Raw genomic sequence first — 144179 nt, 5'->3', positions numbered from 1 at the left:
AAACTTTTAGAAGATGGTGGTAACTCTGAATTGCTTGGGAGAAAAATAAGAGAGACATAAGGAAAATGACATACAGTTAAGCAGCAAGCAGCGAGAGAAGGTGTGAGATGAGGTACAGAAGTTACAGATTCTGTGCTTGCTGTGTTACTCTCACCAGCCAAAGCTAGTCCTGCTAAGAAATGCCAGGCACCCAAAGGATGCCTCAGAAGCTTTTAACATGGCAGTGGGGACTGGATGTCCACAAGTATTTGCTCCTTAATGCAAGGGGTCTGGGTTTGGGTTCCCCCATGACCACCCCATTTTTTCCTTGCTTCTGAAATAGGAACAAATTTCTAGAGGTCAGTGAAAAGTTTCACATATTCAGGAACACAGACCTTCACCTTTAGTATTTGCAGTTATACACGCACCCCTGGGTCACTAAGGGCTGGCTCCAGAGCTGTGCCTTCCTTATGGCGCACATGGTCCCAGCTCCTGTTGATACACCCCATGTCCCTTAGATGTGAGCCGTTCTGGCATAGGCAACCCAACAAAGGCAATTGGCCCCAAGACAAAAATGGGACACGAAGGCCTTCACTGAGAATTCATACACAGGCTGCCGCAGTGGCATTTCTGACTTTACACTTACTTGTTTTCAGATTAGCTTTTCCAGTTTTTCTACTTACTGTGGGGTGAGGGAAACTGTGGGTTTGGCTTTTATTTCATTTGAGATTTTGCAGATGAGATTTTCCAAGGAAATGAAGCTCTTCTACCAAAAAAAAAAGGTAGTAAAAAATAGTCAAACACCCCCCCCCCCCCCCCAATCTAATTTTGATTTCAAAACTGTTTTTACATACATTGGGTGATGCATCATTAAATTTTGTTTGGACAAGAGTCCTATCCTTGCAATAATAAAGAACTATGCACCAAACTCTAAGTGGTCTTCCCTGTGGAAATGTTAACGCCCGGACAGTTTCACCCTGATCATTTGGTTTTCTTTCTGTTTTCCAATGTACCAGCACGTTGTGAAAAGTACACAGGAATCTGCCTTCTTGTCTGTAGCTGAATGAATCATAATCACCCTCAACAAATAAAGCAGACTAACTTTAGGCACATAAACACAAACTTGCAATGAATTAATTTACTTGTATGTTACACAAGATTAAACAACAAACAGAAGAGAATACATGGAAGTGACAATGATTCTTTAAAAGCTTAAAAAGGATTTGGGCTGAGTTCTGTATTGCAGTTGGAAACAACACTGATTCTCATGTCAACATCTTATTTATTTTTCAAAAATGTCCTTATTTTGACTTGCTATAACCCGAGAACTTCTCATTATAATTTTTTTTTTTAAACTAGAAACAATTAAGTGATAATTTTTTACAATGGTGTGGAAGATTTAGATGACTTCTATATCTGCGCTGTCTTTGGCTGGGTAAATAGTTTTCCATCTCTGCAGGATTTTTCCTCCTTATAAAAAGACCTCTTCCCAGTTGAAACAGAGCAAATGTAATTAGCATCCTGCAAGGCTACATATTTCAAGATTTTCTTAAAGTTGTCTATTTTTATAAAAACATATCAGAATTATGAACCTATTACCAGACTGTTTTTTTTCCCCTAGAGCTAAAAGCCAAGTGTCAGTGAACAAAGTATATGTATATGCAAGGCTGCGTTACCAGTTTTCCATGCTAACTAGATTAGAACAGATGAAAGTCTTGATCCTAAGATGAGGCAATTAGGAGACTCTAGGTGAATCATAGCTGATCTTTAGCTTGAAGGTTTAGGTGAGTAACTACTTTTTAGAAATTCCTTGATTACTGAGCCACCCAAGGTACAGATCAGTGTCCTGGATTATTTATCAGTAACAGTACAGGCACAGGAGAAAATCACCCACTTCTACCTGAGGTAAGGAAAAGAAATAAGATTCCTGCCAAAACCACCCCCAAGTCAATGCAGAATGGCTGGCAGTTCTTTAAAACATTACTGGATGTAACATGAGTTTAGAGGGAGGCAGGAGAGGAAAAAAAAAAATCCAAAGATGGAATAGCAAGCACCTTTCTTTACAGAGTTATTTCATCTTGTATAAGTATATGGCTTTTCCCCTGTCAGTCTTTTACTACCTCCCTGTTCCTCACATTGTCTGGTTGGAATTACATTCAAAAAGCTTTGAATCAAACACTGCATATGAGTCAAAATTATTAAAGCCTCTCTATCCTTGCAGCTTATACTATATATGAGCATGATATGTCAGCTAAAAGGAAAAAAATGTCTTTTCTTTGCACAGAATAAGTTCTTTATACAACCTAACATCTCAATGATTCAGAGACAGGGCCTGGGCTGTCCAAACAATGATGGGCCAAGCCTTAGATGTCATGTCACCACTACACATTAGCTGATATAGGCTGTAGCATTGTGTGTTGGATCTGCAGCTTATTCATATGAATCCCACAGAGCTAAACCAATTTATAAGCTGACAGTCTTGGCCCATGTTATTTTTTCCTTCACATGAATACTATAGTATGGAAACATGACATGCTTAACTTAGAGTAGTAGTAGTGAATTGTTTCCTTTCCTGCTTAATATTGAATAGCAAGGGACTGGTCTTTCATTGCAACATTAACCACAATACCACATGATGAGGATGTGCAATGTTTATAGCAAGTCCTTGCTGGTATCTTAATCTAACATAGCACTGTGGAGATGCAATACTCTAACCACCTTGTGTTAATAAACAGGTTAACCAAAAATACTAAAGAAAAACAAATGCCTGGCCTAGCCAAAGCAAGCAAAAGGAGTACCATGGTCTGAGCAGACATAAGGAATCTAAATACTGCATGTGCAAAAGATCTGCCCTTTGGCTATGTTACAGGGATGACATATTTCACACTGAGTGCCTCAGTTGGAGCCTAACTCTCCTTAGTCAGTGGGGAGAGGGGCAGCTGCACAGGGTGATGCAGACCTGAGTCACATTCTGGAGCTGCCTGCTCTCTCCAGTAACTAGGAATCTATGCTCCAAACTTTAGCACCTCCTTTAAGCCAGCTGAGGGAGTTGTTCTTCCCCATATGCAGAGACACTCAAATGAACTTGTTCAGAGCCAGCTCAGACACAGTTTCACTGCAGCTTTGTTGGTACAGAGCTCTGTCCTGGCTAATTTACTTTGCATTATGCAGATGCCAAAGATATCCAAGAAGCCAAAATACAAGATCTTTAACCCTTTCAACCTTTCTGCCAAGGAACCATGTATGTAGAAATAGCCAACTCTGTACAGAGCAGTGTAGACAAACATGATCATTAACAGATACCTTATCTGTTAGCACAGATCCCTTGCCCCGAGTGCCAGGGAGGGGTGAGGAGTACCATACAGCAGAGCACCCGCAGCAGGGCAGCACTGTCTGGCGACCCTCAGCTACTCCTGTCCAAAGCAAATTATAGATGTGGCTGCAGAGGCTACAGATACTTTTATGAACCATTGTAAGACCCCCCCTAAATATGTGAAAGCATCTTCTGTGCTTAAGAGAAAGCAGCTTTGAAGTTCTAAGCCAGCTGCTGAACATACTCCAGGGCATAGTGTCACACAGACTTTTGCAGCAGCTGATTCTCAGCACAGTTTTGTGTCCAGGGCTTGTCCCACGATGACTGACCAGTTCAAATACAGTCGAGACACAAGGTCCCACACAGCAGTGTGGAAAGGGGTACTTGTCACCTGACAGGTGTCTTCCTGCAAGACATCTGATGGCAGGAAGCAGCATTCTCTGTACAAACACAGTAGGATAATGGAGATGGGACATTGGGGAGGGGAAGAGAAAGCTGCAGCTTGTGATCAAGTCTTTGTAAATCACTGTTTCACACTGAGAAAATAACTGAATGGATTATGACACGCCAATGTTTTGTTGTAAGTGATCAGACTAGCATAATATCAGAGCTCTGTGGCAAAGACACAGTCCTTTTTCTCCAAAATGCCTGTGCCTTCTCTTCCCCCACTTCTCACTTCCTTCTGATGCTCTTTCCAATGCATGCAACAAACAAGAGAGGCCTCCATGGAGAGCTTGCTCACTACACAAACCGCTTATCTCAAAGCCTGGCTATCTTCTGCACAGAACAATACCAGAGCCCTACAGAAATCCCTGGGGCAGCTGCAGAACGGAGTATCTAAAGGCGTCAGCATAAGGAGGTGAATTGAGGTTGTACAGACCTAGTTATAAGGAATGAGAGTATTCAGAAATTGTTGATAGTATTCAAGAAATAAGTGCCAATATTTAATAATAAAATTATTGCCTAACTTCCATCCTACTTTCTACATGTAAAATTCACCACACTTTTCAGAGAAGGGAAATAGCATCAGCCATTTTGTGGGGAAACTGAGAAACAAAGCAATAAAAAGATTTGTCCATAGTAATCCAAAAGACCCACGACAGAGCTGGGCATTATCCTGAATCCTACCTTGTCCTTTGGACATCAAGTCTAGACTGGGCATGCCAAGAACACTCCGAGTCTCTGGGTGTTAGTGCTTGGCCAGCTGCATCCCAACTCCATGTCGGTGCAAGACCTACTGTACACACCAGCCACACTACCGTATCTTCATTTCCACCAGAGAAGGAGGTATGCAGTTCATTGGGAGCTGTAGAGCAACTATGGGCTGAAGATCTCTAACATAGCACACCCCAAATAAGAAATACTGTCAATAATCTCAAAATTAAAAGTAGAAGAAAGCAACAAAATCCTTACTCAGAAAAAAAGAAAAAAAGGTGAGTGAAATTTTCACCCACATGCTGAAAGCGAAGTCCTGCTGGTCACATAGGTAAAAATATTACCGTTGTGTACAGAAAAGTAGAAATATACTTTATTATTAGCAGTTGCTGGGAGGCAGCTGTGTAAACTTTCTCCTGATTACTGATAGTGGGTTGAGCAACAGTTTGATTTACAACATTCAAATTTCCTTTTGGTTGTCCACTGCATTATATATACATCAGAGAACACCACAGAAAAATTCTGGCCTGTCTTCAATTTAAACTATTAGTGTAATACTTTGACTCATACGTCTCTCACACTATAAATGTTTTGCTAATATGATACAATGTTCAAGATGAGGATAAATCGTGGCTGTAAGAAGAATTTGCATTCCACTTCCAGAATCACCCTTTGACTATCCAGATAGCTTTTGTCATGTCATAGGTCACTATTCTTAGTAAAAACTAATTTAATAAATGCAAATCTATTATTTAAACCAGGCAAAATGTAGTATGAAGATGTTCCCTTTCTCCTTGTTTTTTTCATTGTGTCAGGGACAGAACAGAGGCTATGATTACTTTTCTGCTGCTCTGTACACCAGTTCGTTTCACACATTGGGACACTGGGACTTTGAACACCCATGGAACAGTAATCATCAACTAATCATCAGTGATTTAAGCACAAAATTGAAGCAGTCACAAACAGCTGAAAAACTCAAGCTATTATTCAAAGCTCAGTCTTTGTCCATTTTGATCTGAACTGAAAAAGACAGCTGGTTCTGGGACCAATTCAAAATAGTTTGGCCTAGAATGGTGCTGGAAGCAGGAGCTGGCTTGCTAACAAAACTTGTTTTTCCACAGAAAAAAATAAATTGTAGAAAATTTTCCAAAGCTTCTGAATGCATTGCTAGAATAGCCGGATTACTTTAAGCCATTTCTATTATTAACACTGTTTCATTAGCTTCAGAAACCAAGACACTTTCTAAAGTATTTATTTAACAACCATATATATATATATGTGAAATAGAAAAAAAAACTTCCTCCCTACTTCACTATCTCCTATCCAAACATAAGCTTAATTTCCCTCCCTGAGTAGTATAGTTTTTCTGTGAGATAGGAAAACATTAGTGGCTGGTCACAAGTTGGGATCTTGGTAACAGCAGAAGTCAGCATTAAATCATCTGAAAGCAGCTCGACTGACCCAGGTTCAACACATTCATTAAAGATTTATATAAAACCATCTGCATTCAAAACATGAGCCAAAGGTTCAATTAAACTGGATAAAACCAAAATGTAAGTTTCCTAAAAGTTATTGCAGAGAAGGAATTTGACTGACTGCTTATATAGGGTGAATGTGGCTCCTTTCAGATGCAGGGTCACCATACTGACCTTAGGACTACCTGCAGTACTTGCAGCCTGCAGAAAATCAAGAGAGGCTGGCTTTGATTCTTTAGGCATCTTGGATGAATTTTAGGAATGTCTATAGTCATACAAAATTATGACTACATCCATTTCTTATAAAAATATTGAGATATATAGTTTTACCTAAACAATATGTTGGATATTTAAGAAATCTGCAATGTTTTTAGCTCTTCAGAAGAAATTAGCGGTGTGCTTCCAGCTGTGTTATGCTTCAAGCCACTATAGTCTAGTACATGTCCTTCAAATTCCACAGCCCGTAGTGGATATGCTGAATCAGTATTTTCCAAACCATCAAAGTCTTCACTAGAAAGCCTTAGTCCTGTAACAAGTTGACCTTACCCACATCAGAGTTTTGAGAGAACTTTGCACCCCACAGATCAGCTCAAATTGTGCTTTCAACCCGAGACTGAAAAGGAGCCTTTTTTTCCAAGTAGGAGAAAAGTAAACTCAATCCTATCCCTGGAAATTTTTCTGGAAATATTGGGTTCCTTCTGCCCCCTAAAAAAGGCAAAAATACTTAAGCTGTGTTTAAAGAGCACAGCATTTTGGAACAGCCTCTTTAAGCAGGTGCACTTTCAGACACACTAAATATCCACAGATCTAGCTGAAGAGAAACACCATCTTCTTGTGACATCATGTTCGTCTTTCACTCCCATGGCTTCACATTCACAGCTTTATCCTTCACCTTTAGCTAGGTTGTTTACTAGTAGGTTTTATTGTCGGCATGGTTTGTGGCATGTTGTCTTCCTAACCAAGGTCTAAAGAAGACATCCAACAGTCATATATTCAACTTGGTGACTTTCAGGCTCAGAACTGAAAAGATCAAGCCAAGTCAGCTTCTTTGATGAACTCCATGCTACAAATGCTGACTCTCTTAGGAAATCCGAGTACTGGTTTTGGTGCTCAAAATTAGTTTTTTAGATTACCTTCTGTGTGACTGCTACATAGGGAAAAAGTCAGTTTTAGCTCTCAGCATACAATGTTCTAAGTAGATGAGCCTCTGAGAAAAGAAAGATATGAATCATTCATTCTGAATCTAAACATGCTTGGACTTTGGGTAACTGATTGGAAATTAATGCCTCAGATTTATTTCCAATTAAAGTAAGGCTAATTAAATTCCACAGCTCCCTGTGTTTATTCTTTCCAGATCTATGTACAGTGTAGCAAACAGCTACTTTAAACACTTCCAAGTAGCTGTGGTATGTTTGTGGTTGTCTACTGCAGCTCAGAACCATAAAAGGTATAATGCAGATTCTTTTCCTTTTTCCAGTTTTCAAATTTTTTTTCTCTCTGTTTGGCACATGTTAAATAAAGGGATTTTATCTTGCAGTTGCTACTGCTCATTTTCGGACGCATCCCTGATCCCACCACAATTAACTAGAGTGTTTGTCTTCTGCCTCCACACAGCATAAACAACAGGGCAGGCCCAACAGGAGGGATAGGGAGGAATAAAACAGTATTAAGCAACAAGCTATTTTAAGTGTGCAAAGGGATAAAGTCTTACACACTACAAAGTCTTGTCTCAAGGGACTGCTGGTTGGAGGGGAATGAAATCTTCTTGCACCTTTAGCAGATGCACTCAGCAGTCCTGCAGCCACCCATTAACCATGCTGCCACTGAAACACCTGTATTTCGGAGTGGCAGAGCCTGTGTAGTCATAGACCAACTCACCCCAGTTCCAGTCTGTCTGTAATTCCATACTCCTCAGACACAGACCATGCCTCTTGCAGGGACATCTCTATTGCAGGCTCAACTTGAGGATCTCTCTTCACAGGAGCTTATCAAGTTGCATTGCCTCCTTTGCCTGCAATAAGAATGACAGAAGCAAGAGTTGGTCTCTGAATTGCAACTTCTTTGAGTGATAAATTTTTCCATCCTTGATTCAATTTGGAGAGAGAATCTTCCCAAATGAGGCTGTGCATGGAGCTTATCCACCAACTTCAGCTGCTTAAAAAGAGATGCCAAAGCTCACTGAATCACCCTTAATTTGCTGCCTCACTTCAAGGCAAAAGGATTAGCTATGGCTTAACTGAATTCTAGGTAGGCGGCTGACATACACTGGAAAAGACCCTGTGCAAATCCTTTAGGAGCAGGGGGTTTCAAAAGCATTAAACTGTTAATCCAATAAAGAGGAAGGGACTACACTAGTTACACATGCAATCAAACTTAATATAACTACACTCATTTTGAGGGAATGACTAACCTGTGAAAGCAAGGATGCGAATTTGCATGACAAGTGTCTAGCTGCCATCCCATGATTATAAGCCTGAGATAACGGCTGGCTTCACACCTACTGTGTTCATAGAGGCACAAGAGAGAAGAGCTGTATTTATCACTCTGAATGTTACTCATGCACACACTGATTTATGGTTATACTTCTTCCAAAAGCTTGAGCTATGTTTTGATCCAGGATAGATAGCCAGAAGAAACATGAAGTCAAAATCAACTAAAACTGAATATAAACGTATGTTCACAAATGTCTGATCAAATTTATGATTTTCATTAAGATGTGCTTAGTTTTAAGTCTGTTTTACAAGGAAATTGCAAAGCAAATACTGAATTGTTTAATCTATTTTTATTTTCCATGACCTCCAATATTGCTGCACTGCAAAATAAGGTCTCAAAATTCACCATTTCAGCACACGGGAATCTGAAAGAATTTCACCTCCTTTCCAGGTGCTATATTTAAATATGTATACCCTGCATAATATTTCCAGAGGCAAAAATAGACATTCTCATTATAAATATGTATAGCAATAATATTTCCATCTGTTTATTTTTTTTACTATACAGAGAAAGCAAGGAAGAGTAAAATTGCTTGTAAGTACAGCTGCACAGAATAAATCCTGTTTTGGGGGGATTTTGCAATATGTTAAATCTTGGTTTCATTGTGACTGGAAATTCTCCAAAGGAATGTTTTTCCATAGGAAAACACTGACTCATCAAAACCAAAGGATTTAGCAATAGTAAAAGGCCAACTACAGTGGAAACCTATCTTCTATTGGAAATATGCCCAGGCTCCTGCCACCTTGCCTGAGGCTCTGTGCTGCACAGATGGGAAACCAAATCATCCTGAAACTAAAAATAAGAGATTTGACATGGAGATAAGATCATGGAAGGCCCATTAGCTCCTGTTTCCAATGTCCTAAATTTCCAAGGTTTCTCGTTCTGACACAATTCACCCAGAGGATTGCTAGGCTAGCAGTGAAGGATTCAGGGTCCTGAGAAGGTAGATGCCTACGGTCCCCAGGGCCAGGAGGTCCCACTGCTCCCAGCCTGCTCTTTCCCTGTTTGCCAGCCAGGATGACAGAGCTCAGGAGCTCTGGTTTATGAGAACACTGTAAAAACCCCAAAGCTCGTACAGAGCACAAAAGATATCATTACCACTACTTCTGAAAAAAATGCTTCTCTAAACTTTCTTTTGCCCCCCAAAATGCTTCCAACTCTGTAAAGCATCACACTGAAATATAATGTCTTCTATGATACTCCTTTATTTGGACACTCAGACCCGTTCCCTTTACCATTAAATACTTAAAGTGCCAGAGAGAGAGATCTCCCCAAACTGAAGAATATTTGGTATTTCTGTCAAGTAGGGAAATTTTATTAAATATTGAATCAATAAAATTAATTGAAAGGACCAGTCAAATATATCAAAGTATAAGCATAGGTCAAACTACCACAAAAATCCCCAAATTCATACACCAGGGAGCTGCAGGTGCTTAGTCACCCTGAAAAGGGCCCAGGTCTCAAACTTGCCACACAGTTCTGGAAACTCCAAAAGTACAATTATCCTCCTCACCGCTCCACAAACATCAGTGCACTCACTCGCACTGGTAGAAATAAGAATGAGACTTGGCTCAAAAAGTTACTGCTTGAAGGTTGCAGTCTAGGAAAGTATAACTTCTGGAATAAAATTTACAGAGAAGGTCATGACAAGACAGGCCTCAAAATCTAGCTGACTATTAATCTTGATACAGAAGCTGTGGCAAAGGGCTTGCACTAAAGGGTGATCTCATCTTGCTGATAAATGCAGAAGCAGTGTCCATGTTATGGTGATGAGATCTGCCAGCCAGTACTCAGGTGAGAGCACACCTGCTCAGCAGATCATTATGAACAACTTTCCTTTTTACCTGACCAGGTCTTCTGATGCGCAAGTACTTCTCAGGACACTGGGCTGTCACAGACTGCTATTCAGTCATTGTTTCCTGCTCCACAGGGAAGGACTGAACAATTCTTAGCATGCCAAGAAATCCAGCTCTATCTTCCCACTTTATTTAATTTGGACGATTCTATTCAGAGCTGGACCCAGCAGCAATAGGGGGCTACAGGAGTGCCAAGTGGCTGATGTTCAACCTAAGCAAGACAGAGACAATGCCAGCTCCTTCAAGAGTAGGATTGCTATTACGGGCATGAGTGTTTTCAAATCAGTGGCAACTTTAGATATCTCTGTGAGACAGGCATTCAGTGCAGATTTTGGAAAGTGGAGTTGACTGCTCACTAAGCAAGTCATCTTGCAGGGACCATGTGACTCTGGTGCTCCTGAATTTGAACCAGCTGCCCACTAGCCTGGGTGGGACAGGAGAAGCATAAACTTTCAAAATAAAAAGAAAAATTCAAATACCAACTAAGGACAGCATACTAATGACTTAACTGAAATTTCCTGCAAAAGTTGCAGTTTCCGGCTTTGTTTTGCAATTAGATCATGTTTTATCATTTAGATGCACTAAAAGATGTAATAATGGAATTATACATAATTAATAACCCACTAGCTTGTATCTGGGAAAGCATCCCACAAGTGTGCAGCTCTCAGTATGCAGCTGAGATGTAGGCTAGGAAGTACTAATAAATCCATTATATATCTGAAAATTGCCATATGCATTATCAAACAACTTACTAGTTGCTTCTCCTAGCAATGGGACCTGCAACTTCTAATGTGACATTCAAAATACAATGGCTTAATTGACAGTTCCTCCTTTTCCTTCATATCTCTTTCTTGAGGTAGGCTTTTATGCTTACCCTTTTCCAGTATTCTGGATCCTCGCCTTTCCTCCCAGACCTCAAAGACATTCCCTTATGGCTATCTCAGAGGGGCTGGAGCAAAATATTTTGGAGCTCTTAAGACACCGTGAAACTTCAGACCCACAAGATGACCATTATACGAAGAATCACAGTCTGCCTGTAACAAAGAAAAGCACCACTGCAATGGCATGAACCCCTTCAAGTCAACGTTAGACTCTCTCTGTGGCCAAAAGATATTCCTCTAGAAAACTCTCTTCCTCTCTTAGCCATGCAGTTTCCAACTGAAGAAAAAAAAAAAACAAAAAACAAAACCCAAAACTTCTCTTTTTCTCTACTGACTAGAGAATGAGGGAACCCCTATACTTGTTCAGCTATAGTTAATCTTTGTGAAGTTCCTTAGTGGAAGCCAAAAGGATAATGGGGATTACAGAGATAAGGAACATTTCAAAGATTCAGGGAATCTTATCAGAATTTTGTGCAGCCAGAACCACACAGTGAAGACTACAGATTTCAGTTTTCAGTAAACTACAGTACCTTTCATGAGAGTTAGTTGCCACTGATCTCTACTAAGAGCACTACTGAGCACAAAATGCTGGGAGATGAAAGGGACAATAGAATCTAATAAAATCATAATGTAGGATTTCCACTGCTCTCTTCTAAACTTGTCTTATATCAGAAAGTTTGACCTTTGGAGGATTGCTTCTTGGAACAACTCGTTCTGGAGCACACGGGGAGAGGATGTTCTGACCTTTGTCCTGAAAACATATGAGCCTGGCTTGGCGCAGGTCAAGAAACAGCTCTAGTAGAGCTGTTAATAAACAGTTGCCACCATATAATCAAATGCAATGTTCTTGAGGAAGAAATCACCAGGGTGGGGGATATATCAAAGGAACGTTCAATCTAGCAGAGTAACATTAAACTCTAGAAAGAGGAATTTTTTCAAAACTTAATTTTGTTAAAGACACCCTGAAGCATAAATATACAAATTGAGGTACATAGCAAAGATTTATTTGAATCAAAAAATCCATCCATTAGAACAGAGAAATCCAGCCCCAGCTGCACAGTAACCTTAAGTAAACCAGAAACAAGAAATAAATTGACTGATAATTAAGGCCAAAGTATTCCACTTGACTCACAGACAGTGATCCAGAAGAATATGATTATCATAAAACTTCAATATTAAATGAAGTTCCCTCTAAGCCTGTAAAGTCCCAAGTGCTAATATCTCCTTTGCTTGTTCAGCTAGGTTGTCCAGGGTATAATAGAGTGGAGCTCAGTTTTACCAGTTATATACTGACATAGACAAGAATAGTCTAGCAGGTACTTTAAAGCATATGTGAACTTGAAAAGGACATAAAAATGAGACAGTTATCAATGAGTTTATGAACTTGACTCTCACGCATACAATTTGAAAATACATAGTGTAGTATATAAGAAAAGATTTTATTTTCTAAAGCAATGGAAAGTTTGTGCAAAAAGTAGCGGACAAGAAAGGAACTTATTCAGTAAATAAAACTGTGTTATAGCCTACTAGAGGGTTCCTTGTGTCTTCCTTTGAAGGCAATCAGATGGTCCTACCATTTGAGACAGGGAGCTAATTAGGTGTGACTACATCTCTTTATGCATAGATGTAAAGATGTGCCCCTAGCATCAATACTTACAAGGACAGCAGAAGGCCAAAAAGTCACGCTATCTTGCAAATTTATGCAGGATGTTATGGGACAAAGTTTCAGGTTTCTCAAAGCTACAAAGTATCTCTTTCTGTTGAGTACAAGATATGCTGATATCTCAAGACATCTCCATAATCACCTTCCTCTACAATCCTCTTCTACAAAGGTTCATTTGCTTATGTCCAAAGTCTGCTCTGATAGCACACAGCTGTATGACCTTGAAGCAGAGTTCCATAAAAACAGGGAAGGTGTGAGAAGCAGGGCTGTGCAAAGTCTCATCTGGGCTTTCCACTCAGGCACCATCTGCCCACTGGACTGAGAGATGCATTTGGACCTTCTCTGAACTATATGATTGGTACATCATACCCGGCTTTGTACCTTGCTGAACTTTCGCTTTGCTTTGACTTCTTCACTTGACCTTGGACCTATCTTGTCACCAGACAAGTCTGGTGATCACTGGACTCTTGTCTAGACCTGGCTATACTCATTGGACCTGCTGTGCCCTCATTCAGGTGCTGCAGGACTGGACCGTTGTCAGAGAAGTTGCTGCCTGTGTGCCATGCCGTCACTCCTGGCTCCCCTTCCTTTGCCAGTCACCTGGCTCCATGACACTTCACCATGGCCATTCCGAGCATCTGCTGAACAGCACCTCTGTACCAGCTTATGCAAACAGCCCAGCATTAAACATCTGCAGGATCAATATTTTAAATGAACTTCTAAGTGTCAATGCTGTGGTTGCCTCATCTTGGGAAAACTAGAGAGAGTTGGACTGATGTTCATGTTGTGATGGAAAGTTCTTTGGCTGACTTTGTGGGGGGTGGTTTCCATCCCTTTGTGGAGCCATGGTTTATTTTGTTTCTTGTTTTGTTTCTTGGTAGCTTGCCAGTGTCCTCTGGGATAGATTATTCCTCAGCATTTTCTGAATCTCTGTCAGTATAGTCCAATGCTTCCTCCTCCCAGCTCTCATACATGCAATGACTCAGCCCTGGCTCTCACTTTCCCTTTGTTGAACTTTGTGACAATTTTTTCAGCTGCATTGCTATGTGGCCAAAAGAAGTATGTATACACTGTGCCAAAAAGGATTTTCAAACAACAGAAAGAGCAAGAAAGCTATTTGTTTGCTTTGTATTAGAAGACCTCTGTGTTTTATGTCTCAGAACAATATGTGTAGGGACACTTGCATTTATCTACCCAGGACTGGTATGACACATAAGATGCTCAACATCTGCTGCTAAATCTGCAAAAAGTTTTAGCTGAAAAAGTTTTGAATAATGCTTTCTTGTTTCATAGGTCTCGTATCACATTATCAGAGGACACTAACAAGACACATTTGAGACTTGAAAAAGTTAAGTGATAGAATGAGCTGCAGAGATGGAGTCATGGACATACAAAGTGGGTTAAGACACAAGTCTCTTTGAATTACAGGCCTAGAATTGGTTGCAAGCAAAATAACTCACTATTGTTGCTAAAGGCAAGGACAACAGAATTAATGCCTAGAACTTCATAGAGAAAGACCACAAGGAGCTGGTGATGTCCCCAATGAAAAGAAAAAAAAAAAAAAAAAAGGATAAGATAGGTGGAGAAATCGTGACCCACTCTAAGGTAATTTTCAATTTACCTTTAAATGGATAGAAGTGGATAATAAAGTCCTTGTTCAGATAAGCTTGACCTTCTTTTCACAATTCAATTCCAATTAAAAACATACAAGGAAGGAAAACTCTTAACTAACATGGAATGATGCATGGTACCTTGAGGGGCAGGGAAAGCAATACATGTACTGTGATAAGAGAAATCCTTAATCCTGCCCCACCCCCCCAATGAAAATTCATGATTTAAAAAACCTGCTATACTGCACCATGTCACTGCATCTGCATAATTATTAAAAGCTTGATACACCAGTATTTCCTAACATGGGATAATTAACTCCTCTGTGAAAGGGGTCTGAGGCACAATTAAATTCCAAACTGAAGTCTTAACTCAGGCTTACTAGAATAGCCTGAACTTTTCCCAAGTTTCAAAATTTAGGGAAAAACTTACAAATTAAGTAAAAGGATTTGATGAGCTGTGCATGCATTTTTTCCTCCTCTTTCTCAGACTAGTTTTGTTAGAGCTGTGCTCTGCTACAATATTTTACTCCATTTGCTGAGTAGCAGTAACTGACATTGATCTCTGAGGCAAAGCTCTGGCTCTATTGATTTTGTAAGAACTCACAAACCCAGAGATCAAGCCTTTGCCTTGGCATAAGAGCTGGAAGGCTTTTGTTTATTCAAGAATTATTAGTACCAGTTGCTGCTGGCCAAGGGATACACAAGACCCCTCACCTTTGCTGCATTCTTTTAGACTTTGTTCTCTTGTAAAACTTCACCAGTATTCAGATTCCTAATTCAATGAAGACTTGTAAACAACTCCCCCTATCAGCGTCTTTTCTAGGTCACAGTCAGGCTTTCAGAGACATCTTCCCCGAGAGGGATGTGTTGTTGCCATGGCCTTTCCTTAGGATATCACTTATATAACAGCGCGATCTCTGCAGTGACGCAAGCCTCTCGCATTCCCGGCCACAGCAGGACAGTGTGTGAAACATGCACCCTCCAGGAAATAATGCTCCACTTGGGATCTCAATCTGGGGACGGGCCTGAGCTAAAACAGCAGACAGATGCACGTATTCTCTGAAGATCATGCTCATTTGTATGTACACAAAGAATTGCCAGGGTTACTACAAGGTTTTTCTTCTACCTCCAAAACAATCTGCTCCCAACTTGCCAGAATCCATTTCTGTGCCATGGTTTAGGCTGCTCAGCCTTGAAAACAAGAACTTTTCCATTAGTACAAATTTATCTATCCTTCAGGTTGGCTGTGGGGAAGGGCTAGAACTGTGAAGACAGAAATATCTCTGGTCCATTATTTCACTGTCAAATTGTTTAGGAACCAATAAATACAGATTCTGTTCCTGCCTTCTAGCATTCAGAAAAAAAGTTAAAGTAAATGAACAAGAAGGAGGAAAATGGATGCAACTCCTTCCCATTCTAGAAGCTAGCTAACAGACAAGCTTACATTGTACTTACTGTGACTAAATGGTATGGTTTCTGTCTCCTTTGTATAACCATTAATGGTCTTGAGTGGAACAAAAAAGAGAGGCTCAAGAAACTATGATGTTTATACCAAAATGACTTGTTCTTGGTAAGGCATGTTGATTTTGGTAAACAGAGTAGTTTCAGTAAACTCCAACATTATATAGAAGCTTTTCTTTTCTGATTTAAAAAAAAAAATATGATTTATAGCACTCTATACAGTCATATTATAGCATTGTATGCTATGGTTTAATAGAGATCACATTTAAGGAAGTTAAATATGTGTTTGTTAAGCTATGGATAGGCACATCCACATTAGGCAGGATTCTCTAAATCTTGTCTGATTTTTGGAGTTTAATAATATTTGGCTGGGAGATTCCTAAAATCCTGGGTACCCTATGCACAAGTCAAGCAGGTCAGCAGTTTGCAAACATAAGACCACAGGACTCAGACGAGCTGGTAAACGCCACTCTGCCTCAGTGCCAATCCTGAGCTAATGGATGGGGGGGGGGGGGGGGGGGCAGGCACGGGGAAGAAGACAAGGAATGTGTTAATTACACAGACTGCACACGCACAAAAAAAAAAAAAAAAAGATGTTTGTGGTGTGACAGAGACACAGAAATGATACTAAACACTCAGTGTGGGAACTTCTTGTCTTTGCATAAAGGATTAATTCTGGCTCCCAGTTTACGCATTAGGAGCATTTGGGGATATTATTAGCTGCAGTTTTGAGGGAGTTGGTTGGTTTGTTTTTTAAAAAATTCTGATGCATCTTCATAAATTCTATTAGATGATATGAAGAGAAAGCAGAACAAGAAAAGGGAAACTAGAGAGATGTTAGACTAAGAGTGCAAAATGGTGCTATGTCAGGAAAATTATTTATCTTCATCTGATGGAATAAGTTATTCCCATTTAGCTTGAAGCTTATTTTCCTCCTAGCTCTGCATAAAAGAGCTAATCTACATTTTAGGTGACTATTCCAGGGCAGATTGACATCATTTTTAGGCACAACAAAAGAGAGAATGGTGAGAGAAAGGTAATTCTGTTCTATTCAGACATGAAAAAGTTAGAAAAAGAAATCCACTAAAAATTTACAATTCACTATATAATATGAATAAACTACCAAATAAGTAACATAAAGACAGATCTATTATTCTTCTAGGGCAAATGTGGAAGCACTTCAATGACTTTTTACTGAGGAAAGGGGAGGTTTTTTGCAATGCAGCCTTGCATGGTGGGCCATTTCTATTCTACTTCACAGATTTCTATAAGAAATCAGTGAAGCTGCAACAGGTTTTCTCCAGTACAATGGAGAGCAGAACCTGTTATGACTGTTTTGCTATTCTGTTCATTAGCTTTATACTAATTTTATTTCAGAAGTGACAAACAGCCTTTAAGACTTTCACATACACAATACATAGCTGGTACATCATTCCATTTTGTAATGGGGAAGCTCAAGTTTTCACATATGTATATTTGAATCTGCCCTGCTTACACATAGGCATTGAGTTTTGAACATAATTCTTACCACATACAAGCCAGGAGACTCTTTACAGTGGTCAGCAAGCTACAGAAATTCAAAAGACATTTGAAAATCCAAATCGCAGTTTCTCTCTTCTGGTTCTGAAAGTGAGTTTTAAAAACTCGGCAGTATAGAGAACATACAAGTGGTTGGTTTTCCCAGCCCTTGCCAGTTCACAAGAGGGACCACAATGCATCAAAGTAAGTATTCCTCAGAGGCCTGTATGGATATCAAGTGAGGTATTGACTCCAGGTAATCTATAGAGCCATCTTCCCACCTAATGCTTATTACAATTAATGGGAAGGATTGCATGGCCACAGAATCAACCAAAGGCATTTTGCATTTATTTGCAAAGCTTCCTTCAAGAGACACCTTTCTCTGGTTTTAAGTTTCCCTCTCATCAACTCCTCCTCCACAGCAAGGTTACTCAGCTCCCCACTAGAGGGTCCCACATAAAAATTTGTTCTGAGGACTACAGCCCACAATAAATTTGCCTATGTTGAGTGACTTCGATGACTGACAAAGCCAGGAAGAATGGAATAGATCACTACTATGACTTGCCATCCTCTTTTAGTAACAAAGAACCAGAAATTTTACTTTGTTGGGTAGCTAACATGAGAACCGGCAACCAAGTTACAGTGGCCCTTGAAACCATCTCTGTATATACCGGGCCCCACTGTGATGGACACAGTCAATAGGGAAGGCTGTAGAAACCACAGTGAGAAACTCTTCTGGAAAGTTCACGTTACAGCAAATATGGGAGCCCAGGGAACTTGTACTACATTGCCAAAGCTGTAATTTAATGTTCAGACTGAATTCATTGCACTGTGCATTGGGGAGACAATGTGGTCTGGAGGTTACAGAAGAGGGCTGGGAACCACAAGTATCCTCTTGGGATCCTATCCAAAATGAGCTGCTCACTGCGTGACTTGAAGTAAGTCACTTAATCTGATTTCTGTATGCCTTAGTCAATTTAGATATAAAACTGGATAGAAAGCAGAACAAAGCTAAAATTTCCTGGTGCTGTAGACCTTATCTATGCAGAATAAGTAAGTCCTTTTGACACAATTCATTATGAGAGGGAGTATCAGAGAAGGGGACCCAGAAACAGTCTGGTTTCTTAACAAGAAGCAAAACCAGGCACAAAAACTGGCAGCATTTTCAAATATTGAAGAAATGTATACAAATAGTACAGGAAACACTACAATGCTCACAGTGCCTGTAGAGTGGTTTTTGAGAGAAAGAGAGAGGAAAAAAAAGTCTCAGAAGTCTCATTAGCATCATATCACCCATTTATTAAAAAGGTGATATCTGAGCAATCAAATTGGTTTTCCTGGTGCTGAGATGAGGGTGCACATTTTGAGTACTTCAATCAGCAGTTTGCAGTATCCACTTGTGAGAGAGAAGCAGAGAACATCAAAGCTGTAAGTAGATGTGCTGTTCCACTGATGATCTATGGAAATGGACAGATTAGTCCTACAGGGTCATATGCCTACACAGTATCCAAAGTCACTTTGCAGCTAAGTGAAGTAGATCTCTCTTTATACTACTGCCAGTTTGAATGTCCAGGATTTTCTTACTATAGTTGGAATCAGATTATTAGAGGTCTGGGTTTACCACACTCAGGGCTTCCTGAAAGCTGTTAATCTCTTTCAGCTCTGAATTTAGAAGATCATGACAGAAAAGTGGTTTCTACTCAGGATGGAGGGAGAGTTAGATGGCTATGATTTTAAAGCAAACAAAGCAAGCAACCAATCCTGACTACCCACAAAGTGGCCTTCATACTGAAACTTCAAGTCTGGATCCACTTCTCAAAATATTCTGAAAGTTTAATGGGTTTTGGACTGGAAAACATCTGACAAGAGAGACATGTGGAGCTATCACTCCAAATACAAATTCAAGAAGTGGATTCAAACAAAGGAATTTGGTTCAGGCCCTTATTTTGTACAGGAAGCATTCTGAACACATCAAAGCATACCGACAGCTCATCATCAGATGTAGATTTTAGCCCCTGGAGTTTCATTTATTCTATATTCTAGCCCCATTTTCTTTCTCCTGAATACAGGCTCCTCAGCAGAGTAACACATACCTGCCTGTGAACAGAAAACGTTACAGTAAAGCTGTGGTGACTAGCAGGGAGACATTCAATTTGGAAGCTGTGCAGGAGCCCAGGCATCATCCAAGGAAATTTTACTCAAGTAAAGAATCCTGGACAGAGCTTAAAACACACCAAATCATTCAGTTCATCTAGCCCAACATTCTCCGAGAGCTGCACCAGGATCCAACCAAATTAACTGACTATACATTGAGCCAAAGAAAAGAAAGTCTTAGCTACAGCAAGATTTTCCCCTTTCAGTTTAATATGTAACATATTGTCACCTAAAAACCCATGTATAATCCATTTTAATTGCATTTTTATTATTTCTATGTTATTTTAATTTCTTTAAAAAGCATACTTTTAAAAAGTAGCGTAAAAAAGAATACAATGGGAAAACATTCTGCAATAAGTATGCATTCTCCCTCTGCTCACAAATGGCTTATAAAATTAAACAGTAACATTTTGGCAATCAGAATTATTTACATAGGAGACAGATGACTAGGCATGGGAAAGCAGCCTTTTGTTCACATCAAAGGATCACATACAAATTCTCACATGGTACATATACTCATTTTTATTTACACACAAGAAAGATTGAGAAACTTGATATAAGCAGGAATGGTGAAAAGTACAGTAGGTTGAAAGAGGGAGAATGCTGCATTACTTGCACAGCATAAGGAAAAGTTGTATTATCACATCATATAGCAAAGTGTTGGCTCAGAGTTCAACCTGGGGGCATGAAAGCATGGCTTGTGCACCTTCTGCTATCATTAAGTGTCCTGCAGCATAAAGGAAGTTAAGTGACATTTCTCACTTCAAATACCTCAAAAATATGTCCTACAATACTACTAAGGATTTCAGAACAAAAGCCACGAAACAAACCAACCTGTAAATCAAGGACCTCCACAAAAAAAATAAACAATAAACCAAAAAGCCTGAGACAGGCTACAGCTATCTCCTATAAAATCTACCTCATATCAATCACCTTCCTCATTACAAAAAGCCAATTTATTCAAGGAACAAAACTGGGCCTAGAAACCCACTTTTAAAGGTTTGGAAAGAGGTACCTCAACAGGGTATATTGTGTTTAATAATTTAATTCTGCAGCAGCACTGAGCACAGCAAGCTAGCAGCTCCAGACTTACTAGTTCACACCTCCAAAGCAAACTCAGCTTGACGGAAGAATTTTTAGGAAGCTGGTTTTAAATACATGTTGTAGCACACAAGTGCTTTTAGTGATGGATAAAAGGACCATTAACATACTACCTGATAATATAAATACTGTACATGGTACTCTTTTTTTTTAAACTCTGCCTTTTTTTTTTCCTCCCCTCAAATGGTTGTTGTTGGTTTTGAGTAAATTTGGTCCTCCCACCTCCAACAAGAATTGCATCAATTTCTAACAGCTAAACAATTCTTTCATGGCAACAGAATGTAGTACGAACACATTTGTTGTTCACAAATTGTGAACCACTGAAAGTTACACTAGCAATTAGTGAGCACTGACAGTTCAAAATCCATGGTAATTTCAGCAGTAAACTATCATCTCTACATATGCATGCATGTACATGTTAGTGTGATGTTAAACAGAGAAACATGCATCGGAGGTATTATAGTCTCAATACTTGCCTTCAGACTGTCCACAGCTTATGACCAGAATGTCTAAAAGGTTAACTCTTTAAGAAGGACTGTGGTCAACATATTCATTCCTCAGGCATGCTGGAGCTCTCTACAGTAAATGCTAGAGTTCATCTTCTCTGGAGTCAGAAGTCTGTCAGGGACCACGGAGAAAATTCCCCTAGGAAAGCAGAATCATCACAAGGGTCACTCCTTCCTATTTTGACCACTTTTCTCATTATTCCTTTTTTAATACGAATGCCTAGCCATGTGCATTTAGTAAGGACAAACACAACAAGACACTTCACATCATAGATGTCTCCCTCTAGGAAGAGGATAACAGACAGACTATCATGTGGCAGATGGTAGTAATATTATTTACCACACTACTGGAAGACACTGAGATATTCCTACATATGGTAGGATAAGCTATGAAGGGAAGCATTACTACGATGTGAAATGAAAGAGGTAGACACCATTACTTCCTGCAAGACCATTCATTTTTTCCTCCCTAGATCTGGTGTAGTCCCATGTGCTCTTTTCTACTGACAAACCAGCACACATCAACCCCAGTCCACAGAACTGACTTTAAGAGAGTGACAGTTCAGACTTCTTGCCCACTGAATTGCCAAATTCTCTGTCGCCATTATTTGCCTGGTATGGATCTTCCCCAGCTACTTAGGCATAGCCAGAGACTACTGAACTCCTGACAGGTACAGTCTGCTTGATGACAGCAGTTCTAAGCACTGGCCACCTGCTGCATGCAGACTATAAAGCTACAGCTTATTTTCTGACTTATCGGCAATAGTAATTTTTATCTCTTATTTTACTTATTTTACCAACTGTAAACCAACTTCTCAAAATAAGGTTAAAAATAACCTGTGGCTTTAAATTCCACGTAGATATTACGTCAATATTTTTTGAGATAGTTTGACCTTCTCTGATCAGAGATGAGCAACTTGTGGATGGGAGGAGCATTTCTAAAGCTAAACATGCATTTAGAAGCAATTCATACAAATTGTTTACCAATTGAAGAGATGTGTTTACTGTACAGTCAATACTACTTGATCTTCTTAGAGGAAAACAGCTTGTAAGGAAGGAGATTAAATGACTCATTAAAAGTTGCAATATGCATTTTTTCTCTTCCCAGGGAATAAAAATTTCTCTTATTTTATGACTGATACACAAAGTTCTGGACACACATACTTCTTTCTTTGTTGCTAAACTTTTTTTTTTTAAATGCAGGCTACTGATCTGGGAAATGAACTTTCTATCTTTACTGCATAGATGTAAGTATCTGGAAACAGTCAAACAGTATCTCAATTTATGATAAAGAAAACCCTCAAAAGTAGAACATTTTTCCAGGTATCAAATGCAGTAACAAGGTACAACCACTGCTATAGAATCTCTTATCAGATAGAAGATGCTGCTTTATATGCAGGTCACTTATTTGCAGAACAGTTTTGACTGGAAAAACGTTTGGAGAAAGTGGAATGCTAAACTTGCTTTTTTCACATTGGTGATTGCTGGAAGTTCAAGGATTAGCTAGACTATTCTGCCACCTTATAAGGGACCCATGTTTAACTTCTTCAGCTGACTGAGGGGATCTGAACTTCCAGAAAAGTTTCCCAAACATTACAAATTATCCTACACCTCCTTCAGCCCTTCCCATAGCAGCCATGTTGCTTTGTGTAACATACTTCAAAAAACAAAGAACAAAATCTCTTGGTGGTCAAGGAGGCGCAATGTATGATCTGAGCTCAACTCCTTCAGGTTGTGAAGTGAACTTGAGTGGGTTGGACAAAAAGGGGAATAGCAGCTCCTTTTAAGATCTCCGCAACCATCACAGGCAGACAATTAACTTAGTCCTTATTTCAGAAGTGTTTTCATTTGAGACCTTTGATTCAAAAGGAAGAATTTTAATTATTGTTTTGGCAAATAAAAATCAAGATATTTTAAATCTAATTTGATCTGTATAAGAATTCTTTCCAGCTGTCAAACTTCAATGATTCTTAACACAAAGAAGAATGTCCTTTACCCATTTGAGATTGTCCTGCTACTGGGGCAGTCGAGGCGCACGTTAAACAAAGTTTTCTTAGACCTCAGAAGTTGTTCAATGTAAGTTAGCCTTTCCTCTAGCTTTACAAGAAACCTAAATTTGTTCTTCTCTTTGCTTGGCCTATGTGCGCAATACTTTTGTCTTCCAAGACCAGGATTTGAGCACTGGGCTGTTGCAAGTCTGAGTAAATTCGTAACAATAAGTGGACTCAGGCTTGTTCAAACCAAGTCTGGTTTGAAAGTCTGACCCTTTCTCTGTGCTAGTAATTTGAATTGAGATTAGGTGGTGAAGGTTGAGAAGTTTTAAATCCAGAAATAATGCCTGATGCAATTTGAAACTGAAGAGTTATGACTCGGTGCATTACTGGAAAAAAAGATTTGGAGATGCATCCAAATTCCAGCATGGGAGGATGATTAGGTCCAAGATTCTCGTTTTCCCTAAAATTTCATAAACATCTCAGCTTTTGGCATGACAGTCTTCAATAGTGCAGTGCTTCAGCCTGCTTGCTCTAAGTAACTCCATTGGCTTCCACACAGGTGGAGTAAGGTACTTTTTGGCAGCAGAAAACATTTTCCTGGCTGAGATAGGCAAGTTTGACAAAACAACCTTCTCTTCTTGACCTTTCATTAAGGAGTTGTATGTAACAAATTACGATGCAAACATTTTCCTAAACAGAAAGGTTTCACAATTTTGACACTGAAAAATGGTATCACTTGCTTTCTCTTGCTCAGTGAAAACATTTTATGCAAGAACCAATCAAAATAAACTACAGGCAGGAAATCAAATGTTAAATCATGCTGACAGTTTAGTCAATTTTGCATATTTTCACTGAAAACAAAGACCCTAGCTACTTACTTAATTCTACTTAATTAGTATGCTAAATAAAACGTGCAGCCTAAGATAAATAAGATATAAATGGAATTTCTAGGATAGCCCAGCCATTTTTTTGCATCATTTAGTATTTTCATTGATTTTTTTTTTTCCTGCCAGCTATTTAGTTCTGTTGTTTTTCAGACAAACGTTTTTTTCCTGCTTTCTTCTTAAGAAACACTTCTTTCTTAGGTAATTGCAAACAGGGATTTGAAGAAATTTGCTGACAGATACCAGTAGACCCGATGTGAAAATCTGTACTTACTTCTGCCTTAAAAAATATAAAATAATGTGAAAACATGTATGTACTCGATCAAGAAACATGGAAGTCAAACCCTGTTATTGATTCAGAGTTGGACAGTAGTGCGATGTTCTTGCCTCAACTGTATTTAATACTAGTTTCAGCTAAGCCTGAAAGCACAGATAATGTGAATATATAACAAGCAGTTTCCACGGTGCTACCCCATGCAACCATTCCCCTTAGTTAAATTCTTTCACACACCCGAGCCCATGCACTGTTGCCAAAGAAAATATTCAGAAATCAGCTGGAGTAATTTCTTAATGGAGGTGAAGTTTCCTTAACTGGTTGAGCAGGGAAGTTTTGCTATTTTCTACTTAATTTTTAGATATTATCTATGCCTATACTATAGAGAAAAAAAGATATTAAAAAGGCTATATCATCCTAGTTAGCTCCTCTGAATATACAGTAAGCCAACTAACTCAAGTTAAATATTAGTTAAGACAAAATACATGAGTTAGTGGATTGCATTCAAGGTAAGAGGGAGGCAGATTTTGAACACTGGCAATCTTGCCTCCTCTGCTAGTTTATCAAAGACATTTTCCCCTGTGCAATGTGGATACACATTTTCATTCAGATTCCAAGCCAACAGAGAATATGCAAATTCATTCACTGTGGGCCAGCTTTTTTTAAACTATTTTTTATTTTATTACTAATTAAGCTTAGAGTCTAGTCATAGACCATGACTCCAGATGGGTTAGCTATCACTGACTAGAAAAAATAAGCCTACCTGAAGACTTCCGAATTGATGAGCACATCAAGATCCAACAGCAGGGTCCAAAGCACTAAGCACAGAGCAACAACTGAACAGCTTTGGGAAGAACATTCACAGGCAATAAGGCACTGAAAACAGAAGAGAAGGCATGTGTGAAACAGCTGGTTTCCAAGTCTACAGACTATGTTGATTTCCTGCTGTACAAAAGTTTGACGACTAGTCTAATTCAAGATAATATAAAAATAATTCTGCTTTCTTGCAGAGCAGCAGATTAGCTCACTTCACTCCCACCTTCCTCCCATTTCCACGTGTATGTAACATGCTCACCACAATTCACAACCTGATTAGGTTGTGTTGCTGACCTGCCAGATCAAGTTTAAATCTGGTAGCCGGGCTGACCCCCAAGGAATGCCCAACACAGTACCAGGGCAATTATTGCAAATGCACTGACTACTTACAACTCTTCTGAATGACACAGTGTCAGTCTTGGGGTAACCATGGTTATGTGACACTTTTTGAATGCATAGAAGGTGCTTATCTTGTTTACTCTTCCAACTTCACCTTAAGTATGTGCATTCAGCCTCCATAATACCTCTCTGCTATTGAATTTTAGGACTCTAGTGATTCTAGTTACAAGCTTAGCCATACTGCTGAGAGGTCACACTTTTGGAAAATAAATATCAGGGTTTTCCTCCATAGATTAAACAAAAGGAAGCTGTTCTTCACATGAAGAATAGTTAAGCTAAGGAACTCCACTGTGGAATATAGTGGATGCTAAAAGTTCACAAGTGTTTAAGGGAAAACTGGACATGTTCATGAGAGAGATTTATTGAATGTTACTAAATACATAGAAGCTCTGCCTGGCCCAGGAAGTGTCAGAGCTGAAAATGGTGGGAGCCCTGGAGAGCACTCAGGGAAATTGTGCACGTTCATTCTGCACCCACACTCTTCCCTAGACAGTCATCCATTTTCACTTGCTGTCAGAGACAAGATGCTGGGCTGTGTAGGTCTTTGGAATGAAACGAAGGTTCTTATGTTCTTGTTTCTTATAGACTTGGATCTCTTCACCTGCTGTTTTCTTAAGCTGTTGTTTACTGCCATTATAAACTGTTTCAAAAACTACACGTCTCAGACTTCTGCATTTACCTGTTGGATATATGATGACCACTGGGTAGGTAATAACTACAGTATATTATCAAACTCTTTTACAGACCTATACGCAAGTTCCAATCAGGAAATAATGAAAAGCAGTATCTACAGATGTTATTCCTGGACTCTACTTCAGACAATATACACAATACAAAATTATGCATGTGCCTTTCCAAGACTGCAGAAAATTGAGCTAGCTAATAATGAACAATTCAGCTACACAATGTCTACCATAAAAGCTAGACGTGTTTCATGTTTTGCACAGTACTTTAGTTTATTATGCAATTTTCATTACTATCACTGTAATTCTGCCTGAGAAGCATCAAAGTTCAGTCTAGTTATCCCTGGCAAAAGGCACTGTTCGATTCATTTCACAACAACTGTTTATTTCTCCTTCTTCCTAATAGCATCAGCTGCTTTCAGCTCTGTTGAATGATGTAAATTAGTTATTCTGTGCTAGAAAGTCAGTGAGCAAATTGGCCTTTGTTTGCAACGGCCTCTCCAGCAGGAAACATTTGCCAGAGATCATAAGATGAGCAGCTAATTGTGGCTTTCTAAAATGCCTTTCATTTTCTCCACTACAGAAGTTCTATTTCTGCTTTACTTAACTGATAAGCACTAGCAGAACTGTCTCTGTGGAGATGGGGTGAGCTTCAATGCATTGATGTGAGCTTTCTCAAAAGCTCGGGCATTTTCCAATCTAAGATTTTGGGTTTTTTCCTTTGCAGATATTGAAGTCAACTTCAAAACTTCAATCTTGATATACAATATTTATCATATTTAAAGCAGGACGTTATATTTCAGAAGCATTTGGGGATACTGTAGTATTAGGCAACATGTTTTCTAAGGATGACAACAAATATTCCTAGTGGAGGAGGTCACAGTAGGTTTTAAAGAGTTACAGAAATCAAAGAAAATGGATGCTTCCATCAATGCCATAGGGTATCTCTTGTTTGAAACACTATTCCTATATAGACTTTGCCTACAGCATCCAACTAAAGTATAGGTCAAACTCAGTCAGGATAGCAAAAATGACCCCAGAATGGCGCTGAGGATTAGAGAGGCCACAAAGACTGACAAGATCTGGAAACTCCGGCTACCTCTGTACAGATTGGATAAAACTCATGTGGTGGCATGATTCAGAGCTTTAAATAAGCATAGAAATAACCTTTTAAATAACCTCAGAAAACTCATAAAAAGCGATTCTCAAACCAGCACGAGATCTGGTTCAAGCCGAATCACAGAAAAATTGCTGTTTGATGACCACAATATAGTCAACTCTGATAACATCATAAGAGAGAAAACACTTCAGAATTCCACCACAGGAATATGAAAGTTTATAAAGAAAATTAGAGAAAAATGGAAATCATAGTTAAAAGAAAATTCAAAAAGCAGCTACAAGAGTAGGGTGACTGCATGCAGCAGAGAGGCTATTCAAAACTATTATGTAAAGGTTCTCTGTTCACAGCCACCTCACAGAAAAAGACTCCGAAAGCGGCAGTAAGAAGAAAGACTATGTGGTTAAACATCTGAGTAAGGACTGCTATCAGAAGTAAAAAAGACATTTCAAAATGTGGAAGATAGGGCCAGATGAAGAACACAGAAAAAGGAATTAATTCTGTCAAGTTACAAGTAAAAGCATATTAAAAATCTTTTCCTCATTGGCATAAAGTACAACTTGCTATAGGTATAAAGACTACCAATAAAAAATTTTTCAAAGTACTGGAAGCCAGAATCCTGCCAGAAAGTTTCTGAAACCAACAGATCATAAAGATATAAACACTTAAGATAAGCCCATTTCAGAAAAGCTAACAAATTCTTTCCATTTGTGTGCAGTACAGAGGAGGTCAGGCAGGTTCACCCACTAAGCCAGTCTGCCCAAGGAACGAGTCTAAGGAACTGCCTCAAATCAAAGTGTTAAAGAGACAGCTTTTTCCCAGCTCTGTAAAATGAACAGCCATAAATTGCCAAGACCAGAGAGTATTTACCCAGGAGTTCTAAGGGAACTCTAATATGAAATTTTGCCGAGCTACTACAGCGCGTAACTTGTCATGTAAATCTCCCTCACTTGCAGAGGAGTGCAGTGGGCAAATGTCTCACAAATCTTGTAAAATGGCTCACAGGTGTTCTTGCAAATAACAGACCAAGGAATTTAATTTCTGCTTATGTACACCAGTAAAATACATAGTAAAGATCCGAGTATCTATTGATTCTGACAAGTGTGATTTAATGAGGAAGAGTCAATGAGCTTTCCAAACACAAAGTGATGCCTAGTAAATCTTTCAGAATGTTTTGAAGAATTTATCAATGTGTTAATAAAGGTAACCTACAGTATATGTCATACTAGGATTTTCCTCCAAAGATGCTGACTTAGATTTCTGAATGGCTTTGACAGCAACTACCTTTCTGTGGGCTCTCTGACTTTGCTGTAGGATAAAGCAGTGTCTTTCAAGAATTAGCAAGTTGTTAAATGATAGAAACAAAGATTTAGTTTTCAGATTGAAAGAAGTTATAAGAGGGGTCCTCCAAGAATCTGTACTGGGACCTGTGCTACTCAGCATTCTCTTAAACAATCTGAAAAGGTGAAATGGGGAGATAAACAGAGCAAGACAGTTTGCTGATCATAAAAAAAAAAAAAAAGAGGAAGAAATCCTCATTCTGGATAGTTAAAACCTAAGTCTAACTATGAAGGGACACAAATTTCCCAGTGTTAGCTAATTAGGTCATTACATGGAAAACAGAATTTATTGTCAATAAAAAGAAAGTAATGCACATGGGGAAAAGCAGCCTTAACTCTTCCTGTGCAGTGATGATCTCTGTTTTTGCTGTTAGTATTCACATCCATTATCCAAATTTTGCTGCAGGTAACACCTAAAATAGCAGATAGATTGTCAGAAAGTAGCTAAAATACCCAATCAAGCATTAGAAATTTTTTTGACATAAAGAGGTAGAAAATGTGTTCTATTCAAAACCCACTGTTCACGTTGCACATTATATTTAATTCAGTATTCTTTTTCCTTTTTACTCTTCCCATGTCAAAAAAGGAGACAGAAGAATTGGAAAAGGAATTAGAGAGCATTTCAAGTGAAGTCTCACCCAATATATGCCTTGAGGGAGGTTGGGTTTGGTTTGTTGTTGTTTAGGGTTTTGGATTTTTTGGTGGTGGTGGTTTGGTGTTTTGGGGTTTTTTTGTTTGTTTTGGTTTGGGGGTTTTTTGTTTGGTTGGTTTTTTTTACTACTTCTGCAGACATTTATTCCCTCCAGTCATCAGAGGATACCAGGGAAGGAAGACTGGTTCTGGTTCTTCATGGCAGTTCCTATGTCCTGCTTTTCATTTTCTGGATAATGCACGCAGGTATGGCTGCATCCACAGTGTTGGTTTGGCCAAATACATCTTGCAGGTGAGGTGGGGGGTGTCAAGAAAGGAATTCCTCCTTTTTCCTTTTATTAATGCATTTATGTTATTTATCAGATTCTCATGTTAAGGGTGACTGAGCAAGTCAAAAAATGAGCTTCAGTACAAGGCCTCTGACTCAAGGCACTTCCGAGCAAATAAATATACCTCATCTACTATGAGATTAATAAACTCCACTTGCACTGCATTTAAGTAGGTACTCACTGCTCTTTGATATAATCTGGGAATTTGATTATTTAAAAAAAGAAAAAAAAGGCAAAGGATGAATTCTCTCATCATATATTTTGTACAGGTTCTAAAAAGCCTCTTTTCACCATACCAAAATTTTGCTTATGACTAGGGCAGACAGCCAGAGTCTGTAGCCTTGTGAAAACATCTCTTAACATCTTTCTGCGGTGCCTGCACTGTTGAATTCACTGGGACTTACAGATTTTTTTGCAAGGGGGGGGGGGTAGATGTCTTTATATATAACCAAAGATTTTCTGAGAGGTCCTCAGCAATATCAAAACCAGTGCATTTCAAAGGTTACCATCTTTTATACACAAACTGCAACTCATACAGCACAGAGCCAAAAGCAGTTACCATCATCTCCAAACAAACCAGCTCCTGGAGCATTTTGGCATAAATAAACAAAGCAGTGCAAGGCACTAGCCAAAAAATCTTGGAAATCACAAGAGCACTGCCCACAAAAGCTCTAATTCCCTAAACAAGCTCAGCATTTCTAATTCATAAGCATCTTTGGACAAGGAACAAACAGGAAAATCTTAAGTAGGGGAAAGGGAACACAGCCCTAATTTTGGAAAGCCACAGCAGTACAGCAGATACATAGATAGCTTGCGCTTCCCTCAAATAACTTGGCAGCAGGCTTTCTAGCTGTCCACAAGCAGCTACCCCTGAGCCACATCACATCACAACCTCACTAAATCCTGCTTAGAGAAGTACCGATCCATGCAATCCAGCCCCAAGACAACTGTTTGACCACACCACCAAACGTAACTGAGAAAAATCAGATTTATTATGGTCCTCAGAGACAATTACAACTTCCTGCCCTATGAGCTCTCCCACACTGGAGCCAGAAGCACTCAGAAATTTGAGCAAAACCTCAAGTGCTTAGAGCCAACTCCTTTCTTCTCTCAAGTCTCTCAGTAAAGTCCCAGCTCAGCCAGGTCCAAGCCACAGCACAGGTACAGCAACTCTGAGTGACAGTCCCTCTTCATATGAAGTTCTGTAAAGCATCACTTTTTCACACCACCAATAGAGTGAGTCAAAACACACCAGAGCTTCCTAAGTCAATCCTTTTGCCAGACTGCATTTTGATTTAATCTGCAAATACTAATATAACAAAGGTACAGTAACATAGAATACATCCAGCTTAGCTCCCTCCCCCTGCACACCAAAAACAAGAGCAAGGCAGATGGCAAATATGAGTCTTATTGCTAAAATACACCTCAAATCACTGAAAGACATGATGATTGGGATATAAAAGTCTGAACAGATTTGAAACATGAACCTTGTGTTCAGGCATCTCATCAAGGGTGTGGTATGACAGTATGTGGGATAGATTGGGAGAGAGTAACACACAAGGATGGGCTTTTTGCCGGGAAACTTTTGTTTGCCTTTCATGTAATCCCTAAATCTGGAGGACTAAAAATGGCCTTTGCCAGCTCTTTTGCACAGTTGTGTTTACCTTCTGCCCAAACGTGATTACAGCCAACTCTTGCACCACCATGCTTACCTACTGGCAAAGCAGGATTACAGATCAGTCACCTCTCCCATCCTTTGGAGAGGTACTTGCTCCCCCTTTCACCTAGCCAAGTGCAGGAGGGAGAGCTATGAAGAAGCAGCAGCAGCAATAAGCCAGGGGCCACAGCTCTTGAATTTAAGACACAAATATAAAATGTGAGTGACTGACAAAGGAGACCAGTATCTTTTCCCTTTACCTTTCATCATGAAGATAGGAAGATGGACACAAGGAAGGCAAAGCTGTCCATTTTCCCCCAAGGCACACTTTGTATGCAGACCATGTCTCAGGGTACAGCAGAAGTTTCATGCCATAAATACACCTCACTAGGGAAAACAACCTACAGCTTAGGTATCTCCTTAACTAGGGATCATTCTTTACAAAACCCTGTCAAATAACCTGTGAGGAGATATCACTTAGAGATGCTGTATAAACAAAAACTATACAAAGTAAAAACTTTTAAAGTTTGTTTTGCTTCCCAAAGAAAACCCTGCCCAGCTTGATTCATTTCCCCTTAAGCTCCAAATCCATGATATTTATAATTTCAGTTAGAAACCAGCAAGTAGAACATTTCACTGCTAAGTCAGTTAATTTCTGCGGTGGGTGGTACAGTCAGGCTTCCCTAGTTTACACCTGCCCAGAGTTTCCACGGCCTCCCACCCAAGAGGCAGGTACAGCACATACAGCTTAGCCTGCCCATTCCAGCTCAAGACCCCAGCCACAGAATTGGCCCTTTGCAGGCAGAACAACACAGCTTCCAGGCAACAGCGCCTGAAGGCTGCCATCTGAAGGCACAGTCACATACTGAGCTAGTCCACACAAGCAATCAAAAAGATATTCTCTTCCTGTTGGCTAATATTCTTTAGAAATTTGGGGTATTTGCCCAGGGGAACTTCAGAAAGAACAGCAGTAGTACAGATTTCCTCAGCCCAACTCCAACCAAAGTATCAAAGACTACCTGGGAGGGGTGCCACCAGCCTCGAAAGGCAGCACAACTACCACACTCATTAAAACTCCTGCTCGTTGTCTTAGCTGCATTCCCATCAACATCATGCTGAGCATTCAAATGTATAGTAAATTAAAACCATGTATTGGATTCTGTTCCCAAAGACAGCAGAACCAATTACTCATCTGGTTTTGATTTCCACAGCTGTTCACCACGTTTCTAACCAGAGCACAGATTAATTTTAAGCTACCAACTTAAACATTTTCCATATGGCATCCAACTACGCAGCTTGGATTCTTTTAGTTTGAAGGTGGAATATTTGAATATTATTAGGGCTTTTTAGGAAGAGCACATAAGAAATAAAAGCTAATGTCCTCAAAACTCAGGGACAAAAAGCAGTCTAGTCAGTCACCTGCCTCAACAAATCTGCATAACTAATTATCACTAGTGTGCATGAAAACATTAAAAGTAATGGACTCTCAGAAGTCCCCACTGTGCTACGTGCTACTATCATGTATATAAAAACACCATTACTGTATGAAGATTGCAAAATCCCTGTGATTACCCATGCTTAACTTTGCTCAAACAACCTTTTTTGCTGAAGTTTTCCATTTTTGGATATTGAAACAGAACTTTTCCTCAAAAGTCTGAGAAAACTCCTTTCAGCTGTTTCAGAAACGTGGGAATTAAATTCCCCTGTTTAAAAAAAAACCACACAAAAAAACCAACATACCCACACCACCCCCCAAAAAAACCCACCCCAACCCTCAAACCACCACCAAAACAACAAAAAAAACCCCACAGACACTCAACCACCTACAAAAATACCCCTTTTAAATTACGCTGGATATAACACCAGCACCATAAACAACTGAAATATCTTGCATACCCTTCAGTTAATGGTTTAATTATTAAGACAGATAATGAGCTTTTGGCATGTTTGTTGTGCTGGGCCTCACTCCTAGGATATATGTCTCAGCTAATCTATAATTTGGGGATAAATAAATTTAAAAATCAGCTGGCAGCATACTCTCTCAAAAGGGTACATTACTGCAGTAAGCAAACGTGCTGCAGGAGCAAACTGAGAAGCAAACAGGTCGGCTGTGCAGCTACTGGACTAAGGGAACTTCCACCACGGTTGGACTATTTTATCACATTGTATTAAGAAACCAAGAGGTGAGATGAACTGCCTTCTTTTGCCCTGATGTGTGAGAAGACTGGCAGAGGACACTGAAAATCTCTTGCAGGAAATAAGAAAATTGCTTTTACTCTGTTATCTTTACATATGTCCACAGGGGCCAGACTTTCACAGGGCAGAAATCTGGAGGAGGACAGAGGCTTCCTTGGAATATACCAAGGAGATTCCCCAGCAACACTGCACATACAGGGTCAGGTCAAAGATCCATCTAATCTGCTGATTTTCCCCCGCAGCAGCTGGGATGCCTAGAGAAAGTAGCACAAGTATACAACAATATTTCCCTAGTGTATCCTCCCAGCTCTGAACTTCCTCAGCCAGAGACTGTATCTAGTGTTCAGGAGCCCTTCATGGATTTTTTTCTTCCATTGATTTGTGTAATCATGGTTTGAATCATTTGGCCTTCAAAACATCCTGTGGCAAGACATGCCATCATTTAATTAAATTTCTATGGAAAAAGTAAGGGGTTTTTTGTTTGTTTTAAACTTGTCAGCTGATTATTTCATTACGTACTTATAGTCCTCATGGCATGAGAAATATTGAATATGCCTTCACCAGTCACCTTTTCCATACCTCCTCTGATTTTATAAACTGCTGTAATCTGCCTTTCCCACCCTCTCACTCACATCATATCTTCAGAGTTTAAGAATTGCATGTCACCACTTCCTACAACTTCACATAAACTTCTGAACACTATGAAAGGACCAAAACCACACAGACTAAGCGAGACAAGAACAAACTATGAAGTTAGTGGCATGATGATGCCTTCTATTTTCCTAGAATTTTTCCTAATTTTATTTTTTTGCCTTTTTTATTACTGCCAACTACTCCACTGTGAAAAACTAAAGCTTTACTCCCAACTCAGTCTCAGTCAGGAATTTTGAGCATGTGTTTTGGGGCTTTTTGTTTGTTTGGTTTGGTTTTGTTTTGGGTTGTTTTTTTTTTTTTAAGAAGTTCTAGTACTCTAACATAAGTCAGACTGAGCCTTAGCCACTTAACTATTGGGACCTTACAAAAATATGGTAGATGGGAAGCACGGCTTTTTTCTGTAAATGCTGCGTGAACCTCTCCTCTCCAGCATACCCATATGTCTACTACTTCTACTATTTATTATAACTGCCTAATAGTTTTCCCCTGTAGAAAGTCATCTTTACCCATCTTAAGCTTCCCAGATCCCCTTGAGAACTGGCATCCATTTGCTATGTGCTATTCTTTTGGCACCAAGGCTAATTTAAGTCATATATTACACACCACAGTTAACAGCTCAGTAATTTTGTGTTTGAATTCCTTCAAAACACCTGGGTTATACCATTTGGTCTTGACAATTTGTTACTACTCATTTTTATGGATTTGTTCCAAAAACTTCTACTGACGTCACAATTTGAAAGCATCACAAAACCTCTGTGAGAAATAGTTCAAGTCAGTTAGACCATGTCACACCAGCTCATATGCAAGAAAGAGCAGATATTGTCCCACAGAAAAGGATATGAAGAGAGGGCTTGGAGCCATCTTGATATATCATGCAATTAAAAGACAACATAAACCTTAGAAGTGTAAATGCCAAACTTGGAAAGAGTCAAAGATCTTTCCCTTCACCCACACAACTATTAATGCTGACACCATTTATAACTCACCAGAGGATATTTCCAAGCTGGCTAGTAAAATTTTTGCTAGTGCTACAAGCTATAAAGTTTGAAGACTAAACATTACGTTTAGCTATAAGCAATACCTAGTAGGATCACATTACTTGTGGATGCAATTGGATGCAACAGATTGGATGCAATAACTTTCCAAAGGTAAGCAAACAACAAACTGGTTTGTCCTCTGGGGTTTTTTTTTTGTTTTAAAAGGTTGCTAAGCTTAAACAGTGTGTTACCTAAAACAATGTGGCAAAGCCAAAGACCACACATTTTGAGGTCTAAGTTTGTGTTGTAATATAAATGTCTTATAATATGAAAGCAAAGTTTCTTAAGGTTATATAATGAAGGTTATTTCAGATAGGAAAAAAAGTGCTCTGTTCCCACAGGCATCCTTCTTTTCCTCACACTCCATTCTTTCCACCTCTCCCTATTTTTCATTTAAGTTCATTCTGCTTACAAACACATCTCAAGATCGTTTCTTTTGCTTAGTCATGGGGTTTGGATAGAAAGAACCAGCACAACTAGAGCAACGACTATACTTATTGCAGAGTTTTAATCAATGGAATAGTTCCTGTTAGAGCTCCTGTTTTCCCAACAGGTCCTCCAGTTTAACACTCCAATTTAGTGTTGTTGCTGCCATTTAACTGATGTTTTAGTCACTTACTCTGGTAGCTATCATGGCCCTCCTGGACAGGCATGGCCCTTAGCTCTGTCTTTGTATGAGACTAAGAAAAAACCCTAATGAAGGCAACCTAGCTAACAGATAATAGTTAAGTATCTGCAAGCAAAAAGAGCAGTTGGGTTTATCCCTTAACCTACATATTTGTTCTCCAAATATCATAGTATCCCTGCATGAAGCAAAACCACTTTCAAGCACTGCCCCTCTGTCTGATCCCATGGCCAGCAATGCCTAGTCTTCAGAAGAAGGTGACTGCCAGGAAGGGCAGGGAAGAATGAGTTGCCAGCACTGAATAATCCCTTCTTAATAGATCACCTTAAGGATCACAAGTAGATCCATGCAAGAAAAACAGAACAAACAAAACAACCCCACACAAGCAAATGCCAAAACTATCTCCACATGCAGAAAACTGTAATTTCACTAAATCCAAAAGTCTCAATCCTTAGCAAAATAACTTTTCACTAAGGTGAAATGACATTTGTTTGCCCACAGGGGAGGTTGGGAAAAGGGAGGATTTCACATCCTCTGACTTATATGTCAGGCTGAATTTGATCTTACCCACATCATCAATTCAGACAGCTCCAAGGGAAAGGGAGCCACACAGTTCATGAGAAAAAGGATCTTTTAAACATGAATATCACTGAATATCTCATCCTATCAGGCATGTACATATGCTAAAGTTATTTACGATCCACAGCCTGATGTAGCTTCTTCTGAATTGCTGCTGCTTAAAGAGCACCCTCTCCTCCCCTAGTTCATACACTCTCATTGTCTTCTCTGGTGGGTTTCTAAAATCTAGAGCCCCAAATAAACTGCTTCGTATAAGGGTTCACAAAACCCAGAGCTAAAGCTACAAGCAACTCAACACTAACCAACATCCCACCACCAAACATAATCCATCTCCTCTATCAGAAGGGCTGTAAAATACAACAGCCAGGGAGTACAGAGTGCAACAAACCAACAAGACTTACTCCTTCTTGTTGCGCTCATGTACCAGGCCTGGTGAGCAGAAGGCTCAAGTTTGGCTCTACGAGCATTATGACAACCTGAAGAGCTGCCATCTTACAGCTCTACAGGGACTAGTTGGCAGTGTACAGGTGATCAGGCCATTGTTTCAGCAACATGCATTCCCATGACATGCACAACGCACTTCTCTGTCCCTCCCTTGGGAAATCAGCGGTCAGGCCAGGAACTGAGTGAGCACGGGAAAACCAAAAATACATTTCTATCCCAACCTGGAGATAAAAAAAGCCTCATCCAGCTCCTTTCATTAGCACTAAGACTCAGACCTGCAAACATGTTATGTGCTTAATTCCTGTTGAATTCTTTATATGTTAGGCATTTAAATAGCTACAATCAAGTCTTAAGTGATCTATAGTTTTTTGTTAGACATTTAATCAAGTTCCTGAGTCATAATACAATAGCATAAAGAAAGAAAAACATATTTACAGAGACAGTTCAATTTTAAAAGGCAGCAGGAACTAGCAATCCTAAAAGCAGCATCCATGCCAATGAAATAAGGCAGCAGTGTCTCTGCACCTATTAACACACTCTTCCATACTGAAAGATAAAGCTACTGGGCTTTTTAAAGTATTTTTGCTCAGACTTTCTGCTCAGCTAAGAAAAAGTCAAACAGGTATAATTACAAGAATCTTTAAATTATAGCCATAAAATACACCAGAAATGCAGCTTTGTCTCAGGACACACAAATCGCATCACACAGGTTAGCAGGATATAAAGTCTGTGTATACATAGTCCACTATGTGACTGCACAATTAGGCCATGTGGGTCATTATTAAGAATAAAATGAACTGAAGGAATTTGCATAGTCAGAGAAGAAATGATAGCAGTGTAAGGAGCTTTAACAGACTGGAATTCAAATTTAGAGTGCTTTGGGATTGAACCAGAATTTTAAGATTAAAACTACATTTTTAAGACTTGATAGCACTGCAGAAAATGCATGTCAGTGTTCCCTATCATTGGAGAAAGCAGAGCACTGGGAAACTAAAAAGAGTCGCTCTCTCAACATTATCCTTATATTTCACAGATCTGGGCTTTCAATACCACTTATTTATAGAGAATACTAGAGACATCTTAAGAGGGCATGGGGCATCCACAGTCATATACCTGACAAGTCAGAAAGGTCTTTTTCACTGTGAGTGCAGTGAGCCTGATTGCTCTCCACAAGCACCGCATGTCTGAAGAGCCTGTTTTGCTACTCATGCGCAGTGACCCCATCCCACAAGAACAGGGAAACTTGGTCTTTGTCAGATGCATGTTAACAATCAGAACCACTCTTGTCAGGCCCAGCAAATTGAATTCTTCAGGACTGCTGCACATGAGTAGAGCAATTTCACAAACACTGGCTTTGGGGCAATTTTAGAAGTACTAAACAAGTACACCAGGGACCTATAGCATAAGCCTTAAGTTACTATTAGTGAATATCACTTTGAGTAGCCCTTCCCCAGTTCTGCCTTGTGCTTACACAGTGCACAGTCAGTGCATCCTGCTTGCTTGGCACCATTTATACCCACACAACAATAAACCGCTGGAGTTATCCAGAGGTTGGAGAGGTCATGGCCACCTAAATTCAGCCCCTTTGCTCACCTGAGAGCCTTCCCAGAGGACCACACAGAACCTCTCTCAGCATGCCATGGCTTGCAGTGGTGCCAGGACTCACCAAGCACTTGGCAAACAGACCCAGACAACATGAAAGTTGTGACAGAGGGCAGATTTTAGCAGTGCTTATTGCTATGGTAGTCTGAGCAAACCAAGATCTTCTAAAAATAACCTGACCAGCAATTCTGGAGCCTTTGTGGAGGCAGAGCTCCTTAAATTCTGTCCTTAAGCAGACCTGAAGGTTTTGACTGTAGTGATATAAACCCCTTTTATAGCAAAAAGATAGATATCTAGGTCCTTTATTTACATACACATGTGATACACAAACCCAAACAATCCTCCTTGTTCACTTTTAAACAATTATTTCAGTGACACAGAGGGCAATAAGCTTCAACTATTCCTTATTACTTGCATCTCTAGGAACTGACCTATTTCTGAATGTGGCACATCACAAGGAACCACGTAACTTTTTGGGAGAAGGTGACTAAAAAGGAACTTAACAGTTTAGGCAATCTTCATAATAAAGACAAGCTAATAATCAGTTCTTAATTCAAACAGCACTTTTCCCACCTCTAAAGCTCTTTATCTAAAAAACCTTTATCCACAGGCCTACCAGCGGGCTAAACTCTAGCAGTGTCACAGAGTACCTGTGTCCTGGTTTTGCCTGGGATAGGGTTAATTTTCTTTCTAGTAGCTCGTATAGGGTTATATTTTGGATTTAGTACGAGAAGAATGTTGATAACACACTGATGTTTTCAGTTGTTGCTAAATAATGTTTAGTCCAAAGTCAAGGATTTTTCAGCTTCTCATGCCCAGCTAGCAAGAAGGCTGGAGGGGCACAAGAAGTTGGGAGGGGACGCAGCCAGGGCAGCTGACCCAGACCAGCCAAAGGGATATTCCATACCTTGTGATGTCACATGCCCAGTATATAAACTGGGGGGAGGGGGGGGGTCACTGCTTAGGAACTGACTGGGCGTTGGTCAACAAGTGGTGAGCAATTGCATTGTGCATCACTTGTTTTATATATTCCAATCCTTTTATTATTATTATTGTCATTTTGTTATTATTATTATCATTATTATTTTCTTCCTTTCTGTTCTATTAAACTCTTATCTCAACCCACAAGTTTTGCTTTTTTTCTTTCCCAAGTCTCTCCCCATCCCACTGGGTGGGGGGGAAATGAGCAGCCACAGCTGCATTGCACTTAGTTGCTGGCCAGGGTTAAACCACAACAACCTGCTTTTACTACAAGTGTGACTAACTTTTTTCTCCCCATGACCTGTTTTTTGTTACATCTGCACTTCTGTATACCTGCAAAAAGTCAAACTGAAAGTCATGGCTTGCTCACATAAGCATTCATTTGTAAAGCCAGTAACAGCTTGCAAGTCTCTGGCTCATGCACAGCAATGCTTGCATAAGCTCCTTTCTTCTAATGGAGATAAAATTTTACTGCCTCACATGTGCTGAGCCTTCAGCCTTTTTGAGAGTGACTCAAAAAGTCATTATTCTGTGTTTCCATGCATTTCAGCTCAAGAATTTCAGCCACCAAGTTCTGCTCAGCTTAGCAGTACCACATGAAGAGTAAATGTTTCCCTGCACTTCTGCAGAATAGAAGGATGCAAACCGCACTAGAGGAGAATAATCCCTTTGAAGTCCAAGTATAATACCATAATGTGATTATCCAAGAAATTTTAGCAGCTTACAACATCAGCAACACAATATCTTGGTCACTTATTGTAAATATTTTAATAAGCTTTTTCTGTGTAAGTAGTTTCCCCCCACCCCCCCAGATATGTCTGTAAAGCTTAGGAAGATAAAAATGGCTATTACTTGATAGACCAGAAGAGCCATCTAGCACAGTATCTCCAAGAATATCCTATAATGGATGCATACGGAAGAGAATAAAAGCAAGGGAAGCATAGAATAATACTTGCCCAGAATAGGTGCTGAGCAACAAATTATAAGGATGCTGAGGGACTTTCTCAGCCAGAGAGCACAGTGGTCAGCTTAACTTCAAACCTTAATAAAAATCAGATTACAGGAATAAAAACAGGGAATGTGACCCTACCAAAGTGGGATTTCAGCTGTAATTATGGTTCCCTAAAACTATGCAGTGCCTGAAAACGTGAGGAAAACTATGAATACAAGTCAGGAGGAGCACCAGGACCTGTATAGCACCCGGCCTCTGTGAGAAGCAGTAGTTTCCCAGAGTGCAAAGTCTTGGTGGCATCTCCTACTACAGATGGGCAAAATGCCAGCCAGGTCTGTGCTGCCAGTACATAGCAAAAGGGACAGGGAACGGGGAGGTTACAACAGCAGCAGCCAATTTTACTAAATCATCTCTAGCATACCTTGATGCCAGCTTATACCCGTGTGAAGCAGCAGCTCTCCTATCCGCAGGGACTCAGCGGAAATGTGGTGGCACTGTGCTCGCCCACATCAGCAAGGGCAGTACAGCATATTCCTTTTACCTCCACACACTGTTCCAGTACTATGGCAACACGAGCAACAAATAAAAAGCAAGACAATACGAACTTTGAGCAGAATTTGCCACTTTCATAACTTCTGATGAAAAATAGCTTTGGGAAATTTTTTGTGAATTTCCACATTTCCTTGAGCCTCTTTTGCCACTAATTCAATAGAAACTGAGACTTGGTCTCTGCCTATGCGTTGCTTTTCACAGGCAGATCCCCAGGTAATAATTATGCTTTGACGTTTTTTTCCAGGGAGCTTTTCCTATATCTTTTATAAAAACAGTACCCAAAGGCCAGTCCACTGATGATGACTGTTCTTTGCAATTTCTCCCTCCAGTTCCAGGTGGTAGCTGCTGTCCCGAGACAGCAAGCAACATAAAAGCCTGGGAAGCAAAGCAACAGAAAGGACCCATTAATATGCCCCATAGCTTCCGAGGAACAGATACTCGAAAATAAAGCTAAGCATTCTTTCTGCCTTCAGTTTGCCATATCTTGGTGTGTCTGCTCATTGTGCTCCAGAAGACTTTTGCTTCCAACACCTCCCAAAGGCAGCATGTACTAGAGACTCAAGAAATTTGCACTCTGCCACAGAACTCCCATTCTCAGACATTGGTGTTCCATATGAAACATCAGAACAAAGCACCACCTTGGTTCTCAGATCACCCTTCAGCTTTTTGATGCAACCTTGCCTGCAATCATAGGTTTTGTTCTTGCACCATATGACCATACATACCTATAGACGAGTACACACACGCATACACAAACACATAAGTCAAATCTACTGAAGAATCTGAAATCTGACTATAACACCTTTCACTGACTTTTCTGCTTAGAACATTTAATGTCTTTTTAAAGACTAGTGAAATATTCATCCACAAAGCCTCTGTCCAGGTTTAGTGATGATAGCAGGAACTGTCAGTGAAAGGGAATTCCTGTCAGTGAGTTTGCATGTCTTTCTGGCTTTCCAGGAGAAAAACCACAAACAAACAAGAAAAAAAAAAACACTAAAAAAAAAACCCCATTAATGTTTATCTTAGATTTCTGGAAGGTGGCCTTAACCTAGTACAGTTATGGCAGCAGGATTATTGTGCCTGTGTTGTGTTATCTACAAGTCTGCCTCCTGCTCCCTCTTTCCCTGCACTTCACTACTCAACCAAAGCAAACCTCAGAGCTTTGAGTACACCACCGCCATTGGACACAAACCTCAGAGCTTTGAGTGCACCACCGTCAGATATTCTGGTCAAATGAAGGATTGAAGCAGTGAGCCACAAAGCTCAAAAGCATGAGTTCTTCCAGTCTCTCAAGCAAATGCATCCCATATGCACACATCCTCTGTGAACTGGGCACAACTGGGGATACACACCACATAACACTCCCACACACTGGTCCATAGGTCACTCAGCAAATATGCAAGACAAACAACTGAACACAACATTTGATTGTGGTGAGTCATACCACAGTTTTCAAACCATGGGTTTGCAGCACAAAGAACACATTGCCATGCAAAACACTAGAAACTTCCCAGCCACCCCAGACAAACCAGCAGCAGAATTCAAGTTCCATGATCTCCTAGGCTTGACCCACCCTAAACAAGCTACCAGGGTGACCCTTTCCATCCCGTCTAAGCAGCCCACAAGATGGAAAGCACATTTTCCTGATGTGTCACAGGCATCTACAAACATCCCTAAAGCTGAGCAGGACCGGAAAGCTCTTATCCCACAGAGATGGGTTGTTACCTGCTAAGATACCACAATATAATCTCACCATGCTTACAAATTCCTCCATCAGAAGAGCCTGACTGCTTTCTTACTACAACAGGGTATTCCAGCCCACATAAGATAAAAAATAATTGCAAACATAGGATACAAGAACAAACCAAAACACACCTTCTTGCCCTCCATCCTCTGAGAGCAAACATGAGGGCTGTGGGAGAAGATCTTAAAGCCCTGAGGGCACTAACACGCCTTAATTGCCCTGACCAACCTCACCTGGGGCCTCACCCAGACCTGGCATCCATGGCCTAGTAACTCCCTTGCAGCCTAGGTTGGGGCTATCAGTCCCTGAGCACACCACAGGGACAAGCCCCCACAGTTGGCCCAGGCTGTCCCGGTCCCTGAGCCCAGCACCCACAGCCTGGCCCAGAGCTGTGCAAGGACTGGTGGTCCCAGCCCGGGCTGCACTGGGGGGGGTCCTGGGCGGGGGTGGAGGGTAAAGCCCCCGTGGAGACTTGTTGGGGGGGATGAAGGGTGATTAAGTGCCCTGGGGCCCTGGAAGGAAAAAAGCAGCTGTGGCCTCTGGAAGACAAAAAGGAAAGGATGTCATCCATTGATATTGTCTCTGAGCCATGTGTCTTAGTTAAACTCTTCTGTTGAGACTGATCTTGTTAAAACTCCCCTTTGACTAGCTTGTTATTCCAGGCTTCTCTTGAGTTAAAAAAAAAAAAAAAATTTAAAAATCCTGTGCAATCTTTGTGATGCACCTGTGAATGACTTGTCCAACAGGATTTGTACTTTTAATCAGACAGGAATATTAGCTACACAGTGCTAGCAGGTAAATGCGTTTAGTGAACTTTGACACTTCTGCGGTGCCATAGGATTGGGGACTGTCAGTGGTCTGGCAGCTTGTAAACCAAATCGTGTGCGTTTGCTCACTGAATTTATGAGAATATCTCCAGAGCAAGCTGCTGCTTTTCTCTTGCCTATATTTGTTTACAGAGAAGTCCTGGAACTGCTGATTATGCTCGCTCCTGCATTCTCTCTGTCAACCAGCAACTAAAGCAAGCCGCGCATTCATTTACAGCTACAAAACCAGAATATTACACATTCCCCTTCAAACATCAGCACATCCTAACATACACAGGAATTAGAGTTCGATGGCTGGGCATTAACCTGCAACAAATCAGAGGTAGCAAATAATAGAGATCAATTACTATGCAAAATTCAGGCAGACACCTGCATGCACGCGGGGAATGATTAGGCACCTGCTATTTCCACTAAGGCTAAAACCGTGTAATAGTTTCCTTGAAGACATTCATATGCAAAATACCCAAACTGATGATGTCTGGACCATCTTAGTATCTCAATGAACTGTTTATGTCAGATACAGACCTGTTACTGTATGCAGATGGTTCTGCTTCTGACACAGACAGATGACCTCTGCTTCTTGTTAACATCAAGGACAGAGCAGGGGCTGTTTGTTTAAACTGGAGTCTACTTCTGTTGGCTCTGGTTCAACTTCCTGGTTTCTCTAGTGGTCAGACTTGACTTTGATGAAAGACTGAGATGTTTCAAAGTCTCAACCCAAGATGTCCAAACCAAGAAGATCCCTTTTTGTCTGGATCACTACAGCTTCAAACTAGAAGGGTCAGCACTTGTATAGGAGACCTCAAAATGAAGCAGCATGTTGTCAAATGAGAGCAGATTTCCTAACTGTTCTCACACTTCTGCTTTTGTGTCATGGCCCACTGCCAATTCACAGCCATGGGGTCCACCTCCTCACAGGTCACAGGTGCCCAATCTTCTTTCCAGAAGACCCAGCTCAGACCAGTGTCTTCCTTTCTATCATGTGGTGAGATTGAGTGTCATTGTCCTTCATACAGGGATGTGGAGTATATAACCCACCATACAGTGTCCTGTTTGCTTTGCTACCATGCTCTGGGCCGTTCTGCCTCTCCTTAACAGTATGATAGTGTGCAGGCAGACTCTGCAGGGATGCAACAGTCCTCTTAAAATCTGCTTATGAAGTTTCCATTCAGCCTCTACCACACCTGTAATGGGGCGACTTTTCAGCTGTTTGCTGCATGGATCAGACTGGACAGGGAAGAAAAGTACTAACACTTCGAGATGTTACTGCAGTACTATTAGCTGGCCCCATTAGCTAACTAGAAACACCTGTAGAGGTGCATCTGAAATTCAAGCCTTCTTAAAGGTTATGCCCAGTATTTTTGTTCTTCCTGACTTTGAATTTTATTTTTCCCACTAAAAACAGATGTATAAGGAAATGAGCAATATTACAGAGACTATTGTGAGCAATCTTTCTTTCCCGAACTGGTCCAAAAGCCTGTGCTTAACAGTTGGTGTTTCATAGGATTTTTCCCCTGACGCTCTGTCCACTGTACCTTCCCCAGTACTAGCAACTACTAAGAAAAAGACAGGACATATTCTCATCAAAACTCTTAGGTCTGTTTCCAGTTAAGGGTGCAGTAAAATAACATGTCATTTATAAAATCAGATGGAAAAACCCAAAGAACAATTTAAAGACAGGCTGGTTTCTTCTCAGAAAAATAAATGTCAGCCTAGCCCCACCTTTTCTTCTATACGCAGGACAGACTGAGAAGAAAAGAGGTCAAATGGTTCTTTCTGTCTCATGAGCTGAATATTTCCCTTACGCTTGCACTAGAAAAGTTTGTAGTAGCTAGCAGCACCTTTAACAAGTACATTGAAGCAGTGAGTGAGATCCAATTATTGTCTTCAGGTTGCTTTTAAATATTAACACAGTTGCCGAATGACTAATACCTGCCTATAGTCCGTTGCCTACGTGACCCATGTCACCCAAACCGCATACCAGATTACTTTGTCTCATCTCTCTTTACCACATCTCCTCTCCTACACTGCAAGCTCTGAGAGTTGAGCTACTTTTTTTATCCCTTCCTTTAGCAGCTAGCAAATGAGGGCCAACCTTAACAGATTCATGAGAGTAACTGCTTTTAGTGAAAAATATGATTTACAAATTTAAATAAGTTGCTGTTCCCTCACCAAAGTAAGCAAAACCAACATGGCTTTGACTTGAAACACAGTTGTTTCAGCAAAACATTTGTGTCTTATAAACAGCAAAAGAAAAGGGAGGATAGGGTATTTAATTCCCTCATTAAATCCAAGAAGCAATGGATGCAGGCTGATTTCTACCCAGGCTCTGAGGGAATCCACATCTCGTATAAGAGCACTATGGCTGCCAGGCTACAGGACAGCCAAATTTTACACTGTCATGATGTTCTTGCACAATTTTATACAAGTTATAGTCACCGGAGCAGGAACTGAAATCCAATATACTCTTGCCTCTGTGTATTTGCTAACGACTGGGCTAGGGAGTATTTGTCATTTCTTTTTCTCTGGCTCAGGAAAGATATACTTTATACTGTGGGGACACAGGTCCAATGGGAGCAACTGCGGGTGTACTGCCCTTTCTTCCTAAAAACTCAAAAGTGCTGGTAATTCAGTGGGACTGGATTATCCAGCTCCACCCAAGTGCAGACTGGAATTGGCTGAGGGATTCCCAGTTTCTGGGCAAATGCATTATCCTCTGAGTTAAGTAAAAGGGAAAAATGACTGTGAAGAAAAATCCACTCCCAGAAAAAAATAAAATCCCAGGAGTAACTAGTTAGAGAAATTGACTTGAATTAACAAATAGTTATGGGATGAGCTAAATATAATTTTCCCAACAAACTTAATATTCACGAGAATTTTTCCTTCTGATTTTGCAGGCCAGTTGGCTCATTTGGGGTACCTCACTGTAGGCATTAAACAACAGTAAACTTAAGAAGGTAAGGTTTTCTTTTTATACAGCTTGGATAGAAAGGAAGTCACTATGGGCTTCCTCAGTCCACACTTAGAAAGCTGTAGTCTGGTTTTCCAGATTTTCTCACAAAATTATCACTGCGAGGAGCGCAGCAGACAAAATGACCACAGTCATCCTCAAGAATGACATTCTCCCAAATTAAAGGTCTGACAGAATTGCCCTTTTCATAAGTCACTGGAAATATTAAAACTCCTGAGAAAAGAGGACGACATGGTATCGTGCTCAGACACAAAGCAAAATGAAAGAGCACCTAATTAGAGGTTTCACAAATATCGACTAGGCAAAGTTGAAGCGGACCTCAGTCTGTGGGAAGAAATTGCTTTTTGATTACCCCGTGATTGAGACCACGGCTGTGATCGCCACCACCACCACAGGCTGGCCACATCCCTCCTTCGCCTCTGTGGGCACAGCCACCAGGCAGTACAAGCCCGGTAACAGGGGGAGGCATTCACCAAACTTCTCCGCACTAGTTTTTATGCTTCAAAAAGGAGCTTTTTAAAGGACAAGTAGATGTCAGAGCTACTTGTATTAAAGATGCAGCAAAGATAAAATATCCATCAGATAAACTCAATGGATCTTTCACCAGGCTTTTCAGAGCTGGAAGGCAAATGCTATCGGTTAATAGGGCTTGACAAGCCTAGCAACCAGAGACGTTACTCAGACCGGGGATATGTAATTAAGCAATAAAGTGTACCGTGCTGTGGCTGCTGGGGAGTAATAACGTGCCTCAGGGGGTATGAAAAAGCATAAAGCTGTGAGCAATGGCACCTGAGAGGTGCAATTATGGAGGAAATCACAGGGTTTGTTATTTTTCTTGTGAGCCTGGCAGCTGGTGGGCCTGTGCGGTGCCCTCTACCCCGGCCTGGCCTGGCCGGACCTTCCCTCAGCCCCATGGGGAGGCCTCCGCCACTGCCCCTCGCCATGGTCTTGGGCCCACCACTGTTCCCAGGCTCCCCCAATGCAAATGGCCTCCGGTGGAGACATTGGGCTGCTGTTGGAATGAAAAACCACTGCCTCGGGCTTCTCCCCCCAGAGCTCTCAGAGACCACCCATGGAGGGCTGCGAGCTCTCTGCGGCACTCGCAGCCCCTCATCAAGCTGCACACCACTTGCTACCCTTGTTCGGAGGCAGTAATTCTCATTTTATGGCTTTTATCACCTGACAGTTTCTTCTGAGAGTCTATCAACATAATTAAGAGAGATTTTTTCAGTAACTTCCAGTTGCTCCACACATGTAAACAAAACAGCCGGCAGGCCGCATGGAAATACTGTGCGAAGGCAACCACATAGCCATGACGTGTCTGCCCTGTCTCTGTAATGGTTTTCTTCAATCCTGATAGATTCACCCCCCATGGTGGGCGGAAGGGGGTGTTGGGGCACCCCAGGGCCCCCAGCCCACCCTGCATGGGGCAGGGGTCTGGTGTCAGGGCAGCCCAATCCCTGTCCTGCTGAGCCAGGGCACAGTGGGGAGAAAAGTGCGAAAAAAAGCATCTGTGAAAGGCAGGTTAAAGGCAGGCTGCAGCTTAACCCACCCTCAGGGACATTTGTGACTGAAGGCAAGGAAACTGGTGTGAATTGGACAAAAAACCCCACCAGGTTCAGTGTGAGGAGACCCCCACCGGCATGCCTGAAACGCTGGGGGGGGTCCAGGGCCACTCGAGCCTTTTTGGGGCCGTTCATAGGGGAACCCTCTCCAGTGAGACCAGCCAGGAGCAAACCTGCTCCTTTATTGGGTTGACAAGAATTATAAAAAGAAATATATTATAAAGAAATAGGTTTTCTTTTCCTACTTTATTTTTACTTTTACTATTATACACAGAAAGAGACCATGGTGCTGGGGTGGGCAAGGGAGCCCATGGAAACTGGAGTACTGGGGTGAAGATGCTGGATCAAATGTAACGGAGCGAGTGGTTATGTGCGCAAGGATGAGCTGTCCTAACAAATCTTCAGAGCTTCTATTTTAAACCCTTAACCAAAGAAACCCATTCCTAAACAAGCAAGCTGTGGCATTACAACTCTAGCATTAATTTTTCAGCTCTGTCTGTGCTTTAACATGCAGGTCCTGCAATTGCATGGGGAAACAGTGAACTTCAGCCAATTTTCAATAATTAGGGGAACAATGACAGTAACTGTGCATGTTAGCTGCATAGTTAATCTCACAACACTTGGGGTACATATGAAGCCATTATTTCCACAGACAAAAAAATATCACCAATAATGAATCTTGTGAAAAAGATCAGGAGAGCAGGGGGAAAAAAAGGCTGAGGAGGGTAGCTGACGTTAGAGCAGGGTGCTGTTTTCACTGTCACGGCTCAGCTGGCTGTTTGCAACCCAGTCTTTCCCTAGGGCTTTGTAGCACAGTCACTTTTATGGACCCGTGCTCAAATGGAACAGTTTGGCCTTCAGATGCAACAATAGCTTACGTGCAGGACTCCCTAAAAGCGCTGGTCCCTGGAGAGGAACATGAGGATGTATACAGGAATGAGCTGGCTGTGCCCCGAAGCAGCGGAGCAGATTTGTGTAATCCTATCCCTTACAGACCAAAGAGAGGAGTTAATCATTTTCCAGGCAATGCTTCAAATTGGATCACTAGGGATATCTGTGAGGATTCCAAAAGAAATGTTCCTGACAGCCATTAATGCATTCCCAGTGACGTACAAGATGCACACACACACACACGCGCACACACAAAGCAGCAGCTAGCCTGGAAAAAAAATCAGCTTGTGTGCAAAGGTACACTTAAAGCAAATTACATCACAAGGGACTCATTAATTTCCAGGACAAATAATGACTCCTACTGCCCTTCCACGTGTGCTCCCAGCGAAGGGGTGCAGGAGCTGGATGCAGGGCATGTGTATAGCCCAGCTTCCACCCTTGAAAACTCCAAGGGGCCACGCTCTGTTTCCATAACACTTTTTACATGCTTACTTTTATGGGTCTCTTGATGACAATCTAAATCCTGCCTGTTCTTCAATAAACCATTAATCTTCCAGATAGAGTTCAGGGAAGTTGCTGTGTAGCAATAAAGCGCATGTCTTCAGAGCCCAGAGGGAACAAAAAGAAAAAAAGAAGTGAAAGGGAGTGACACTGGTTTTGAAAGACAACTTCCTGGCTTGGAGGGGGTGGGGGGCATGCAGGGTTATCTCCCCAAATCCTACCTGGAGCCTGCCCCTCCCCTCACCAAACGCTGATGCCACTTTGCATGTAACATTTGTGAGAAGAAGGTCCACCCCTCCAAAATCAGGGTCAGTGTAAGAAAGGGGTTGGTCACCCTTTGTACCCCCCACCCTGATGGCCCAGGAGCCTTTTGTGAGTGGTGAGAGCTGGGACTGTGCTTTGGTGAGCAAACACCACCTCGGGAGAGTCAGTGCTCAGCACTGCTCCCCCCAGCCCGCCAGACCTGGCTTGGAGGTCAGTGGGGCAGGGGATCCACTGGCTCCCCACCAGCCAGTAATTTCAGTAGCTAACTCATATCACTCAATTTACAGGCTTGCTGCTGCTTTTGCAGACTGAAGCATAAAATGTCTCCTCTTTGTCTTCATACTACTTCCTTGTGGTGTGCTGAGGGTACCAGCATCACAGAGCCAGTGTCGCAAAAGCCATCAAATCCGCACGCCAAGCTTGCCTAGTCCTGTCCTGGGTTTGCATTTGAACTGGTGACCCACAGTAGAAGTAACAAATTCTATGCCCCACTTTATAACGGGAAAAATTAACAGAATCCCTTGCTCTTCCAGGCCCCTATAAAATTGATGTTAACCATATGTCAGTGTGTGGATTCTGTATAGCTGTTAGGAAAGCACGTACTGCGCTACTCAAAAGAGATGGTAGCAGTCAGCATTAGAAAGTGCCAAGGAACAGAAAAAATCATGTTCAACCTGACTTAAGTGCCCTAAGCTATGTCTCTTATGCAGAAAAGAAAAAGAAGATAAGAAGAGGCCTGAAAAAATAAACCCCTGGGGCTACAGTCCTGTAGAAAATGGTATTGAGGGGGAAAAAAATAGCCACATCAGGAACATACATACAGATAGAAGTCCATTTATTGGACTCCTCCAGTTCAAACTGGCACAGCTCTCAACAGAAAAATGAGGGGAAAATCACTGTCTAGACGTCATAAATATAAGGACTCAAAGAGTCTAGTACTTTTACTCTAAACTCCTGGGTCTGTGATCCTTCCCTGGCACACATGTATCTCACAAATATTACTATACAGGACACTTTTAATCCCAAAGCTCTGCCTATTCCATATGAATGTTATGTTCTCTTCTTTCCATATGAATATAATGTTCTTGTCGTTCCTGATGATAGTACTTCACAAGACAAACTAAAGGTCATGGAAGAGAAGGTGTGGAAAAAATTCTTTTCACTGACAAAAAGAATCCTGTGATATTTTGAATGTGCTTCATGAGTTTTATTTTACTAGTAGTGCATAACTAAGTATGTAAATATCCACCCAAACACTATGTACAGTATCTATAGCTTACCCGAAGCAGTAAAAACCTTGAGCAGCCAGCCCTAAGGCAACATTTTTGCTTGCCACTGCAGCACAATGACCACTGATGACGGTTAGCTCTGTCAGCAGCCCTTTGCACCTCCCTAACGACGGTTCCCTGCAGACACAAGCTGCACAATCCTTTTCATCTGGTGTTTCGTTCTTGATGAATATAGGAGAGAAAAAAAATTACAGTGAGAATCCATTTGAGATACACACCCTGGCCCAAAAGCAGCTAATTACATGTAACTGAAGTTAATTATGTTTAACATGGAACAGCTAGACCCCAAGCAACAGAATGTGACAGAGCTGTTGCTGCTGTTTCCTTTGGTGAAGGCACAATGAGAAGTTCCTCGGTAAATATGGGTAGGTGTTTACCATCACATCACCCATGTGCCCCACTGTCATTCCTTAGCTAACACTCACCCTTCTAACCAAAGTCAACAGCATCCTTTGGTGTAAAATCCTGTGCAACTGATCAAAATTAACACATATGCACAGGATGCATGCACAACCCCAGACTCTCCACAGTGCTGTGTGTGGAAAGTCACATCTGGAGAAATGTTCCAGTGGTGCTTGGGCTTTCAGCAGTCCCAGCACCTCTCCATGTTTCTACAAGCATCAAGAGTGTTCCCTGCTTCCCAGTGCAGCAGAAGCACAGTACTAGCACACTGGAAAGCAATTACTGACACTTGTTAGCCTGCTGTTGCTGACAGGATCAGCAATAGCAACAGGCCGTTTTGTATCATCAGGTATTTGTAAGGAAAATGATGAGGTGGTGCTCCATTAAGGCCCTGAAAGAAGCACCACTGGGGCTTGTCTGTGTAACATTCAAGGGTAGTCTGCCTGCTACTACATAGCTCCACACCTACTATTAAAAAACAGTAGCAGCAACACTTTTTCTCTTCTCTTTTACAGGAAACCTTGCTTGATCAGTTTATCATGTTCTGAAAAGAGAGAAGGGGGACATACATCTTTAGAGGCACACGGTTTACATTCCTCCTGAAGAGAAGGAAAGTCCGGTCTTTTGTGTATTCTCTAGGTCGGAATTCAAAATCTCTTGCAAACATTGTGTGTCTCACACCCTCTCACCTGCACTGTTCAGCTAACATTTTCATTGCTGGGATGAGACACAGCTGTCCCAGGGAGGGCTAGGCTGGGGACCAGCACCACAGCAGGCTTGCTCCAGGCCTAGCATTCATAGGTAAGCTGCAGGGGATGGAGGCATCGCATGCTGGCGCCAGCTAAACAGCTGGAGTTCACACCAGAGGAAGTTCTTTAATTTTGTGGTTCCTCCTCCGAGTACAGAGTAACAACTTGTCTGTCTTTTCTCACTTTCCGTCAGAGCTCAGCACCCTGAAATTCTCAGTGTAGTTATTCTCACATTAGCCTTAGACAGCAAACATGTGCTCTTCTTTATGGTTTATAAATGAGAGTCTTAGCCAAAGCAAGTGATTTTCCAGAGTACCACAGTGAACCTGGAGCAGAAGAGGGAACTGAATTTAGTCTCCCACATCCCACAGCTACTGTCCTGCTCACCAGCACCTCCTCTCTCATATCAACCAAGCGAAAAGGCCCTGTTACATGGCTTCTGCCGACCTGAGGAGGTCCAGTGGGATGAGCTGCATTCTTCCAGATAGTCCCAGATGCCAGCCGTTGTCGTTTGTTGCCAGTGGTGACTCTAACATCTAATAGTATTAAGGAAGGCAAAACAGTTTGTTGTTCCTAGGTGGGCAAATGCTTTGTATTCATACCATACCTTTCATCTGAGAATCACAAGCATTTCATGTCTATCAAGAACACATGATATTCTCACAGACAGGAATATAAATAGCATCATCTGATAATCAAGTGAAGCACAGGACAGTTAAACAGATTACCCAGGAAGAGAGATGGGAACATAGCCTGTAATGTACCATTCAATAGCCTTTATTATCCTTCTTTTAGTCACTTATTTGGATGCCAAAAGCCTCAGTCTAACCTGGCCTAATACAAACTGAAACCTTACCCAAACCCAAACTAAAACAAAATTAAGCTTTGAAAAACTCTGGTGCTCATTGATTTTGTATTTTTTTCCATTTTCTTCCCTGGTTGAGATGGATACAGAAGTGTCAATACACTAAGAAGGTGGCTCATCTCACAGCTCTTTTTGGCTGTATGCAGTAGGAACTGCAGAGGCATGTGAAAATGGAAAGAATACAAAAGCAAATCAACCAAATACACAGAGTCAAATATGATTGGTGCTTAAAAACCAATAGCTTAAACAATTTTAGTAACTTTTATGCCTCTTAGATCCAAACCTCATATTTTAAATCTAAAATGCAACTGTGAACTCAGGGAGAAATCATCTTCCCACTAGAACAACAAGGACCAAAAAGATAATAATGCAAGCATGGTAGGTTGAGAACCACAGGGTAACATGGTCCAGCTTTGGCACAATTGCATCTGGCACAACCAACTATACTGTCCTGCACCCCACTTTGAGCATCTCTGAGAATGCTCATCTATCACATGGTGGAGCCTCCTTTGTCTTTGCAGGGTCTTGAAATTTTTAGATGAAAATTAAAGGCAGGTGGTTTAATCTTCTCTTGGTTGAAATGGCTGTGATTGATAGAAGTGCAGTGTGTGTTGGGGACCTCTGTGCTCCTTGTCCTCGAGCAGTACACCTATCCCTGTCCAACATCATGAACTGAGGACTTAGAAACAGAAATGACTGTTAGAGTTTATCCGTTTCCTTCCTTTCCAACCCTGTGAGAATTGATTTGATTATTTGGGTAGGTGTGGGCGCATGTCTGAGAAAGGGACAGATCCAGGGGAACCCACTGTGAGAAGGACAAGCTGGGGAGAGAAGTTTTGCGATGAGTTGTAACACACGAGGCTCCTGGCCTTGCTTACCACGATCTGTGACCTTCGCTCTAGTCCTGGGAAAGTGGATTCACTTGTACGTTCCTTGACTCTCCCTCCCTGGTTAACTCTTTCCCTGGTCCAGATCACGGCAGTCCTGGAAGAGCCTGAGAGATCCTGTGCCTGGGGAAGAGATGAGTTCTGCATTTCTGCTTCAATTATTCAGCAGGTTCAGTCTGTTGAATAAGTAACCTCACAAGTGCCTCTCGATGTGATCCACAGGTAGGATTTAGGATTGCAAATCAGCCAGCTACTATCACAGATCCCAATGTGGTAATCTTGAGAGCTGGCACTTATATTTACAGTAAGTCCTGGAGGCAGACCATGTACACATGCCACATGTGGCCATCTTTTTCTGTTCTATCAAAGGTGATATGCATTAACTATTCCAGCAAACATATAAGGTATAGCACTGCCAAGAAATGGGAGCCTAATTGCCAGGTTCTTTTAAGAAAGAATGCATTTGTAAAAATAAAATCATCTCCATTCAGTCAAATTACAGTCAATTATCATTACCCTCAAGCCAAGATCTATTAGCTCTGAATATGATTTAACTCAGTTACTGAAACACACTGGAAATGTCTGTCATTTTTGGAAAAAAAAAAAAATTGTTACCTTTACTCCTTAGTAGTCAAAAGGATTTTGAAACAAGCTTAATGTGGGCAATTTTCTTCCTTCCATCTATAGCTTTTCAAGATTAACAACGCTTCTTTTATTTTGGAATAATAGCTATCTGGTAGTCTTGGGTCACTGGGCTGTCTTCAAGGCATCATTGCACTCAGTTGCACATCCAATTAACTTTTATAGCTAAAATATATTTTTCCTTCTTTTTTTTCCTATGGTGCCATCAAAATACTAATTTGGACAAAGACAAATGCCCTAGGACAAAGACAAGTACATACCAAACTATCACGCATGCTTTCTCGAACCCCATGGGCCAAGGATAGTTCCATCACAGTCTGCAAGAAGGCGGCCACACTTTCGTGCTTACTAGCTCACTTCAGTGTAAATAGACTCCAAAGCACACAGTGTTTCCCTTTATAGCAGCTCAATTTAATGCAAGAAGCTGCTGGAATAAGTTCGCTTTTTGATCCATAAAGCAGAGCTGTAATTTACACTTTGTTCTGTTTTTCCTTCTTATCACCAGTGCTGTCAGAAGTCTCTTGATTCATTATTGTGGCAATGGAAACACTGAAACAGCGGCATGGGTAACCGTAGAAGATGCAACATTACTGACCCGCTATTCCAGGACACTGTGGGTGTCCCAAGAGATTACATTGCTGGAGGGAAATGCAGTCTTGCTGATGGGTAGCTTTAGGTCCACAGAAGCCTGTGAACAGGCTCCAGAATTATTTAATAGGGGTTGAGTGAAGAGAGCAGAGCACAGGGGAACAGGTTTTGTGGGAAAGTGAGCAGATATAACTTTATAGCAACCTGATTTTTGAAACAACCTCAAATTACCCCATGCAAGTAGGTCTCAGCCAGTGCCTGTGACCGTGTACATACTGTCACAGTTTGAAGGAGATACGGAAGTGCAAAGTTGCCTCTAAACACTTCTGCCCTGCGTTGGGAGCCAGAATCCCGAAACCTCCCCTATCCCTGATGCTGGAAATGACAGAGCAGCAATGAGACCCAGGGTCAAAGCTTGTGACACAGCCAGCTACGTACCATGGCCAAGCGCTGGAAATCCAGTGGGAACAGAGATCTGTGTCAGATACTTGCCCATAACCTCAACCCTAGCCCACCCAATTTGCTACAAAGCAAATGTAAAACCAAAACTCAAAATGCAGACTTTTCAAGAGGCTGAACAAGTGACAAAAAAGATTTCATAGCAGCTTGTCAGTTTTGCCAGCCTCTCCAGTGGCTCGCCAGCACCCCTAGCTCTTTGCAGGAGGACTCCGGGTATCCCTGCGGCCCTGCCTGCACGTGGGCAGGAGCTGAGCGTGAGGAAGAGCCAGCATGGACCCAAGGCAGATCTGGAGCACCTGGCTCAGCCCTGTGGTCAGCCCGCAATGCTGCAGTACTGTCAAACACAAGGAATCATTTCAAAAAGAGGCTAAGAAAAGGATCCTGTAGAAATTTGGCCCAGTCTCGTTACTGGAAATCTATTTGACGTAGTGAACAAACATGGAAACTTTTCCAGGAAACGTGTTTCTTTATTTAAATAAAAATTTGTGCCAGTAGAAACAATAAACTTTAAATACATGAGACAATTATATACAACTCAATGTTAGGAATTATATACATCGGTTTTTTACAGATACAAATACACTTATACCAAAAGTAAAATGACGAAGGAGAAAGCAATGGAAAATGTGACAACTCGTGCATGTCAATCTCATTTGGAAAGTTTCAGGATTCAAGTGATTCCAGGCAAAGTGCCAAACTTAATTTGGCTTCTTTCAAACTTAAAACAGCCCCTTTTGGAGTAAATCTACCAAAAAGCTTTATATGGTCTGATCCAAAGTTCACTGAAGTTGATGGAAAAACTCCCACTGCCTTCAATCTGAACCGAATCAGGCCTTTCTGAGCACAATGGAGCCTTTGTTCTGCTGTGTTTAGAGAGAGACAGTGATACCTCTGTAGGCTACATCATATTAACCCTCCAAGTCAAAAGCAGAGTTCTCCCTTCTAAATGGCAGAAGTACAGCAGACTCTTGCCTCAGTTCGTTTCTGCTGTTCAGCGTTCATGTTTTTCAAGCTGTCTCTCAAGCTCTAATGCCAGTGGATAAATCACAGAGCTATTTTAGCACAGGAAATATGTGGAGACATTTTTGCAAACATTTTGCCGTGCAATGCTTTAGATTCAGGCTCTTCAGCCCTCATGCTTCAGAACTAATCCAAACATTGTAATAAGTTATTATAAAATATAAGGTATGATTGAAATATTTATTCTTTTATTTTTATGCATTCTTACATTTTTAACAGTGCAAAAATTTAGTAACTAATTTCATGAGCATTTGAAAAAATCACAGTACCATTAAATTAGTGGAGGGAAGTTTGTGGTGGTTTTAAAAACTAGTTACTAATGACTTTATAGAAGAAATGCATGTGTCACATGCGAGCTGACAAAAAAAAAAAGATGTGATGCAATGTTTATCTACACTGGCTTAAATAGAGCAGAAAGTCTAGATTCTTTAATGATGTAAATGGGTACGGTTGTACTGACCTCAAATGGAGAATTTAACTCCAACAGAGAAGCACAAAATCTTGTGCATGTCCCCTGAAGTCAGGAGGACTCAGCTGATGAATTCAGTGGGGCCAGGATTTCACCCCTGCTAGGTTAAATTCTATCCCGAATTCCACCTATTTTTCAAGGGGGTGTAACAAAGCAGCATTTGTTCAAGCCTTTCTACATCTTACATCTTGTAACAAAGATCTTTTAATGTCTTCTTTAACTTACAGATCTTTGCCTTTAGTGATCAAATGTATGTATCTTTAAAAAATACAAAAGCGAAAAATAAAACCACTTTTCCTACTAGTAACTCGGTCAAAGGCTGCATTGCAGCAGAAGTTGGTGAACCTGATCCAGCCAGTACAGGTACAATTTAAGCAAAGATAGATATAGTGGCATGGATCTGAAACTGGGCTTTACAAACCTCCTAGAAATTCAGTGCATCTTTTTTTTTTTCTTTTTCTTTCATTATTTCTGTGCCTAAAGTCAGTTTCCAGCCATGCTGCACTCTCCCTTCAACTATAGCATTGACAGATTTTCAGCTTTTGAGGCCGCATTGAGCAAATCTGCTGTTGGCTGTGGTTTGTTATAAGAAAAACACAGTAAAAGTACTTCTAGTCTATCACAGTTTTGTGTGAATGAGCATTACCCATCGTCTTTAACAACCAGGCACTTGCGTTAGGGTAACTTCCCTAAACATTTCCCAGATATTTGCAGAAACCTGAAATATGCAGAGACATGTCAGTAATAGTTACCTCATTAGAAAATATATATATATTCTCCTCGTTCTTAGCTCCTACGGTAAGAAATAATAATAATGCAAAAATTAAAATTAAGCATCCCAATTATGTGCAAGTTACACTTTGGAGTTGGGTACCACTGCTTGCTTGTCCTGCCAGCTCTCAGGAAGACCTCAGGCCCAGGGGCACAGATACCTGTTCACAGTTCATTGGAGAGCAGGAAAGTAGAACCACAAGTTCTTAGTGGGAGCTCCACTCACACTCTGGCAGCTGATCAAGGGAGCCATGCAAGTGCTAGGAGTTCTTGTGGATGTTTTCCGCAGATCCCTCGCTGCTCTCATTGAGGAGCGTTTCTGACACTTCCCCCAGTTCAGCATCCAGCACTTCCTCCTGGATGGTGAAGTGCACGTCTGGGGAGGAGGATTCGGAGCTCACACTGCTGCCTTCCATCGAGCAGATGGTGCAGGACAGGGACGGCACCATGCTCTCCTGCAGCATGTTCAGCATCATGGGGATCTGGACAGATTTCAGCCCCGATATGGTTGGTAGAGGCTTCACAGCTTCACCCCATTCTCTCTCCTCATCTTTGTAGAGCAGAAGCAAATTGGACTTCTTCTCTTGTCTTTTGGATTTCATGTAGCCAAGCATTATCCCTATCAGGAAGATCCCGTAGAAAGACATGACGATCAGAATGTAAAAGTACTCGTTGCCATTGTTCTTCTCCATGTTGCGGGATTCAGCATCAAGCACGGCTTGGGTCATGTTTGCATGGTCCATCTTCAGCATGGGAAGTGTTTTACTACAGCTAAAGCCTGGAGGAGAATGTGTATATATATGTAAGCTCAAACTTCAGATCAAAGATGTAAAAGAAACATCTGGAAAAAGATATCCCCAAACTATTCCTTGCTACTTGTAATTTGTAAGCTTGCAAAACACTCACTTGATTGAAGCTTGCAGTCTATCATGCCTCAGCATTAATATTGTAAGTGAATGAACTGTTATTCAGATACAGAAAATATTAGAGGAAAGAAAATACATAATATTAAATCATGTTGAGTTCTATGCTGAATTATAAAACTCCCAACCCACGTGATTAAAGAAAGAAAACTATATAGAAATACCCTGCTAGGCACTTAAACATAGTTTTGTGCTATTTGACCATGTTTCCATAGGAGGGGAAAAAGTTAGAAGTATTATTTTATTCAATGATGCAGGAAAAAAATCAAAAAGCAACTTACGTTGGTATGCAAATAATTCCTCCTTTTGCAAAGCTCAGGAGATCTTTCCTCTACCAAATGCCGGGTGTTCTGAAAACTTTCCTCTGCTGCAGTTGGAATAAATAGCTCTCAAGAAATGTTTCATCACGTGTTTTAGAGGCACAGTTTATAATAGTTTTGTGTTGGAGTCAACAGATGAACTTGAAGGATTGCAGTTCAACCCACTGAACTCTTAACAGCTGTGAAAAGAAAAAGAGTCGGGAATTCAGATTTTACTCTTTCCTAACCAGTTCAGCACTGGCTCTTTCAGGCTGTGAATCTGTTCCTTCCACTGCCATCCCAATTGCTAAATCTGACCTGTTACCCTGAGAGCTGCTATGCAGAATGAAAAACCTGCAGACCATTATACTGTGCTTGTCATAAACTATAGAAAAATATACATGTGAATTTTATAGTAGACACGGTCAAGCTATTTCCATGTGTGCTATACATAGTTTTCCCTGAAGAGATGGGGGAGGAAACAGGTTATTTTCTTTGCCTGGGACTAGTGACAAAGCTTTACAAATGTGTGCAAAACAAAGTGGTGACTTTCAACTCATGCTGCAGCTCCACTTTGCCACAAGGTGTGGGGCTGTGGAGAACCGGGCCCTGGGTCCCAGGTGACTTTTGGATGGAGGGGTGCTGATGCCACTTAACTTTGGCGATCAAAGCAGCAACTATGGGATTTTGGTTCCCCACATAATCAGCGGAAGGGTGCAGACTCCTCCAGGGAACAACTCGGAGCTCCTGAAGTTAGCAGCCCCCTTCTCCCACTGTTTGTAGAAGCAGCCAAGAGCTACATGGTCCACACACTGTTTATGCATAAATAGACCAGGATCTCTGAGTTAATGCAGATTTTAGTATGAAGGGACGTTAACAGCTTCTGGGCAGAGGGATGCTCCCTGAGTGACCGCTGGAGGCTGTTGCAGCTGGCTGCTGGGCTGAGCAGTACACCTCCCAGACCACTGGGGAGGGCAGAGTTAGGATGCAGGCTGGGTCGCGGGGCCCGCAGAGTTCCCAGTCATTGGCTCAGTGGTACAGGAGGCTTCGAGACCCCTTTTCAACACGTAAGCAACAGTACAGGCCATGGGAAGAAGGAGGCCCAGCTTGCACCTTGGGGATTTCACTTCCTTATCCTCTCCATCCCCGTTCTTCACACACAAAGCCCAATTAGTTAGGCCCCACATGTGAATGTCACCCCTTCTGCAAAGCTTCAAGGATGTTTATGTAACAGAACACTCCACTTCCAGAAAGTAGTCGACTGGTGCTGGAGTTTCCCAATGGTAGGTCTGGGTTTTTTTCCCTTGCAGTCACTTGTGGATTCTTTGCATAGACAGCAAATTCTTTTCCAAACTCTGCCCTCACAATCCCTCTGAGGTAAAGGCAGATAGGATTAACCTCTCTTCACATGTAGGAAAAGGCAAGAGAGAGAAGTTAAGCAACTTTAAATGAAGTGAAGAATTCAAGAAAAGCCAGAATTGTATCTGTGTTTGGAACCAGCATTTTCCATCGTTTCTCTGAACGACTCCACAAAGAAAAGAAAAATTTACATTAGCCAGATTCCCTTCTCTGCCCCTTAAAATAGAGGATCCACCCTTTAGGATGTTGGTTTTATCTCCTTGCGCATTCCCATGTGATAGCTCAGGAGCTGTTGATGTTGGACTAATGTCTACTGGGATTTCATCTGACAAAATCTGTCTGCAGCACCAGCTTGCCAAGTCTGGATTCTTCTTCCCCATTTCCGACAAATTACTGAGCAGGCAGCAAGAGCATGTTAACTGGGAGACTAAAACATAACCCAGAGAAAGTATCTGGATTTTCTAGCTAACTTTGGGGAATTTTTATTTCATATCTTTCTCAGCTCCGTGTGATATTTGCTCCCCCATTCAGCTCTGGAAATTTGGAATTTGAAAAATTAAAGACAACATGTCAGGACCTTTTTATGCAGGACTTCCACAGAATGGTGAGGAAATGCTCAGCATTGTCGGGTCAATGAAAATTAGCTCAGTACAAGGAGAAATCCCTTCTCTGTGCCCATGACACCCTATGAAACCAGCTCTGAAGCTGCTTGATCCTGGGAACAAGACCACCTAAAGCCTCTCCTGCTGCCTCCTGTCAGTGTTACATACAGGTCATCACTCACCTCAACATGAAGAGCACTTTCAGTCGCCCGGAGGCACCCACACCCCACAGCTCCCACCAGTGAGCCAACAGAGCAGAGGCAGACCAGCTCTTCTGCAGGTGCCTGCAGGTGTGAATAGGGTCTCTTATTTGCTTCAAAGCCTCATATTCTTCATGTAGGTGAAGCTCTGTACAAAGTTACCACAATGAACTGCAGCACCCAATAAGAACATGGGAAGACTGGTCAGGTACATCCCTAGATTTATGCAATCCCCTGAAGTTCAACTGAAAGATGACCGAATTGCATAATTATGCATAGCTATTGCCGAAAACTCTTTGCAACGATGTTTACTTTGGCTAGCTGATGACAACTCTTCTCCATCTGTTAGCCCATGATTCTGGAAAACAGTTTAATTTTAAAAAGGCCTGGAAGGAATCCCTGAGCCTTCTACAGACACGAAGAGGAGGGATAGGAAGACACTGGGGAATAAACACCTGAAAAACATATGCCACTTGCTTACTGGTGCCTTAAGTCAGCTTTCTCAAGCTGTACCCTGTAGAAACTATATTTTGTCTAAAAACAAGACCTAGAAAATTGAAAATTGGAGCCTTTTAGTCTTATGTTTCAAAATTACTTTTGTTGCAAATTATATTGTAAAACCATTGATCGTGGCAAAAATACTTGCTTGATTTGAAGTAATTGGTTTTTTGGAGTTAAAGTTACTAGCTATTTATTTTTTGAAGTTTATTTCTTCCTTTCAGATCCATTTTTTTCCCCCACACTTCACAGAATTTCCCCTGAAATTTCACTTACAGATCTCTTATGCTTTCAGTGATTGCCTCTCATGTGTTCCTCTTCACCTTCTTTGCATCAATCCCAACCTAGGCTATAACATTTAAGAATAATACTCATGCTGTTGCTCCCACCTTCCAGATTCCCCCTTTGGAAAACATTCAGAGTAATAAAGCAGAGCAACAGCCAGGCACTCCAATGATGAAAAGGTCACAACATATTTGCTGATGCCAGATTTTTTTTCTCAAGGTCCCTGTCTCCTAGAGAGCCTTTTGTGGCAGCAACCTCCGTCACCAAAGGACGCAGAAGTTGAGGCTTGAGGCATCCCATGGGGCAGGAACTCTTCACAACATGGCTTAAGGGATAGTATGATGTGAACCCTTCCTCCAAATAAAAATTTGAGGACAGTCAGAAAACTGAACAAAGACAGAATCCATTATGAAGACAACATAAAATGTCCTTAGAGACTCGGATGACTCTCTGCAGGCTGCCATGGAAAATATATGCCTAACCCTTCATCACGGGCGTAATCCACGATCTGATGCTGCATTTATCTTTCTTTTTTCCAGTTAGTGAGTTAATAAGACTAAAGATACAAAGCATAATTGTTAAAGGGCTATCTCCTATGGGACACGGAACCTGTTTGATAAGTGTACGCTAACAGTATCACTCTAAAGAATATCTGAGCATGTGCATTTTTGGAGTAACCATCTGAAAATCCGAAAAAAAAGGAAGGAAAAGAGCAATGGGAAGGACAGAGGCGTTAGCGGTTTTTTTGCCTGCACATGGACCTTTAAGGGCAGTAATGGTTGGGAATTTACCACTAGGGAGAAAAAGCAGGGAGAGTTTTGCCATGCAAATATCGACTTAGTTATTATTTAGACCTTCCAGATGCTGCAGTTGGGAAAGGACAGCAAAGATGATCAGTATTTTTCACTCACATGTATGATTTCAATTAAAGTAAAGTTAGAGATGAAGAACTGGGCTTGACACCATAAAGGAAGACACAATGAAAGGGATGTTTATGCCCTTGATTTGCTCTTGCGTTTAAAGACCTGCCATGCTGAGATGTACGTACTGACTTTTGGTCCCACTGCAAAACACGCACCTTACTGAGGATCTGATCCTTGAAGTCAAAGCCCCTTAAAGTTAATGGCAGTGACTCACCTCAAGCAAATGTCAGATCAGGAATGGCACCTGCTCCTTTCAAGTTCTCTGGAACTCAGAGTCAATTTTCAGTGAAGCTTGTGAATGTGTTGGAACAAAAGAGCTAGTTCAAAAGCAGCAAGCAAGTCATGCACTCATTCCCGGAGTAGGGAATGAGTAGCAGCCCAAAGCAAGTCACGTGCCTCCTTGCTAACAAGCCTACTTACAGTATGGCATTTATGAGCTTTACTATATGCTCTTAACGCTTCTATGCCTCAGTTCACCCACTTGTGAAATGAATCTAATAATACCTACAAATTACATGTGCTGTGAGGGTACAGCATAGTAATGCACTTGCAGATCACTACCTGAAAATGTGTCCTCATAAGTGCAACGGCATTACTACGTGGCTGGGCTGGCATCTGAGCAATTCTCACACAGCTCTAGGTTCAGTGTCATTTTCCATCACTCTTCCTTATTTTTCATACTGCAGAAATAGATGACAATTTTTATATACTTCACATAAGCAATTTCTAGAGGAAGGTGGCAATTTTCTCAGTGTCATCCACAATATACCGTGTTACCATCTGGATACCAAATGGAAGTAACACTCTGCCCGGTTATTAACTGTGAAAAGCTTAGTAAAATGCTACAGCTCTGCCTTGCTACCTTACAGTCTTCTTTGGTAAAAACATGCAAATATAAGTCCAGAAGATGCATGCCTTCTCCCCAACTTCAGGGTTTAGTTTGCTTTAATTCAAATTTTATTTAACTTTCATAGCAGATCCTCATATCATGAAACGTCAAGTTTCTCAGGCGTTCCCTGCACCCAGAGCAGCAAAAACTTTATATTTTTACCGATAGCAGCAAATATGGGGTTCAGAAGCTCCTCACAGCCAAGGTGGCCATCTGCCCTAGCACTCTCAGCTCTAGCAGTGGCAAGAGATTTCCCAGAAGTCACATCTGGAGTATTGCAATTGCCCTCCAAGCACACAACAAAGATCTGTAAGGCAAACTGGTTTCTGATCCTGAGAGATGACAAGCAACAGAAAACCTCAATGATATCTGTAATAACAGTTTACACTAAATTTAGCATTTACTGTAACGCATGTGTTGTGGAACTCTCGAGTTTTGGGATAGGCATTTCTTTTCGACCTCTAAACTGAATTTCAGAAAGCTGTGAGTGACTGGAAACAAATAGAGTGGAAACAGGTAACTCTTATGATAGCAATAACAAGAAATTACATTTAAAAAATACAGATTTTTCAGTGGCTGATACAAGAATCTGAGTCTGAAGTCATCACATCGTCAATTCTTTTTCCTGTAGCTGAGACACGTTACAAAGTTATTGTATCAAATATATTTCTATACAATAAAATGAAACATACTTCAGATTACCTTACATTTTTCCTTTGATGTGGCACAGAGGTTGTAGGTATGTTTGATTTGAAAATGCTTTTTCTTTTCTTTTTCCTTTTTTGTTTTTTGGGGGTTTTGTTTGTTTGCTTGGTTTTGGCTTGTTGTTGGTTTTTTTTCCAAATAGAATTACCTGTTGGGTGCACTATCTTTAAAAACAAAATATATTTAAAGCTTTCTTTGCTCTCAGTGTCAAATGCTAGAGTCAGTTGCACTGTATGTGATCAACTGTGCTTGACTTATTTGTTTCTATTGGGGATTTAAAACAGTTTGCAACATGCTAAATTCTGGATGCCATTAAAAAACAAATCAAGAACCTCTAAATTTGATTAGCAGTATTTAGAAGAAATTCACTGACAAATCCAAACACACATTTCTGCTTCTTCAGTGAAGAGACAGTGCTTACTCTTCCAGCTATGGAAAGGTGCCGTATATAGGACCATTCACCCTCTCTCTGAACTGCTTCTGACTCTAATCTGCTCAGAACTAGCACTTTGATTACATTAGAGAAGGCTTCTAACAAACAAATTGTAGGTGAAGGGTTATGAATGAATACTTAGAGGTTTTTTGAAAAAATGCCTCTGCACGCAGCATGAAGATCTCTCCTCAGTTTTCTATTTTTTTTTGTTCATTTTAAGATTCTTCATGATCTGAAAAATTCAGCATATGCCAGTAATTGATAAGCATAAGAAATAAAGGGGACAAACCCAGTGAAAACATTCAGGTGCTTGACTTGAACCCTCACCTGACTTCAGATCAGAAATTAGAGAAAGATCTTTGGGAAAGTTAAGAGATGCTTGCACAACGTAAGGCAGAAAGCTTATAGAGACATTGATAAACATCTAGCTATCCAGTTAAACATCATAGAAGATCAAATAGGAAAGAATGCATTCATTTTCTCGTGCCGGGAAATATTTTGTTAGGCTGCATTCACTTTAGTTGGGACTCTGCTGCCTTCTTCACAAGGAGCAGCTACACACTACCTATTGCCACTCATGCAAGTTCATGCCTCCCTCCAGTTAATCTCTTTCTGCTTCTTGGTTTTGCTGGCTACATGGAAGCCCAGCACAGTTCGGTTGTTTCGCTTTGGGCTTTTTTGAAAACAATGTTTAGAAACCAAGGAGAACAGGGGAGCAGGATGCTTTCTCATGAAATGAATGGGGCAAGGTTCACACACCCAGCGACTTCAGTGGCACTGGCACAGGGGTGTGACAGTTCTCAAAGTCCACCACACTTCAAAGAATTTGAGAAGAAAAACAAACAGACAAAAATTTAACCACTAGGGAGACCACAGACTCTGAAGTCAAGGAGACAGTTGTTGCTTAGTCTTACTAAGCAGTTTTAATTTTCATACATCAAGAAACAGTAAAGACCCCAACATTTAGATGAGCAAATTCTGCCTCAGATATGTGCCCAGAACTCCCACTGAATCCAGCAGGATTTTGGTGAGTGTGAAGAATGCAAGCGCTAATACAGAGCAAGGTACCAGTCTGGCTTCCTGCATGGACTGTGTCTAGATTTCTGCTTCGAGATTAAAGTACCTGCCACTATACAAGGGGTATTTCATATTAATTTCTAACACAGCTCTTGAGGATGGGGTTTAATACAGAGTGCTCAAAAGAGATTGAAAAAAGGGAGGGAGACCATCATGACATTTACCACAAAAGCAATTCCACTCCTTTAGGAACTTGCAACAGCATACAATAAAGAATACAACACAAGTATCAGTGATCTTCCATCCTCCCAATGAGAGAGAACACATGCAGAGGTAAGTTCACTCTCCTCTCCCAGAAATAGGTGTAGAGCAGAGATGAAAGGGACAGATAGTGCTTTCTCAGTGGCACACATCCAGCGCAGCTGAAGTGAAATCACTTGCAAGGCCTTAGAGGAACAAGCCACATTTCTCTTCACTATTACTTTTTCCAATCCTGGAAAATTTGTTCACAAAGTAAAATGCAGTCCATGCTGTTTCACAGCCATGTCAGCGTAGCATCCCAGGTCACTGTGACCTTCAGTGCATGCGGGATTTTTCACTTTCACATGGATACCAGATGTTAAACCCTCTCTCCCTCTGATGTTCAAGGCCCTCGGGCTTTTGTACAACATCAGGCACTCAGCATCATGTGGATTTGTAACACTCGCTTCGAGTTTTTGTTGTGAAACCTCCACATTTACTGTAGCTGTTGCAGCAAACATCACACTCCATTAATTTCTGCTCTCAATCCTGTTGACCTGAATCTTCACAGGATTGCAAACACAGTTCAGATTTCATCAGTGCCTTTTTCTACAGCAGTCCCCTTTCAAGCTGAAGCAACACAGACAGCACTTCAGTTTGATTTATTATATCTTGGCATTTGTTACCTGTACTCACTTTTAGAGCATAAAATACACAGAGCAGCTATTTATATTCTTATTCCAAAAGTCTGCTTTGGAAAACACAACACAAGACATGCAATAGCAATCTGGGGTGTAAATAGCATCAGTTGGATGAACCTCAGGTATACAGCAAAGAGGACAGAAAGTATACAAAAGAGGCAGCAACAGCACATGCATCCTCTCCGAAGGGAGGGATTCTGCACGGCAAAGGAGGGAAAACACGAAGCTGTGATTTCTGAAACCCGAGGCTGAACTCCCAGACTCAAATGATGAACCCATCTGCAGTTTGCCTTTGGTCTCCATAAGGTCTGGATTTCCCCTTTAGTGCCTGGATACAAGAAGTTAAGATGATTCCTCTAAAATGAGTTGAGATCTGTTCCTGTATTTTGGTATTACTCCATGGAGCCACAGCTGTGAGTATGCAGAGGATGAGTCCCTAAATGCATAATGCAGAGAATGGGTCGTACACAACACAGGGTCATGCCAGCTTTAACAGAACAGGATTTCTTCCTTCTCAACTGATAGAGAAGCTTCATTTCTTCCAGTTAACACAAGCACTTTTAATCCAGCCTTGTGCAGACAACTGATGGAGCTCGAATGATGTAATCTTCCATTACCAGGACCCTGACTGATACAACAACTCCCCCACCCTCCCATACCTTCTGCATGACAGAAATTTCAAAAGAGCTCTGAGACACATGGGAAAGCCCAAGGACAAGCCTGGTGGGAGAAGCCCTCCTGACACTTCCCTCGCCAGCACAGCAAGTTTGCACCTTGCAGATTAGGTGCACCCCATGGGTGCACATGGCATCAAACTGAACAGACAGAAAGCGTGCAGCTCTCTGGGAGCCCCTGCCATGCTCCCCATGGGGTCCACGGCCACGCCATCCCATGGAAAACTGCCCTTGTGCCATGTATTCAACAGAAAGAGGGAAGAGAGCACACATCGACAGTGCAATAAGGTTGATCAAAGGAATCAAAATTAACTTCACAAATTAATTTTTAAAAAGTGATACCAAAGAAAAGAAACTTAGGAGCATGTAAATGCCTGCTCTAAGCAGGGGCAGCTTACTTGCAAATGATGAGAGAAACTGGAGGGGATGTATTTTTCAAGTGCAGGCATTTATATCTCAGTGGAGAGACATCATCCCTTCTTGAACTTATTTTGTTAAAGCAAAGACAACCATTGGTTTGATGGAATTATGCTTTTAGAACTTAAGGGAAAACACTCTCCTCTCTTGGCTGCTCATAACGTGAATAATCAGCCCAAAGTAAACAACATGTGGTCTTGTGTGGTCTTTTTGCTCTTCATATGAGGCTGGTATTTCACTCGAATCTAGGAAGTGACAGGAAGTGGGGAATTCTGCACAGATACAGGAGATACTGTGCTTTCCTAACGAACTCTGGAAATGCAGCATGTTTGGGGAAAAAATTATTGCTGTTCCAGATGGGAAATACAAAAAACATACATCTAGACACATAGAATGAATTAATACTCCTTTGAGTCACATAACTAAAGAATTTTGATGCAGCCATATTCACAAAATTTCCCGACTCTTTCATAAGCATTTGAGCGTTCAAGCGTCAGTGGAGTGAGTACTAATCAATTCTTAAAGTGTTAAAGTGTTCCTGAACACTTCCTGAAGTGTTAAAGGAGTTCCTGAAAGCAACATAACTACTGTATTATTTGTAAATATAGTTCATGGTGTGTGGTGGTTGCTCACATACATCATCCACTTCGGGAAGAGAAATCGTGCTCCGGCAGATGAAAGGGCTCAGCACAGCAGGGTCTGTGTTCCCTTTGCTGTTGCACTGCAGGCAAGGAATCCGTTTGCTGCTTTCTTCAGCAAGGATCCTGAAGAATGACAACTGTTTAACATAGTGCTACCCATTTTCAAATGAATATGGAGTGTGGAAAGTTTGTGCTGGTTTTCTTAACCATCACTTGCTCACTCGACCCCAGTGCACCCTGCCTGCACCCATCATGGTGGGGGACGCACACAAACCATTTACTCTGTGTGTTTTCCAGCTGCCCACTCCCTTTCCTTACCACACAACTTCCCTTCCACATAACCCATCCATGTCCCCATCTCTCTGACCCTTCCTCTGCATGGTGTTGACCTCCACACCACCAAGCCACTCAGTCCAGCTCAGCCAAAGCCCAGGAGGGGTTTGCTACCTGCACGTGATTTGGCTGGCTCCCTTCACCCCACAGGCTCAGCTTCATGCTCTGTGTATTGCAAAGGCAAGAGGACACAGGCTACTCTCATATATCAAATCCTTCAACTGTGAACTGAAACTGCAGACTGGAAGCCGTTGCTTTGAAAACTGGCACTCATGTAGTCCTTAGCTACATTTCAGGGCTTACCTCCTTCTGAGTTAAAGCTCCTGCCACCTTCTCCATCTGTGACTCTTGTCCCTCTCCTTTGATTTCTCCCATGTTATCTCATTTTCACCATCAATGCCCTTCACAAACCAGGTTGCCAAAGCACCTCCTCCAAACCCCTCTAAAATCCACTTGCTTGCCTATAGGGGTAAGGAGGGAAGGGAGACAGGAAAGAGATTTTAAGAAGAGTCTAAATAACACTAAAAATACTCATGTGCACATATCTCAGCACCACACATCCATATTACTTGGCCATGTCCCCCTATGACTTTTCTCTGATATTTCTGGTTATAAATGTAATGTATCGTATCAAACCACATTGCTGTGTTTTTGCTGGGGCAGGACTGTGTCTGTAGCAAGATACCTCGCATTTTTCTGAGCCATGAGACAGCAATCACACCCCGTACATTTGTGAAGCGCGCTCAGTTGGGACAGCTCTGCAAAACACCAAGTGTTTTCCCAATAACTCCCTCCAAGAAAGAGCTACCGGAACCAGTTCCTTCCTTCTCCCAAAAGATAAACTCTTTTTGCCACATCTCCCTGGCGCTGCAGCTCAGCCCTTTGCCCCCCACCAGCGGCGGCAGCACTGGGGCTGGTGCAAGGCCAGCCAGCGTGCCCCGTGCTTCTAACTCTCCTCCTTTTCCTAAATGTTCAGCCATGGTTTAGTCAGACTGAATTTTATTTTTTTTTTTTTAAATAGTTGCTCATTCTCAAGCAGAGATGGGTGCATCTATTCTGGAAGGTTCCCTGCCCAAGCCCTCGTTGCCTGGCATATCTTACTTGGACTGGAGCCCAGACCCAGAAAATGTTCATCCAAATTCATTTGTGTTTGTAAATAACAGATCAAAATGAAAAAGTGGATGCAGATTTAATTGCTGTAGGTATAATAATCTCAGCATTAGGATTAGCTAGCAGCATAAGCAAAAAAAACCCCAACCCCCCCAAAAAACAGTTACCTGGGATTAAGGAGTCTTGACGATTGAGCTTTACGATTTGCTGCTGAACGAACCAACACGTCTAACTACACAAATTCCCATTAATGTTTTGGTCTATTGTAAGGTCTTTTTTTAAATATCAAGCTGGCTCTCTGAAGACCACTGCGGAAGATAACTAAAGAGTCGGCAGCACAAAATCGCCATGAAACTGGGTAATGAGCTGTGCCAGGCTGCAAGTTTGAGACAGCGAGGGCACAAGAACCTTGTTCTGGTCTCCTGCACGACATGGAGCGAATAAAACAAAATTAATCTCTTCCAGTTATGAGAAGGATAAAAAGCAGCTGCAAAATCATTCAGAACAGGGCACAGATTGGAAACCCCTGAGGATGTCACACCACTTTTTTTGAATCACAGTTTCTAGAAATTCTGCAGAGGTCATTTTGTTGTTGCTGACCGTTGAGCTTGAAAAGCATGCTACTAAATGGGGAGCTCAGTTGCCAGAGAAGCGGCAGATTTAATGGTCGACGCAGAGGCTGATTCCCTGTGGCGTTGGCGGGGCTCTGCCCTGCCTCTGCTGCAGCCCACACCGGCTCCCGCAGCTCTCTCTGGAGGTAGGGCCAGGCTGAGGGACCTTACCGGATCCTGAAAGCTCCCGGTAGGAAGCTCACAGCCCCCATGCAGCCTGAGGAGTGCTCCCTCACAGACACCCACCTCACTTGATTTTAAGGAAAGAAAGTTATCTGTTTTGTTACAGCCAGTCAACAAGCACAGGCTCAGCCTGGGAACTGCTCAATTCTGTTAGACCCAGCAAATCCTCACATGGGTGGTAGCCCACCGAAGTCACTGGCTTGGTTTGTTTTTCTATAAGGTGAATCATATTCTGCCCTTTGGGCTTAATACCTAAATCCTTTTCTAGGTAAGATTGCCACTAACCTGGCTCTGTAAGTTGCCAGCCTCATAACCTCATATCCCATCGATGTCAATAGCAATGAGGGTTGGTCACCTCTTCATAGTGCCCCCAAACACCATATTTGTATTACTACCAATCTGTCCCCTTTGCAGACATCGCTGTAGCACCTCCAGGTCTCATGGTTTAATGTTTGCCGGTCTCTGGTACGACCCTGCGATCACAAACTCATCCGGACTCTCTCTTTGGTACCCAGCAAACCACAACAGGCTTCAATACTTTGTACAGAGGAAAGCTGTAAAAAGTCCTATCTCACTATTGGAAAGCTCAGTGGGGGGGAAGCCTAGGTCATCGCCAAAACACTGAGTTGTCCTTTCAGGTTTTTTGGTGTTTGGGTTTTTTCTTTCCTTCCCCCTCAGGACTGGTTTCAGGGTCTGATGAATCTCAAAAAGGAAAAAAAAACCAAACAAAAAAAGATAGACATTGCTTCAGGTATCCAGTGTGCTCAGACACTTCAAAAAAATTGCCCAGCTCCTCTCTGTGATTTAGCTCAGGAAGGCAGCCAATTTGCTAAATTAAAGATTTTAGAAGTCTTATAAGTAAAGCGAGCCTAGGCTTTGCCCCTTAATTTATTAGCACTTTCATTTCATTTCTCTTATTTTATTCAACCCTCCATTTCAGAACCGGTCAAGTTTCAACCAAGTAGGTTCATTATCGCATGGAAAAACCCACGTGCTAGATTAGTGCTGTAGACTGCACTAGCTCCCTTAAAAATAATAACTAGAGCAGGAGTGAGCTGCCACATCCCAAACGCAGGCCAGCTCGGACTTCCCTGTCACGCCACGTTGCCATGGCTATCAGCGATGCTCAGAAACCAACACTGCCACAGAGATGAGATTGCCATGACACCCAGGCAAACGGGAGGCTATGCTGGGCAGGTAACATGCTCCAAATACTGGATGTCATCATTTTAATTAATAAGGGAATATAATGTAGCCACTTACAGGTAGGTAATGCAGAACTTTAGTAGCATTTCTGTTGAATTAAACTGAGGCAAGTTTTTAATATAGCTTTAAAAACAGATGGCAAAAATGCAAGATCTTGTTAACAAAACAACAGACAAAATATATTGGATTTCTATTGTTACAACAATAAAGTGGAAATAATTAATATGCACTAAACATAAGTAAAAACCACATGAGGATCCCTTACATCTATATTAACTACATATGACTGCCTTTCTAAAGATGAAGGGCAAAGGCTTCCCAGGAGTCAATTATAGTGTAAGAGAAACCAAGCAAGAAGCAAACTCCTCTGTACCAGGATTTTTAATACTGGAAATTTGTCCATGACTGGGGGTGTACAGGACTCAACCCATGTGATCCACAGGCACCCTTAAGCAGGACCCATGTTATCAACTCCCCCCATTTAACTAGGTACCTTGCGGTACTGAGATACTCATCTCATGCTATTCAGTTGTTGCCAAGACACCATTCACACTTCTGATTCCCCACTAGCATCAGCTAATAATCTTCTGCTGGCTGATCTTCAAAGAGCTCCAGAAGGATTCAAGGCTGCTATAAGAAAAGAACAAGGCAAGAGACAAAAGCTGCTTGCTCTTGCAGTCAAAGAAAGTTCAGCCCATGGCTTTTGCATGCCTCAGATAACCAAGAAACCAGAAAATAAAACGCCAAATCCATTACTTTCTTAAGTCTAATCATTTGGGGATCTGAATTGTGATTTTTGAATCACAAGTTGCTTTGAGTTAGCAAGAGCAATAAAACTTTAAAAATGCAGACATGACCACAAGTTCCCCTGTTTGCCCCCTCTTCTCCCTCAAGTGTTAAGCACACTTTCTCTCTGCTTGCACCCACAGCTTGGTCCCTCCTGCTTCCCTGGCAGCCCACAACACAGCCCCTAGGTTTCTCAGCTACTTTTCCGTGTTGTTCAAAACATAGATGATTTGAGCAGAGGTTCAGACAAGGGCACAGAAATTGTTTGTCCTGGACAAAGCTTCGGGGCTGGGGGAAGCCCTGCTGCAGCAGCCAGCGGGTGCTGCTGCAGCATGCAGATGGCAGGGTTGGCACGGACGAGCTCAGAGACACTGAAAAATCCCAGCCAGCCTGATCTCACCCCATTATTTTGCTCTGACTGAAACAGAAACGCTGTTAGCTTTGACCCTACTCTCCTTCGAGGATGCAATCAAAGCACTTCTGAAATGCTGCTGCTTCTGCAACAGTAAATCCACAGTGGGGAAATCAGTCCCCATAGATCTCAGAGCCTGAGCAAAAGCTAAACACATTTAGTAATCACCATGTTTATAGGGCTGTATATTCTAGGCTTTGCATAGCTGTAACACTCAATACATGTGTTTACTACTCGGCAAGGAAAGTAACGGTGGCAGAGAGAGATTAACACCAAGGCTAGCAGGAAGCCAATGACACAATAAATGTCCAACTGCCCAACCTCTACTGTAGCAACAAGACTATCCTTACCCTCAAGTGGAGATTTGTTTCAGATCTTATTTCAGCTTAAATTGATATTAGCCTTCAAAACAGTTTAAAAAAAATAAATCCTTACATCTGTAAAAACAATATTGCAGACAAATGAAAGAGGTATGAGAACCCCAAGCCAATACATTTTGTTCTGAGGTTGGTGTGAAGATACCTGGGCTTGGGAAGTGGAGATTTCTGATTTGCGCCCTTCATTCTGTCTCTGGACAAGTCACTTGCTCCAGGATTGAGAGGCAGAGCACGACCGGGTTACTGCCCAGGTGGGAGAAGGCCTCCAGGGAGGTCAGGAGTTCCTACAGCAGGAAAACTACAAAGGTTGGATTAAAAAGAGAGAAAGACTTTCATTTTTTTTTTACTTTGTTTTGCTATTGTGAAGACACTCAAAATATTTTCAAAATAAGTAAAGCAGGACTAGGGAGATAATTCTTTACAATACTTAGAGGTATGTTTTTTTCCTAGATCCAAAACTCAAGGGAATTGGGTCAGAACCATGGGTCTTTGCTCTTGTACAAGCTTCTCAAATTCACAGGAAAACAAATGTCACTGCTGTTCACCACATCATCTGTTGCACACAAGCATGATTGTAACTAAGTCATTGACAAATTACAAGCATTTTCCACAATTTATTAGCCCTGTAAGGTTTTTTTGTTTCTCTAGTGGCTGAAAAGAAAAAGCCCGAGTCAGCTCCAGCCCAAAAATCTACTCTTCAAACACTAGTGAATGGGATGAGACTTAGGCCCTTGTGGGGTTTTCTTATTTACCCTAAGAAAGTAGCTCTACAGCTCTGCAAAGGCAGGCGTCGAGGACCACGATGCCTTTGCCGGTCAGGCCACCAGCACTGTCTGGCTGCAGCTTCACACCGGCAATGCAGTGCACAAATTTGGCTAGAGAGAGAACATAGCTGCCTGCATCCATCCACGCAGCCAGGTGGAGTTTGCTTTGCTTCTCTCTGCTCACCTAAACCACCAAGGATTAGGTTTTACAGGTTGGGCTGCAGTGGCATAAAGCATCCTTCCTCTACAGGAGAGTCACTCACTCGGCTGCTCTCCTAAGCAGACCCATATAAGTGGGACCTACCAAGTCTGGACGAGAAAATCCATGTTGGTCGTGCCCAAGACTCCCCTTTCTTATAACAAGCTCACAGCACTGGGACAGCCCCACCGCCTGCTTCCACTAGCAGTGGAGAGAGAATCATGCTCCGCAGATAGAAATCTCCTTTCTCCCTTGATATGTTCTGCTTGCTTTGATGGTAATTCTTAAAGCCAATTTTTCTAGAAGCGATTAAGTTGTTGCCTGTGCAGTTAGCAGCCTTTCTTTCTCAGCCATCTCCTTGTGAGACTTGGAATCATCCAGAACTTGTCAAAAATTTTTTTTTTTTGGATGTTGATGCGCATTTAATATTTACATTCCTCCACTCCCAAGAGCACACTTGGTGGGACTGCGGGAGGATGGCTGGTTTGAAGGGGTTAGGCACTTGGGAGAGTTTTTCATGCCTGGGGAGCATCAGCTCACCAGCCTTGCCCACCCTTTCCCTTCCCCATCACAGTTATGATTCATCCTCCCACATGGATTCTCCTGCATTCTCAGGCATCGCTGATTAAAAATAACTCCCACGTCCCAATTTCTACAAGCTCACTAGCCAGTTCCCTGAGCACTCGGTGTGGATAACACAAGCGTTCTCCTTTGCCCCCCAGACAAACATGCCCTTCTCGAAGCCCGTGCCACCCAGGTTCCCTTCCTCCAGCAGAAGTCTCACCTGCCGAAGTGCTGGTTACGCTCCACACCCGGCTCTTCCTGGAGATGCTCCGCAGGTGAGCGCCCAGTCCTGAGGGCTCTGTCTCATGGGCAACTTGCAACTATTGGAGTATTTAGTTTACAGGCATTTTAAGCTGAAGCTGAATACAAAGATGGCTTACTCTTATTTACATATGCATAAGCCCCCCTCAACCTTGAAACACAGAGGAAGTTGTTTAGGATCCTAAACTGTGCGTGTGTGTGTGTGTGTTGACATATTAATAAATAAATAGGTAATTTGCAAAGATCCTACCCCAAAGCGACATTAGCAAAGAAACCGAGCTCTTACCCAGAAGAAAAGCAATATTGTTTGAATAGGTCACCAACGAAAGCAGGACTGTTTGTACTCAGCAGCAGGGCTCTCGAGGCAGCTGGGACGTGGCAGGGCGGCAGAGGTCCTGCCAGCGAGGGTCTGGGCGGGTGGCAGGACCTGCAGCGAGGCTGCGGCCGCGGCGTGGGCCGGGGCCAGGGCGCGGACCCTGCTCTGCCACCCATCCGCCACGCTCCCCAGGATGGCCTCCTAGCCGGGCAGCACTGCCAGGTGAAAGCAGGACAGACGCTGTCCTTAGAAGTAAGACAAACCACAGCAAACAAAGTGGGAGATAAAGACTGAGCCTTACGCTGTGCACAGGAGCGGGGCGAAGCCAGTCACCGCTTTCCAGGCACCACAGCGAGCGGCTCTCTCGGCTGCCAGCACGAGAGACACGGGGACACCGGTACGTCCCGCTGCCCACTGCACCCACACCTCTGCTCACGCAGCTGAGCCTAAAATCAAGACAAAGCTGTGAAGAAAGGAGCATGAAAATTACCCCCCCAAGTAAGATTTTAAGTATCACTTAAATTATATAGTATAAATATCTATCGCCATCCTTCATATCTGTTGTCAGCCATATTTTCTTACACTGCAGTTTGAGGGTATGAACATACTCAGATTGTGCCTTAAGATATTAAGATCATCACACGGACCAGTAGAGAAAAATGAGCAGACATTTTTGCTTTGAAACTACTAACACTTTTGTTTATTAGCCTGGGAAATTAAAAAAAAAAAAAAAATTTCAAGTTAATTACCCCAACCTCAGATGGGCTGAGTTATTGATTCCCTCCAGTGCTACACGATTATCCACTCCCAAAGGAGCTGCACTGACAAGGGGCTCCGCAATATTTACTTGCTGATCTCTTCAGCATCACACACTGGTTGGGGACCCTGACGAGTAAGGCTCCAGCCCACAGCTCCTGTGTCTGCAGCCACGTCCAGAAGTGATGCTCAGTTATGTCACCAAACTCCCAGAGACAGTTTGAGGTATCAGCTCCAGAATAAAATGGGCCAGCAGATGAAGAAAGGGGGTAACAAAGAGAATTAAAGTTTCACTGTACTTACAAAAAAAAACATTGACAAGAGTTCTGTCTACTTGGTTAATACAGAAAGTCTTTTGCTGCAGTCCACACATCCTTCCTCATTTCAAAAGATTTATAAATTATGGGTAAGATACCAGATGTGGAGACACTACAAGTGTTTGAGCTGTATGAATCTTTAAAGCTATTTGCCTCCGAAAACTATGAGAAAGGTCTTGGCAACAAAATAAAAAAATCACAGTAAGACAAAAAACAGGGCAAACAAGATACTAACGGGTTTCTTAAGCGGAGCTGGGATGAAAACCAAAGCTGGCCTATTTAACAGCAGAAGCTGGGTATAATTTTCTGAAGCCTCTGCTAAAGGTTACCACACCGGTGTCCTTTGCTGTATAAAGTCACCATCTATGAGTAAGGAGCCCTTACAGAGCTTAATCCAAAGGCTCCTGATGTCAGGAGGAAAAGCTCCCTTTGCCTTGCTGGGCTTTGGCGCAAGTCCTGACTCAGCAGCTGGCTGCGAGCGGCGATGCCGACCGCAGCGCTTTGGGTAGGAAAGCATGCCACGGCTCCCCTCTCCCTGCCAGAAAGCCGGTGTCACCGCACGCAGCCGCTCTCAGCAGCGACGGAGGGCAAACGCATGGGGAAACTCCTTGAAAAGAGAGGATCAGGAGTCCATCCACCGCTGGTGTTCCCTGTGACGTTGCCAGCGTGGCTGGCTCCAGTCGGACCCAGAAGACAAAGGGGATACCATAGGAAACCTGGGGTACAGCCAGATGCAAGGAGAAAAATAAGAGCATGGAACAGCAACAGCCAAACACTTTTAAAAATAAGTCTTAATTAAAGAAAAGTTGAAAGAAGCCAGGGAGTACGCTGTAGTCTCAGCCCCAGGTGGGAGAGGAAACGTGAAACGGTGTCAGTCTGTCATTTCAAATAGACCTTCTAAGTCTTTGCTGCACTGAATCAGCACAGGAATCTGCAAATCACAGTGGGCTAGAAACTTCTAGCGCAATAAAGCTGTTCTGAGTACTACTGGAGCTTTCTTGAAAAAGTAAATAAACAAAGACAGACAGATGGAAATGATTATAATCCCAATGCTTGAGATTGTTGGAGTACAGTTTTCAATTCCCCCAGATTGGCCTGGGCCCTAAAAACTGATCCAAACATCTAAAGCTACAAAAGGGGAAAAAATTCGCTCCGGGCATAAGCAGGTGGGAGGCTCCTGGGCTCTCAAATGCCAGCGGGGCCTCAGGCCCGCAGCTGGCATCAGCCGCCAAACCCGCCAAGGGCGCAGGCAGGGCTTCCGCGCAGGCACCCGTTCCGGCACGTGCGGGGCTGCGGAGGAGCGCTCCGTGCTGCGAGGCCGTGGGGCAGGGCCTGGGACCCCCGGCACTCCCTGCCTCACAGTAGGCCTGAGCCCACGGAGCGGGACGTTGCTCCCTGCTTTTTGGGGTAAAGCCAAACGCAGGTGGCTGCGCCAGGAGAAGTTCTGGCAGACAACCGCTGGCCGGGGGCATCCCAAAGCTGCTCCTCTCCTCCTGCCCGCTGGTCATCCCTGGAGCAGGACTGAGAAACTATTCTACCTACGTTTCCTTCAGCTGCATCAAATAGGGAATTCTTACTTTAAAAAATAAAATAAACAGCTAAGTAAAAAAAAAACCACCAACAAAAAAAAGCAACCTCTATTCCTTCCCATATGCAAGGAAAAAAACCTGCGTTGCAGATTTCTCACCCAAACCAGTTACCTCCAGGGTGCCCATCGCTGCTGTCACTAATGACGTCAGTTCCAGAAATCACCCGAGACACGAGCGATCTCACATGGCATTTCCACAAAGTCGCAGATACTGTCAGGTGGCGAGTAACTCTGAAATACAGAGAGAATTGGACACACGCCTCATGGCTAAGGGCTCGTTGGCGATCGGTATTGGGGGGGTTTGGTTTTTTTCACGACAAACAAAAACCTGTGAGCAGCACCAAATGGCCACAGCTACTCTGCTCCGGGTCCTCAGTCGCCCCTGAGCCGGCCGGTGCCACCAGCCCTGCAGCTCCACCCGCCCGAAGCTGTGAGGAACGCGATGTCTGTGAGCCCCCACGAAGCTCGTCCTGGGCTCAGCGTCCCCCCCGGGGGCAGCCCTGCCCCGGGCCACAGCCCAGCCACCGCACAAGTCCCCGGGCCGGGGCAGGGACACACCAGGGGTCCCAAAGCCCATGCCCAGCAGGCGGGATTAGACAGGTTTCTCTGTTATTCAAAGCATCTCAACTTCTTTTTCCGGTAAGGAAAAGAGAGTTGATGTAAAATACGTTTCTCGTCGCACCTTGGCCAACCCTTCCCTTCAGAGGGTTCAGTCAGGGTGGGTAATTTCCAAGCCGTTTAAGATTGGATAACTCTATCTTCTGCTAACTCTCCACTTTCTTTTTTAAAAAAAAAAAAAAGTCTGTAGCCGATCTAAGTATAAATATTGAAAGGTTTATTTAGGCATATTTTCCATTGTGGAAAATGCAGGGAAGCTCTGAAAGACAGGGCGCAGGGGGGCTGTCTGGTTTACCGCCGTATACTGGCTGCTCATTAAAACCCGGTAATTTAATTTACCATTTTTTGCCTATCTGACGTTTTCCCATTTGTCCACACCACTGTTGTGCAAGAGCCCGTCACGTTACAGTACTTTAGGTAAACCGCGCTCCGCGACAGCAGGCCCGGAGACGGAGAGCCCAGCAATTTTCCCCATTTTTGGCTAGAGGAAGAAAGGCAGGCCGCCGCCGAGAGAAGGCAACGGCAGCCGCTGCCTGGGATTTATCAGCGGCTCCTTCTCCCAGGGTGCGTGACTCACGGCGGCGGCTGCGCGGCCCCGCGAGTCCCCGGCTCCCGTCACGGCGGACGGCAGCGCCCCCCGCCCACGCCGCGAGCGCGGCGGGAGCCCGCGGGGCTTCTCGCCGGCGCTCGGCGGAGCGGCGCTCGGAGGCCGCCACGCCTCGTGGCAAGCGCGCCCCGCGCGGCCGGCCGCGGAACAGGCAGCGGGCCGGCAAACGCGGGCCCGGGGCGCGGGGTGCCCGCGGGGCGTTCGGCGTTCCCCCGCTCGCCCCCACCGCGCCGCCCGGCTGCGGGGCAGCGCCGGGCTGGCACCCATCGCACCCCGGCCCGGAGCCGCGAGAAGCCTCGGCCCGGCCCGTTCCTGCTGAACGCCCCCCTTCCAGCCGAGGGGCACACGCTTCGGCTGCCCTCTGCTTGCCGGGCCCCCGCTTGCACGCCGCACGGCGGCGGCAGACCGGGCCCTGGCCCGGCCCCCCGGGCCGGGGGTGACGGAGGCACGGTCGTTCCGCGCCCTGAGAGAGGCGTACGGCAGCGCTGGGAGCAAGGAAGGCCGGTAAGGGAATGGGGGGGGTGGGAACCCCACCACGGGCCGGAGAAAGCCGCCAGCCGGCAAAGGGGACGGAGCCCCGGGAGCACGGTGCAGCATCTCTCCCGTGCGCCCGGGGAGCAAAGCGGCTCAGGAGCCGTCCTGGCGGCGATTAGCCAAGCATTTACTGTCGTACGGAAGGGAAGGGCAGCGGGCGAGCGCAACGTTTCTCAAACCCGTCAGGGCTGCTGCTGGCAGCAGAGGGAGGCAGCGGGTGCCCCCCACCCCCGCACAGAGGGTAACGGAGAAGGGGCGGCAGTCCTGCACCGGGAGCACCTCCTGTAGTTTAATTGGCTCCAAGACAGCGCAGGGCAATTCATTCCCTTGTTTAACTATGGAATATTTAGGCTAACGCAAAAAGAAAGGTGGCAGGATAATGTAAAACGGGGGGGGGGGGGGGGCGGTGTTTGTTTGTTTGTTTGTTTTTTTAATCCGGTTTTCCATTTCCCACCGAACCGGGGGCTGCTGCAGTCCAGCAGCACTGGCTCTTCACAGATCCTCAAACGAGAGGCTCAGCACAGTGAGCCTCTGCTTCCACTGCAGGCACTTCCCAAAGGGGGTCCCTTCTCTCCACCCAAATGGGCAGCAAGGGGAGCAGCAAAAGCGGAGTGGGGCACACACCTGTGCACCACCCTGAGCACGGGCTGCTCCAGGCAACAGGCAGCAGTCACAGGCTCATTCTTCCAGGGTTTTAAGAAAAAAATCATATTTAGAAATCTCTGCCAGCCAAGATTTACAGAGAGCAACATGCCTCCTTTGCAAGCAATCCATTGTAGCTACATCTAATATAGGCCAAATTTCGTAAAACAATTAACAAAAACAAAACATCAGTTATGGAAAAGACCACACCAGAAGGATCCGATCAGCGCGTGGTACAACGAAAAGTTAATGGTGGAAAATAAAGCTGATAAAGTAAATGGAAACATGATTTAAAAGTAAGTATCCCTTCATACCACTGGGAAAAATTCTGGAGAAAGTCCCAAATCTCCTCTGTTTATGAAAACATTAGGAAAATTACTGCAAAACATGTTATCAATGGCACATCGATGACTATAAGCAGAAGCAAATACAGAACAAGCAGACTGGGGTACTGGAGAGCACGTGAGGGCACAGAAACTTTTCTGCAGGCTCACTGGAAACACCGTAATTGCAGTTGGAAGGACAACTGCATTTCATCGAACTAAAGTTAGGCTATCCAGAGCCCACAGCGGCTCCTTGGGTTTAACATCGGAAGGAAGCCAGCCAGGGGGAAGCACTCCCCATCGGCAACATGCTGCCTACAAACAGGACCCATCACCTGCCGTTCCTGGAAAGCGTCCAATAATCCATTTCTAGACACATGGAGGAATAACTACATGGGAGATATTTTCAAAGAAATATTTATCAAGTTTATCGAGACTTCAAATAAAAATTGGTCTCTGAAAGAAGTATTAGCACATTTTGCTGATAACATCCTTGGTGAGACGTAAAGCAGTTAGGCAGAAACCACCATCCTCCAGAAGCTCCGTGCTGGTCTGCACCGGGTAGGGACAATCCAAAATCTTCTGGCCCTAAATCCTGCCCTTTTGCAGGTCACCTACACATTTGCCTGTGCACGTCAGCGAGCGCGAGTGCATATGCACATGCAGCTATCCCAGCGGAGTCGCGCTAAATCACAAATTTATCATTTTGATACAGAAATTATTCTTGAAAAATCTACTTCCGTCCGTCCGTCCATCCCCCCCATCCCCTCCCTGCCTTGTTATATGGCTCTCATGCAACTTTGGCAAGAAGGGGGAGGAAAGAGGATGTGATGCTGAATAGGCCAGATTGCTTACTGGCATTCTCAGTCTTCCTGATAATTTTGTTACGCTACTTTAGCTGGAACAGACCAAGTCCTGAATTATCACAAAATTAAGCAAAAGCGTTTCATTTCCAAGAAGCCTGGCAGTACTACCCAGTAAATGTGGGTGAGATCCAGAGAACTGAGGAGACACAAAATTCTTAATGAGTTTTAGCAACCAGTATCCTTACAGCTTGTTAAACATCCACAGCCTACTTTCCAACCACACTGAATAATGGAAACTATGCTTTCCAAGTAATTCTTAAATCTTATAAATTACACACTTAAGCTTTAAAAACAACTACAGATACATATGGTACTAGGAAATGTATCAAAAATAGTGACTTTGCAGCAAGATCCCTGATGCAAAACTTATTTAGAAAAAACTGATCAGCATCATTAAGGTAAATTTCTAAATCAAAGTATTAATTAGCTAAGCATCCAGGACTTTTTACCAGGTTAGGATACAGTGAATTTTATGGGACTTTGATACAATAGACACTCTCTTTTGCTGTTAATATTTTCATATTTCAAAACGATGCTACTTTCCCTCCCTACCTCCTCTAGGAGCCTGAAGTAGCAGAAACTCTATGGAAACCTAAGGATCTATGTCAAGATCTTGCCATTTCAGAGGGATTAAGCACACTGTCCACCAGGCCTGTTACCAAACACAGTTACTGTGATTGCCTATCAGTGGAAAGCCGTATGAACTTTTCCATTAAAACCATTTACGTTCATAAAAGTTGTCTCTCAATTATCTGGAAATAATTTTAAAAAAGCCCAAACCAACCCTGCCACTAATAGAAAGCATTACAGTTTTAGAGAAAAGATCAAACTAGAGACACACTTGTAATAAAGTGGGAAAGGGTGTATCAGAATACATGGATATTCAGGGGCTGGGGATTAAAACATGGCACGTAGGTTTCTTCCTGCTGTTGCACTTGGCAGTGCTGCATAACCCTGAAGTCTTAAATAAAGCATCTTTTTGACATTACATGCATAGAATATTTCATTATAGACAGCTGCACCAGTCTTCCAGGTACACGTGTTCACAGCAAACATAACCCACCTACACCAACGATGGTTGCTTTTCTACCAGCCATCTCATACTAGGGACCAGGCAGCAGTTTGGGGATGCCCGTCCAGGACCACACGCAGATGCAAGCGGTCCAATGCCCAGCCCTGTGCGAAGCCTGCAAGGTCTTCACGTTAGGTAGACAGGCAGTTAAAGCTAAGCGGTGGTTTCCATGTAAAGCAGGAATGAAACGCTGAAATGCTTGGTTTAAACCAATATATAACAAAATTTGGGGTTCAAATCTTACAGACACTACTTGCTGAAAGTTACAGGTGTCTGTTTTAATACTTAGTAGTTTCAGCAGAGACAACATTTACAAAATACTCTCTGAAATTTGAGCTACCTGCACCTGCTGTCCCTCCAGCCACAGCAGCTGGATCCCACCCGGGCAGGCACAGGCATCCACCCACCCACCACCATCAGCTCTGGCCCAGTTGTTCAGCTTCAGTTATCCACATGCAAAAGCTCGCTCTCCTGGGAACATTTAGCAATTTCCCAATTTTCACTGGCACCTTAGAAGGCAGGTGAAAACTACTCAACCCTCTCATCCCAAAAAAGAAATATTTCTACCGCTGGCTCCCCCAGCACAAAGAAAAGGACTGTCTGTCATCCCTTCCCCTAACTTGGCGAGCGCAGACAAATCTACTTTATACGTATGACTTCTGGAGAAACACAGTGGTAATTTTCCACACCCTTCATCTGCTCTCGCCTTCAAGAGAACTGTTAAAACATGAGGGCAGGCAGACTCCCTCCACCAGGTTACAGCTGGCCAGGATGCCCAAAAATATTATTCCTAAGTATTACAATTCTTTCTTTTTTTTTTTTTTTTTTACAAATCACTCACTTTTTCAACTATTTGCATACTCCCTTTCCCTGCTGTCTCCCCTAGGTTTTCCTGGTGTAGACAAGAATAGCAAGTCAGGACTTCAATGTTTTTATTTGTAATTTTATTGGATCTATTATCTTGGATCCTATGCCTCTCTAATGGCTTCCTTAACATAATATTTTCTGAAAACTAAGGCTCCTAAAATGGTTACATGTTTATTCTTTCTGAAATTAGTTGCTATAATGAACTACCTACTATAATAGTTCAGAACTTGTTTACTTCTCTTTATTTATTAAAAAGCCCCCTAAAGGCATTTTAGCAGCTGTGGATGCACAAGAGGAAAAAAAAACAAAACAAAAAACCAAACCCACAACCAAAAAAAAAAAAAAAAGCCCCCCAAAAAACCATCGATGAAAGTGTTTCATATTATCCTAAATGAATTTGAAAAAAAGAGTTTTCAGTCTTAAAAAACACAGTATTTTTGAAGGAAAGAAAACAAGCAACTACTTTGAATATAACTGGAAATCAGGAGGAAACTGGAGCTTTCTCATGCCTGATTAAAGGGATAAAGATCAGCTATGCAGCAGGGAAGGCCTGACATTTAGCCAGCCCTATGACCCCAGGCATCTGAGGAACCACTAAAGACACCACCCCCCCCCAAAAAAAAGAAGAAAAAGAGGCATCTGTTGAGATGCCTCCAGGCTGGATGGTTACCAGCAACAGTTTGTGAGCATGTAATCAAAACCGTAAATTTAAGTGCTCAAGATCTCTTAAGGAGTCCAATTGCAAGCACCTAACATCTCTTTGGGATCTAACCCTTCAGCCCACAAACTTAAGGAAAATTAAACACCAAATGTAAGTCCTAGTACACCTGGACAGTAAAAAAAAAAATGTCAGAAGCTTACAGCTTTACATAAGGTATTGCCATAGCTGCTGCTCTTAAAAAAGGGTAAATGGCAGATCATATGCAAATAGACGAAGCAGGATGGTAACTTTCCTGTAGTGGAAAACCAGGCTAACCTGGTAACTAGTGTTCCTGCATTCATCTTGAAACCGTCACTTTTATTTTGACTATTTGACAAGACTTGAAATTATAGTTTCAAAAGACACGAGTTGGCTAAATTCCCACTGTACCAGGTATCATTTCTAGTCCTGAATTAGCAAGCCTTGCACATAAGGGTGATTAGTACCCAGTCCAGATACATAAACTCACTACTAACAATATTAACATACAGAAAAATACATCAGCAATATCTGTATAGCACAAATGGCTGAGTAGTCAACCAGAATATTCACTACCTGCAAAACACAAGCACGTGGCTATTAACATTGAAAACTGTGAAGATACCAAACGCCAGCAATGCAGGGATGGAGCCCTTTGCAAAAGGTTACCAGCAACGTGAGGCAGGGAGCAAAACCCAAGGAAACACCCAGCAGCAAACAGGTTTCCCTGGCAATATGACATTTTGAACTACCCTAACCCACTACGCTTCTTGAACAGCCACGTACTCAACTAATGTGATTTGAATTCACTAATTTACAACCATAAATTATCTAGGCTCAGATAGATAAAAATGAAATCCCACTTAAAAAACTGGACATATGGGGCCTGATTTGTGAAATTAATTTTATTTTTGAAACATGATATCCAATTACAAATAAATAATTCATACAATATAACTCAATTAGGATATACAATGTTCAGGCAGTTCATAGCAACAACCAAGATCACACTGAAAATGAGTTTACATTAAATAACCAATTACAATAACATACAACTGGTCATTCAATTAACGTTTCAGCCTGGTCCAAGGTGTATGCAAGTTGAAGATTGTTCCTCTTACCAGTAAAGAAACAGATGTACACAATTTTATACTGAGTCCGAAGTAGTTAATACATCACACTAATAAAAATTAAAAATGCTGCATTGCATCGCCTAAATGTAGTTCTAGTACAGAATAAAAGCTTGTGAATTTTAGCAGGATAAAGGTTATTGCAATGGAGTTTTTGTCCCATAGCAATTTCTGCATAAACTTACAAGCTTTACAGGATGTTTTTAATGTACAGTTTCAATTCCATACCCTTCTCTGCATCCTTCCTATAAAATCAGTATGACATAAGTATGCATTATGTTCTTAGTTTCAGTTGCACTTGTTTTCACTTTCATTTCAGCAAAATATTTTACTGCTAAGATACGGTTTCCAGTTGAGGTATGGTCCTGCTTGTGTTTAAACTGCAGTAGCAGCAGCATCAGTGAACTTGCAAGGTCTTTCCTGACATGTAATTTTAAAATTTCCTAGCCTACTCCAGAAACACTATTCTCTGCAAAGAACACTTACGACATATTGAATTTAGCCTAAAGTCCTGCAATATTTTTAAATAATCATGGGAACTTAAAGGAGATTCACAGCATCCTTGGAAATTCTTGGTCAGTCTTTTTTTATAAGGAAATATGTAAATTTTCACAACAGAGTAAGTAGTTACAATTTCCAATGATTCAGAGTCCTAGGAAGTTTATATTTACAAAAGCTTTGTTAAAAATCCCCCCCCTTTTTGGGGCCCCTCAGGTGAGGTATATGCCCCTTGTTCTTAGTTTGAACTCAGACTGTTTAAGTTACGGCTCTTTCCATTACAAAATTCCCCACGTGATAGAGATCCTTACTTCCAACCATGCACTTTTCCTAATTTACTCTACAACTTTCTGCAGCCTTTGGGACACATGCAATACATTCCAGCAGGTACTTTTGTTGTTCTTGTTACACTGGGCATGGCAAGACACACACACACAAAAAAAAAAAAGGAGAGATACTAGGTAAATTTCTGGCTGGCATGTAATGCATCTATGCAGGGTTTCAACTCCCCTGAAGTTCTCTTTCTGCTCATCAATGCAAGAGCACAGGGTGAGAACATGCTGGCAGCCAAAAAGTATCTAACAGGCATAGCCGTCCACAGGACTAAGACTGCCGGAGCAAGGAAGCCCTACATTTGACGAGCAGCTGTGACTTACTGTCCCATTATAGCCCTGTCGATTAATGAGAAACATGGGCACCAACAGGACATGGAAGTACTCAGAATCTACCAGCATTAAAGTCTGTCTTTTGTTATAAATCAAAAGAAAGAACATACTCATCACACATATTTTAAGCCCATACAAATATTTCAAAACTCGTATCTCCAACTCTGAGACTAAAATTAATGAACTGCTTTATTTTCACATTCTGTAGAAGAAATAAATGTCCACAATGAATCTGATGTCTAAAAAAGGAGGAACTATATGTATCGACATCCGTTTTAAATATAAAAAACCTGAACTGTAAAATCAAATGCACAGTTAGACTGCAACCCAATCTTGTGACTGGATTAGAAGAAAAATTAAAACTACTATTTCCAAACCATTTAAAAAGTTTCATTTATGCAATTTATCCAAAAGTGAATTTAAACCCTTAGCTGAATAAAATACTAACTTCAGATTTCTTCTGAATTAACCAAAAGCAGATTTATTTTCTTAAATCCGCTGCACAATGCACCAAGTGATATACATAGTACTTCAGCAATTTATTAATTTTCACTAAAAATCACAAAAAAATATTTTAACAATGCACATCCTATGCCGAGTGCAAACGACTTAAGAACCTGTTGATGGAGCACAGATACATATTTAAGTATCAGTAATGTCTAATATATGGTGTGACATTTCCCTACAGACTTGGCAATTTCCACATTCAGATTCTTCAGTCATTTTCCAACATTAGTCTTATCTCTATTTGCCAGAAGGTTTTAATTTATGATCTAGATATCTGAAGGCATTAATCTCATAAACGCAGTTCTGATTTCTTTTTGTTGCATATTATTTCCATTTGACTAGTTACATCAAAATTCACCAATTGGCAACAGTTTTTCATAGACAGCAGCAGGGGAAATCCAGAAATAGTGGGAGACATGGTAATGTAACATAAAATACAGTACAAACCTTCTCATCATTTCACTGAAACTAAAGTACAGGGAACCTACTTGATAACTTTCAACTCCTATGAAACTGCTTTCTATAATCAATGGAAAGTGTTAATTTAAATAATATTTCAGAATTTTTTTAAAATGAGAATTTGTGTATCTAAAATTCTAAAACTCCCATGTCACAAATGTTTGGGGGAGGGAATTCCTGCTGTTAGCAAAGCTTCTGCTATCCAGAATTGCTATATGCTACCACAGCAAGGTACTAAGTGAGCATCAAGACCTTAATTTTTAGTACTACAAGTAAATGATATACATGAGAGAATAATCTCCAAATTAAAGCCATTTTAATATTTGCTCCATCACAGAGTTGACTGATGTATGCCTTTTCACATTCTCATGTAACCCTGATTAGAATATTCTTTCTAGAAATATTTTGAAAATAAAATTCACATCTGAAACAAATCTCAACACTCTCACTGAAGAAGAAAAGATCCCCCATAGTTCTTCAAACAGTATTCACATATCTATAGTAAAACAGAAGTTGAGACTCCTTCCCAAAGTAAGAATTGAGTGTAACAAACCAAGCAACATAAATAACTCTGGCTGACAAATACTTCAAATATCTGTTTTTAAAGCAAAAATTGCTGAACAAAAGAACACAGAATTAAAGGGAGATTTTTAATGGCACAAAGGGCAGCTAGGCACTGTGTGAGCTGAGAACATAACTGTCATTATGACTTTAAAAATCCCCCCAGTAAGATTTGGGTTGCAGCTAGAGCAGAACAGGGGTCTTGCCAGACTTTCACAAACAACACAAGAGCAAACCCAGTGTAATGTCCAAACCTAATGAGAAAAGACAAAAGTTGTTACAGTCCCCCTGCTAAAAGGGCACTGTCAAACTTGCAAAGTGTTAAGTGAAATTAATGCTGAGTTCTTATTAGCTCTACACAATTCAACTACTGGATGAAATGGTCACAAGCTATTTAAAAAAGGAGTTTCTGTATTTTGGGAAATTATTCTTAGGTTTAACTTCTGTTGTGTTAATAGCATCTTTTGTATTAAACAAGCTTTAACTAACACCTGCAAGAGTACCTGCCTTTATGCAGCGCTGTGCCATGACCACCTTTTCATTTTCAGATAAAAATAAAAGTAACCATTAGGCACATATTGAAGGTGTATTACACAAGCTGGAACGTCAAACACTTTCTCCCTCACATTTACACAGAAAAATAGCACAGCAGCAAACAATCTGGTCCTCTGTTCAACAATGATCTCATTACAAGCATTTTCAGTGTACATAGTGTCACAACATCAATACCTTCTTATCTTTAAATAATTAGGTAGAAAAAGGCCCCCAGTATAACCATTTCTTATATAGCCAAGTTCTCTCTATATACATCCAAATTTAAAGATACAAATAAAACATTATACAGGATTTATAAATGTTTAAAAACTTGAGGCTTCAGAATCATGGTTTCCCAAAAAGACTCGGGAAAGTCCACAGACTGACAAGGTAGCAGAGAAAACTGGAAAAAAGGAGACAGACACAAGTTTGCTGCCATAACATTTTACTAAACTTGCCAGTCATCATGGTGATGTTACCAGAAATAACAGTTTAAGCTGCAAATGAGGAATGGTGGTTTTGTGTGTTGATCTCAAGTGTTGAGACAGGCAATTCAAGTATTTCCTATTTGATCCAAGCTCATTGTAGCAAAGTGGTGCAGAAAAAAAAAAAAGAATTATTTTACATTTTTTCCATACATTCGATCAATGTCCATTTGATAGTATGCTGTAAGCTCTTTGCGTTTTAGTTTGAATGCATCTGTCACTAGACCAGTCTCAGGGGTCCAAGGATCAGGGCTCAAACGAATTTTTACTGGTATTTCAAACTTCTCCAGATTAGCTGTAAAAACAGACAATTTTAATACAAAATGTAATTGTAACAATTTTTCTACAATTAAGCACAAAAGGAGGAACTGTGTTCTCACACAGAAAAGCATGTGACATAAATGAAGAAGTGCTCCTCGAACTCCGCACGGTTAGCTTTGAAAACCCATGTGGTCACAAGTAGAGTGACAGGATCCACCAGTAACTGTTCTCCAGTTTCCACAGAAATACTGAAATAAACCCCAGCTGTTTGGGTATCTGTGCTGCTTCCTAACCTCAGAAAAGCCTCAGTGCATGAAGTGACAGTCTCAAAATATACACTGTTGTATCAGTGTTATGATACTCATCTTCTGAAGATAAAGTCTTAAAATCCATACTATTTAAGCTTGAAAAAACAGGGGTTTGTGTTTTTTTCCTCATAGTCCTAAAATTTTAAAAGGAAAGGAATTTCATATGGTAGCTGCTCCCCTTCCTGAAACAGAAGAGTGCTCTGCATGTTACACCTTTAGCACAAAACACTATCATTTGCAAGAGCTTCTGCTATGGTTTCAGACATAAGAGAAGAAAAACAAGTAACTCTAAGAAAAATAATCAACAGATAGGCAATATTAAAAAAAATTCTTTTCAGGTTAAATAAAAAAAATCCAAAAATGTATAATTATCCTATGCAACCTCCCATTTTTAGATTTTCCTGCACCTTTTACTCCCCTTGACATTAAGTCACTGGGTTTGGGGGTTTTTGCAATTTAGCACTAAAATTCATAATATTACTTTAAAAGTAAAGCCTATGATACCAAAGTGAAAAACAAAACCAAATATAAAGTAACATCAAAATGTGTAAAAATACCTCAGGATTATGTCAAATATTCTGTTTCATCAATTTTAACAGCATATTTAATTCTCTTTAGAATAGTTAGTGCTGCACAAAAAAGAAAAAGGAAAGCAACTTTGTACATGCTCTCCATCACAGCAGCTTCTTAGAATTACTTTGCCCATATGTTCCATGCAGTGAAGAAAAATGGACTAGAGACATGGGGCAAGGAAAAAAAAAGTCTGCCACAGTATTGAGACTGCACTCATCATTAAGAGTATGCTCCTGTAACAGAAGTCTGCAAATATACTAATCATAGATTTTAATATATTCACAAGTAATTCACAAGGAGAAGAGACAAAGATTAACAAGACAAAGATTTTTGGAAGCATAAAGTTATCCAGGGTAGGAAAGATGAGGACAAATTGCAAAGAGGTGCAGAAGGACATTGTGATATTAAGCAACTGCAGAACAGACAGGAGAAAACACTCATTGCAGAAAAGTGTGAAAGAGAATGCATATGAAGAACAAATTTAACATCCACAACAACCATTTAAAAAACATTCTGTGGTCATAACTGACAGCTTTATGAAAAAGGCTCAGTGCTTAGTAATGGTGAAAAGCAAAAACAAGGCAGAAATTATGATGCAAGAACAAAGTATCACTGTGCCACTGTTTAATTCTGCACCAGAATAGCTAAATAGACTGCAGCCAATTAGCATGAAAAAAGATACAGCTGAGGGGGAAGTATAACAGACACTGAAAAAAATCACGACTGCCATTGTGACTGTTCACTGCCTCTTCCCATACAAGAGCTCAGCAGAACCAAATTGAACTAGCAGGTGGTAGGGTTAAAACAAAAAAGAGGCAAAAAAGAGGCTTCACAGTAACATAGCTGAGCTGTGCAACTCTGCCACAAGATAGTATGGACACTGATACAGAATATCTACATAACTTTAAAATGCAACTAAAAGAGTTAATGGAAGGAAAGTCTACTGAAAATTATGAACTACAAAGACGCTGCTTTCAGGTTAGGAAATCCCTCAGATGCAAGTCACTGGAAGCTAGGAGAGCCCCTGTCACCATGGGCTTATTTTAACTATGCATAGGTATGTAGCATGTAAGACTGTATGATACCCGACACATATATCATGGATCTACAGATGACCCACATTCATTTGAGCCAGCAGCTAAGGCCAAAAAGATACTACAGGACATCTTAAAGAGCACCAGACAGGCACACACACAGATATATATATACACATATAGGGAACTGAACTAAGCTTGTTAAGTTTGCTCTGTTTTTATAGTCTTTCCTCAGCTATTGGCCATAGTAAAAAAAAAAAAAAAAAAAAAAAAGAAAGTTACATGAACCAAAAGGACTGACCCAACTCATGTTCTGTTGTTGGGTTTTTTTCCTATGAAACTTTTACTTCATACACATTCTATGAAATATACACACTCAAGGAAATATTTATAGTGCCTATGCTTATCTGTTTCACAGACATTGCAGTCCACAAGGTTAATACTATCTACCCAGCTACTCACCTGCCATGGCAGCCTCAGCTAGCACTTTCAGTACCTCTTTTTCCATCTCAGGACTGTTACAGATCTCTTCCCAGGTTCCTTTAAATCCTTTCTTTCGAGCTAGTTCTGCGAGCTCCTTTTGATTTGGCACAACAAATCCAATGACATAAGAATGGAAACTGAGAAGTATAATGTACTTTAGTATGAATTTTGTAAAGTTAACAAGTCTTCAAAAATAACATTTCAAGTTGGGGGGTTTGTACTTCATACAGAGATATTGCTCTTAACAGTTGGCTTTTGTTCACCTGATAATCTCTCTGAAACAGTACACAAATTACCTTTGCCTGCTTAAAAATAAGTAGAAAGAGAAGCTACTTACCTTACAGCAACTGGATTGCTTCAAGGTGTGCTGTCCATATGCATATTCCACTGTGTCTCATGCTCAAAGCTTTGGGGAAGCAGTACCCATACGATGTCAATGCGCCCTGCCTCTCCTCATGTTTTGCATCCCGGTATGAAGACTGGTGTGCGGCTTCCCTACCTCAGTTTCCTCTCAACTGCAGAATCCAGTTACTGTAGAGGAGTAGAGGACTGCAGTGAAGAGGGGTTGGAGAGCAGGTTGTGGAATGAGCATATGCACAACACATCTCAAAGAACGCCTGCTTCTGTAAGGGAAGTGACTTCTCTTTCTCTTTCAAGTGATTGTCCATACGCTCACTCTACCGTTGGCAATCTTTGTCTGCTCCTGATATGCCTAGAACATACGAAGCTGTGATCTTAAAGTCTCTGGAAAACACTGAAGCACAACTTGCCCTGAAACAGGTATTCAAGACTTTTCAGATGGTGTAAAGTTTAGTGAAAATGTGAACAGAACCTCACATAGCAAGTCTCCACATTTTAACAAAGCAGATCACAGAATCAGATAGCTGAAAGCGATCTCAGAAGATAATCTAATTCATTCACCTGCCTTGAAGCACAGTCAGCTACATGTAACAGATGTTTGTCTAACCCATTCTTAAACATCAGGCAAACACTAATGTCCATGCTTCATTATTCTTAGCATTGGTAAGCTGTTCCTGATGGCTATTCCTGACTCTTCCTCTCTGCAGTTTACAGGGGTTTTATTTTCATACAGCCAATAGTCAGATGTTCCTCTCCTTTCCACAGAAGCCATTTATTCATTCACAGACTGTTACCTCTTTTTTTTTTCTCCTTCTCACCTTTCTAGCCATCCTTCCTTTCTTAAGTTTCTTTAGGAATTTAGGCAATGCCCTTTCCTCCTAAATCATGCATAACAGATCTCTGCCCAGACATTCCCATTTTTCTCCTGGAGGTCCACCTTTTCTGAAGCGTTGCATGTGAAACTCAGACCCTTTAATGCTTGGTAGAGCAAAAAGATCATTGTGCATCTTGTAGGCTGTACATCTGATTATCCCATATTATTTACCTTCTTCTAACACTTGAAGAAGGTGCAACAACTTGCACTTGTTGACTCATGTCAGCTCCTATAGAACTGCTATCAGCTGGTGGTCCTCATCCTGTATTTTTGCAGTTTATTGAGGTGCAAGTATAACTTACGTTTCCCCCCTCTTTAAACCGGCTGCTGTTTTCAAGCAAATGTCTATCTAGTCAAGCTTGCTCTGAATTCTAATCCTGTCCTCCACTGTATTTTTGGTCCTGACCCACCTTAACCATCTACAGATTTATTAAAACTTCTCAAAACTCTCTTTCACCAGATAGATCATTAATGCAAAATACAGAACCTCAACCCCAGTATGGAGATTACTTTAGCTTATCATTTAAGGTCTCCAAGATAATTTTAAAATACTAACTCTAAATACCCTTTTGGTTACTGTACATTGCAATTTTCTCCTTTGTTACTGGTACGAATTATAATGGGCATCTTACAGCAGCTGTGAAGATTGCACAAAAGTCCATTACAAACACAGGCTTCCCTGGCATCATCTGTTGACAAGCTCTGCCTGTTGGCTGACTCAAAACTGTTCTCATTTTTCTCTTACTAAGACTGTACTTACAGAAAGACTTCAGATTAGCCTCAGTATCACTTACTGCTTGCATCTCACCTTCTGTCTTTGCCTCTCTCTGATTTCCCACCCACACACACTCGTGCTATACTCTGTACTGAACCTTTGTAGCTTCATCTAGGGTCTATTCTGTAATGTGTATGTATTATGTATGAAGGCATCCAGGACACAAAGGACTCTGGCACTTTCATCCCTGGTTCCTGTAGTCTTTTGACATGCTTAAGGTCATGTCCAGCAATACCACCAGTGTCTCCAGGGATAAACAGCATATAGAAGTAATCAGTTGGCTGGGTAAGCCTCAGACTTTTGCTTCATCTAAAATTCAGCCTCTTGAGTAGAAGCATACCTCCTCTGGACAAACGGGTTCATCCAACTATGCTTTTTCCTGGAAAGAGCACCTTGGAGCTCACAGCTCCTGGAACGTGTAGCTAAGTTAAATCTTTGCTTGTTGCAGTACAAATGCTAAAGCACTGTTTGCTGTGAGAAGTACCCTGAAGACTACATCATCTCTCTGGAGCTGCTACTTCCCTCTCCACTACTGTTTCTTCTGCAGATCTTTTGAATTTGCTAGCATCTTCAGTCTTGGAGATCATAACAACAGCATGAAGGAAGAAATTTTCAGAATTTGGTCCTCAGGACCGCCTTAGTCATCTCCTCCATGTTAAGAGATTTTGCCAAAACATCTCTCCTACACTAGGCATCCTCATTCCCTTGCTGTGCTTGAGGTCCTACCCAAGTACTGCACTTGGACCTATGGTAACAGACATACACAGTGGCACTACATATCAATATCACAATTTCTCTTCTGTAAAGTCTGGTTCTTATCAGCTCTCCTTGAGCTTCCTGCTGAGAACTCCCTTGGGTTTTTTGCCATGTTTGCTCATTGCTCAGGTAACTGAACTACTCATTTTCCTGATGTGATGCTTGAGACCCACTGAACACGTCTTGGATGGGTGAAGTGCTGATAAAGCAGCAGGAGTCTCCTCTGAAGGAGCTCTAATCACAGTTCCTTTCAGCAAACATTTTATTCCTTATATCACTATTTTGTCTGAAGTGGTCAATTAATACAGCTTTTGAAGCAGCGATATTGTGCAAACACTTTTGATTCCCTACTACCATGTTCAGAGGAGCTTTGCACCCCAAGATCTAAGGTCAAATCACAGATTTGTAGAAGACTGCCCTCCTTGTCCTTTGGCATGTGGGAGATAGAACAGCTACAAATGAAGGACTCTTGCATACGAGATCACCCAGGCAAAGTATAAGAAGAGATAGGATATAGGAGAGGTCATAGGCACTGCTAACAAAAAGTCTCCAAGCTTACACTGCTGAGTGTGAGTATATACCCACAATGAAACGTGCATATGGACAACCATTCAGAGAATCTGTATTACAAGGCTACTTATGCCAAATTACACACATGAAAGTATTAAGAAGAAATACAGCAGCAGCAGAAAAACCAATCTGGAATGTACTTGGACTCTGTTTGTAAATTACCTTTAAAAATTGCTCATAGGTTTTCCTATTTTTAAGTAATAGACAAGACACAGACTATCAGAGTCAACTGCTTGTCTGGCAAGTGCATTTTAGCCTCCAATGTTATGTTGACCTGGCAAAACTAACACAGAATTTGACAGTACAATTCCAATAGTGAACTTCAGTCCTAGAACAGCAGCAAGCACCATCAGTAGGAACCTCTTTCTCCACACACTGCAGACAGTGCTCACAACATGCACATAACCTCAGGCAGTCAAAGCAAGCAAACATGAGACTCACCCAACAGGTCAAAACCATAAATAAAGCTTAATATAATGAAGTTTTCTCAGCAGTGGCATGCCCAATGTGTGTTAGCCTATTGATCCAAAACTGTCAAAACTGAAGTTATAGGATGACTACCATTAGTTAACCCAAAATACACCACAGAGAACCAGGTGAACAAACCAAAAGTTAATTTTCTATTTATTACCACCGAGCAATTCTCTGGTATGCTTGTCCTGGCCTCTTTCAATCAAAGCTATCAAGTGGGGCTTTTGTGGCCATACTGGAAATCAGAGTATTTCTGATCACTCAGAAGCTCCAAAATGACTTTCCAAACATCAAAATGATGACAGGAAACAAAGACCACCTGAAGTATATTTATACATGTAAGTCTATATTATGCACAGGTAGGAAATTCTAGAAATAGAAACTTCAAGACATGTTTGAGCCCTTATATACCTAATTCAGTAGTACATGTAGAAAGCAAACAGAAAGGGCATTTGATTATCATTTATTAATTGTGTGTTTGCATAGTATTTACAGAGTGTTTTCTCTCAAGCTTCAAGGCTTCTGCTGGTGTACTGCAGGGGTTAAAGAAAAGTATTTTTAATGCGCAAGACAGCTTCTGGGTCTGCTTCTGTTGGTGGTTTTTTCCCCCGCCTCGCTCTGAAGTACAACAGTACTCCATCTGAAGAACAGATCACAGCTAAATACAGCAAGGAACAAGGTGTCCTTGGGCTTCTATAGGTAATAATCTCTAAAGTGCTTGAGTGATGTCTATTATGAATGCAGTCAGAGCTTAGCTGCTTTTCAGATTGAGGAAAAGGGAATGAAAGAGACTCATTCTTGGCATTTACCAACGAATGATGAAAAAAGGGAAAGAAAAAATAAGAACATAGATTTCAGGTGTTTTAGTTTTGATAGAGAAAGGTATTCCATTGTATTATAAAGCAAATTCCTTTTTCAACTGGTTTAAAAAATTCCACACATTAAGTGGCAGAAAATTTTGCTTACGGATTCAGTAGGACAAAGAATACAGCAATAACAAAGTATCAGCTGCCTCTTACCTGCTTGCATACACACAAATATTATCTACCAGTGGAAGATTCTTTAGAGCTGCTTCTACTTTGCCAAGAGAAACATATTCTCCTGCCTGGAGTTTTACAAGATCTTTTTTACGATCTATTGAGGAAAAAAGGAATTAAACGTTAATTACAGAACACAAAACTTCAGACACTGATTTTATACTTTTCTGAAATGTATGTATAAATGCCAAAAGGTAAGCTGACTCATGTTTGGTGAACGTACCAGAAACATTTAATATCAGGTTTCCAGACTTCGCATTTTATCAATCTGTGCCTCACTTAAACATGAGGCATGTTACGACTGAAACATTGAACATGTTTCAATCCCATGCATGTTCTGCCTTTAGAACAGCATCTCATATATGACTCCACTGGCATGAGAATGAAAGACAACTAGGATTATGCAAAAGCCAGTGTTTGGCTAGAAGCACATATTTTTGCACTGTCTGGTCCAGATGCTTAAGGCAGGAAATGCAGCATTTGGTGACATTTTGTTATTTATTCCCAGGCTAAATCCATATTCAAAGAGCAACTGTCCATCTGTTATTTGAAACACAACAATAGGAACCAAAAATTAAGCCCAAATTACTTGAGCTTATTGTACGTAGCCCAAAGGCGGCAAAAGTAACTAACAGGACCTTACCCACCTAGCTCTGATGGCAGCCAGGAGTACCTCTCCTTTGCTATATACCTTCATGCTGCTTTGTGCAACCAGGCAAGGTAGTTTTGTAGCTGTCTGACCAGTTTGACCAGTACAAGGCAGCTGCAATGGGACCTAAGATCCTTCTCATATAATAAACCAAATAAGCTTAGTTTTCAGGATTAAAGAGGACCCTGAATAACCCACTGATTTCAAGAGAGACACCTGGTAGTTTATAGGGCACCTGTTCTTGTGCCTACAGGTGTCAAAGAATTATGATCCTATCACAGGCTTACATGTAACACCTTTACCTTAGTATATTTTTCCTCTAGTTCCTTTATGATAAAGGAACTTATTATAAAAAATGGCAAGATTAAGAAAAGGCTTATTTAATTCCTAAGCACATGTTACCAAAAGAGCCCTTTCACTGAATCAAGTTCCACGCTTAGAAAATTATAAAACCTAAGGCAGCTAATCTAGCCCAATTAGCCTGTATTTAACTCTCTAATTACTACCCAGTCTCACTGAGTGGAGTCAATGTTAAGACTGTTTTAAAAGGAAGCAATTGTTTTAAAAATCAGCTTTTAAAACAAAATCAAGTTTACATTAACATATCAGAATTTCACTGGGATACATGGTAGGGCTTTAGACTGCATGCTGAGATATGGAGATTTTGGGGGCATTAATTACAGTATTTAGCAGCCCTGAAAAATGTATATATATGTTCACCTGAATTTATTAACTCACCAATAATTTTTAGACATCCATCTTGATGAAACTCTCCAATGTCTCCAGTATGGAGCCACCTCTGCCCATTCTCATCGACAGTGAAATCTTTTTTGGTTCGTACTTCATTTTTGTAGTAGCCCACAGTCACATTTTGCCCTCCAATAAGAACCTCACCTCTAGGATATGGTTTATCAGTGTTGTAATATCCACCTACAAGTACAGGTTTTATTATGTTAAAAAGAATAAAAATATATTCCAAAGCAAAAAATCCTATTATTTTTACTATTTAAATACAAAACTAAACATGTTAGTAAGTCTTTAGCCAAAGTTACCACTTGCCTGAACAGTTCAGTAAGAGAAGAGGTGGTTCCAATTCTTTTCAGCATATAAACAGCTATTTAATATGTGTTTACAAGCAGTGAAATTCACACACAGGCAGAGGGCAAATGCCATCTCTATGCAATCTTTCTGCCAGCACTAACATGCTCTATCAGTTTCATACAGGCTCGAATCATAAAAAAAAGATAAATTTTGCCTCGTATTTTAGGAAAGAAAAAAACTATAAGGTCTCACATTATCCCAAAACACCCTTAAGTATTATGTATTTCTACTCTACAATACATAAAAGCCTACAGTGAAAGGAAATCACCTAAATACATTTCAAACTTCATTAAATCTATTTTATATAGCACCCATTAAGCTTCCATTCCATATGCCAATTTTTAATGATTTTATTAATAATAATAATAATATTATGAAGACTATTTTAAAATAATTTCTTAACGGCAAGAGAAGGTGCCATGCATACACTTCAGCTGATGTCTCCTGAATCCAGCACCTTTAAGACACAACATACAAGACCTGCACCCCGTACTGCAAGAATACTGATCTAAATCAGAAAGAGGTACAATGCTGTATACATTTACACAATATGCATATACAATTACAGTGACTGGAATAAAAGAAATAGTATAGCCAAAGAGAGTCATGATACAACCTAGTCAAAATGCCACTCGCATTGATAGCTTCTGTCTAGATATTTGTAAGTTTAAAAAGCACCGAGGAATTTATTTTACCTTTTTTCTCTCCCAAGATCAAACTTTCATAGGTAAAAGTGGCATTTGAAATTTAAAAAGCCAAGAAATAGTCTTCTAATTACTACTACTGAGCAAAGCCCAATAGAAAAATAGCTACATAAAAGTTCTTACAAACACACTATAATTTAATCACGTACAGAAATTCTCACCTTCTTCCCAGTTCAACAACTTGATTTCACAACAGACCAAAGGTGCTCCCACTCTCCCCGTAGTGTAGTCCCAAACTAGAATTTAAAAAAGAGCATTTTTCAGAAAAAAATTTTACCAAAACTGATTAGAAAAATCTTTGTTGTCATGCATCTTATTTAGTGAAAATTAACTGCTATTTATTTCTGAACTTTAATTCACAGAACAGAACTTTCAAGAAAACCAATGGATCTATCAAGGTAATGCAGATAAAATCCTTATCCTGCAAAGACAATAGATGGCTGTATTTACAGGTACCTCCAGTCATATCAACACAGCTTTGATAATAACTTGTCCATACGGATCACGCTTCACAAGCAGCACAAGAACTTATAATAGCGTTTGCTGGACTCTGAAATAAGTAGCAATATTTCGTAACAATTCAGGGATTCTGTATTTTGATTCACTTTCCTAAAGTCTCAGTCCCAAACACTCCTGCATCTAGACACCTTTCCAAAAGAGCATCACTGGAGACTAGATCATTTGTATTACAGCTCCACTATTTTTATTTTTTTTCCAAGCTACCGAAGAAGCTACTTCCAAAGACCTCTTGGATCTTTGTGGATCCCCAAAGAACGTAATGTTCTACAATCCAGCATAATCTAGCAATGAACCTTAGATACTACTCATATGATTCCCAGGTAGATAACGCCATTGCCAAAAAAATAGCAGCTCTGACTGTTTCTGCCACCACTGAATAGGAGTGAAATGTCAGGACTAAAAGGCAACTGAAACCATTAAGTTCTATTATATAAAATTAAACTCTGGTGCAGGCTTTTACATTCCATTTTTTATTTTCCTAACATCTCAAAACACTCACCAAAATTAGAAATAATTTATTCCGTTCAACCAGTAAGTGCAATAATGCCAAGATCCCATTCACACTATTACAGGTTTCTCCAACACAAATGAGAATATTCATTTTATATGTAGGTCACCAGCTTTAGCACAATGTGTCAAAATTAGTACTCCTACTGTTTTATACATTTATGATTACAAGTAATTCCCAGGATTCACCAGTTATGTTTGGTAGCATACACCAAATAAATATACTGTCAAAGGTGATACACACACAGCGCTCAGCACGGATCACAGCACTCAGTGGGATGTACCAACACCAACCTTCCGTGATTGTTCCAGCTCCAGCTGATTCAGTTAGTCCATACCCCTGTCCTACAGGGCAACAGAAACAAATGTTCATAAACCGCTGAGTTGCTGCAGAGAGTGGAGCTCCTCCACAAAGCAGGATGCGAATTTTTCCACCTAGCAGCATTCGTACTTTCCGGAAAATAAGGCTAAAATGCAAAGATAAGAGTATGTATTTGTTGTGTAAAAACAAAACAAGAGAGTACCTAATGTTGTATCTGAACTAAAAGTTTCCACCATCTTCAAATAAACTTTTATGGCATTCAAGGAAAACTTTGAAGAAACACATTTAAGTTTTAAAAAAAACACAGGCACAAATTTCTAAGCTTGTTTCCACATTCTAATTTGAAAATGGGTTAAATGTTTTGAGAAGGTAGATTTAGTAAGACACTAAGTTCTGCAATTTTCCCTTCAAAAATAATTTAAATAAGCTGTATAAATTTTGCAATTATATTATCCTTTAGTCTCACTGAAGTTGGGAGCTGGACTCAATGATCCTTATGAGTTCCTTCCAACTTGAGATATTCTATGATTCACTTCTGTGAAAATGTGAAGTCTACAGTTATCTATACGAATAGACTTCCCATCTTACCCAAGAATTGTATAAATCCATTATTAAAGTCCTGATGAAAATAATGCAATGAATATAAATGTCCAATCAGTTTCGAGTTATAACACTCACTTTAAGTATACCAGTAAATATTTAAAACCATCACACAAACTACTGAATTGTTGTTTCAATTTACACTTAATTACAGACTTGTTCATGTTCAAATTGTCAACATTAAAACAAAGAAAAGCACAAAAAAAAATCAGATACTGCTCATGTGGTAAGACTTTGATAAGCATTTTTTTGGTGCCACTAAAAATAAAATTAAAATTACCTATCGCAGAGCGGGGTAGTGTAACCTTTGGAAATCTGTTCCATTTTGTAGTTGTAGGCCAAAATAAACAGATTCCGCTGGAAACTAGTCATTTCATTCACTTTATTCATGACATTTTTGTAGATCCGATCCATAATTTCCTAGTTACGTAGAAAAATTAACTTTAACTCAAAGAAACAGAAATCCTAAATTCAGTGCAACAAAAAGGAAATATGATCTAGACATTCTAGTATGTTTCTGATGACAACCCACTCCCAGGCTGCTTCCTCTTCCAGTGCTAAGAGATAGCAAGATGTTCACAGAAACAAGGAAAGCAAACATCTGAGCAGGAGTACTAGTTAATCCCAAGCTACCTGCTGCCAACTATCTTTATTCCATTCATTTACTATGCCATTTTAATTAGTCATCTATTGTTTATCAATCTAATACCCATAGCTATTTAAACTTTGAAAAATATTGACACTCATATGTTGAATGTTTACCCCCAACACACAAATGAATACCAAAAATACTATTTTAAGCTAGCTTAACCTCAAAGGTTCTACCTTTTTAATTTAAATGATCATTGAATTAATTTTGTTGTTAAAAATTTGAATTCTGAATTACATTTTTAAAATAATTTTTTAAATTATTTATCCTTCAGTTACTTACCGGGACAGCTGCCATTAGGGTTGGCTTAAGCGTAGTAACATCACCTTTGCTTCCTTTCTTTATTTTAGAGGACTAAAGTGAAGAAAAAGTTTACTAGCAGACACATTCAAGATTTTTAATATGAGAAACAAAATGACATAGCACATCTTTCAAACAATCATTTTAATTTAAATTATATTTTAACAATTAAAACTATTCCAGAGTACCAGTCATAACCACTAACTCCCCGTTTCATGAATTGTAGAAAAGAAGATTTGTTGTAATATTTCTTAAGTAGTATTACAAAGATCTGATATGAGTATTTTTTTCTTTTTTTTTTTCTTTTTTTAACCACAAGGGCTTACATCTACAACATACCTGGTCAGCTAATGTCTGAGGCGAAGAATAACCAATGCGGCATCCATGAGACAGACACACAAGTTCAGCACTCAGCTCCAGAACGTGGGCAAGAGGCAAATAGCCAATATAGATGTCTTTTTCCCTGTAAAGAATTTTTAAAAGAATGGTTTATGTTGTACCATTAGAGTCCTCAGATGAGTCATTAAGCTAAATTTACACAGAGCTTACTGCAGAACTAGAGAGGGTGGAAAAACGCCTTTGAGCTTGAGAACATATTTCAAATAATACAGGGTTTGTTTCAAAAGTTGCATACTACATACTGTAGGTTTAAGGCATGAACAAAGTGTGATGTTTACTCATCCCAAGACAATTAACTGTGTGTTACGGTTGCAAAGGCAACTCTGTGGACAAGATTAAAAACTGCACCAAACAGAAAGAAACCACAGAATTTAACACTAACCAAAGGAAGTACTGCTTAGGGAAGCTTTCAACCACTCTAGTGCAAGGCGGCCTCACAGGCTTTTGTGTCCCGGTCTTGCCCACATACAGAAGACGAGAGAACAAACAGCACATGAAGTAGTCATGTCATTTAATGTAGTACTGGAAGATGCTCAGACATCAGTGCATAGTATGATGTGTCACAGACAAAGCAATATAAAACAGTTAATATTTTACATAGTAATTCATCTAAAATTACATGCAACTACATGACTTTTTTATTTTCTAGTAAGTAACTGTTGGTACGTACCCCAGATTTGGAATCCTCTCAGCCATTCCAGTTATCCCAGCAATTATGTTGCAATGGGAGATCATAACTCCTTTGGGAACTCCTGTGGATCCACTTGTGTACATGATCACCGCGATATCCGAGGGCACAGGCCTGGCCTGCTGTTTGTTTCCTGTAATTTGTTTTGAAAAAAGAGAACATATAATGTGTGGAGGGCCTATCAGACTGGGAGATCCGATACACTGACACATTTCAGCAGTCATTCCAATGTAACACCACATGACTATTGCTATTACATTTTGCTTTTGGTTAAAAAGACTGTGGTCAAGCTTAAGTGCCTTCACAAAGAGTAGAAACTTCTTTGTATTAGCTGAGCAATACTTTAAATGATTGTCCTAGTTTACCACGACAACGCTTTTTCTATTACGTTTCCCATATTCCTGCAGAGGACAGAAAAATTGGCAGAACTTTGCCTTCTCCAAAATACCACTGAGCTTCAAATCCTTAGGAAGGTACGCTGCACTGGTCCCAGGCTGCTGCAGGCTCAACCCTCATTTGCAAAGCTATGTTCTCAAGCACTCCCTGGCCGGGGGAAACACCACACTGCCTCATTTGCAACACCTGCAGCAAGGCACTGCTGAGCCAACATGAGGTCCAATTTCTATAAATATTTAAAGGAAGTTCAATAGCTTTAATAGTATTAAAGTGTTTTTTAAATACTTGCAGAGAGCAAGAAAATACAAAACCAATTGTGTTTATTCAGAGGAAAAACTGCATAATGCACAATACATGCAGGACAACATACACACTGAATGAGAAGAGTGAAAGCGTATTTAATAATTTCCCACTCACTGAATCCTGTCCATCCTGCACAATGAACAACACAGAGGAAAAAAAACATAAGCAGCAGCTCATGTACTTAATATAACATTAATTGAACATGCTTGACCATAAACAATTCATTGTAGTATTCCACAATTTATGAATGGTTAACTTAACAAAGATAATGTTCCTTTATTATAGTGTATAGTATGTGATATTTAAAAGACTGAAGAAAGAAGGATTAGACACCTTTTTACACAGCACATAGTAACAAACCTCAAGGAGCTAATGAATTATAGCCATAATTTCTTCTGTCGGTGTTGTCTGAAACAGTTTTAATAGTACGTAAAACTGGTACATCAAAAAGGGAAAACCATCTTTTAAAGAAACTGAGAGGTCACGATGTTGGGAGCAAACCTGCCATTCCCCTGAACATCAACAGCAGATGCATTAACCACCCCCCCACTCCTAAAACAAAATTCAATCCAACATTCATGTGCCTTCAGTGGTTAAAAGATTCTGAAAACACAAAGAATAAGAACAGAAAAAAGCAACTACTGAATATAATTAAATCTTAAGATACTAGGTTTAGCAGCTCTTCAGAGCCAAGAATAAAAATTTGTTATGGTAATAGTTAAAATTAAAACACCTTCTGAAGTTCTGAGTTCTAATTCTAAAAATGTTACATAGATTGGAAACAGAGTTCGAGAAATTTACATAGTAGATTGATACTTTCGGAAATGCAATAAAAGTGATGAAGTTCTATCAGATTTAAATGGCTATTTTACATTTTGCTATTTGTGAATTTAACAAAACTTAATGGTAGCAAATTACTGATCTCTTTTGCTGTAAAACACATGACAATTCTCCCTGCATGCTCTGAATAACCTGGTTTTAATATGTCTCATCATAAGAATGCTTTCTAAGTTTCTCTATCTTGGCCTAAACACTTATCCTAAAATCATTCTTCAGCATGTGACACTTGTTTGTGGAAAAGACAGTTTTTATTAAAAGCTTTTTACTCTGTTGAAAAACAAAACAAACAAAAACCCACACTCCAAAATCCAACCACAACCAAACCAAAAACCCCACAGATCTTATTTAAAGAAAAAGCAGATGATAAAAGGTTAATCACTGGATAATTTTTTTTTGAGATCTGCAATTTCCCCAAGTTTACTTAACAGGGTCAAAGTAGGACAACAAATTAGATGATCCAAAAGAAGGAAGAGAGAACCTACCAGTATCTGCCTTGGCCCCCATAGCTTGCACAGAAGCCATAGTGTGAACAATGACACCCTTGGGAAACTCTGACCACGTTGTTGGTTTGCCATCAACTGTAATAATATGTCGCAGAAGTGGAACTTGAGAAACAATTTCCTGTGGAAATGAACATGTGTTCAGAAATGAAACATGAGGTTTGTGCCGACAAGAAAAAAAGAATAAAATAAAAACTATTTACTGTATACATTAAAAAAAGCATTGACATAAAATACCTGAAGATTTAAAATATCAGAGGATAAACTTGTCTAGCTCAAACAGCTGCAAAGCTTGAAACTTTCCACATTTAGATTTGCAGGATTGATTGATTTTTCTACTTACAAGTCTAAATACTTTTTCAACCATTTACTGATCTGGGTCTTATTTCAAGAAAAGCCCACAAATAAGACTGCAACGATCAGTAGAGATAATTGACTTTCCACTCTCATAGAACACAGAGAAACTGGTGACACTGAGCTCACAATAATTCTTATGTTGCTCCTTGATTACTATGCCATTTAAAATAAGGAACAGCTAGCAAAACCACAGAGAATTATTAGTCAGGCACTAGTTAAGCATTTCAATCAAAACGTGAGTTCTAAAACATTTATCAGTGTTCTAGCGGAAGAGATGATTATCTCTAACAGAAGAAATTCATCCTCTTACTGCAAGCTGAAATAAATGTGCATTGTATACATACTGTCATTCTAGTAACTTAGGAAAAAAAAAAGGTTTGGAAAATTCTCATTCAAAATTCAGCAACAGCGCAGTCTTCCATTAAAACAATTCCCTTATTGAAAGGTCTAGTTTCCCCAAAACACATGATGATGAAACTCATGCAGATTAGTTGTTCCACTTGTGTATTCAACCTGGGTCAGTACATCAAAAAAGTTTTTTGACTGTTCTAATGTTTAATAAGCTTTCTCCTGCACTGGAAAACAGCTGTAACTCTTCGAGCACCCATCTTTAGATTTAAGAGCCATTCTCTGCTGGGAAAACGTCCAACAATAAATCAGGAGGATGATCACATTTAGCTATTCACATACAGTTTATACATTTTTCTGTTCTTCCCATTTGCTTCAACTGTTAAATTTACAGGTACTAAATGCACCCAGAAGCCATAGCAGTTTCTTGTAAAGGTGTTGTTGCAGGCAGCACTGCAGCTCTTCAACAGGGGAAATTACTCATCCTATTCTCCAGAGTCATTGAGAAGCTTAAATCCCACTGAAGGCTAACTAACGGGGTTTTCTGTACGTGAAGACAGATACATAAATCCTATTTCTAGAAGAAGTGTCTGTCCTATAGAAAGGCAATAAATCATTGTTCCGTACAATTGAACTAGGCCTTTTAACAATAATGAACAGATACAATGCAAAGAGATAGACAAAGAACAGTTTTCTGACCTTCAATTTTGTTTGCATCAATTCTTTACTAGTAATGATGGTGGTCACCTCCGTTTCATTTAGCCCATGTACTATTGCTGGGCCTCCCAGGGTAGCGTACAGAGTAACAACTGAAACAGAAAATAGGAAAAAAAATGGTGAATCTCTATGTTACACTTTCAAGTATAGTTTACAATAAAGGGCTGAGATTAACCTATTCTAAGTTAGGCAACACAGTGAAAATATTTGTCGACTAATATAAAGCGGTATAGTTTTGTGGTTTAGAAAATACATACTATATGGATTTAAATACAGCGTAATTTTCAGTTACTCCCAGAAGGAATAAAGAACAACCATCGTCTATGTGACTGTTTACTATTTTTCAGGGTCTAACTAGAGGTACCAAAACCACATTACTCTATGTAATTCTCGTCTAGATATACTCTCATACCTTCATGGCTTTTACCATTTTAAAAGCAGGCATTTGTTCTCAGTTTAATACACTGTTTAACAGTCCTCTTGTACACAGGAAAGAAACAGCTTTCATTTACCCGACTTCTCTTTTCAGAATTCACGTGCTCTCTTACTAGCCTTTTACAACTGACTGCTAATAAGACATTATAACATTGCAATACCTGTCATCAGCAGATTAATTCTCACACTCAGTAATAAACCTGTGACTATCACATTCTCCCATCTATTTAAAACATAATAAAGGTTTAATCGTCACAATCATTAGACATTGAACTGACATCATGAGAATACAGAATAGCAAGGAAAGAAAATAGTTAGGAAATTGACTATTAGAAACACTATTTCCTGGATTTAAGGACACCTCATTAGTGATAAGAGTGTTAAACTGCGATTATTTCATATTAACAATTTTAAAATCATATTTAATTTCCCGCCATTTTTAAGAGAACTGAATGAGAAAAGACAAGAAGAGACCGGGGAAGAAAAAAGCAACTCAAAAAGGAAGAGAGGTGTTGCTCTCAAAAAAAATACTAATTTCCTATTTTCCAAGCAGAATGCTGAACAGGAACATCTCAAAAAAGTTGCAAGGTCAATCAACAGAACCATTAATAATTACAAGATCAGTGCTGGAAGTTTTGTCATGTTAGGTATCTGAATTTCTTTTGTATTTTAGTCTGGATTTAGCTGAATATTTAAACAACATAATCATTAAAACAAGATACGCCATTGTATGTTAGAGCTGCAGCTATACTACGTTCACTGCAGGAAAAAAAAAAACAAAAAAAAAAACCAAAACCAAACTCTGTTGTATTCTAACATTTGAAGTCCAGGGAGTTACTAACCCAGTGCAGCATACTAAGGAAGAACTCAAAAGCAGTTTTCTTACACAGAAAAGTAAATAGTTGACCTCTACTTATTTTTTCCTTCTTAAAACAGTGCATCATAGTTCAGAACTGTTGCAGGGCAAATGCACATGCACTGTGTTTTCTTTAATTTGGTGGGAGCAAAGTCCAGAAGAGTCCCTCTACTAGTTCCCACGAGCTCTCTCTACTTACTGCAGTGACCCCTGTTATATAAACATCTAGCAGAAATTCAGCTTCCGCAAGCCAACAAGCACAACCAACACGACACACCGCCCGGAAAGAAAAGTATAATCTCTGAAATAACCATTTATGTAGTTAATTACTCATCTACAAATAAGTACGTCAAGGACAACTTACAGCTATATGACAAAGAGAAAGAGAGATATACCATTTATATTACAGTGTACTGATGCCATGGAGAAAAAAAAAAACCTGAGCAATGACTCTGATCTGTGAAATTCTCACTTCTCCACATTGACACCTAAAACTTTTTCAGGCAAATCTGAAAGTTTAGGTAATTCTTCTTCTCTCCTTGTTCTCTTGACAACATACCGAGAAGGGATTATCTTTTGTGTTCATCTTTACACATGCAATTGTACAAGCAAGTCTTTGATATCTGAACTTCTGCTAGGAATACTGCTCTAGAAGTCTGACAAAAAGAAAAATCTCAACACCACTAAATTTGCCAGCTAATATAAAAGAACAAAGCCTTGCCCTAAAGAAACAAACAGAACTTTTGCCGTTTATTTCAATGTAAGTAAAATGTTATCAGCATCCACCATACATTAAACATAAAAAGCAAAATATACCTTTAAAGGCTTCAGCCAAATAAATTCCGACAAAACCACTGCTGCTCAAGCTTCAGGAAGGCATGATTGAAAAATGAAACATAACCTTTCTTATTTATTACATTATTTGCTTATACACTCAGATGTTTTATCTGCCCACACTGGTGAAGAGCTCTTCACAGAGATGAAGAGGAGATATTTGGAAGAAAATCTGTTTTCATGTTAGTACTTTTTTTTCCATTTTTGAACTAGCAATCCCACTCCACCTCCTGCAAATACAAGACTTAAATAGCTTCAAACAATGTAAAATTTACAATCAAGCAAGTATTTCTAATCATAAAACCACTTGTTTGTGCAAATAGTCCATAACAAAAATTACTTTCCCCATTTTAATTCTGTGGTACAAAAGGCATTCTCTCTAACACTACATATGAAGCAGATGAACCTGTTCTCCTGACATCAGTTCTGGGCACATACCATCAGATTTAATACATTTCACATTCGGAAAGAATGTCACAACACTACCACAGCAGTTAGCTGTTGTGAAACTTGTAAACTGAAAAATGCTAATATAAGTAATTTAGCAACGTCTTGCCACACTACTTCAACATCATCTGAATTTTATAATTCATTCAGCAAACCGACCGTGAATACTGCATGATAATATCATCATCTGCCAACACACAAATCAGCCAAGTTCACGTAAGATGACATACAGCTTAGATGCTAAATACGTCAGACAGTGTGCTGAAGCATGTCTCAATAAGGGAATTTAAAACATTAATCCAACAAAATCAAAACCACATGCATACCATTCTGCACACAACATCCATCCACTATCTCAGATATTTTGTTTCCTCAAATGACAAAATCTTCCTAGGATTTGTATGTGTACTTCACTTCCAAAGAAAAAGCGATTGATACAAGCCTTTGCATTTTATTCTCAGGATAGTCACTAGGAATCTAACAGATCCCAGAAGTGATAAGAGAACTGACACAGTGTATTATGAGACGTATAGTTTAAAAGCAACAGAGGCACCTCATCCGAGAGCAGCCTGTGCAGATGTTTGCTCTGGTAGGCAAGTCAGCAGCACTCACTGAAGAAAGGACCAAAAAAATCACCGAATTTAGGCTGGAAGGCACCTGGGAAGATCACCTGCACAAACCAGTTCATTATGCTCAGGGCCACAGCCAGTCCAGTTTTAAGTATCTCCAAGGATGGAGATTTCACCATTGTAGGCTCCTGTTCTGGTATTTAACCACCCTCAATGAAGAAGTTTGTCCTAGTATCTAATCAAATTTTCCTGTGTTTAAACTTGTGCCTGTTGCCTCCAGTCTTATCAAAACACACCTTTGAGCAGAGTCTGGCTTCACCTTCTCTGTATGCTCCCATTAGATAGTTTTAGACAGCAACAAGATCTCAACTCACTCGTCTTAATGCTGAATAGACCCTGCTCTATCAGCCTCTCCTCGTATGTCACGTTCTCCAATGCCTTCATCAGCATCTTGGCAGCCCTCCACTGGACTCACTCCAGTATGTCAATGTCGTCTTTTCCTACTGGGAAGCCCCAAACTGGACACAGTACTCTAGATGCGGCCTCACCAGCGTCCAGAAGGAAGAGAAGGTTCACTTCCCTGGACCTACCTGCTACACTCATGCTGCTACCACCCAGGATGCTGCTGGCCTTCACTGGAAGGCAGCATGGCATACTCATTGTCCATGAGGACCCCCCAGGTCATTTTCTGCAAAGCTGCTCTCTATCCAGTTGTCCCCCAGCCTATACTGGTGCATGTGGTATTCCAGCACACACACAGAACAACTTGTAACTGCCTTCATTGAACTCCACGAGGTTCCAGACAGCCCACTTTTCCAGCTGACGGGCCCCTCTGTACATCAGCCCCGCCCTTCAGTGTACTGGCTGCTGCCCCCAGCTTGCTACAGGCTGAGACCTCCTGTCCTATCATCCAAGACTTCAAGACATTAAACAGTATTGGACTCAATCCCCAAGGGCTGGCAACTAACTTCATCCTGCTGACCACAATCCTTTCAGCCAATGGTCCAATGAATTTTTCCACCCACCTTATCATCTACTTATCCAGTCTTTATTTGAATAGTTTGGCTGTAGAGGTCCTACAGGAGAATGTCAAAGGCTTTGCTGAAGTCACAGTATACAACACGTACTCTCTCCTCGTCTGCAAAGCCAGATATCACACAAGGCAAGCAGGCTGATTTTGAAATGGTATGGGCTAGGGCAGTACATGGTGTAACCAACTCCACCCTTAAAACTGAGAGAATAATACAGCGTAAGGGTATACACAAAATAACCACACAGACCCGCAGTAAAGACTTACTTAAATGAAAACTGCTACATACTCATGAATGTATGGCTTCTCAAACTGAAACAGACTCATGCTTTGAGCAGAGAGAGACCATTTAAGATACAATTTTGTTAGGCTAGCTTCCAGAATCTGAAAAAAAAGCCTAATTGATATACATCTTTAGTGTAGGTAGGTAGTAAATCAGGAATTTCTGCACATCTGGCTTTTACAACCCATCTCTTATCAAAGAAGGGTAAATGTGGCATGGGAGAGAAGAGGCCAAACCCTGTGAGGAACAGCAGCTTCTAGCAGCTTCCCACATTTTCCCTGTGGGAAAATGAGAAATGTCCCCCTGAGAACATCACACAACACAGCCAGGCTGGGCTTACAGTTAGGTGAATGACATACTAAGGAGTGATGATGAAACAGACATTTGAAAACAATTCCTATACCAAGTTGAGCTCAGCACTCAATAGGTTTCTCAGGAAGAAAAACAGGCATAGAGCTCCTGCACATATCCTTGTGCCTAGGCTCAGACTAGGTTAGGCTATACAGCAGATTTTCCACCGTGGCAGAGATGTACCTTGAACACAGTTGCTGCCCTCTACACGACTCGAGTGAAAGGGGAGCAGACTTGGCTTTGCATCTGTCTCTGCCCTGTGCTGTGAAGTGAAGCTGTGCAAGGACACCTCCAGCCAGTCTGTCCTGTTCTGCCACTCCTCAAAGGCACCTCCAACACAGCCGGCAACTGCCCAGTGTACACATCCTGCCAAGAAAGCACCTTCTCCTCCTTGAGCAGACTCAGCTCTGCCCCAGCACACTTTGTGATCTCCACAATAAAATAGCAGAAGACTAAAGGATAAGTAACTAGAAGTTACAGAATGGGACAGTCGCTGGACAGAAAAGCCCGAAAACCACTTCTCTTATGGACACTCCATGAGAAAATGAGGAGCATCATCCAGGTCGGAGAACCTAGTCTCAGTCCACTGACAGGGTTAAGGATCCAGTTAGTGTAGGATTAAAACAGATACTATGAATGAGACTGACTTCAAATAGCTCACCAAAACTAAACACAGTCTTAAGGTTTCTGAAGTAATAACTAGGACCCAACAAGCTTGTCCTTGAGCACAATCTCAAATCAGCACTTGGGTTAAATTAGGATGTATTAAATGACATGCAATAGACTATGAGAAAGTCAAGAGGCAGAGAGAAGAAAGAAAAATATAAAAATATAAAAACTGTATCAGCCTAGCCTAAGGCTTGAGTTAAGGAATGACTTACAGTTTACTAAGCAAGTTTTTAATTTGAAAGAGCTCCCCAAAATAAGGTCAGGACTTACTCGCTCCTTTTCACTTTTTAGAGATAACAATACAATAAACTCTAACCAAAATCAAAACTGAAGAACTGACAAAATATCCTGTTAAAGCAAAACTTACAGGCACAGATGAAGGTTTGACATCAGCTCCTGAAATTGAGTCAATGAATTCACATATGTGATTTTTGTTTGGTTTTAGAAACTTGGGAATCTGTACTGATTTGAGATTAAAACAAAATAAACCTCTCACAAATTCACTGAGCAAGCTATACTTACTGAAACCATACCCCATCTGCAAACAGATACAGCTTTCTCTATTCAATAAAGCAAAACACTACAAAGTGCACGGTCTCTACATTATGCAGTATTTTTTACTTGTAATTTTAGATGTTCTATATAAACTCTATATAAAGTTTTCTTCGTATTTAAAGTAAAGTAAGAAAAAGGTTTGTTTTCAGATTGTTTTGCAAGATCCAAAGACATAAAAATTTTAGGAAAGACGCATACTTACGCTGGTAGTTGCACATAAAGCAGGCCTGTGCTGCAATCATCCACTCAGCTCTAGTCTCACAAAAGATAGCAATGTTAGTCTTTGGTTGCTGACCCAATACTGCTAAGCCATTTCCAAAATTAACAGCTTTAATGTATACATCTTCATATGAAAGCCAGGTGTACTTGCCAAGGATGACCTAATAAGAATAATAAACTCAATTTAGAAAACGAAAATCCTTAAACACATCCCACTACATCTTCATCCACGTGAAGAAACTCCAGATGTTTGAAGGAATATTTACTTGAATTGTAACAGCAGTTTACTCAAGATAATGAGTAATATTCTTGCCAAAAACTACAGGGACTGTGGAAGTTCCAACACAAATACTGCAATATCTCCATGCATGTTATCACCTCAGTTTCTATTTTCACATTAGGAAAGCATTCCCACCATATTTCATAGCTTCAGAAGCCCTCTGAAAGGCTGTGGTTATCAGACCCGTACGCCTTTAGTTTTTACAAAGGTTTGTTTTATTTTAAGCGAAGGGTGACAAGCACTAGCTAGTACAATATATTCTCTATATTTGCCTTCTTGGATATTTGGGCTACAAGCCTCCTACACAAATACGATATTTAGGTGTTCATTCTTATTTAAAAGAAACAAAACCAAAAAAATAGAAAAACGAGTCCAGAAAGCAGTATATCAATGGCTCCTCCATCAGAAATTGTGAAATCCCTTTCCCTTTGTTTGTTCCGAAACAAATATCAGGGGGACAAAAAGATTACTCCTCTTTCCTTTTTTTACTGTTAAACAAAGGTGGGACAGAAGACTAGACTGGAAATTACTGGCAAATCTTAGTACTGAAACGTCATGTGGAAAACATTAAGCAATCTCACTTTTCTTCTATATGGGAAAGCTGATGCACAGTAAAATCGGATTTGAATTTACAGGTCACTATCTATCATAGATTTCTCTGTGCACATTTGCAGTACTATTTTCTCACTGAGTAACAGGATATTTCTCTGAGGATATCCTAGATATTTTCATATACAGATGTAGTATGAACATGTTTTACACTGAAAATCCAGACTCTAAATTATTATATCTTACCCTTCTAGTTATACAAGCACCTTGACAATTTTGAAACATACAATTTTTATTAGTCAAGTATTTCAGACATTTTCTTTGACTACATAGCATTAGTAATAAATGCAAGCAAACACTAAAAAAAGAAAAAAAGCTAGAAAAGCAAACCTCTTCCTCCCCCATTCTGTTTTCCGCATTTCATTTATTAACTTTAACTAAATTTCAAACTTGTGGGCTGTAAAATCTAACAACTTTTTGGCATGTCACTACATGTCTAATGAGTCTGTATTTCCACATCCACTACTTTAATAAAATGAATTTTAAAATCTCTCTCAACCTCTAATAGAAAAATAAATACCAATAGATTTCTTTTATCAAAACACTTCTACAAACTACTGCAGTTTACTGTTGGGTAACTGAGTTATACCCACTACAGCCTTGCTACACATTGCTCATTAACCTACTTGTTTAGCAGGACAAACCTTTCTTAACTCAGGACAGGTATATGTGCAGCTGCTTGGAAATTTCATAAATGTTTCATGAGAAAATACCATTTAAAAAAACAAAAAAAACAATACTTGCCAACAATAGCAATAGTTAGCAATTTCACCAGAAAATAAACATTTCTCACACAAATAACTGCTCAGGTTTTCCTGTTTTATTCACAGAAACTCAGCTTCATTGGCAAACAGGCTGTTTCAGAGCCAAAAACCTTACTGAAGAAGAAAGATCACATTGAATTTCTCTGCTGTAACTGGTGAGAGAATCACAGCAGAATTGCTGCCCGACCACATTTGCAGCACCACAAGGCAGAGGGCTCACACCACTACCAGCGCTCGCAGCTACAGCCCCCCAAGGAGAAAGACCTGGGAGTTCCTTTCGGTTTCAACACACCAAGATATTTCCGGTGTGGAAAACTTTTACTGCTTCCAAAGAAAACATTGCACCTCTTCCTGTCCATCCAAATTTCAGTAATTTGGAATTTTAATTCCATTTTGGGACATTTTTCCCCCAAACTGAGTATTTTTGGCAGACTTGGAAATACGCGACAAGCTCATCAGTTGAAAACAATTTATAGCAGTGAATCTGGCAACACCTTTTCCACCACTATACTCTACCTGCAGCATAGCCTCAAGGATACTGCTCTCAAACAATTAGGCCAAGAAATACAAGCAGATTCTTGTTACTGTTTCTGATAAGTTTGCCAACCCATAAATGAACAGGTTTTGGTAATTCCCACCATTCACTACACAACTCACTAAAGTTGGAATAATAAATCATTAAAGGGTCAAAAATGGATCTTTCTGAATAACACTTGTGATTCTGCTTTTTTTTCCCTTTTTTAAATTCTCTTAAATAATTTATCCTCATTGCTTAAACACGTTTGATATAAAGTAGTGAAAGAAGGCCTTATTGGTCCTCCCTTTGTTAAAAGGTTAGAAAATCCACAGAAAGGAAGTATAACACTGTTAGTTATAGTTATTTTTCTATATCTAGAAATATAGTTATATTTCTGAAGAACACTGACGTGAAAACAGATAAGACCTTTTTCAATGCAGCTGTTTTAAATTTTACTTTTCCTACTGTCTTCAATATATTTAAATTCCCATGTTCCCTTCCTCCTCATGTCCAGTGTTTCTTCTCTATTCCTACAACATATTAATATACTGCCCCATCTGTATGTCCCTTTCTTCTGCATTTCCCTATATGCTTCTTTTGCAGGACACAAAGCAGGTTATGGTTTCTCTCATCCTTCCTTATATTTAAGTGTGTCTCCAAACCCATCTCCCTTCTTGGCCCTTCCCTCAGTAACTTTCGCTAATATTTTCCAATGTACAGTTTCTACTGTAAACAGCTGTTAAGACTGACATTAAGTGCCATAATCTTTTAAACGTTCACACGTTTAATTTTACAACTTCTGAACTTATTTCTGCTGATAACTACTTACACATATAAAGAAAGTAACCATCCAAGAGTTTGCAAGAGAAGGGCCCAAGAAGTCAAGACTATTGAGAATTGATTAAACAGATACATAAAACCAACCACTGTATCAGAAAAGACAGCAGCTCTGCATGTTTACTTGGAAATACTACCTTAAATAGAAAAATACTGCCCTCTAGTGCACCAGCTTTTAAACATACTTAAACTGCAAGTTATTAAAAAACATTTGTTATCTATTTAACGCATTGGAAAATATTATTAAATATCAGTACCGTATTAATATTTGGAAGTCCATCAAAGTATAGAGACTAAATACTTGCTGCACAGTGAACATTTCTTTAATCTGGATTTTAGGGCAACCATATTCAAATTTTTAGTGTGAAGGTGTCATAAAATGTTCTCAAAAAAGCTGCAGGCACAGGTAGAGTCATTAAACGACCTGACCTCAGTTACCTTTCAAGGTCTTCCTAAACGTAGCTTAAAAGGCTTGAAGAACCTTGACTACAATTTGGAAACCAGTGATCACAAATTAAATACATTTTCTTGTAGAAAGTATATTAAAAATAATACAAAAGAGTTTATTTGAAATGTCCATTTTTGGCCTTTTTCCACATGAAAACATGGATTGCAGCTGAACACTTCTGAAAAACCCCACCCTAAAATTTTATTTACATAGCACCCTACGTTTTTCAACATCATAAGCTACTCTTTTACTGCTCAATGACTTGGCATGGCAAGAACTTTCCCGCTACTTCACAGTAAGTTCCAGTATCAGCTACAGTGAGTAACATTCTGAATTCCCAAGTGCCTGCCCATGTGCTTACTGTTTCATGTAAGTCTCACAGGCTTTAGATGCATCAGTTTCCCCTACCAAAATCGTGTTTACTTTTCCCCACTATGACTTATTTATTATGTTTCCATTAATTTTGTTCTTGGTTACAAACCCTTTTCAAAACAGAACAAAACAAAGGAACGACCCCCCAAACAACCCCCCCCCCCAAAAAAAGGACAAAAGAACACACACAAAGCAAAACCCACATACCAACATATATAAAAGCAAGCACATGACCGTAACACCTATAACTAAGGTGACATAAAATAATCAACCAGCAGAATAAAGTTCATCTTTTGGGCATCATAAAATTTAAGCTCTGCTTAAATTAATTAATTTTTCCAATTAATTACATCTTAATCTCTGAAGTAATTTCAACATTATTTTATCCAGCCTTAAATACATATTTTATGAAATTAGTATTAGGTATGCTTTCCAATCCATGTATTAAAGGACACTACACAAGGAAACAGAAAAACTAACTGCATCTGAAATATAATAAAATGCAACAAAGTGAGCAGAAGCAAGTATTTGTATTTTATTAACATCCATCAATTTCTGCTACTTTGGCAACTACACAGGAATAAACAATCTTTTGAACAATATCGTATCATAAAAATTCAAGAAATTACAGATTATCTCAGGTATCATTGTTCTCAGAATAAATTAACGTAGTATCTGATCTTAAAGATGTTTAATATCTAGCTTTAAATAATTTTAGCTATAAGTGTGAGCACACTTAGTTCTCCTAAGGATCAGAAACTTAATATTTTACTTTTTTGAGATATATATTTGATCCATTAATGAATCATTAATTAGGCTAATCTAGCCTATTGCAATTTGCAGACAGCCATCTTCTAATAAGTAATGCAACTCAGTACACAGACCCGTGATCTACATTCAGATCTGCCCTGACTTGCAGATGACCTCAGAAAAATGCATCGATCATTCCCAACACTGTGTTCAATTTCTGAAAGGGAAAAAATAACGAACAAGTTTTGCAACTCCTGTAAGGTATAGAAATTACACGCATTGTATCTAAGAATTAAAACTGTCATGCACCTTTTCAAAAAGCTGCACCAAATAAACCTCAACAAGTTGCCTTTACTAAAGGGAACCAGGCAATAAAAAGATGCATGGTATGAAAGACAAAAATAAAAGGAAAAGAACCCTGACATTTAGAATCAACAAGGTATCTTGTGAAATTTTCCTCACTTGCTAAAACATGTTATAAGGTATTAAGAAACACTGTATTCGTTAACGGAAAAAAAAATTTGAAAGTAGACTTATGTGATAATGCCACAACTTAGAACAAAGTAACATGAGGGCAAGTATGCCAAATGACCATAATGAACCGTTGTGTCAAGCTTAGACAAAATTACCTAACTTAGGTAATTTCTAAATCTAAATACTTAGAAACAAGTAATTTAAGTAGGTCAACACGAACATTCTTCAGCTTTACAATATTTAGAACACTTTGCTTGCATAATGGAAAAGGCTAAAACTCCTAAGTTCTTAAGCCTTATATTACTAATTACGTTTAAAAAAAAACAGATCACAGATCACAGGCAGCCAAAATTCTCATTTGTGCTCAGAAGCCCACTTTGTACAACGCGAATCTTCTGTTTCTTTACAGGGCAAAGAGGCAGTAAAACATGCATCAAGAAAGATTATATATACCCATTTCTCCCAGCATTTCCTTCATACTGAAAAATCAACTCCATAGCTGGGAGGAAGTTTCACTAACAATTAAAGTTTATATAAAGATTTTAACAGAACTAAACTTTGCCATGTATTATGATACTAACCAAATTCTACTTTAAACATTATACTCCTGTATCAGAATTAAAACTAGCAGTATTTAAGGAATCCTTTATCATATGAAGAAATTTTTCTTCTGCAGGAAAACTAATCTTAATTAAAAGTTGTCTTTATAACGTGTAGTTAGCAACTTCTAATACAGAAGTGCAGACCTTTAACACATTTCCACACATATACACATATCCTGTTAACGGTACCTTGACTTGCTTCTTCAGGCAAAAATGCATTTTTAAATGCCTAAATACAAAGCAGCAACTGACAAGACAGGCCTGAACTTAAAAGACTATAAAAAGTCAGTCACTTGAAACACTAGAGTTTTATATTGAAATTACATCTCGCATACACACCATGATTACTGATTAGCAGAGTAGTAGTTCACCATGAAGGAGATTGAAAGAAAAAGTTTAACCAAAAAAAAAACCCCCCTTCCAATTAAAGTCTGTGCAATCCTTTTCCAAACAAAAATTTCATTTAAGCTCTGAATTCACTGGGCAAAACAGTAAATCCTTAAGTTACAATTAAGTTTACTGGAAAGGCACATCTGAGTATAGGCATCTAGCAATTTTTCTATATTTATCTGATTATAGTTCAGCATAAAACAAAGGGAGACTTTTTTTTTTAAATTCACCTAAAAGGAAAACTTTAAAGCCAGTTACATCATCAGCTGAATATAAAAAACAAATACCTAAAACACATTTGTGTTTTTTCTTTGGCTGAAACCACAAAAAAAAGGTATCTACTCGAGAATGCAAAACCAAGGGTTAGATTTGTTTTAAATGCTAAATAATGGAAGACTGGGAATTAGATAATTTAACTCTTTTCACAACTACTTAATCTAAGTAGAGAAACTTATTTTTTCCCCTGATTTGCTTTACTGGACTAGAAGTGTTGCAAAAGAAAGTAAACACACTTTGAAAAAATTCTTGAAGGCAGACAGCAAAAAGACTTACCTTCTTAAAAACTTTTCCTGATGGCTGGATTTCATCTTCCTCTTTTAGGATTTCACGTGTTCCCAAGAGTTTTTTGTCCTTAAATTTAGTTTTAGCATATTTAAAAACTTTGTCGAGTGTATCACACCCAGGATATAAAACTGAAGCTAAGCAATGTAGACTGTTAACAGATCTGTACGCAGCCCCAGGCTTGTTATTCACAGGTTTAGCTTTAACCTGCTTGGCTTTTGCTATAGCCTGCCTTGACCCTGAAAATATGTACCACGGAATGTACGTTACAAAGGAGTACACCAAGATTATAAAGTTTATAAACTGTAGAAGAACAGGGTTGATGTTATGCTTCAACTTCATTTTGGCCGCTTGCGAAGGTTACAAGGAAGAGTTCGGAAACATGGATCAATTAGACAGGGATCCAAAAAGATCTGAAAAGAGAAAAGAAAAGGTTAGTAGTAAACTCTATAGCTGTTTGCAGGGGGATTATTTTCAAACATGTTATTACAATCCATATTCCAATAGGTCTTTTTATGCAGAAGTTAGGCTAGAAGTCTTAACCCCTAACACAAACAAAACAAGACACCGCTACATGAGAAAAAACTTCCATTCCCATTTAACAGACTGCAGTATTTACTAATATTTTTATTTCTTTGGACACTGCACAACACAAACACAGAACCTAAGGAATTCAGGACATGGGTTTTTAATTAAGTGACATGTGAATGGCATGTATGTACCCAAAAATGTTATATGATCATACGATTTAAAAGATTCTCTCCAACCACATCAGAATACCTACATGCATATCTTCACTAGCAATCTTTATGACCTTTGACCATAATCAACCTCCATACAAGCCCTAAGAATAACAAGTAATGCCACCACTCTGTACATGGGAATCCTGACCACTAAATACGTTGAAATGCTTTCCAAACATTATACAGACTGAGACACCTAAGACAAAGAAACTGTAACCTTCCTTCATGAAGGCCCTGTATGCAACAGAACTTTGCTGGTTCTTTTATTCCTAGGGACTTTCCATCAGTCCTGCGATTTCAGCCTCAGTACCAGTATGCAACAGGCACACTTGTTATATAAATAACCATGACAGTAAGTTAACTAAGATTAGGTAAATACTGGAAAATGGCTTAGAAATATCCCCAAAATCCTAGCAACAGCACTATGAAGAGATGTGTAACTTTTTCCAGGGTCCCTAATGATGTCAGGATATTCAATTTGACTTTTTTAAAGCATCATTTATCATATCTAAAGAACACAATCATGCAACTTCCTCATGTATTCTACTGTGGAGGCAAGAAATTATGCCATCTATCTAAAAGATTTAAAAAAACAATCAACAGAATAATTAAAATCATTATGGAAAACAGGGAAACTTGTCATAATGGCTGAAGATTAATTTCTGCAACGGTGAATGAGCTACCAGTTATAAAAATCAGTGGTTTGCACATAAAAGCAAAATGAACTATAAATACACTTCACTCAGTTAACTTTTCAAATTTATTGATACAATGGTATTAAAAGCAGTACCATAAATAAAGCAACTAATAATGATATGTACATAAGATGCACAACCTTGATAATTCTTTCTAAATTAAGTAAATTTTCATTCCTAAGATACAGCGCCAATACCACATTATTCTTCACTGATGTTTTACGTTCATTGACTCTGTTCATTGACTCTTTGAAAACCATAATGAAAAGACATTTTAGTTGAAAAAGTAATGTTTAAATCACGTAAGATCCTTCAGTAGTAATGGAAAGAAACCTTGCTTCATGAATATTATTAGATTTGTAAGTCCTGTTGGGAACAGATCAATCCAATATCCTTCATTTGTAGGATAAGTTAATTCCATCTTGCTCTAAACCATACAATTTCTTAAAATTCCAAGCAAAAAGATTTCACCATTAACTTCTTCCCTAACAAGCTGTTGTAACCTCATCATTAACGCTGCATTGTTATGGGCAGTTTGAAGGAACCAAGCAACATCAAGATCTATTCTGCAAACCACCCGGAGGCACATATTCAAATAAAGCATAGCAGCTCTTCACAGTAGGAACTTACTGGATCAAGCAGCAGAGGGGGGAAAGGGATTTAAAACCTTAAAAAAAACCAAAAAAAAACCAAAAAAACCCAAACAAACACAAAAACAAACCACACACAAACAAAAAAACCCACCACACTTAAATAGGCCAAAGGGCAAACTCAGTAATCGTTCAAAGAGACTTACATTCTTAGGCTGTCACTGAAGGATACTTAATGGAAATAATCACGTGCCAGCCAATAAGCTACTGCAGTCCAGAAAAATTATGCTGTTGTTGATAGCAGCGTAGAACATAATGTTTTAAAGCTGAATCCAGAGTTCACACAACAAAAGTTTACCCATTCTTCAAGAAGTTATACATTGTACTATAATTTGTCTGGCCCAATTCAGGGGGGCCACATTTTTTTTCTCCTTATAAAGCTGGAGAACTTCTCTGTGCCAACAAAGTAGAAACCGAATTTAACGAAACAGCTACAAGCAAAAATTAAGGCAACTAATTGAATACCTTTTGGAAAATTGTTCTCCAGAGAAACTCCCTGTCTGACAAACAGTTGAGCCTGTCCAAAAATATTCTCTTTGGGTTTCATAACTTTTCGTGGTTAGAGAGGCACTGAGCTCTTCTAGAATAGCAGCTTCCCATTTGATTTTGCGTTATCCCAACAGCTTTATTCCTGCCTCAGAAGGAGAGAAACCTTTTCCACCACTTCTAAAATAACCATGCCCAGGTCTCATGTCAAGCTCTCTCTTCTGGCTTACCTGAACCCTTGCACATAATCCCCAAACCTGGAAATGTTTGCTTTGAATTGGAAATCATAAATTGTGCTATGACCACCATTTCATAAAGGCTGCATCGCAAGACAGGGTCTATAGAGCACTCCAACAGGACAGACTAAGGGGAAATATTTTGGAATGTCACCCTGGTTCAGAAAAGTAAGCATCCAGCTCTAGAACTCTACTCTGATACACATCTGTTACCCTAAGTAAATTGCTAATTATTTCAGTTTCTCCTTCAGTAAAGTGAGGCTATTACAAGTAATCTATTTCACAGTTTCTTTTAAAAATTAACACTTACAAAAATATTTTTTCACTTAAAATGTAATTTTTTAGGGATAAAAAAAAACTATCTTTGCAAATGTAGTTTCTTGCCTTAAAGGCCAAATAAGACTCCATTTTTCTTTCTTTAAAATCTTACAATTAGGAGACAGTAAAACTTTAGCAATAGAGAGTGCTCCTGTGCCAGTGTCTAACAATTTGGCAATTGATTTCAGACTGTGATATTTACAAAGCACCTATGCTTGTAACTGGGAGTGGGATTGTAATTGGGAGTGGGAAAAGTGCAGTCCCTTTTTGAACAAGCAAGAAAAATATATTCTAGTATTCTCATTAGAAGGATAAGTTCCAACATCTTTGTAGGGTGATGGTTCTAAAGAGGGCTGAGCCACGACACAAAGGAAGTTCCTTGGTGGCAGTGTAAAGGCTCCACCTCTTTCCTTGTATTAACTGAAGAACACAACATGCATTTTAACTCATCATTTCATTTATTTGTTTGCTATGTTGCTGAAGAGAAAAATTCCAGGTAAGCAAAGGAGATACAGTTTAAAATGCCTTCATCCAACAGATTTATCATTGCCATTCCCAGCAGAACATCAAAGTCAGCTAAATGGATCACTAAGCATCCAATAAAAAAATAATTTTGATGACAATGTAGAAGCAAAACTTATCCCTAACTTGAGACTGGAGTGCTAGGAGTAAGACAATTATCTTTTACTGCAAGCAAAACCAATGCAGCTGAACATGACAGTATGGTTGGGGCGGGGGGGGGGGGGGGGGGCAGGTGGCATTAAAAAAAAGGTCATTTAACCTCCCCAAAATACCCCAGTTTTAATGACATTGTAAAAGAAAAAGATTGTTTTCATTAAGATACAATGTTTGCATGTGCATTTTTCTCTATAACAATTGCTATTTTGAACCTTTAATGTATGGTATTTTAAAAACTCAATGTGAAAATACGTAATTAATAATCAAATTGCAGAACTAATCTGAAAATGAAAAGTTTTAGGGAAATTTTCAAGGTTATATCAAATTTGAAAGGCTTGAAAGGGATGCACTGTTTGCTGTTTAATATTCTGCCTTTAAAAAAAGTACCAAACAAAACAAAAAAATCTCTGGAAGACTTAGTGAAATACTATTCTGGGACTTTAAAATATCATTGAAATACAATTTGTGGTCACCTTGTTAATTTTGGAAGTATATGACTGCTTTTGACCATAAAAAGAGGGTAAGTAAACCCAACATTTTGGGGCAGGGAATGGAAAGCAGAGGACAACAGGATCCTAAGCAGTTTTCATAAGCATTAGTTAAGCAATGACACTGCAAGAAAGTCCGCTGCCTTTACAATACTGGAATTTTCTTCTTAGGTAACTTGCTTAATCACTGACAAATAAAAATACACGACGTGAAAATATTTTAACTTAGTCGTTCGATCTGCAGATTAGCCATAAACACTCAGGCTCTTATAGAACATGCAACCATTCTGGTTTCACATAATCCTGCTGGGGTTTTTGAGGAATCGGTGTTCAAACCCTGACTAGTGATGCAGGAAAGGTTGGCAGGTTAAATCCTGGAGGAAAGAGCTGCTAATTCATGCAAGAATACAACTTACAGAAAAACTGTGCAAGCAAATGTTTCTGCATACATATAATAGCTGTTCAGTTTATATGTAATCCCATTTCATGACACAGTCACCAAATGGGAAAGAATAAGACCACAAGTAAAAAGTTATACACTTTTTTCAACAGCAAAGAGAAGAAGCAACCAGCATACTCACGAATGAGTCAGGAGAAGTAAGGTGGCAGTTTTCAGGACTGATCCTGCTTAATACATAATCAGTGATTTGGCCTGATATACTATTTATACTAATACTGTTATACCCTTTAGTTTTAGAAGAAAACTTTTGTTAAATGAGAAAAAAAAATCCTTAAAGGAATGTGTTTACTAATTGACCTGCTTATAATAATTATACTACAATAAAAGCATGAATTAACAAGAAAAAGAAACCTTGTGCAACTTCTCATCGTGGCAGGTACAGGTACAACAGCCGACACAAGATGTTCCCGTCTCGGTTTACTCAACAGGAGCTGTCACAGGCAACTGCATGAAATCTAAAAACGGAAAATCCCCATTAAATATGGCAATTATAAAACACACCCTGCGTTCTTTCACTTGTCTTTTATAATAAATAAATAAAACCTTTTGCTCATTTAACACTGCACCGTATCACCTTGGAGAGTCTAGGCCCACGACAGCTAAGTTAAAATAAAGCCAGCTGTAACACACAACATAGTCATGGTTTGTACTCAAGTCCAGCATAATCAAGGTACCTGGAAGAGCATTAGTTAAATTCAGTAGCTCATGCTACTTGCCTCCCTGACAAATTCTAACTCCCCAATGTCTTTCAGTGTAACACTGTTTCTACCATTTGGAGTGGAAAAAATGTACCTATCTTTGCATATCTATCTACACAGAGAATACACTTCAGCTTAAGTAATAAATATTCCTGTACGCTTTAGTCTTACTTAAAAACCTGTGTCAGCAATTCACATTTAAAATATGCAGCAAATATAAACATTTTGTACCTACTACCTGTCTGCAAAAGTTATTATTTACACAGCTATTCAGTTCTTACACAGATAATCTTTTCCAGAAAACAGTTTCAGTGGATTGACTATTTGCTACTTGAGGTAAGTACCCAGGGTGCTCACTGCTCCATTTCTTGACTTCCATGCTTTCACACGTACTAATTAAACAAAACCAAACTCAAACCCAGAGATTCCAAAATACCCTTGCAAAAAAACATTTTCATCAACAATTTATAGTCACAGGAACACACATTAGATTTCTCTTATCAGCAAATCTTGCAAAAAAACTGATTTGTTAACATTCATGGAAAAGATAAAAAGGTTATTTACAGGGTTAGGCTTTATTGGACAAAATAAATAACTGAGTATCTTCATGTATTGCCTGGTATCTTCATTATAAAAACTAACAATTTGAGTACTGAAGACAATATAACAAAGCCCATAATACAGAATTTTAACTGTATCAGAAATTAGCCTCTACCGGTTTACATCTGGACTTAAAAAGAAACATTAACAACCCTAAGGAAGCAGGTTTTTTAATACATCTACTACTATTAGAGCTGCCAGTGAAAACATTTTTTTGCTAGCATTCAGCAAATGAGCTTTTCTTTTACAAAAAGAAGAGATCTATAAAAACAAATTACTGTTATTCATTTATAAATACTCATGTACTCCTCTATATAAAAGTAGAAAAGAAAACCAAATGTACACAGAAGCAACAGCCTATGCTTCACAAGGAAACTCCCTTCACTATGAAGTGAGGTAGAGCCTGAGGTAATGAATGGTGCTGAGGAAAGAATCCTAAACGTATACCCATCTAAGCAGAAGATCTGTTTTGCAATATGGATTTAAGACATAGTTATATCTGAAAACAGATGTTCCTCACAGCTACAGCAGAAGTGTTTTCACACATTTCTTGAAAGAGAGAGGACAGAAATCCCAACAAGCCCTAGAGAATGGTGGAAACGGATACCTTGGGTCCCAGAGAAGAGTTGGTGCTCAGCACATTTCCCCAAATTTGAAGTGACAGCAAAGTGAGCGCAAGGACCCACCACAGCTCCCTGACTCACCCCCCCTGCTGCTCCCCACAGCAAGCTTCTCCTCCCCACCACCTCCCACATCCCCAGAGAGCTGCTGCCCTGGGACTGCTCACAGGACCCATGTCGCTCCCCAGGGTCCACCTCCCTCCAAGCCATCCTGGTGGTCCCTTCTCTCCCAGGCCCAATGGTTTCCATGCAAGTGCAAACGCTGTCCTTGTCCCCTGCTTGCTTATTTTCCAGCCTCCCTGCCCCTCCATGCCACCTTTCCCTAGGCTGCTGCCTGGGCCTCAGCATCACTCCTAGAGCAAAGGAGACCTTCCACACACACCTCAAACATCCACAAAACCCTTCACTAGGCAGACCTGAAATGCTGTTCCAAAATGGACTGCCTCTATTAAGTCAAGTGGAGAACAGATCCACAGCTCTGTCCAAAAGGACATCTGCTTGCAACAGGGAGGAAAAAAAATGCTTGGTGCACCAACCCGTCAGTTACCACCACCCACTGAAAACAAACCTAGCAGCAGTACCTTCCTCAACAGCCCTACCTGACCACGCAGGGCTTGTTACAGTTATTAAATAACCTTTGCTAAACAAAGATCGAGGAGAATAGGATTGCATGGCTGTAACAGTCTTGTTATTGATTAATATGTATATGATTGAAATAACCAGGCAGTGCTAAAGTCCTGTGTACAGCCCTCATCAATTAATATTTAAAATAGGGAAACAATAACTAGACATGATTTAGGGTTTAGGAACTAACTACTAGACAATGGGGCTTTACATTTATGTCAGAAAAGGTTATGGACTGTGGTCTGGTCAATAAACCTTGAAGAATCGCTTGGAACTACCAAGATTAGGGAAGAAGTAGGTAAAAGGTAATTCCTACAGGGGAAGATCGTGACCACAAACTCATTGACCACCTACTCAACTGATACCACCTACTAAAAAGACAACTAGGGAAGAAGACAGAGTCTGTGCACTAATTTACCTGAGGGGCAAAGAAGAAAGAACAAATCATTAAGGAAAATAACAGTGAATATGTATTAGTTAAGTGTATAAATGTGAGGATTTTTCAAACAACCATGTGCTGTCTTGAGACAGGCACCCATTCATGCGCATCAGTGAAATTAGTTTGAAAATACCTTGACTCTGTGGTATTGGCTTGCACACCGGGTAAATGTACCCCATTTGGGGGACAACAGTCTGACCTACACTCAGCCGGAGGTTTTCATGAAACTTTGAGGCAGGCAGACCCAGAATGAAATTAATTCCCACATCACCTCCAATCCTTGATTTCTCACTCCAAGTCCTGAGCAAGAGATAATCTGTCTCTCCCTGGACTTTGCCCTCCTCGCCGCTACACGTTGTGAACTGCTATTAGCTTGCACAGAAAGAGGTATAGTGGGAGACCAAAATTACTACTGATTATGGCTGTTCTCTCAAAAGACACAGATTTTCTGGACATGGGGAGAGTAACTACTCTCTGCAAGCACATCTAGGGTAATTTTGAGCTACCTTGTTCAGATCACCCTGTAGCCTCCAGCTGTGACCAACATCTTGCACAACCCTGGGTGAATGAATACTCAGGCTCTTTAAATGCTTCCAGTTGCTCTGCTGGGGATCGTAAACACACGCAGGCAGATTGCCGGAGCCACCTCAGCACTCCCAGTCCTGCTCACACAACTCACCCGCCACGAGGCTTCAGCATAAGCAAATCCACAACTGAACTCCAGTTCTGATGGCAAGTCGGGCACTTCTGTGCACGATTGTGTTTCTGAAAAGTATACGAGGGCACACACAGACCATCAGGAATGACACATCATGACATGGAACAAACCAGTTTCCAAGGTAAGCATTTAACAGACTGCTGGAGCAGCCAAGGTTGCTCATGAAGTGCGTGGCCTGAGGGTATGGTTTCAGTTTGGCTCAAGCAGATTTAATGCTGGGCTGCTTGAAAACGTAATCCAGCTCTTTCCCTCCATTGTACCAACACACAAGTGCCTGTGTGGCTAGGAATGAGTCAGATTAGCTTGCTGATCCACTTTAAACCCTCTGCTTCTCAGGACAGAAGGGTGGATTTTCCTTTGTATCAACTTTGGTACTTACTTGAGCCTAGGGTGAGTCATTGCAGGCACCTAAATCAACAGAAAATTAGCACTACAAAAGAAGTTATTCTTCTGCTACCTCAAATTGGGTAACCATGAATAGACAGGCATTAATGCCATTGGCAAAGAGGGAACACAGAGCTGGAGGAGGAGAGGGAAGGAGCCTGGCAGTCATGCTGTAAATCAAGCCTCCACTCTTGGCTGTAGGAGAACCAAGATCAGCACAGACCCATATGCAAAATGCCTTGTGACTTGTCATCACCAGTACACTGTGGGATCAGAGAAGAGCTGTGGTCTGGAGGATTAACCTTCTGCTTTCACTACTTACTTTTTTTGGAGCTCCCCCTTGGTGGTTTCAAGTGCAACAGCCTAAACACCTTTAAACTTTGGATGTAGGCTGCTAAACATTCCTATAAATACAAAGGAGTTTAATTTATGTCCTTCACACCTTAATGCTACATTTGTAAAATGATACCCCTATTTCCTTAGGAGGCAGCCTAGGTACCTAGGTAATAACAGAAGGTATGTTATTAGGATAAATACATTATTACGTGCTTGTTAGACACCAAGATACTCTAACAATAGGAACTACATGAACGGCAGAAGTCCTTTACTCTAAGGAGAGAGTTTCTACAATATTAACTAAACCTTGAGACAGAGGAAATAGTTTTATTATCTAGAAAAGTTTGCAAAGCATTAACATTTTCTTTTCCTCTGGGTAGGCCCATTTACACTAATGGGGGGGGGAATCACACCTAGCAGTGGCAGACAACAGGGAGACACATGTGGTAGCACAGAACTAAATTAGAAGCAGTTGACATTTCTTGAGGACAAAGACCTGTGCTTTCTCTTACGTGGATCCTTGGTATATCCAGTTATTTCTAAAAAGGTAATGGTAAGCGGGTGTTAAAAATGTCCACTTGCCATCAATCTCTTCTACAGACTTCCATGCCTCACTTGTATGAAATATCACTGCGTGTTGCAGGAGAGAGAGGCTCAGGTTCGTCAATCTATCCTCTCCTTTCTAATGAAACAAAGACAGTAATATTTATGAGGACTTGAAAGCTAAAGTGACAATCACAAAGTAGACAAACAGCTTTATTTTTCAAAAAAAACTATGGGACTTTCAATGCACAGTCTGACTGCACGGGCTACAAACTGAAGTTTAAACCTTTGTTACAGGTGAAAAGTAAAACTAATTCAAAATGAGTTCAGCACTAATTCAGGAGCAACACTTAAACAGGCACTCCTACCATTACCTATGATACAAATACCCAAGATACTAAAATCAGCTGAAAACACAAACCCCATTGCAATTCCGTATCTTAGAAATTTTCCTATTCAAAACATTTTAAAACTTATTTTCCTTAAATAAGTTAATTTTTTAACTTATACAAGACAGATTAAATATTTAATGGATTGATGAATTCATCTTCTATTAGTAGGAGTAATAAAACACAGTTCTAAGGTAACAATTGTTGTCAGCTAACCTGAAAGCACTTCCCAAGAAGTTAACATCACTGTTACTATTAATACAGAGAAGAAAACATTGTGATAAAAACATTTATTTAAAGCCATTCAATAAAGTAATAGCTATGCCAGGAACACAATCCAGTGCTGCTACATCTTTTTCTCCTTTTCTTCCCACTACATAATACTGCTTCATGGCAAACAAGTGTCTTACTCCTTTCGGGCACTTTGATTTAGCAGATATTGTCAATACATTGCTTCCATCCCTTCTCATAAGCAGTTATTAGAGCATTTAAGAGATGCGTAACGCCAAACTAAATTAAATGTTTTCAAATTTGTTTCAGAGAAGCAAAGAAATTAATGGATAAAGTACCTTACTCCTGGAGAAGACCTGAGTAACTTTGCTATCTGCAAATTAACTGTGGAAGAGAGACAAAACCACCAATTTCCCAAGTATACTGCTACATTTTTAAACCACAGATACAAATTAAACACTGAAGAGCACTTAAACAAGAACACCAAAACCACTGCATATACAGTATGAAAAAAGTCTGCATAAAAAAAACCCAGAAGCTTCATCATTACCCCCAACCTTTGGCTACTGTAGAAATGGAGTAACAGTCGTTATTGCTGCCAGTTTATCACTCTCCAAATTCCTACAATCATCTTCCAATTGTTTAAGACAATCCTCTTAAGTACTTCCACTGGGAGGCAGACTCTGCTTTCCACCTGAATTGAAGGGACCGACCAGGTTGGTTTGATATGCCATTTTCTACAAAATACAGCCTTAGATCAGTTCTCTAATTTATGGGAAATCTGAAATGCTAAGGAGTGAACAGGTCTGGTTTGTTTGTTTCTTAAAAATCAAAACAGAAATAGATGTTCTGTTGCTGTATATTCGATCTGGTTGTGTGTAGTATTCTAGTCATGTATTCGTCAGATCAGAACAAAAATCTAACATAACGATACCAGAGGTTTTTAGCAGTAAAGGTCCTTCTGTTTTTTCCTCTAGAAAAAGCTATACATGCATAAAAATGTTCTCATTTACTTTTAGATGAACTGGAGTTCATGTAGTGTGACAGTAGAAATTATTACCCATTATCCTATATTCATTTTTTAAAAAATACCAGCTGGCCAGCTCCAAAATCTGGTAAACCCATGTATTTATATTGTCTTTGCCTTTTTTCTGTAACATTTCTTCCTTATTTGATGGGCTTTTGTTAGGGATAACCTTAAGCCAGAACCTCTTTAAAGAGCAAGCAGCAGATGAATACACTCAAAGCAAATCTGAGAGAGCAAAATGATGATATAGCTTCAGAAGAAAAAGTGAAGGCTTTATTCCATGTCTTTAGAGAAGTTCCTCACAAGAAAAACATCAGCCAGATGAACAATACTTTCAAGAGGTACTTTACAATACATTTCAAAGGAATAAGGACATCCACAGCATAATCAAAGCTTTCAAAGTGATAAAATGGGATGTTTCACCACTTAATTTGAGAGGCTGAGCTGTTGATGTTTTCAATACACATTCTCTTTTGAAGGCTAAATACATTTTCACATTCCATTTGCTTGGGTTTTGGTGTGTTTGGGTTTGGTTTTTTTAACAACATCGCTGTGTCCAGTCATCTACAGGGATTTACTACCAAAAAAAATTTAATTAAGAAGTTCCCACAGGAACATCTGCTTTTCTCCCTGCCACTTTCCATTGTGGTGTCTACAGCTCCAGAACAGGAGCAATCCCTCTCCTCTGGCCAGCAATGGAAGTCAGAAGTCCCTCAGAGGGGACCACTACCTTTTCAGGGAAAGACTACTGCTCCCAATCCCATGTGCACACTTCAAGCTGTGTATTGTAACATTCACTCTCCATATAACGAAGAGATCCCCCCCAAGCCACAGAGCAGAAAAGCAATAGGAACGCAATTTATAAAAATCACAGACCCAGGAAATGCTGCCTCAAGCCAACACTTGCACAAGACTCACTGGGTGTTTCATACCTCATGAAGTGAACCTCTCCACAATGACTAAGCAAGACATACCAAAAGCAGTACTTCACTCCAGCAACCATATAAATGCAGAAAATAACTTGTGGAGCTTCTCCTGAGCACAAATAGAAAGGGATAAATGAGATCTGCTCATTCAAAGTTCTGTGAACATGCAATTCAAGTACACTTTTAGCAATCTTACCTCTGCCACAAGTTATAAACCTATTCTCAAAAAGAGTCTTCTGTTTCTTAGACTGCTTACATTAGTATCTGTGAAATCCCATCTCCTAAACACACACAGGTTTACCTTTTTGATTACTGTTGACTCCAAAGTTGTTTTAACAGAAATACTTCAATATTAGTTCTATTTGAACACATACCCCAATTGTGCTGCAATGCACAGAAACTGCCTTTCTCCTAGTATTTTTCAGAACCTAATGCTAAAAAATTACTTGGATTATTTAACTCCAGATTCAAAAGGCTTTTTTACCACAAAGCACTTTATAAGGTTTTTACTTCTTTTGGCTGCTCTGAAGTTCTAGGGACAGTGGGGAACACAATATTACAAAAGAAAGAAATAGCAAAGGAAAAATAAAATATTTCAAATTCAGTGTTTTCCTAAAGAGCTACTTTATCTAGGTTTTATATCTATACTGCTTGGGGGAAATGACTCCTTTGTTCAAAATCCAGCACTGTAATTTATTTAAGTACAGCAAAAGGATGCCTGCCCTGCTCATTTGAGATATCATCCTATTTTCTAACCTTAGAACTAAGAGAGTATCAGGACAACCTCTCTCCTCCACCACACTGGAATGAATATCCTCTTCTCTCTTATTATTCTCTCTTTTTTGTAAGCAAAGCAAGGCAGGATCAGTTACGAACATGCCCAACAATTGCATAACATGAAACAAATGCAAAACAAGGACTCATTAAATTAGAGACCATTTTATTCTATGTGAAGAAGCATTACAGAAGCATGGTTCTCAGCTCCAAGTCCTTAGGTGTCACCCTTAAAAATAAAACTTGCGAACACAGGTGTTGAAAATCAGAGGACAACACCCAGTGCCCACAGACAGGGACTGGAGGGGATGAAGGTGAGGAGGTAACTAAGTCCTCACAGGAGATATTTCAAGTCAGTAGTCCACAATCAGAATACAAGCACTATGAAGATAGATGGAGTTTTTGGCAGAAGGGAATCCTGTTTTTCTATTCAGGGAAAACAAACATACCCTTAGACTCTGATTATGTAAACATGACCAAATTACTGAAGTACCTGGCTGGGTAAAGCCTTCACCACTAAGTTTTTAAAACAAGAATATTGACCTTTTTAAAAGAGAAAGGTGTCATAGTACCAACAGCATTTGCAGGAATTTTGTGAATATTTTCAGGCAAAATTATTTTGCCCACGTTATACACATGGTCAGATTAATTAATACAAGTTGACAAGTTGGGAGTCCAGAATAAACTATTAAATATTTCTAGAAGAATATAAATAAAATATTTCCTCTGTTTCATGAGCCACTAACATTTCAAAAACCAAAAGAATTACGTCTTGCTCTGCAAAAGAATCATGAAAGATTAAGCTAATGATGTAATTAAAATATATACAATTTCAATCACTGTACTCTTAAGACTTTTTTATCTTAGATGTATACACAACTACAGATGCACAGAAAAAAAAGTCAGGCTAGCAGATCTCCCCATTCTTTCACACCCTGGACCTGGCCACAACTGCATCAGTGAATGCATAACACAGGATGTGGACAGGTTGTTTGTTTGTTTGTTTTTAAATAAAACTTATTTTATTGGTAAATGACTGACTTTTGAAAACAGAAGATGTCACAAGTTTCTTTATGAATGTCTATTTAAGTTAGCATTCCTGATCAAAAACCCTCACACCACCTTCTAACACCCACTAACAGCCTTGGCTTTGTGGCTAGGACACTCACACACTGGCTCACAGCCCTGCTACCCCAACTGGGAAGTGGATTTGTGCCTTGTTCTTGAAAGCATTGGATGTTACCAGGTTAAGCTATTTGTGTAGATTATAAGAGAACTAGATAAAAATCTCTGTAAGCATCTTCCCCCAGCTCCGGCCCCTTGAGGCTGGGGGGACGAGGGGATGGAACACAAAATCTACACAGTTACCAGCACTGCAGAACTGGAAAATATTTTCTAGGCATCTCAAAGTTGTCCATTAGGAAAATCATTTCTCTATTCACAGCTTCCCTAGAACAATATAGCACAGCAATACTTCATCAGAACAATTAAACTGCAGCTATGAATGACTCACAAGCCCTGACTGACAAGACAGAGCTTTCCAAGTAGTCTGTGGACTTACTGCTGCAGAACAGACTGAACCCACATTTTGCCAAGTAGACAATCAAGCTCCCTGCCCAAGCATTACCAGGACCACTGTCTCCCTCCTATGCCTGTTGCCTTACCTCTCTCCTCTTCAGCACTCACCGAACACATAAATCCTTACAAAATCTGCAGACAAAAAAAGCAGATGCATCTCTCTACATAACCACTTAAATCCTCCTGCTTCTCCCATTCCCTTCTGCCTTTCTCCATACCCACATACTTAAAACACAGACTACAGACATCCTCTTTACCAAACACAAATTAGACACACATCTAACTTTTAAAAACTAACCATAGATGCTCCACTTTCCACATTTGTCATAGGTTCTCACAGAATGAGCCCATAAACTTTGATTTTAATAATGGTTTGGTGAAACAACTGCAGACCATGCTCCACCGTTATATTCTGATACTGTTTTAAAACTTTGGTTGGTAGAAATCATACTGTATGTCTGATCCAATAAACCTTATGTCATCGTACACACTGATGTATGATACTGCACTAATTGCTCTGAAGTCTTCTGGTCAAGAAGCAAAGAACCCATGCAAAACCTTCCTGCGCATGATCAAGGTTTCTTGCATGTCTCAGTAATCAACCTGAACAAAATGAGGCACGTTCCATCCATACCCTGTCCTGGACAGCAGTAAGGGAAAGGCAGAAAAAGTCTTCCCTCTAAAAATGCTGAAAAAATTTTATATAGTTTTCAGTTCACAGTATCCTTATGAGTTTATCACAGGAGGAGAGAATGTTTTATGCAGACAGTAACATAACACAGCAACTAGATGGGGAACTGGATCTGGCAGTGCAGTACTACTGCTATTCTGCTGCTTAATGTTCAGCAAGTCAATTCTAATCGTTATTATCTATTTTCCCCTTCCAGGTCTCATACTGGTTTCATCTAGCAGATACAAGCATTCAGGGTAAGGATGATATTTACACAGTACCTAAAAAAACAAAGCACTAGGTTTCCAATTTTTAAGTGAAATGGGAAAAGGCTTGCAGTTTGTTATTGCTGTTTTCCACTATCAACAGTGAAAATCCCTAAGTCAGTAACTTTCAATAATCCTATCTTCCGTGCTTTCCAGGAAACTCATACAACTGAGAAGCCAGCTTGTCCCATTTCAGATACTGTAATTAACTAGCACATCTTTGTAATTAACAAGACTGATGAACACTGAGGGAAACATAACTTCCCAATGCACACGTGTTGACAAACTGCCACCACCTCCTCCTCCTCCTATGGGATTACAGACACTAAATCAGCACCTTGACTTCCCGTGAGCTGCAGGCTCACTTAAGGAACAAGAAGACACATGTAAGTAATTCCTTCCCAAGGATCAGTAGACTGTTGCAAGTTTTGAAATGGGCTAAGTCTAAAACCATTCTGAACTTTGAACAACTTTTCTGCTAATTGATTTAGAAGGTAATACAGAACAAGACTTGAGCTTCCTTCAGAGAGCTGTACTTTTTTTTCTCCCTGTAGTCCTAGATTTAGTAATAGCCACTCAGGAGGTGTGATGAGGATATGGCCTTGCCCAGGTGATTTCCTTCAACACCCTCAAAATCATTAGATCCCAAACTGTATCTTGAAGCAGAGTACTGAAACCTTCAAGAGCCCTTCAGGCCTTACTACATGGCAAACCCTGCTGTAGATCAGGATCTCAGGGTGAAGAGCAGTTCCTCCAACTCTAACTGCATAACTAAACAAAGTCCTACCATTTGAGAGCTGCTTAAGATTGAGTGCTTGCTATATTCCTCCAAGTGCGATGAGTAAACCTGCGCTGCCAGACCACATGCAGTCCTAAATAAGCTGGCTCAGAAACTTCCACTGTGACTGCTCTGTGGGCAGAAACTAAATAGAGCCATGGGATAATTCAGGTGGGAAAGCACCTCAGAGGGCCTCCAGTTCAACCTCCAGCTCAAAGGAGGGTCACCCATGAGATCATACCTGGTTTCTCAGGGCTTTATCCAGCTGGATTTTGAAAACCTCCATGGAAGGAGACTGCACAACCTCTCCAGGCAGCAAGTCCCACTGCTTGACTGACCTCACAGTGAAAAATGCCTTATAGACATAGACCTCTCTGACTTCAGTTCACACCTTCTGTCTCCTGTCCTCTCACCATGCAGCACTGTGAAGAACCTGGCTTCGCATTCTTGAAAACCTCCCCGCAGGTGCTGAAAGGGCACCCCCAAGCCTTCTCTTCTCCAGGCTCAACAACAGGCACAGCTCCTCTGCCTCTCCTCACAAGGCAAAAGCTCACACCTCAAGACAATCTTGGTAGCTCTCCACTGAACTCACCCCAGTTTATCAACACCTCCCTTGTCCTGGGGAGCAGTAGAACTGGATGCTATATTCTGGCTGTGGTCTAACGAGTGCTGAGTGGTAGGGGATAATCGCTTCACTTGACCTAGTGGCTGTGCTCCTGTTAATACAGCACACACAGCTGCCCCATGCTTAGCCTGCTGTCCAGCACGACCCCCAGGGCCTTCTCAGCAGAGCTGCTCCCCAGCCAGACTGTCCCCAGGCAGTGCTGGTGCAAGGGGTGACTCCTGCCAGGAAACAAAGCCAGGAAGCCCCACCCTTAAACAGCTGTTTAAATGGCAAATTTGCTTAGTAATCACCAGCAGATGAAATGGATAGAAATTGAAGCCAAGTCTTCTTAGTGTTAATACACCTTACTTAGTAGTACTAAGTCGCATCTTAGGGCCATATTCAGATGGCCTAAATTCCACATAAATCCTTCTGCCTCCTATTTCTTATTAGCTGGCTTTCAGGCAGCTCCCCATTCAGCATCTTACGTAAATTCTCTGAATTGCTCTCCAAAACTGCCTGGATTTCTCCATTGACTGAGAAAAGGGGCTTGAGTGGAATTCAGGCCCCCTGAACTTAGTCTTTAACATCTGGTAACATTGCAGCATCAGACCACATTATTCCTTAGGTTTTGTCACCGTGGCAGTAAGTAGCAGCTTGTTTGTCAGGGCACGCTTTAGTTTAGTTACTCTTCCACTGGAACATGTATTCTTAAAGGAAATGTAGATTTGTAAACAATTCAGGATTCAGTTCTTCCTGCTACCTTCTGGAAATTTACTCCATAGCTGGATCTCCTTGAACAAGAATTCTTTATCCATAAGTCTCTCGCATTTTGTCCCGAGCTATGTGTGCTGCTTTGTTCCAAATGTCTTGATGATTCACTGATAAAAATTTGGTCTTTAGTACGATTGTGGCTCAAACCATTCACTGGTCTACAGAAAGGAGGCATAAAAGCCCTACACTGGCACTAAATGTGGGCTGGGGGAATCAATGGCTTAAATGCTCACCAGTTCAGCAAGAGCCCACCATGCTTTAAGTCAAGCATGAAGACATTTCCTCTAGTTCTTCAAAGATTATCAGTTCTCCAATAAATACCATTCTGATTTTCTTAGGCTTCAAGCTGAACCAGATCTCTTGATTTGAGAAATTATTTCTCATAGGCATTATGGTTTTATAACTGTGTCATAAATTGAAAAGTTACACATACCAGCACAGTCAGCCCAACATCCTCTACTCAGTGGTCTTACGTAATCAGGATCCTCCACGTAAGAGAGACAGAGCAGGGAAGATGGGAACTACCCATAGCACAACCAGATTCAACACACCACAGTCCTGACACCTCGCTTCAGGACATTAATAGTGCTTTTGTCAAAGCCCTGGCGCACTCCAGATGCACGGGTATGGACAGCCTGCCCTTGTCTGCAGCTCTAAGTTAGACCTCTCTCAAAATATCACTGTACGCCAACACATACACAACTGAAATATACAGAATACTGAGGCTGAGGTTTACTATCTTCATGATTACTTTGAGAAGAATAGGACTCTTGGAGATGGCACAACTTTCAGAACTAAGCGACAACTTATTGAGGATCAAACAGGCTATTTTAGAAGAAATTAGGTAGGTTTGTTTCTCTCTAAGGGATTCTGTTTCCATTAGTAAGAAGCTTGCTTTCCTGACTAGCCAACAGGGACTGGATCCATACCACAGGCTGAGCATGTTACGTGTTTCAGAAGTCTAGACCACATAGATCAGCAGATCCATCAGATTCACTCCAGTTTGTCAGCCAGCCATCAAAACTGAACATCCAAAGCATGAAATTTGGACCTACCTCCTGTTTCAGGGACTAATAATACAAGCATGCTGAACAACTACAAAGAAAATCAACTCTTTCAGTCATGATGTTTAGTTTCAACCATTCCTGAAGCATAAATCCACAAGACAAGGAGGAATTACCAGGCTTAACGATGTCTTTCCTTAATTTTTCAAAGCACACAGGACAGGCAAAATACCAGGAGATGTGCTTGCTCTCTCAGTGGTGCAGATGGTTAGGAGTATAAAGTCTTATGAGCGCACCCAGATGATTATCTTTCTCTTAGGACATAATTAAGACCTGATAACGCATCTACCATTTCTGACTTTTACTTTTTACCCCCAGGAAGAAAAAAAAAAAAAAAAAAGTCATATGCCATAGCGATTTTTTGCACAATGAGATACTAAGTTCACTCTGGAGAAAGACTATTTCTACCACAGAACATAACCAGACAAAAATCGCATTAAATCTTTTTGGTTTCATTTTCTGCTTTTTCTTTACACAATGCTTAGAACAATATAATAAAAAAGTTTCACATCAACTCAAATATTCCTTAAGACTTCTACAATATTCTAAAATATTTTGAGTAAAAATGAGTGCCCTTACCCTTAACAGACTTTTAAAAGTACTCAAAATCATTTATCATTGGTTTTGCTCTTTTTCACAAACTCTGTATTGATAACAGCACTTTTAAAGTTAGTGAGTGAGGCTATTTAAATACAAGAATTTCACACATGGTGTCATCAACTCCATGTCACAGGCCAAAAAAAGCCATGTTCTAGAATCTGATACTCCTAAACAAAATGCAGTACTTCTCATTTAAAAAAACTATATACCAGTTGTCGTACATAATTATTACATGTTTTGTGGGGATTACTTCACCCACAAGTTTAAAAAAAAAAAAAAAAATCTATCAGTGCTCATAAACTACCTTACAACTACTTTTATTCAAGTCACCGTTTAAATTTTTCTGAAGGCTACCGCTTGCTTATTTCCCAAAGATTTTGTATGGGTCCCACAGACCAAACCTCATGCTGTTTATAGAACTACCTGAAATAATCTTTTAACGCCTGCTCCTCTCCCATACGCTTCCGAGTGAAGAATGTCCCTCCGCTATCTTTCCTGAGCAAGTCCACGAAGGGAACGTACCTCAGCACTAAATCTAGCATCAAGCCCCTAGAAATCACAATGAAAACAGTAAAATACGACTGGAAATTCCGATTCGCGTCTCCTTCAACTGTTCCGGTTTCACATGACATGCACTTATAGACCACAAGCCGCGCGTCGAGACTGAAGACTACGCGCAGCCACACCTCCGGTACCAAACCCCAAGTTCGGGGCATTCCAGTTAAGCGGCGGGGACACGGCGTCCCCCCACCCTGCACCGGCGGGCCGTCACTTGCCGGACGGGCCGGGGCCGCGGCGGGCAGCCCTCTCCCCACGGCCGCGGCCGGCTCGGTGACTCACGGCGTGCTTTCTCCACCTTCTCGTACGTAAGAGCCGAAACACAAAGAAAAGCACAAGAAAAGAGCGCCTGTTACGGCCTATTATTTCACTCATTAGCCGGCAAGCCGCTCCCGTGCGCTGCGGCGCCCTGCGAGGCCGGTAACCACCTCACAGCGGCATGGAGGCCGACCCGCCGCCGCAGGGGGACCCGGCGGCGCGCAGCCGGGCCGCCCCTCGCCGCAAGCCGGGCCGAGGGCGGCTCTCGCCGCCCCCCCACCCCGCCGGGCCGCTTCAGCACCACCGCGGCTCGGATGGCCGCCGCGCCCGCGTTCGCCCCCGCGGAGGCGGCGGGAGGCCGCCCCGCCCAGGGTTGCGGCCCCGGCAGGCCCGGCGGGGCGCCGCCTGCCCGTTCCGGCGGCCCCGCACCACGGCGCGGCCGGGCGCGGTCCCGGCGGCGCAGGGCCACGCAGCCACCCCCGCGCAGGCCTCCCCGCGCCCGCAAGCCCCGCACTCACCGGGCCCCGGCCCAGAGGACGCCCGCACGCCGCCGGCCGCCTCTACCCGCCCCGGCGCGGCCGTCTCCTGCCGCCGCGGCCCGAGTGCGCGCCCCCGGCCGCGCCGCGCCAGTGGCTGGGCTCAGCGGCGGCTCGGCAGCCCGCCGCCGCCGGGCGCCCTCATTCCGTATGCGGCACGGCGCCTCCTGATTGGCCAGAGCAGGGTGGCGCGCGGGGCCGGGCTCCCGAGGAATGAGGGGGGGGAAGCACCCGGGCCGGACCGGGGTTACTACAGGTCATCCGCGGCGGTGGGCGGGGCGAGGGTGCGGGGCCGACCGTTGGCGACGGGAGGGGCGGGGACGAGCCCTCCCCGCCCCCGTGGCGTGGCGTGTCGCGTCATGTCATCCGCCGCACCCTTCCGCGCTTGAGCCTCACTGCGCCTGCGCACCCTCCGCCCCGCTCTCCCGCCGCTCTGAGGCGCGGGGCCGCAGCCGCCGGCAGCGGGCCCGCGGGGCGGCTGTGGCCGTGGCCGTGGGGCGGCCTCCGGGGCTGGGCACGGCGAGCCCTGGGCGGTGGCTGCCGCGGTCAGTGCGATTAGAAGTCACCCAGTCTCCTCCTGCCTGAATCTGGGTGTCTGTCTTCCCTGTTAAAACGCCTGTTAATTACCTCTAGCCCGCCGTTAATTTCATTGCTTTGACAGGAGCTCCCGCAGCGACGGGTAGCTGCGTAAATGTGCGGGCGATGCGAAATGTTAATTTTGCCCTGGGTCCCGGAATACGCGCTGTTCCTGGATTCTGGCTGGAGCCCTGATGCACGGTAATACACATTTTTCTGGCAAGCCTCCTGGTCAAAGTAGCTTATGCCGAGCGTTGAACTTGCAGAGCTCCTTCTGAAGAGTCAGTCAGAAGGGCAGCGGGCCGGAGGTGTGCGCCTGGCCCGGGTCGGACCTCACCCGCGGCGCCGGCGGCGGGCCGCGCCGGGGCTGCCGGAGGGCGCAGGCCTGGGCTGAGGCCGAGCCGGCCCCTACCCCTGCGTGCTGGGGGAGCCGTCCTCCTCCGCCTGGCTAGCTGCTTGGGTCCTGTTTTAAACTGCTGTGAGAACTTCAGGGTTTGAGGTTGCCGTTAAGATTTTACCGAGTTTGAGGTTTTAAATGGAGGTGTCATTAGCAGCAGCTGCTGCAGCGGTTTGTGACGTGGATCTCCACTGACAGAACTGAACAAAGACCGCTCATTTCACATCGACTGTCACCAAAGCTGGCGTCGCTTGGAGCAAGTTTTTGGTTAGTGCTGCTTAAGGCTAGGTTCCCTTTGAAGAATTACCGAGGACCTCTTCTATCAATATGGACTCATCCAGATCCTGCAAATATTCCTTCAGAATTAACAGTTTTAATTTAACCGGCATAATACAATACAGAAAGACAAAATAAATGAGCACCTGCCAAAGATAAGGAAAATGAAAACAATATATGGGAAGAAGGTTTCAAAGCCCAGGAGAAAGATGTAGTTACAGCAGGTTGTGTGGTTGTGTCTGCAGTGGTGGCAGCCGCCATTGCTGCCAGGGTTAGGTTTGTTTTCCTCCATTCATACTGGTCAAGTGCTCCTCTCACACAGCCCTTAGGGCCAAACAGCCCAGTGATCTGAGTGGCACAGCACAAGGAAGGGGAGAGTAGGGTTGCAATGCTAAGGGCAGTAGTCTGAACATACCCTTACCTACAGATTATCAGGCAGTGAGTTACTTCGTACCATTTATAAACTGTGCAGCTGACCACTGCACGTCGCGTATGTCCCACAAATAGTCCTTCCTCCTTTCCCCTCACAGATAATGATGTTTCAGAGGAAGAAGCGCTGTTTGCGTCTACAGTCATCTGCAGAGTCCTCGGGTGGCAGGGAATATACTGAGTCTTACTAAAAGCAACTTAACGGGGTACATATTTCCAATCCAAAGACCAATCAAGTCAGTCACCTTGGTTACTGGAAAAAACGCTTCCAAGTGTTTAGAACTGGGACAGAAGAGATGGCCATTGACAGTGCTGAAAAGCAGGAAAACATCCACAGGAGTTATCTGAGCTACCCAAGCAAAAGTGATGCTAACTGAAATGTGGGTAGGAGTGTGGAGAGGTTATATTTAAAACAGTTTCACACTCACTGGAAAAAGTGAAAAAGGATAAGCAGACGTGGAAGGAGAAGAAACTTATTTTTTAAAGCCGGAAAATGTGGGCTTTTCTGCAACAGGAGAGAATTCAGGTGGCTTTCTGCCAAAGGATTCACTTACATCAGTAGAGACAGAGTAAACTTAATAAATACAATGTGAACATTGGCACAAGGAGAGGAATCCTAGATTTGTGTCATGCAACCTTTCACATTTCATTCAAGGCAAGGAAGTTTCAGGATAAAACTACAGAAGCGATTTTACATAAAGGAAGATGGGAGATAAAGCACTGGACAGCTCAGAGCTTATCTGCTCAGTGTCAGATCTCATGTTGAACTCCCTATTCTCTTGTTTGCTCCCAGGTAATCACCAGCAACTGAGCAGTAAAATACCTTGGCAAAAGCCTCACTTTCAGAAATGCATGGAATCTACAACTTGAAATTAAATGTGACCCTTAATAAACTGATGGATCTGAATACTATCAAGTTTTATGAGCAGGAGATTCCAAAGAAACTAACTCCAAACATGGATTTCTTGTAAACATTGTATTTCAGCCTTACCTTTATTACAGGGTGCATCAATGTGCATGTTTTAAGTTTGCCTGAATTTTTGAGTTCCTTGAAATCCAAAAGCTAACTGTGTAACTAGCTATATTTATTCCAGATAGACATAGCTATTGGCTGTATCCCTAATAGTCTTCAGGGTAAATGAGGAGTTCATGATGACATACCACCCCAGCAAGACATTTTTTTAAGAATTGTAAGGCCTTTGCGTGTTGATGTCCCCCAGTTCTTACTGACTTTGTCTGGAATGAGATAACGGCTACATTATCCAAACTAGTATTCCATGCCTGTTACTGAGGAGCTTGCAGGCTTGTTACAGACACCAAAGCAGCTGAAGTACTTTCATTGCCCTGCAAATACCAACCGTCCAAGCCCATCAGGATCTTCCTGTGTGCTGGCAGCAAGTCAGACACTTATCACAGAGCACTTGTTATGTCCCAAAAAAGCTATTCAGTGCATTCCATATCTTAAGATAATTTAGATAAGAGTAAACTATTCAAATAACTACAAAAATACTGAGAACTTATAAATCCTAACAGGTTTTGAAGCTTTCATTCATTAGTGTTTAAAACAATTTCTAAGGAATTATGATTAAAAAGACTAAACAATCCATTAGTCTACAATGACATTTATTAAATTTTCCCTTGTACCATTTGGTGCTGGCGGCTGCTGGAGCCAGTACCCCAGGCTGGATAGCCTGGTCCCTGGCAATCCCTGTGGCTCCTAATTCAGCTCAGCATCAGAGGTAAAAGATTATCTGCAGCCCACTCTGATTAAGCAACTTCCAATTTAGAGACACCTAAGGTTTAAAAACATATACATATGTACACAAACAACAACATACTGATTTAAAGAGATTCCTACATGTATTCAGTATTTTCTTGAGCTTCTTCATAGATTCCTGACATTACATATAGCATAGGCAAAGCTTTTCATGATATCAGGGATTTTTACCACATCTTTTTGCTTAAATGTAGTTTTTTTACGGAGCAGGGCTTTGGAAGATACTGGTGTAATGCGTCATTTACACT

General features: G+C 40.8%; 2 protein-coding genes and 2 long non-coding RNA genes across 10 annotated transcripts; 1 reads left to right on the top strand and 3 right to left on the bottom strand.

Moving 5' to 3' along the window:
- Positions 1 to 56024: 56024 nt before the first annotated feature.
- KCNE4 (potassium voltage-gated channel subfamily E regulatory subunit 4) lies at positions 56025 to 62255 on the bottom strand. The gene is made up of 3 exons (XM_052804821.1): positions 60259 to 62255; positions 59043 to 59260; positions 56025 to 58616 (listed from the first exon to the last, which is right to left on the bottom strand). Exon 3 carries the CDS (start codon positions 58588 to 58590, stop codon positions 58099 to 58101), a length of 492 nt encoding a protein of 163 aa, XP_052660781.1. The 5' UTR covers positions 58591 to 58616; positions 59043 to 59260; positions 60259 to 62255; the 3' UTR covers positions 56025 to 58098.
- A 10001-nt stretch (positions 62256 to 72256) lies between these two features.
- Positions 72257 to 75589, bottom strand: LOC128149161 (uncharacterized). The gene is made up of 3 exons (XR_008237553.1): positions 75410 to 75589; positions 73808 to 73960; positions 72257 to 72717 (listed from the first exon to the last, which is right to left on the bottom strand). It is a non-coding gene; the product is annotated as an uncharacterized LOC128149161 (long non-coding RNA).
- Positions 75590 to 79918: 4329 nt separating this feature from the next.
- Positions 79919 to 83065, top strand: LOC128149088 (uncharacterized). Its single transcript, XR_008237530.1, has 3 exons — positions 79919 to 80156; positions 81021 to 81124; positions 82579 to 83065. It is a non-coding gene; the product is annotated as an uncharacterized LOC128149088 (long non-coding RNA).
- Positions 83066 to 85525: 2460 nt separating this feature from the next.
- ACSL3 (acyl-CoA synthetase long chain family member 3) lies at positions 85526 to 140623 on the bottom strand. Of its 7 annotated transcripts, XM_052802908.1 has the most exons (17): positions 140459 to 140621; positions 139548 to 139673; positions 124833 to 124936; positions 119719 to 120140; positions 113107 to 113284; positions 106858 to 106967; positions 105436 to 105574; positions 103397 to 103547; positions 102667 to 102790; positions 102310 to 102381; positions 101659 to 101798; positions 100751 to 100923; positions 99592 to 99666; positions 98364 to 98555; positions 96959 to 97073; positions 92113 to 92270; positions 85526 to 89769 (listed from the first exon to the last, which is right to left on the bottom strand). In XM_052802908.1, the coding sequence occupies exons 4-17, from the start codon at positions 120067 to 120069 to the stop codon at positions 89606 to 89608; spliced, it is 2142 nt and encodes a 713-aa protein (XP_052658868.1). In that variant the 5' UTR covers positions 120070 to 120140; positions 124833 to 124936; positions 139548 to 139673; positions 140459 to 140621; the 3' UTR covers positions 85526 to 89605. The 7 variants fall into 7 exon arrangements, 6 of the variants coding, with proteins under 6 accessions (XP_052658868.1, XP_052658871.1, XP_052658867.1 ...); XM_052802911.1 differs by lacking the exon at positions 124833 to 124936 and having other exon boundaries at positions 140459 to 140622; XM_052802907.1 differs by lacking the exon at positions 139548 to 139673.
- Positions 140624 to 144179: the final 3556 nt, after the last annotated feature.

The sequence above is a fragment of the Harpia harpyja genome, chromosome 12 (assembly GCF_026419915.1).
Source record: "Harpia harpyja isolate bHarHar1 chromosome 12, bHarHar1 primary haplotype, whole genome shotgun sequence".
Taxonomy (NCBI): Eukaryota; Metazoa; Chordata; class Aves; order Accipitriformes; family Accipitridae; genus Harpia; species Harpia harpyja.
Note: the sequence above shows the minus strand (reverse complement) of the source record. Positions and strands in the feature narration are given on the sequence as shown.

Excerpts from the sequence above, each read along its gene's own strand:
- KCNE4 (XM_052804821.1), bottom strand. The coding sequence starts at position 58,590 with ATGCTGAAGATGGACCATGCAAACATGACCCAAGCCGTGCTTGATGCT.
- ACSL3 (XM_052802911.1), bottom strand. The coding sequence starts at position 120,069 with ATGAAGTTGAAGCATAACATCAACCCTGTTCTTCTACAGTTTATAAAC. Across the intron at positions 102,382-102,666 it reads CTCAGACATTAGCTGACCAG|TCCTCTAAAATAAAGAAAGG; the intron begins GTATGTTGTAGA and ends TCTTCACTTTAG. Across the intron at positions 101,799-102,309 it reads CCCTAATGGCAGCTGTCCCG|GAAATTATGGATCGGATCTA; the intron begins GTAAGTAACTGA and ends CTACGTAACTAG.